The following is a 123,901-nucleotide window of genomic DNA, read 5'->3' as shown; positions in this document are numbered from 1 at the left end:
AGACATCTTTCTTTTAATTATTCTGGTTTGAGAATGGCTTTTGCAAGTTAGTGTCATAAACCACCCACTGCCTCCTCTCTGAAGGAGCTGCAGTGCCTTTGCAACTGAGAAGACAAAGCAGAAAAGTTTGTATCTGGATTTGAAGCTTGACAAAGAAGCAGATGAGCTGTGGTTGCACAGCAATGAGATGAAGGGATGTGTTAATACTTTATAGAAATGGTAGCTGCAACATGGATGTGAAATGTAAAATAATATGGAGGAGTGCAGTGAAGAGACTTGGGGCTGTAGTCAGCAGAGGGACAGATGTGTAAACATTTCTAAAAAAGTCACTTGGTGACAGTGTGTGAGCGTATGTCTGACCTGCTGTTGAAAGGACACTGTTATCTGACAGGGAATGCTAAGCAATACTTGCTGCTTATTCTTCATTTAATTAACTTTTGTCTGCTTAAACATGAGCCACTCAAAAGTTGAGGAAGAGGGGATAGATGATGAAAAGGTGAAAGAAACTGATTAATTAGAATCATAGAATTGTTTAGGTTGCAAATGACCCTTAAGATCGAGTCCAGTCGAATGACACAGCACTGCCACATCCACCTCTAACCTGCATCCCTCAGCACCCCAGCTACGTGGCTTTAGGATCCCCCCTGAATGGGGACTCAGACACTTCCCCAGGCAGCCTGTGCCCATTGGTGAGGAATTTTCTCCTGCTAGCTAATCTAAACCCCCCCTTGACACAACTCGAGGCAGTTTGTTCCTGTTCTGTTGCCTTTAATTTGGGAGACGAGACCAACCCCTGCCTCACTACAACCTCTCAGGTACTGTAGCTGATTACAGCTTACTGTTTCAGCAAAGCAATTTGCATTTGGTCTGGCTTGGTGTCTACTTAAAACTCTCACTTAGCTACCTTTAGTTACTTTATGCCTGGCAGGTGAAGCTGATGGTCTGCTTGGTACCCATATTTTAAATCTGGTGCTTGCCTGTGAATGCTGTGGGAACTGACAATCACACTGAATAAGCAATACCTCTCAGTAACTACACACTGAGAAAGTGTGCAGATGTGGTACTTGCAGAGGGGTAAAACCTTCTCTGCCACACGTCCCAGTAAGACAGCTTCCAAGGTAGTGGTGTCTCCACATGGTAAAAATGATATTTACCAATTTGCATAGCAAGTGGTTTGCTTGGAAGTTAAAATAAATCAGTTCTTGTTACACATTGGGGGCTGTTACTCACACTGAATGTTTTGGCTCTTAACTCTGATGGAAAAAAAGAGGGATTTTTTTATCTATGTCCTTGTTTTCAGACAATCCCAAATGACCTCCAGAGGTCTCTTCCAATCTCAATGTTTCTGTAGTTCTGTTCATTGCAATTGTGATGCAGTGGCATTGCCTTCACTGTAGTGTCTGAGGGGAGAAGACTTTTAGACACTACAATGGTTGGTTTGCTTTTTAAAGAAGGAAAGTACTGAGAAATGCCAATTAAGCTGTAATTGTGTTTCATTTACACAATGCTATCCTGCACCCAAGTCCAGAAATTACAGCCATGTCACCATGTGTTGAGAGTCATGTGTATTTTTAGAGAAGAGTTCTGAATGTATACCTTAATTAAATGTTGTACACAAAGCATAGCTTTATAGCTTTCAGGTGCAACACGGGACCTCCCCATCTTACATACATTCCACTAGCAAGTGTGTCAATGACCTCCAGCTGCAGCATTCCCGTGTGCTGGATGGAGTCCTCCCGTGTTAGAGGGATAAAGCTCTTACCACAGCTGATGTTGTTTAGTGCTCATTTCTCAGGTTGTCCTTCTTGCAGGACTGTAGCCAGGCCACTCGACAGTGGCCTGGGAGGAGATGGGAGAGTGGGATGGAGACACTGTGCATGGTGCTGCTTTGGGTACTGATGCTTGTCCAAGCCAGTGCTGGTATTTTGATGTCTGACCTGCAAAGCAGCCCAGTACTCTGAGGACTTCTTCCCATGGCTCTGGAAGATTGGATTCAAAGGAATGAAGGTACATTTATAACTATATTCCTTAAAAACAGCAGATGAGGACCACTGGTGTCTGTAGACCAGGAAGCAGACAAGGATTACAGCTCACTGTTTTAAGCAAGACAGTTTGTAATTGGTGTTGTCTGGTATCTACTTAAAACTCGCTCTTAATTCTGTTACCATTCCACCGGATACCTCTGTGGATGAAAGAAAACAAGCACACTGGGAAAGCTTGTGAGTTGCTTTGTTTCCTGTTCTAGTACATACAAACGTGGGCAAGCAGTTTAAAGCTTCAGTTTTGGATTCAGAAAGAGCGGGAGGGCATGGTTCAGGCTTTCAGAGTCTGCTTTCACCCAACTATAAAAGCAACAAAGCTCTTGTTTATCAAAGCAGTGCTCTTCATCATTCAATACAATAACTGTAAGTTGTTAAATACTATTATTTTGAAGCGGGGGAACTATTATAGTTCCAGAAGGGCAGGTCTTTAGAGACATTCTGGTAATAATTCTCTTGCCTCAGATGCAGGGCTTGGACCAGTGACTTCCAGAGGTCCCTTCAAATTTACAATTAGGTAAATAAGCTTAAGACTTATGCAACAAATTAGTCAGTTGAAAGTCAGGTCACCACATCACACACAAAGATAACAGAAGCTAATGGAGCAAAGCACAAACCATTTTTTGTCTTGAGAGAAGAATCCTCCACAAGTCTGTAACTTACAAGAGTAAATATTGTGTATGTTAATGTAAATGAGGTTGATTTGCAGAAAGTACTTTTAATGTGTCTTTTTTTTTTTTACAAAAGTTAGGATGGGCAACAATGGCACCTATTGGTAGCACACTCTTTGTTGTGCTGTGCATGCCATGGAGAGGAAGAAAATGTTCAGCTCTGCTAAAGAACTCAGACTGTAGACCAGCAGGCGCAATGACTGGGGCATCTCCTCACATTGTAAAGCAAGGATGCTCTGGGTTCTCAGAGCGAGGGTCTGAGGTTCTGGGCAGAAGCAGAGGCAGCACTAAGTATGTGCAGCTCCCCACTTGCCTTGAAAAAAGGGCAGGGAGTTAGTGAACAGCTAAGGGTGGCTCAGCAGAACCTCACAGCCATGTAGAGGGGAAGTGAACTCACTGTAAAGGAGCTACATTCCTTTCCAGTTAAGTCACTGTCACTCAGTCCCAAGAGATTTTTAGGATGCTATTAAGATTAAATCCCATGGAAAAGAATGAACCTGAACTGCAACAGACAGCAGTTCCACAGTACCCTCAACTCAGGCAAAGGTGAGGCTGACTTAGGAGTGTTTTTTGTGGCATCAGTCTGTAAGAAGGGCAGCATAACAAATGAGACAGGACCTCCCATATACCTTTAAGAAAAAATATTTATTTATAAAAATACACTGGGATCAGTTTGAGAAGTGTGGCAATAAATACAGTTTGAGGAAGAAAAAGCGTTTCTACTTGGATATATTATGGCACAATAAAAGGTAAATGCACCATCAATCATGGGACTTCTGTTGGCTCAAGACTTTGTACAAGCTCCCTTTTTAGTAAGACAACTATTTGGGTTTGGTCAGTGTGATAATGGAATGAATACACGATCACAAATGCACACTTAAGTCTAATGCAGGACTTACCATTAGCAAACTATACCTTAGAAACATGGTAATGCTATTGTAATCACTAATGTGATGTCTTAGATTTAACTGGCAAAGACCACATTTAACTTTAAGCATGAAATTATTTTATCTGGAGAACAGAAAGGCTGTAAATACGTAAAATGAAGGCTTCATGTGGTGTGTAAATACCCACTTAGGCAGAGATTGTGAAAATGCATAGCTCCTTGTTGGACAACCTGGCTGTACGAGAGCACTCCCCCCTTCACAGTATTCCTTTTACTTCATATGCAGTTATTGGTTATGCTGTAGACTACAACTGTTACAGCACTAAAGGCAACTAGACAGGGAAAGGGCAGAGAAAGGAAGAAGGAATGTATGTAAGGCAATATTTCTTTAGGTACATTAAGCATAGTGTGTAGGAAAGACGGGTAACAATTCCACAAGCCTAGTTTCGTTCTTACTGAATAAAATAATGGACTAATACTGAACTGTTGATGCAAAGCTAATAATCAATGCCCTGGTCACTGTACTGGCCATGGTAATCTCTTTGATAGTCATCTTGGTACTCCCCATGATAGTCATCCGGGTATTCTGCCTGATAATCGCTGTCACTGATTTCTGACCCGTTCGTCCCCGTTCCTTGGCTGCCGTTGTGAATGACGGGTTCTGTTGGTGCAGCACAGTACTTGGGGTCATACACTTGTCGTCCCAGACCATACACACTCATTCCCTTCTGTGAAGCTACTTTGTTGGTACCCATTTGTAATGAAATTGTTGAGTTATCCACAGGCTGTAAAATGTGTTTCTGATCGTAGATGTCTCTCCTGGTACCTGGTGCCAGCATACCAGCCTAATAGAACAGGATTGTAGAGGTTCAGTAAGAAGGTCAAAAGCTGTTATTACTAGATTTAAGATTACAACAAGCACACTTTTTCTGCAAGTAGGAACTAAAGTACAGCAAAACATAGACCAGCAGCACGTGTTCACTGGTAGGTAAGTCACAGAAGAAAGTACTTGCAGAAATGCCCAGTTTATTTTCCCTCTCTGGATATACTAAGTGTTGGGACTGAGGTAATGCCCAGGGAGCAATTTGGTTTTCACTCTCAGGTTAATAATTGAAGTTACATTTTTCGCCTGGTATAACGTGGCCAGCTGGGAATTCTAGAAGCACCAGGTTGTTTTTGTGCATTAAGATGCTCAGCACAGAACACATTGGTTATTGATAGAACATTCAAGTCCTGCAATTACTGCATAAAAGCACAGCCGCACTTGCCCCCTCTCCCTGCTGCCAGACCGTACCTGGGCTGGGGCAGTGCCTGCAGTGCTGCTTACCTGGCTGGCGCCCTTGTTGGTGCCCATCTGCAGGCTGATGGTCGTCTGGTCAAATGGCTTATCGGTTTGCATTTTGGGATCGTACAGGTGCCTTCTAGTGCCATAAGCGGTCATGCCTGCCTGACTGGCACACTTGTTGGTGCCCATCTTTATTGGGGGGAGAGGTAAAAAAGTGATTTTTATTAATACAGCAAGCACAGTCCAAGGAAACAAATGTGGTTTGTGACTCTGATGGCAGCAATGACAGTGCATGCTCTCCTCATGCAGCCTCACCACTGCTTGTAACAATTACCCCTCCAACTGAGCTTCAAAAGGAAAAATAAAAGGCAGCTGTCATCCTAAGGCATTTCAGAGACTGGCATTTGCCCATCTGTGCCTTGCCATTAAATGGATGTATGCATCAAAATGTAATAATTGGCTTTTTACCTCGGACAGTAATGATTCAATTACACTGACACAGGAACCTTGAGATTTTATGCCACTTACTTTCAGTTTTATGACTGTTAAGGAAAGTAGAGAGAAAAAAGCATCTACCATATAAGGAGCTCTAGCTAGCTATTCACAAAGACTCCTAATTTAAAAGTGCTTTAGAGAACAGAGATGATACTACCAATGTTAGTTGTTCCTTTCCTTCTTTTTGCTCTTACTGTAGATTTAAAACAAACACAAAAACCTTCCAGAGCTTGTAAAGCAAATCAACTGCTTACAAAAATCAAACCCCCAAACAATGTATTGTAATTGTGCAGCTGTTTTTGCATAAACAATGCATTAGTTGAAACAAAGTTGTTCTGAAATCTAAAACATCAACTGCAGATGTGCATTTCATACTTACCTGCAGGCCAATTACACTTTGACCAGCTTTTAGCTTTCCTGCATCAAAACTTCGTGCTTGTTTCTCTGCATATTTGACACCAATATCAATTGTAGTATGAAAACCTTTAGTTTTTGCCTATTTAGGAAGAGGGAAAATATGAGCATTCAGTGTTTAAAGTATATTTTCTGCCACTGGAAAGACAGTGGCCCCGCTTTGGGGCCTTGACTCTGGTGTCTCAAGTGATGCCACACACAGGTTTGTCTCTTAGGAGAAACTCTGTGTCGGGGGTGAGGGAAGGCAGCAGTTCCCAAGCCTGTTTGGAGGTGGCACACAAAGCTACCCAGGGATCTCCTCACAGAGATATTCTGCAAGGATTAGTGCTCTCCCAGGAGCCTCCCTGGTTCTGTGTCTGCACACACAGCTCCAGGGCAAGACCAGCTCCAACCAGGAACCCCAGCTCTGAACCTGCAGCCTTCCACAGAGCTGTGTGGTAGGAGCTGCCTCCCAAGTGTAACCTCTGCCCTCCCTCAGCCTGGCAGCATCTGTTCCCCCCCACAGGCCGTGTGCTGCTTGCGGTGCCCTGGACTGGCATGTGGATTTGTGCCAGTTCCAGGGGTACAAACACTTACCAGACCTGCTAGTGCCACTAGAGTAGTCTGTACTTGAGTCATATTTCCATTTTCAAATAGATCATTTGCTTCAAAAATATCGTGTGGCTTCATGCCGTAGACTTGGATGGCTTTGATAAAATTCCCAATGTTCTCCAGCTAAACAGAAACAAAAAAGCCAGTTTTCTGCTCAGTGTTTCAATTCGGGAACTAAGTAAAGGTTTCTGATGATGGTTTGATTGTTTGTTTTGCTTGGTTTACACAAGTTCTTTGCCTTGTGCAAACTGCACAAAACAGTTGGTGTGGTTAAAAGTGACTGGTGGGAAGTCTGAGATTATTCTTCATTACTTTTAATATTGACTTCAGCAATCTAAGGGTTTATCTAGCCTGGCATCTCTCCATCAGTATCGTATACTCTGTTGGAGGCGGCTTTGATGGCAAAACTGCCTCAACTGTGTTGCTTCCAAGAGAAATCCTAATGTAACAACTGCTTCAAATTGGTTGGGCACTATGTTGACTTTTCCCTTTGACTTGAGCAATTGATCATTTTGAGCAAAACAAAAACATAACTACGTGGACAGCAAGAACACTTAACTTGGTTTAAAGGTATTGCTCATCTCCTGGGGCAAATTCAACTAAGCTTTGGGGGTTATTGGTGTTTTTTAGCACTACACGTTGTAGAAATTGAAAACAATACAGAGTGGGAAGGGTAAGGACTTTCCTCTGGAGTCTCAAGAGGTGTTAAAATGTTTTCTTAATGAAAATCCTCCACTCTACCTGGCAGTGTTCAATGCCCATGAAGAGGCTGACATGGCAGTTTTAAGCCAGACAAAGCAACAGGAAAGACAGTCAACTCTGGGCAGCAGCCCTTCCCATGCTTATTCTGGAGGCATGTTGCCTTTGATAGTCCCTGCAGGAGGGGGAAGTGCCGGATAGAGCACTGGTAAGAAACCAAGTCTGGATATACTGAAACAAAATACAGACTGTAGTTTGCACCATGTTGATGTCTGAGTTCTGTTACAGAACTATTTCTTCTGAGACTGTTCAAAGTCCTTTCCCTCCCCATCCTCTCCATCTGCTTTCTCGGGAGGACACTTCCCACAGTGATGTCCAGGTACAGGCAAGCTCTTGACCTGACACCTTGCAGCACTGCCTGGATGGAAAACTCCAGTTCTGACTTAATAAAAAAAGTTAACAGCTCTGTTGTTTTGGGTTTTTTAGGCTTGGAAAAAGGCCCTGCTGTAGGGCTGTATGGCTTTCCTTCACCTAGCAGCTAAAGCACTAGTATTACATCTGTGTCTTGAACTGCCATTTATGAGCCATTGCAGCTGTAGTTGCTGTTAAGTGCTGTTCACATGTGCAGTATCCTCAGCTGTTGAGTGTCAAAATCGACTTGGTGCTATTAAGATTTACGTTGTACCATATTCACAGCAAATTTGTTAATACAGAACAAAAGAACTGTTTGGGGGTTGCAGGGGTTAGAGGTGCAGTTTGGGGTTATTTTTTTTTTTTGTTTACCTGGTGCCAATTTAGTTTTGATTGATTAATTTTCTTCACTGATCCTGGCTGCAGCTTATTTATAAGCCTGGGGAGGTGAAAAAAAGGGAAATGCTTAAGCAATAAATCTTATCCTTATACCATCTGAGCAGGCATTATATAATATTTTCACTCATGCTTTATTTCATTAGTTTTATCAAAATGTTTAATTTTTTGGTTTATGCAGGATGCCCACCTCAGATCTCAGGTCTCACAAGTCCTTTTCTAACAAGAATTTTTGTGTGCCATTTGACTATTAGAAAAGAGCTTCACCATTAAATTTAGAAATACTTGTAAATCTTTCCTGAAATACAAAAGAGATTGAAGCTTTTGTTCTTTTCCACAGTTTCAAAGAAGCTGTCTCCCACCCTACTGTCAGCTGTCTCTGACTATTATTGTTGATGTGTTTGAAGGGAAGTCTTCAGAAAGTCCCTCCTTTTTCCTCAAAACCAGAAAACTGCTAAAAATAAGGTTACTTAACAAATGCTTACTCGCACAAGATTATGCCATCTTTTAATCCCAGCTGAAAATTTGCACCAATGCTCAGCCCTGTAACCTCTTCTATCCAGTTACGGAGATCTTCTTCTATCTGGGGGTCATATTTCAGGGCAATCTGTAACACAAGCAGTTATAAAGTTACTTCACGAGAGAAAACTGCAACTCTTCCCCCCTCCCCGGCCCCTATCCATTTCAAAGAGTACAGTGTAGCATCTACCATGTAATCTTATTGCTGGATTATAAGCTGCATCTTAAGTACCAGAGTACAGATGTAAGTCTTTTATCCCTTTTACTATGATGTTTATGGCTTTACTACATGTTTATTTGCAAACAGTTCTTTGAAGTACGTAACAGTTGCTCTGGCTGTCAGGCAGGCTGTGCTTGTGAAGAGTCCTTCAACAGCTACAGGGGGTGATGGCTGCTTTGCAAAAATACCAAGCTGTGCTTCAGCAGGAAGTAAAGACATGAAATAGTGTGCTGTGAACACAAGAGCTCTGAATTGCCATCAGTGCTGCTCAGATGGAGATTGCTTTGTGGGAACTTTTACAGCATCGATTTCAAGTCATTCAGCTACATATTATGGTGGCTTTGCTTTTCTAGCTAATTACGATTAGTGATGATCAGACTTATCTTGCTGGGGATTCTGGGGGTTGTGTGTTGTGGCTTTAAGTTAAGCTTTAGTATGCCTGGTCTTTCTCTTTTCTTTGGCCTTGCTGGAAGATTCTGATGGAATAAACTGATGTCATGTCTTAATTACAAAGAGAAAATCTCCAGTTGTCTCTGAAGTTAAAGACATCAACCAGAGGCTCAGAGTTGATAGCAAAGTGACTTAAGAACTCCTTTTCCAGATGTTCAGACTCCACTACTCAGCACATTAGTTCATGCTGCAGTCGCTAGAAATAATCCATGTGACTGGAATGCTTAAAACTGGTCAAGGTCAACAATACCAGCAGCAGCTAATGGGGTCCCTGCTCCACACTCTGCCTCTCAATCCCCTCCCTTGAAGACACAAAAAAGCAGCTCAAACCATCCTTCAGCCTAAACCTGTTGCTTTTGCAATGCTTTACAATATTGGCCAGTTGGAGAAATGGATTATTGGAAGCATTGCTAACTTTTCTGCAAACAAAACAAGTTAGTTATTATTTCATGGCAGAGGTGACCTCCACGTGTGCAGAGTCTGGCCATGCTTTTCCACCTTCAGTAGTAGCTGTCCCACGTGGGTCTGAGCAAGACAGAGAATGAGGGAGCTCCTGTGAGAAACCTGACAGGCAAGCACAGACGGTACTGGTAGTATTTCTAACTAATGGAAACTCAGCTCAGCTATCACCAGTTTCTTACAAATCTGAAACAAGAAACTAATGTAAAGCCATTCACATAAAAATGTAATTTTCAGACTTTTTACACATGGTCTTACAGTAGTCATCAGTACAAGTAGCTGCTAATATCTGGCCTTTCTGGGCTGGAGTCTAATTACAACCTATCTGAATTGCTTGGATGGAGACAACTGGTATATTTTGGCTAGCATTAGTAATCCCCAACTCCAAACTGACCTAAATAAAAAATGCGGTATTCTGGTCTCTATTTTTCTTCTAAGGGGAGTAGAAAATTCCTCTGTCTCTGACTTTACTTCAGAGTAATACTTATTTTGTATTGTCAGAGTAATACTTATTTTCCTTAGACTACTTGTGATAGTGGTGCTATGGTGTCTTAGTTACAGATCAGGATAATGGCCTAGAGCATTCCCTTATTCAGAGCTGGATTAAGGTGTAGAACTTTGTGCAAGTACCTTAGTGCTTAGACCATGGGTGGTCTAATGCAATCAAGATACCCCTTTTCTTGTTGAAGAAAAAAAGGAGGAAAGCTCAGGTAGTACTGCCTAGTGTGAGGAAAATGTCATCCCTTTCATTTTAATCATATATTTTGGATATTGGATAACTGAGAATCAAACTAGAAAAGCTAGGTGAAGTTCACAGCTTCACAGAGGAAGCTGCTGCATTTTTGTTTCTTGGATGACAGGTAGTCCTCTTGTACCTTCCTTCAGTTTAGCACCACAAGCAGCACAACCACATTCTTCATCTACAGTGATGGCAACACCAGTAAAGGGTGGGTAGCCCCTTTTTAAGGGGATAACAGGAAGGTTAACATCTTGAAAATGGTCTATGAGGAACTTGGTTATCATCTTTCTCCTTTCAAATCTGGTGATTAGCTTACAAATTGCTTTTCATGGCCATTTTTATTTCCTATGGAGATAAGGCTTAGTGATCACAACCTTTAATTTGTCTCCCAGTAACACTTGGAAGAACTCAACTAGCTTATTCAAACTTACAGAAGAGCAGTGTGTAATGAGAGCAGTATGTTATGTCTGGGACATAACTGAGTCAGTTACTATTTTGTGTGAAAGTATCTGTGCAAAGGAGAGAGATCCCAAAATGTCCCTAAAAGACTGAAGCATAGCATCATACATTGGAGAACCTACAGAGATCTTACAGAAGTGATCTCACCCACAAAATCTAGTTGTGTGCATAGACAAGACCTCCAGTAGGTAACATACTTCTGTACACCAGTCTGAAAGAAGAAACAGGGTAGAAAGGCAAGAGGTTGTTATGTTCTGACATTCCAGTTAGAAGACAGCAGATAACTTGGGCTGTGTATGTTGACAGTTCATCCTACATTAAGATCACCACTCTAATGTGCATGGGGGTATGGAGAGGGGTTTAAGTTAATCTGTCTGCAATGCTTTTGTTAGTTAGAAATGAGCAACCATTTACTTTCTGAAAACGTGGTTCTCTTACTTCCCCATATTATTAAAGAAAAAGCAAATATGGAAGCCAGTAAGAGACTTCTGCAAGTGTGGCTATTTTAATCTTTCTTGGCAAATATATAAAGGAAAAAAAATGGCAAAAATGCTCCTCATTTGGTACTAAGTGCATTCCACGTGTGAGATTACACCTGAGGTGAATATTAAATTGCTGCTGCCATTGCTCGGGGAACTTACAAGTAATCAGATGGAATTTTATCACTCTCCTGAAAAAAAGATTTACTTTATGTTGGAGTACTTTACCACGTGCTCAAATCTGCAGTTTCTCAAGAGGTTTCAGATTGTCTTGGGGTATCACTACAGAGCTTATCTAGAAACAGAACATTTTAAAAGTGCTTGTACAAGTGAAGAAACTGGTTGTATTGCCACTAAAAGCATTAGCATTCAATCTGCTTTCAGTAAGGAGTTGCTTTCAGTACTGTACCATTTGACTTAAATGTGGTGAAGTTTTTGTTCTGATTTTTGAACCGATGGGGAACTAGGTTACAGGAGGGAAGAGTGGCAATAGTTTCCTTGAAAATCCACCTGAAAAGCTAGAGACGAAACTTAAAAATCTGGTTTTAAAGATGTGACAAGAAGGAGTTAAAAGAGGGAAAGTGACAAGCCAGGTACCACCAGAAGCAAGCATTATGCTTACTCTGAATCTTGGCTCTTTTACTCCAGAAGGCACAACCAGAAGTTATGCAACACTTAGTGAATAGTTCATATTTTCCATATGTCTATCAATCAGAGTTGTTGCTTTGATTGCTATCTACAGGGGGAAGCTGGAAGCTTTGATATAAATGAAAAGAATGTTATGTTTTTTCCATCACTACTAATCAACACACCAACATTTGATTCCTTTAAGTACTGAACTTTTGTGAAAGACACTTAAATCTTACAAGCAAAAGAAAAACATCATCTAGTAAAGATGAAAGCAGAAGCCAAGCAGCTTTATTCAAAGTGTACGTCATCAGTGCCACCAACAAAAGCCGCAGTTTCAGGATACTGTAGAAAAGACTCAATTGCTTTATGAAAGTTTGAAACCAGAGGCAGGAAGCGAATTGTTAATTACTTTGTTCTGACAAATCTTGAATGATCATGATAAATTGTAAATGCTGCTCTTTTTGTTGAGGCTTCAGAGACATGGCTTTAACAAAAACATCTTTGAAAGGAAACTAACAAGTGGTCCAGGTTTTGGGAGGAAAGGAGTAGGTGTTACTTGCCTATTACAAGGTGATATAGACACATTTATGCCAATGTATGCCTCAGGCTAGAATCCTTGGGTTGAAATTGATTCCTCTGACAACTTCACACCTGATTCTCATATCTTGTTCTGCTCAGGTAGGACTTTCCTGATAGGGACCTTTTACAGTGTATAAACCCTCCCTCTGTCTGAAGCACAAGAGCAATCATCACTGGTTTTATCAAGTGTAGAGATCACTGGAAACAAATGAAGTTATGTTGGCCAGCTTTAGCGATCTGCCTGTGTGCCTCCAAGTTATTCAATGTGCCTGTAGCATGTTAAGTTTGAGTGATGATGTTAACCAGTATTTCACACTATAAATGATATCATATGGTCTTTCAATTGTCCTTTCATACTAATCTTTTCCAAATTACACAATACACAATGTACAGTAAGGGCTACATATATGCCAAATCTCCAGTTTAAGAATTCATCTGTTGCTACTCTGGAAAAACACTGTAAGCATCCCAAGGAAGAGTTTCAGCTCACTGCATAGCTTTTTACAGGTCCCAGTGACTAACAATCACAAAACTTACTAAGTTAGAAAGCATGTATAAAAGATAAGGCTTTCAAAGCTACTCACTTCTTAGTTCTGATGAAACGTTTGACTGAAGCTTCAGGCTGGCCACCCACACAGCAGAGGTCAAACGCTTCATGTGCAGCACACTAAATTTAAAGCACTAGAAACCATTGGAAGAAACTGCTCTCTGATCAGAAGTTTTAGTGATAAAGGCACGTGAAGGTAAATAAAGTACAGGGCTACGTACAACAGGGGAAGTAGTCAGGACTTTACTCCAAGGTAGTATATGAAGAGATTACACACAATTCTTTTTAACCAAAGTGGACATAAAAATCAATAAACCCCTAAGTTTTAGGTGTTGATATTATTAACAGAGAAGAAACAGAGTGTGGCCTATACCTTTGCTTAAAGTGACACAACATTAGCAATTTTTCAGTCGAAAGATGCAGTAGAGAAAGCTTACTGATTGCTGGTAAGCATGGCAGCATATTAATCACACACTGAATTTAATCCGTGTCTAGTCAGGGATTTTAATTTTACTTTTACACATTTAGGTCATAAGCTACTGAAAACAAATAAAGACAGCCAAGGGAAAACTCCAGTTTCAAGACCTAAAGGTGTACAGTTGAAAGTTTAAGCAGCAGTTTGTTGCTGTATCAACTTTTCATTTTTTATTAATTTGGAACAATCTGAGTGAAACTGAAGTTTTATGGTTTCAGTGGTGCCTACAAACATCCTCTGCATTGAAGTTATGTACTAACTACCCTCATAAGCAATGTGTCTTGCAGAAGCCAAAGGTACCAACCCTGATACTGCTTTACCATTTGCTTGGCACTAGTTTGCTATCAGATGATATTTCTCCCCTTTGTAAGGCTTTATGATGATACGGAGAAAGATGAAAGCGTAATTATCTCCTGGTAGCAAGGTGGAAGCTGTCAGAAGCCCTCGCCACTCAGGAGGGAGAGTCAGGCAGGCTACACAGCCAGCCCCAAATCATTCTCCAGAATTCTAGATACTGGCACCTGAACTGCCCCGTTCTCTTCATCACCTGCTGTTCCAGAGCAGAGCTCTCAAGCTCACATCTGAATTCACACAGCAAAACATGTGGGACAAAAAATTGTTCATAGCTTACTAGTTACATGCATGACCAAGAAAAGGGCATAGAACAGTAAGTGCTCTCCTAAGCAGGGAGAAGTGTCTTCCACATTTTTATTTCAACTACACAAGTAAGTTAGAACTTTGACCAGAAGATTTGATGATGTAAATAGATTATGTATCTAGTCTTCAGCTTCAGAGGGCAGGGAGACTGACGTGGACACAGCACTTTTCTGCAGAACAGTTCCAAGTTGTCTGCAAGCATAGTAGCTCTTCAGGTATAGAATAAATAGGTAGCACACCCTTTAACTCGAGACAGAGAACCTAAGGCAGTGGGAAAATACGTTTGAATTTTTACTGAAAGTAGATGAGAAGAGGGAGTGATGGAGTACCAAGGTTATTGTCAAGGGGAGCCTCTTGCCATCTGAGCTACCAACCCAATGACATAAGCACAGATTAAAATTCCCTGTAATTTTATATATGTTGACCAGGACTGCAGGCAAAAGCAAATGTGCCCAAGAAAGCCAAACGGGAAGTACTTCAAAAACCAAAACCCACCATTAAGTATGCCCTGGTATCTGAACATGTTTATTTTCCCTGTCACGGACTGTTGTACAGAAAGGCAGAGAACACACTGATGATAATATCCCACTCTGCTCCTTAGCACACGAATTTTAGAGCTGTATCTATTTTGCTTAACATTCAACAGTATTTTTTGTTACACATAGCGTAACTGATAGCTTGTCCACATGTCACCGTTTCCCCTGCAAATCAAAGCTTAGGCTACCATCTTTAAAGGAAGGATGGATAAGCATTAACCCAAAGTTCCTGCCACCCCTCTCAAACTCAGTGAAGTGAGAATAAGCCATGCCTCAAAGTTTCCAAGTATCTTGCAAGTGAGAAGCCTGTGGTCATGCATGGAGTTTGTGGACAGACCAGAGGGCTGGAAGAAGGGAGTGTTCTACGCCCTGGCTGTCCAGTATGATTTTGTAACAGCTTGCAATCTATTCAAGAAGCAAACGCTACAGTCTCCCCCCTCAGAGAGCACGGTCAGCTTGGATGCAGCCTGCCCTGGGAAGGAGCCCTGGTTCCCCCTCCATTCTCTGCAGCTGTACTGCTGCGATCATCTCCCCCATTCAAACCCATTTTTGAAGTTTTTCACACATTCCTTGTTCTTATAATTTCTTGTCATAGTCACAGTTTTCTGGATCGTAACTCCAAATCCCCATAGTTATTGGCTTTCAACTCTGGCACCTTCTGGTCCTGCCACCATACATTAAACTTCTTGATATCCAGTCCCCTTGCACCCTGTCTTTAGTCTGCGTGTTGCTGAATAGTTTGAATTGTCTCACAGATTAGGGTTTCAGTAATATTCAGTACCCATTATCTTAAATAATTGCTATTTTCCTTTGAAAACGCAGTGGGATATGAAGTTTCTTCTCAGCTAAGTATTGATCCAACCTGATGCCTGTGATTCCCCAAGAAGAGACTCTCTTTGCTTTGAAACCCACCCCCAGGATGACTGTCTTGGGCTCTGATAGAACACAGCAAATCTGGGCAACTCTGAAACCATGTGCTGAGTGCTGCACTGAAAATACTGGTAACTTGCTGTACTGACAGACTTCACTGATACCTAGGTGCCCAGTTTTTTGAGGTGTGAGCAGCAGAATCTAACATAACAATCTGGTGCATAAACAATGAAGAGAAACCTGAAAACAATCTATTTTTCCTAGTGGCAGCCCATGAAGTGCCTCCTGAGAGCACTTCTGCTGTAGCTCTGGTGGAACAGTGGTTCTCAGAGGCTAGACAGAGCCTGCAGCCAGACACACTAACATCAGTGACCACTTTAGCTTCCTAAGAGTACTCTTCTAATCTGTTGCTCCTACAGCAACCCAGGAAATTATATATTCTTGTAAGCTGACTTTTGTCCCCAATAGTACAGCTTTTGAAAGATGTCACACTCCAAGCAAACTGTACTGTAACTCTGTAGCCCTTCCCCAAGGCCCAAGTGTACTGACAAGTTTTACAACTTCACCTTCCAAACAGGACCACAAGATGGGATGATCTTAAGTCTCTCTGTACACCTTTGTTCTTCTCTTCAAATCCCCTTCACTTAAAGCCAGATGAATTATGTTTTCCAGCAGCAAGTGGCTAATTAGTAACTCAAATATCCCTCTCAAAACATCTAGCTGAGGAAGATGGCAGTCTGTTCACACAAGCTTTGCTCAATGCACCTTCCCTCGGCCCTCCAGTAACGGCCCCAGTGCTGCGCTTCCTCGCACTTTTTGTCAAAGAGGAATCTCAAGACTGCTGCTGTCACACACCTTCTGCCCCCACCCAGTAAGCTCAGACATGTGACTGCCCACTGCCACTTGTGATCCCAGTCATAGGCTTGACTGAAAAGAAAATGAGCTGTCATGGCAGGTCCAAAGGTAAAGAGCATTTCCCAGCTGATAGTGCTTAGTTTCCCACTGACTGCTAGGATCCTATCTGAGTGTCTCTCAGCCTGCTCCCATTTAATTTCATGAACTCACCTTAGCTGAACAGTCTAATTGAGGTGCCTGTGATGGAAAATACAGATTTCTGTCGTTCTTACTATTACTTCATCCTTCCACAAAATGATTTGATCTGTGTTTTCTGTAATTTAGGTGAAAGACGCAATCTCTTGAGAAGCTCTTCAGCTTCTACTAGATAGCACAGTCTGCCTAGATTTATCTTTCATACAGGCAGTAAATCAAACTCTCTGAACTGACACATAGCATGTTTTTTCGATGAGTTAATTTTCCCCATACTCATTTTTCTTAGCAGCACAGAAACACAGATTTCACATCCCAAGCCTTCAAAGATCTTGCCTGTCAGCTGCTTCATACTCTTGTTTTACCACCAGCAAAAACAATCTGGGAGAATGAAATCAGCACAAAGAATGAAACATAATAACCTGTTTCTGCTGCTGCCTGTCCTCCACGTCACCCCACACCCTTCCTGGGTATATCTCTGACCTGTTCAAGTTCAACGGGTGATGTACAACTTCGATTATATTCCAGGAAACATACAGAACTATCTTGGAAGTGGTCACCTCATGAAAAGAGTTGTAAGAGAAACACGAACTGTAATGATTATGATACTTTAAAACATGCTAAGCAGGGTAGAGTTAGAATTTAGAATTCATCTATAATGCAGCCAGCTAGGACCTGCAGTATATCAGGTCTTTGTAATTTATGCATCCAGAATCCTATCAGCTTCAGGCGAGAGATGGATTCACAATCACACTTCTTGTTGCTTTTATGTCTACCCTCCTAATACCTACTCCAGCCTGAACTGGTCTGGGGAGCGGTGGGGGGTCACGGGAAGAGGGGAAAAAAAGAGGGGGTTATTGAGGGGGTTTTTTTGGTTGTTTTTTTTAATGTGTGTTGTTGGGCTTTTTCTAAAGAAAACAAACGCAAACATGGAACCACCCACCTGAAGAAAGTAAAAACTGTTTTTGAGAAAAATACTGTAATTCATTTCAACTAAACAGAAACAAGGAGGTAAGTTACTCTGAGACACTGCTGCAAAACCAGAAATATTTACTCGAGAGAGCATTTGCTGCTGAATAGAGCTTGCAAGTTAACAGTTGTTTAGAATCAGACACTTACAAAAAGCATTTTTTAGCAAAAGAGTCCCTCTTAAAGAAAAAAGAAGGATTTTCACATGATCTCACTTAGAAAAAATCTGTTTCAAATTGCCCTACGTGTCCTGGCCTCAAGCCCGTTTCTACTGAAGGCCTTTCCTCTACAGTTCCATAGGGGATGGGAATCTCTACAAAGTTTGCCTTAAAAGGATGTGTCAGATGCACAGTGTATACGGTGATATGTAGCTACAGAAGCTAACAGTTCTGAGTACAAAGAAGGTTTCTATCCTTTATTCTCCAGTCAAATTGTTCAAAGGCAAGAAAAAGCCTCTGAATTAATGTTCTTACAAAGAGAAAGCAAAGGTGAGAAAAACTGGCACTGTCCCAAAATAACGCATGCATGCCCCCATCTTTTAAGGGTGTTCACTCGGCAATGGGAATATAATAGGTAATTTAAAATTTAGAGAAAAATAAGTCTAACTAACTTCAAAACCACTGAAAATGCAAATTTGTTTGTACATTTGAAACATGCAAGCACTGCTGTAATGCAAATTAACCTTTTTCTTCTCTGAGACTACTAATCCTATTGAATCATCCTGACTCTGTTAAACTCTATTTGCTTTCTTCAGAGGTGCCCTGGCCATGGGAGGTATACTGTGGGCTAGCACTCTATCACCAGTAAAAGTGCTACTAAAAGTTTATGAATCCACCAGCAGCAAGGTCACTGTAGTACCTTTTGCAAATTCACAGCAAGTGCTTTAAATCTGGAAGTGCAGAGACAGTGTGTTTCCTGCAGTTAAACACAGCCAAAGTTTGCAGCAAACACCCTCCCTTTTCCTTTGGGTGGGCACTGCTCTGCTGGGGCAGCACTGCGTCTGCAGCGGCCCTCCCTGCTGCCCTCGTGCAGCTGCAGCCACAGCACACGCTGCTCTGTTGCTCCCCCTCTGCTTTGATGTCCGTGAGGCAGCAGCAGCTGATCTGGCTTTGCCACTCAGCACGTTCCTCCCAGAGAAAGTGGTGTAAGCCAAGCACAGAACTGGAAATGACTCCCTTGCACTGGGCTTAACACAACTCGTGTCTTGCAGGGCAAGAACAGCTGTGCACCTTTCCAAGAGACAGCTTTGGAGTCCTCATGTGTCTCAAAAGACAACTGTCAACCTGGCAATGACGTGACAAGGTTCACTGGGGATTTAAACCATTTAGGAGAAGAAATTCACTCCCATGTCAGTGGTTTATAGCAACAACTGCCCAGTGCCACTAGAGCAGCCGCTCTCATCTCACCTACTTGGGGGCTGCTGATCAGGGAAACTGGACGTAGGGGACGTCCACCTACCAGGGCTGTGTGAGGGACCCCAATGGCAAGTCTGCTTGTCCGTGGGCTTGGGCAAGTGTACACATGGGCGATGCTTGGCTGACACGCACAGGCTTTAAGCAGCTGGCAGCAGTGTTAACATCCAAGTTGCTGGCAAGGTAAGTTGGAAATTAACTCGCTTCTGCTTATCTTAAAAAGAGATGTATCCTAGGTATGAACTGTCAGCTCAACGCTGCGTAGGTTTCATCACCACCACTTGGTATCTGTTGGGGGTTTACTTATTACTGCTGTGGTGTGTTCATACTTCTCTTGCTTTACCTGATGCACGCCCTAGAGAGCAAACCTGTCCTGAGATGGTGCCAGTGTATATACTGCTATTATACTATTTCTGACAGCTCCAAATTATTGGGTTTTTCATTTATTCTCCAGGCAACAAACTGAAGATTTGTATCATAGAAAATATCCTGCAGGCTGATTTTATTTTAAACCAAACACCTGAATTGAATTCAAAACTTGAAAATCACAGATATTACTCCTTTAAAAGCTAAACGTAGAGAATGGGAACACCAAGATCCTACACTGTCTGCAACCACAGAAGAGACCTTCTCAAATGTAAGTTTTCATTGCCTTTATCCAATACAATCTCCACTTTTATTATGTCATTTCAGACAACACTAATGACAACACACTTTATAGGCAGAAAACATATTTACCTAAGGTTTTGCTAAAGGAAAATAGTCTACAGGAAGTATGGAAGAGTAATACAAGTACATAGTAGGAACAATGATGCTTTTGAGAAAGGCAAATATTACTGTTTCTGAAAGTAGTGAGAAAGAGGAAGGAGAAGGCCAAGCAGTCCCACTGCAGGCAGCCAAAACTTCATCTCACTAATTAAAAAAATCTGAAAAATAATTACTTGAATCTGGTTCCCAGTTAAAAATATTCATAAAAGGAGTAATTCCTGGACAAAGCAATTAAATCTGTTTATTTGGCCTGCAGCAACTGAAACACAGTACAAGAATTTTCTCCTCAGCAGTTTCAGGAAGAACACAGCAATCACACCTAGGACTGGTTAGCATTATTCACCACACACTTCAGTTCTTTTCCATTTGCTGTATTTGCCCTCGAGAAGGAAAGCGGAAAGCAGAACACACCACTGCCCTCCTGCACATTTGCAAAACAGGAGATATTTTGTTTACAGACTTCATTTGCCTAACAGCTTCCAGTGTAAAAAGTCTGTTTCCCTGCCTTTTCCAGATGGCTTGACCTTTCAGGGTGGCAGCTGCCTTATCTTGGCCACTCTGCTGCCTCTACAAAGTCTGTGAAGTGGTACTGACCAGTGCCAGCTCCCTGACAGAGCAACGGCTGGGAAGCAGTTACAGACTAGAGTCAGGAGGTGGGACAGCCAAATGCAAAGTTGGGACTCCCCATACAGACCATATTCTGCCCATCCCTCCTTTCACATGGAGATCAAACTGGTAGTTTTACCAAACACAGGAGGAGGGGGAAGATAAATGTCATTTCCATGGGAAGGGTGCGGTCCGTAGGAAGCAGCTGAAGGAACTGGAACCTCTCCTTCTCCTGCCTGTCATTCCTGTTTGCTCCACACCTTATGCAGCGAGACAACAGAGCAAAAGCTGCTGCTGATTTCTTACCTACCTGAGCTGTATATCAGAGACAAATACAGCACTAGTTTGTACCTTTACCTGTGTCACCATTCCAAGCTATGCTAACGTACTGCAGAAACTCGCCCACTGCTTAAGAAGAAAATTGTTTACTGCCTGCAGAACAAACTGTGCATTTCAAGCAGCTTAAAGGGCTCCTCGCTGAATATTTGTTTTGGATCAAATATCTTCTGTGATCTCAAGTAAACAGGGAATCAGCTTCAAAGGCATTACACTCGTTTGACTACCTACACGTTTCTCATGTAGACAAGTTTCCTTACAGCTGTGAGTCAGTACACAAATCCCTCCTTTCTTTGTAGGAATGAGGAAAGGAGATCCATAACAGAGATCAGACACCTCATCGGTGTGAAGTATAAGGTAAGGAGCAAAACAAAAACAGGGTGGAGCCTCAAAGAGGAGGGGGGTGGCAGCGGGAAGCAAAGAAAGAAAAGCCCTAAACACCAAGCTAAAAGATTTTAAGCTTAGGGATGGAATCTCGAACATCAATTGAAATTCTTATAAAGCATTAGGACATGTCATATTAATCTGTTCAAATACCACAGCAAACAAAAGGTCTCTCTGAACACAAATACAATGCCAAATGAGAAAATAAAGAATAAAAACCAGTACCAAGATTTTTTCTATCCAGCACAGCTGGGCCCTCAGGCAGCAAAGCTATCAACCTGTCTGTTTTCTGCAGAAAACCAGCGCTTGGGCATTAGCACTGAAAATTTGAAACAAGGTACCTAACATTTGCCATCACTCAAGCAGCGAGGCACTCGGCCTCTTACAAACTCAACACCAACACCCCAAGAAAAACCATCAAAGCATAAGAGTCTGCAGGACGGTCGGTGTTTTACAAAGCGCAGTTACAGTCAGTACCAAAAAGAGACCAAGAGCTGGAAACTAGACTTTTTTCTTTAAATCTTGATGAGATGAAGGATCTGGAAAAAGGAATTTCTTGTGTTATTACCTGATCCTCTAGAATTATACACCAAAACATGTCTAATGCACAGACCCATGCAAGACACCAGGTAACACGTACTTGATATGCCTGTCACAGAATTGCTTTGAAATTAGAGATTAGTGACAGCAGCATTCTCAAAGTTCAGTTCTGTGTCTTTTGTTGGAGTTATTGCCCCTGGTCCTTTTTTGTTTGCTTGTGGGCTGATTGGGTTTTTTTTAAGGATAAATTCATTTGCCTTGGGTGCATTTGAATATTTTTTGATGGCACTGACAGTTCTGAGACCTGCATCAGAAGCTTGCATAGAGGTAAACTGGAGCTGCCAGAGAACATCCATCCCCCTGCAGTGTTCACATTGAAGAAACCAGAGAAAGTGAGTGCAGTAACAGACACCAAGCAAGATAAAAGTAGAAGGCCCTTTGGGTGAAGGCATGAAATAGACCAGTCTGAAACCTTCTGTTTGCTTTAGGTTTGGGACAGTTCCCGTCAGGAGGCCCTAAGGAAGTCAATGACAATAAGAAAGTGAAATAAAGAACAAAGAGCTCCTTCCCATCTTTGTCTCCATAAAGGGATCGCTGTTAAGACTATGTGATGGTCAATATTCTTTCAAATATCACTGCATTTACTTTCCTCCCAATACACATCCAATACCACACAACAGATGTTTTGCTGTCTTTTTTAGACTGTAAATGTACGTGAATCACGGAGTTTCAGTGTTAGGAGCAGTTGCTCTGGAAGACATTTGGTTATGTGACGCCATCAAACTTTGCAGTGGAACCCCTCAACCGTCCTGAGAGAGTCAAAAAAGAAAGCGTATTTCATAAAGTTTCCAACACATTAACTTGAGACTTTCTGCATAAATCACAATGTTTAAAGTGAGCTGCTAGGCCACAAGTAAAACAGGATTTGGGGATGTGCTGACGCCTGAAACCAAACCTGTGTGTGAAAGCACCAGTTATTAAACAACCACGTTTGGAATTCGAGCCCGTGAATAAATACGCAGAGCACCAACTCATCCCCAGTTGCCCACCGGTGTGATTGCTATTGCAAAGGTTTCTCCTGCGGCCAGGTCCCTGCCGGCCGCACAGTCCGCGTAACGGGACGCTAACGCGAGCCGCTTTTGTTACACACAGCGAGAAAGACCAAAGGAGGAGCAACTCCGGGAAGCGAGGCACAAAAGGCGCGAGGGCTCGGCCGCCGGGAAGGGAGCGGGGCCGCGGGCAGCCGCGGGGCCGGGGCGGGGCGGGGCGCGCGGCACACAATGCGCGCTCTGTGCGGGGCCCGCGCGCCGCCCGTGCCCGTGATGTCATGCGGCTGGAATGCGCCGCGCGGGGGGCCGGGACGCGCCGCTCCGCTCCCCTCCGCGCCTCTGGCGCGGCCGCCGGCGCCCGCCCGGCCCGGCCCGGCGCGGCGGGAGGGCACGGCGCCCGCGGGGGCTTCGCGGGACGTCCCGCGCCAGGGCACGGCGCGGGGCCGCGGCGCGAATCGCGGCGCCGAGCGTTTCCCCCCCACCCCCACCCCCGTCCCGGTCGGCCCCGCGCGGGCCGGCGGCCGCAGGAGCGTCCTTCCCGCAACGCCACCGCGCGGGGCCGGGCGAGGGGACCCGGGACGGAGGCGGCGGGGCCCCGCGGCGCGTCCCGGCGCGACACAAAGCCCAGCCGAGCCCCGCGCCGCCGCCCGTACCTTGTTCTTGACCTCGGCGGAGAGCCCGTAGGACGGCCCTTTGTTGAAGTGGGTCATGTCGGCGGCGTCCCCGCTGCCTGCGGGCGCTGGTCGCGGGCGCTGGCGGCTCCGGGCTGAGGCGAGAGTCCGCCCGCGGCCGCGGCAAGTCCCGGCCCCGCCCCCGCGGCCGCCGCCCGCCAATCGCCGCGCGCCGCCGGCCGCCGCGGCCCCGCCCCGCCCCGCGCGCCGCCGGCCGGGCCCGGGAGCGCGGCGGAGGGACACGGCGTCAGCGCGCGGGAATGCGCCGGGGGCGGCCGCGGGGCCCGGGAGCGCGGCGGAGGGACACGGCGCCAGCGCCTCCCCGGCCCGGCCCCGGCCGCTCGCACCGCACCGGCCCTGCGGGGCTCCGGCGGCGGAGGGGCGGCGGCCGCGGGGCGGGACGGCTGAGCCGCCCACGGGAATCCCTTTCGGCCGTTACAGTCACGGGAAACTTTGGGAAACACTGGGCCCCGGCAAACGGGGGCAGGGAAAATGGCGCCAGCGGTTGCAGCGGGATGAACGTGCGGCAGGACAGGGGCTGGTGCCGAGCCGCCGCCCGGCCGCACCACGGGGCAGCGTACGTGCGACAGCCAGGCGCGGGGCACAGCCCCGGCCGTCTCTGGGGAGCGCGGGGCACAGCTCGGCCTGTCCCGGGTCCCGCCCGGCGCGGGGCACAGCTCGGCCTGTCCCGGGTCCGGCCCGGCGCGGGGCACAGCTCGGGCTGTCCCGGGTCCCGCCCGGCGCGGGGCACAGCTCGGCCTGTCCCGGGTCCGGCCCGGCGCGGGGCACAGCTCGGGCTGTCCCGGGTCCGGCCCGGCGCGGGGCACAGCTCGGCCTGTCCCGGGTCCCGCCCGGCGCGGGGCACAGCTCGGCCTGTCCCGGGTCCGGCCCGGCGCGGGGCACAGCTCGGCCTGTCCCGGGTCCCGCCCGGCGCGGGGCACAGCTCGGGCTGTCCCAGGTCCGGTCAGCCGGCGGCGGAACGCGCGGCTCTGGCACTGAGGCCACTCTTGAACGAAAGAACAGATTCAGCGCAGGGGCTGTTGAAGGAAGTGGTGACCCAACGATGCAGCACTGTCTTCCTCTCAGGTTCAGCCTAACCCCGGGCATACAGGGTAACCTTTCACATACAGATCCGTGTTAACAACTGTTATTTACCAAAAACCCAAAACCAAGTCGGAAGATGGTCCACTGACGGATAGGACTAGCGGGTCAGAAGCAAACAGCACCAGACTGGCTGCCGGAGCTGTGGCCCACCCAGCCACGCACATGGCACCCGCAGCAGCGCCTGGTCAGTGCTCCCATTTCACAGCAAACACTCAGGACAAAGTTTTGAGCCTAATTCCGGATGAAACCGACGAGGCTCTTTCAAAAGACTTGTGTGAGCCCTGTCGGGCTGTAACCGTCCCGAGGGAGCCGCGGGGCAGCCAGGAGGTGGTTTCATTCCGTGATGCTGCAGATCCGCTCAGCCTAAACCACTCCACCGCTGCACAGCCTCTAACGAAAACAAGCAGGGCTGTTCCTAATTAAAGGAAGCAGAACTGCCTGAGCTACCCATTGGGAAAAGGAAACCGTGCAAGAGAAGCAGGAAACTGAAGAATGGGGTGAGGGAAATGGAGCTTCACACAACCAAATGAAAGTTCATTAATTTTCAGACATTCATGTTGGGATAAACTCATCTTTCATGACCTCAGCAAACGTATGATTTAGGGCTAGTTTCAATATCCTCCAAAGTCCTTGGAAATGTTTCCATTGAGTTGAGTGAAGTTGGATCAGAACCTTATTTGTTAATGCTCTCAATCATTTGCTACAATACACAGTGGCTTGGGAAGTTTGAGACATTTACAGTTGGTACACTTTTCTCAGCTCCATAAATTATATGTTTCATCAGCCTTGAAATAAAATGGTCCTGATTAGTAACAGACAAAAATATGGCATAACATTTTCTTGCTGGACAGTCAGGTTTAAATTATCCACAAATAAATCATGTGTCATTTTAATTTTTTTTGCCTCATCTGAGCATGGCACAAACACCATCCGGTGTGTTCCCGCTGACGCTGAACGTCTGATAAGGAAGCTACCGATCTTGTAGGGTGACTACTGACATTTGTTCTGTGATCAGCAATATGCTCATGCCCCATGGGAAAAGGCTGTACGAGAAGTATTTGAGCATAGTTAAAAACACATTGTTTTGCATCACTCCAACAACACAAAGCAAATTCAAACCCATTGGCGCAGTATCGAGCAGCTGGAGCATACTGGGCAATCTGGCTTATTATGCATAAATCTCTTATCTTTGCCCTATTTTTCTAGATTCCTTATTATGAAGGCTCTTTGTATGGAAAGAGGATTTGTACAAGAATTACTGCCCACCTGAAATCATAATCCTCTTTGTGACACTGTAATAACTTCTTCAGCAACCACATGTAATATCATAAACATACGCTGATGACTTCAGCTGGAAACTAAGGAAAAAGAGCTCTGAAGAGACAAAGTCTGTTTTCTTGGAAACACGGACCACAATCTTGCAAACATTCTTGCTTGTGAATTATTGTAAGCATATGTGTAGTCCTATTAAACTCTAAATTATCCCTTGTCTAATTCCACCATAATCTATAAAATTACTATGGCTCAATGTAAAACTATCAAATGCACACAGTGAATTCTGTGTTCTGGTCTGTGCCAGAGATGTGTAAGGGGTGACAGGCAAGAGCTCCACATGGACTCAGCCCAGCCACAACTGGGATGCATCACCCTCTCCTTCCTACCCATCTGATCCTGATAAAGAGCCTCGGTTTGATCAACTGGCTCAGCTGGTGAGGAGCAGGATAATTTCCCTGAAGGTCAGAGTTTGTATGAGAGCGCTTAACTGGGTGCAGGAAGCTGATCTGGCAGGACTAGCTCCAAAGGGTGATATATAAGGGAAAGTGAAGGCTTCACCGAATGGTATGGCTGGTCTGAGGGAGTGGAGTTCTGAGCTGAGGAGGCTGGTAGTTACTGGGGCTAGATAGAGAAAGAAGAAGAAAATACATCCCTGGGTGTGTTTGTGTGAGTCTGACGTCACCTGGAGCATAGGAGTAGGCTCCTGGCTGGGAGGTGGGAGCTACTGTGCCCAAAGATAGTGATGTGCAGGAGGAGATGGAGCAGGGAGCAGTGCCAGGCTGGGACGGGCAGGGGGCTGGCAAGGAGCAGAGCCTGCCCTGTGCTGCCATGGATGGAGCTCTCTGGCCTGCAGGTAACCCCTGGGGGAGATGGCTGAAGGACGTGCTTTCTAATAATCAGGTCCTGGAAGGAGGGGGATGAGGCTCTACATTTTCTGAGTTACAACTATATCGCCTTCTAAGGACACGGGGGGAAAAAAAGTACTAGTGAGCATGTACTGACCTGGTGAGGCACAGGGAAGGCACCTGCTGCTTCCCTGCTTTAGCCAAGAGGCATCGAGCTAAGCTCTTTGGAAATTCCCTTACCCTTGACGGAGTCTCTTCCAGTCAGCCCTGCCCTACATCTGTGTGCTAACTAGTCCTGGTGTTGTGAAAGGTGCTAGTGACACTAGCACCCCAGGGTGCTAGTGACAAAAACGCTCAGCAGTGTTCTGGTGTTATTAGCTTTCATGACTGAAATTATTAAAAGAGCTGTAGGATAAATACATCCTGTGATCTGTACTGAGGGAAATGGTCTAGGGGTTGATAGGGCTAGGACAAAGGCTGGACTTGATGATCTTAAAGGTCTCTTCCAGCCAAAGTGATTCTATGACTTGAGTAAGACTCCCATATTCCTGCTGCTTGATGCCTGTTAAGACCAAGTGTTAGTACAGCATGCAAAGAAACTGCAAAATAAGAGCTCTACAGACGGGGCCATGGTGAGCCTCAGCAGGACCCAAAACTTTCCTTGACCTTTCATTTATCAGGATTCCTTTTGAAAATAATCAGTGTCCTAGGTAAGCTTGTATAACACCTGTTCATATTGTACTTCAGTTACTTACTTAAAACACTGCTGTGGTCCCACTGCTGAGATTTGAGGGCTATGCAGTACTGCCCAAGGTACTGTAATTAAATGTGCCATGCGCTATGTGTGCTGTATTGCTTCTCAAGTACTTTAACAGGCTATTCTCATCCCACAAGAGAGCCTCTTGCCTTATAGAACGACTACAGGCACTGTGAGGTGTTTGTAGCCCACTCTTCTTTCCTCTGTACCAGACTGCAGAAGACAACATTTTCTTGACAGTCATTAATTCTACCTAAAAGGCCGGCTTACAAGTGTCTTAAAATCAACATCTGGAAAAACTAAGTGCACAGACTTCTTACAAATACCACAAACTGAATCATGGGGCCAGACTCAGCCTTGATGGAATTATTATCTGATATCTGTGTTCTTTTCTCTGTATTGCTTGAACAGATTCCCTTATAGGGAGCTGTCTTCAGAGATGCACATGATGCCAAAATGCTCAGAGAATTGCACAAACCTAAAACACTGCAGTTGAAAAAAGGAAAAGTATAGACCCAGATTTTTTCCTTGAAAAGAGGGGGGAGGGAAGGTGGAAATCCCTGATGGAAGAAGGGGTCTAATCATCAGTTCTGACAGACTGGGAGCCTGAGCCTTGTGTTTGGGAAAGACTCTTCTTTGCATCTCATTTTAAAGGACGTAAATGTTGCATTCATGAGAAAATAACTTGTTGAAGTGAGACTTAACTACATATTTGTATTTGTAGAGATTAAGCTTTATTTAAATCAAACAGTGTATTTATATTGTTAAAATATCTGAATGCTTGCTTCTTAATCCATTCATTGATTTTTAACACTGATGTCTCCTTCTGTTCTTCATCTTCTTATGAAAACAGCAGGTTTTTTTTGTTATCTGGTGGTGCTAACTGTTGATAAACAAGCTCAAGGTAGACCTTTGTGCTTTATCTTTGAGATTCATGACCTTCCTTTAAAATGCAGTAGTTGCATTGTTCACTGGTGGTATAGCTACAGAATAGTTCAATGTCAAAATATGTTCCTACATAGAACTAATATAAGAGAAAGAGACTAAAAACATAACTTATCCACCATCTGGTTGTTGTTGAGGATCCTGTGTTCTCATGTGTCCCCCCATTGCACCCCTCCTGCATGAGTGAAAGGCTTGTTGCTGGCATTGGGCTTTAACTTGCTAGAACCAGTGCAAGAGCAGAAGGCAACAAAGGACTTCAGAGGGCTTGCTGTGCACTCAAAATGCCTGACATATTTCACAATTTTCTTCCTCAAAAATCACAACAGCAAGTCAGTCTGTTGGCTTGCAGCAGGTAGGGCAGAGAGCCATTTCTCCCTCCTGTCTGGTAGGTTTCACTGCTCCATCAGCAGCACCTCAAGCATTTGCAGCCTGTGTCACTGGCATACCTGTGTGATCAGTTCCATTCCATTTGTCAAGATAAATACTAGCAGACACCAGTGTTGTTTCACAGTGGTTTTTACCTACAAGAACAATAAAGCAAAACACAGAGAGGAACGGCCTGCAGGGACAGTGTGCATCACCAGAACTGCTCCTTGTAAGGGAGATGATTGTAGCACATGCTTGTGATGAGGGGAAAAAACCCAACTCAGCTTTAGTGTATCAAAGGCAGACTTTGGTAGGCAAATGACTTGGCGTGCTCCTGTTAAAGCAAACACCAGATCAAATAACTTTGTGATATTTTGTGCTTCCATAATTTTTGGCTTTTAGCTACCACTTTAACGTTCCATAAATACAGACAAAATATCGCTTTCCACATACATATTTTTGAAGAGGCAATTTCTCTTTCTCCAGGATGTGGACGGAGGCTATTACATTTACCATTTGGCTGATGCCCACTCAGCATCATCTGAAATCGATTTGAACAATTTTTCTCCTTCCCTGAATCCCCAAATCTGATTTTTATGCCACTTCAGCATGTTCTCCTTGTTTCTGTTTGAATGCAACTCTTAACAGGGTCTGCACAAATTCACTTCTAACAAATGGTTTGTTCAACCAGTCTTTCTCTTCATCTTCTATTGTGTTCCCCAGAAACAACTTCAGAACAGATTTAAAATAGTATGTGGCAACTTTTTATGCAACTTTCTGTTGCATTATTTGAACTTATTTATTCAGATATTATTTATTTACATATTTATTTGGACATCAAATACAAATAATGAAAGCATGTTGACCTTAGGAACTGGGCTAAAATCGTCACACTCACCTACTGAAACAAGACTGGGCTTGAGCAGTGCTGATATCTTAAAAGGCTGGGTAATTATCCAATGATACTCTTGCTTAATAATCAAAAGTTGAATACAGAAAAAAGGAACAGAAACTTTCTCCTTGCTGCCTAATTGCATGACTTCTTATATTTTAATTGCCTAGGTAGAATTTTCTAAATGAGACTAATTCCCCATCAGAACTGCTTCCCACCTCTGACATGGTGTTCTTACAAGCTGGAGAAAATGTTGTGGGCTTTGCCTTTTGTCAAATTTAGTTCATTATCTTCCTCTGGACTTCCATGGTAAAGCTTTATTTAGAAGCTAAGGGAATTTGAAAAGCAAAATAATACACGGCAAGTGATAGTCAGGGTGCTTTACAGGGTTACTTGTGACTCAAATGGTGCAAAGGAGAAAAGGCTGCTGAGCACTGCTCGTGATGAGTGCCCAGCTGAGACACAGTCTCCATGGTGTGGAGACTCGGCTGTTACAACAGTAAGGATCCTAAATCTGTTTAGGTAAGAGAGGTTTCAAATAATCCGTGTCCCTGCTAATGTACTTCAGTAGATGTCAGAGGATGTGATTCAGACTTGGGGGGGAGAGAAGGGAATTAGGAACAGCTGATGCTCAGATAACAGACTCTACCAGAACGTAGAACCCTGGGGTTTTTAGCCGCTTTATCCCAGATCATTAATCTTGTCCATTTTATGCTTGTACTGCATCCCACAACACTTCAGAATTTCCAAAAGATGTTGTGTGGGTTTTTTCCTGTTTTTTTTTTTAGATTAAAATTTTCAGGAATTCTCTCTAGTCTGGAGTTAAATTAAAAATGCTTAAGTTGGGATTGTGCTCTGATGTGACTGCCTTTGCTTGTCAGTGGCCAGCTTCTGTCTGTAAATGATGGAAGAGTGGAGATCCTTACACCAAGGACTTTCAAAAGTATCTATTTTGTATCTAACTACACTGCAAAATCTGACTTAGTGCCCCTTTTACAGCCAGGTTTCTTTTTCAAGGAATTATGACAAATATTAGTGCAGAGCTGTCAGGATGTCACTTAAGTGCTTCTTTACAAGTACTGCAGCATTACTTTTAATATTTTGCTTTTCAGTGTGGACGTGAAAAGAACATTAACTGTGGCTCCCAGCTGTCATGCTTGCTCTTTGGCAAGTGGCTGCCTGCAAGACCAGGCCCTGTTTACTGCTGCTGAGTAATAATTTCTGGACTTCATCTTGGAAGTGAATTTTGGGGAGATATCCTTTAAGCCACTGATTTGGAGGTCAGGACATTCATTTTGGTGTCAGCTGACATCCCAAGCTGGATCATAAATGAAAAGCAGTGGAGTGTAATTGCATTGTACAACAATAAAGCAGGAAACACTAATTGCCAAACTCCTGGCAGCTGAAAGCAGAATTTACAGTAATGCTAACTGAGCAGATCTGGCTGTTGATACCACGTTACAAATATCTTTCTTAAACCAAAGGTGTTTGTTTTTTAAGAACTTACTGTGTGTCAGAAAGGGCAGGATCATTCACAAGTACTTCACTGCACGGTTTAAAATACTCCTTAAGTCTCAATATTTTAAAAAATCCTAGCTGTTATGGGCTCCTTCATAAATGATCTGCTTGAATAGCGCAAGGACAACTTCACCTGTCTACGAATATTCTCTTTCTGTCGAGGTTTACAGAAAATCTCTTTGAGCACCTGTCTAAACCCAGTAGTGTCCAGAAGATCATCTCAGTGCATAGTCATGAATATCTGATTTCTGTATCAGAAAAAACCAGCAACAAAACTCCACATGCACCACCCCCCAAAAAAAACCCCAAACAAACAAGCAAAACCCACCAAAACCCCACATTCCCTCTCTCCTAAAGAAAGTCTTCCAGGTCCCAAAAGAAATGTTCTGGGTGGAACAGTATTGCAGATCTGCTAATACCAGACTAGTGTCTGTGCTACCATTCTTGAAGCATCAAGTTACAACAGCTTGTTTAATATGCATAGTATCTTAATTGATTAAGTGCTACAAGCTGTGTGAAACATGAAGCATTCCTTGTAGAGACTCCTCACTTCCCCTCTTTTTGTCTGTTAAAAATATTATTGCTTCTAGTCTCTCTCTGATTAGAAAAAAACATCAAACATCTTGTTTAGCTTTGCTCCTCAGGTATGTGCAAAGATAACAAAAGGTACGTGTGAAACCGATATTTGTGCATTGATAGCATATCTTTTCACAGATACACTCATAGTTAAAGCCTATCACTGGCACAGCTAAACAGGGAATTGCTTATTTCTGTTGCATGCATATTTCTATCTGACACATTAACTGGGTTACAGAACATATTACAATTTTTCTTAAGTGAGGAGGTAAAAAAGATATACAAAGTGTGAGATGTTACACTGTGCAGAAGGGTCACCTGAGTTTAAATAAGCATGTCAACAATGGCTGATCATCTTCTATCACATCACTTTCTCTTCCTGCTTCATTACCGCTGCAGTGCAAAACAGCAGTGCAGATGAAAAATGCCATCCAAAGCTATTACAGTGAAAGCCACTGGTTTTCTTAAATTCTCGTGCAAACCCCTGCCTCTTATGAAGCTGCTTTCTGCAGGATGACCTTTGCCTCAAAGTACTTCCTATTGATTTCAACAATACTGGTCATGAGACTATCATTATCCTTCAAGGAAGTATGGTGATTAAAAAAAGTAAAATGCAAGTTTCTGAGAGGTTTGGATTCAAACTGTGCGGCAAGCTCGAAGCCTGCTTTCCTTCCTCGTCGCCCACCTCCTCCAACAACCCAGTGTTTACTCGTGCAGCACGTGGTCTCAGCATGGGCCAGCAAAAGAAGAATGTCAAAAGTACTGACTGAGAGACAGGGAGCTTCTTCAGACACTGCACACGGTCCTAGCTTGTGCTCTGCCTTACAGTGATCAGTACTGGCAGTTCTGTAACTTCCCTGACTGTCAGATCTAGTACGAGGCTACAACTCAGTTCTCTTTAAATGTACATTTTTTTTGAAAGCTCTCGTTTTCTGTTATAAAATTTCTGAACTATTTTTCTGTCTCAAAATACAGACACCACCCTCCCTGTGCATTGCGCTACTAAATAAGCTTCAGTTAAATGATCTTTGCCTGTGAGCAGTCCATTTGCAGTTCATCAGTAACGAAGGGAAAGCTATTTTTGCTGAAGTGATAATTAAGAATTAATGTCCTAGGGAATGGTTGTCTTAAACACTACATTCAACAAGCACTTTATAACTGCTTTCATAAACTAGTTTCCTGAAGTCAGTTTGAAAATGCAGATTCAGGGCTGTATGATCTGTTCCTAGTGCTGGTAAGTCTCTGACACACACCCCAGTGATCAAACCCCATATGTACAACATAGTTGTTGATGTCCCTTGCCTGACTGGAAGGAAAGACTCTTACCTGGGTCCAGACTAACAGTGAACATGTGACACGCATTACAGGGGCAATATAAACACAATCTGCTCTGCTCTATCTATATAAGGTTGAGAAGGGTGTTGCAACCTGTTGCAGAAAATTATTATGAAGATAATTTTATTGTTTATCCCTGCTATATTGTCTTAAAATAGCCAATGTGAGATAAAAATGTATGTTTCTGCTTTGGATAGTAAGTTTTAAATCAAAGAAAAAAGTGACTTTCGAAAGCTTCAGCGTTTATGCCTCTCCCAGCCCAGCAGTAGTGTGTGTCAGGCTTTTACTGATCACACCACTGCAGACTACCAGAAGTGAAATGGGATGGTCAGGGCTGCAGCCCCGGTACCCACACGCTCACTTCCCAGTGCCTCCAGCTGAGAGAGCAGAAGTTCCTTTAAGGAAGAAATAAAAGCAGTGTTGAGATCAGCAGCTTGTATCTGCTGCAAAGGTTTGTTAGATCCCTTCATTTCCACCATGAAAATCTAGGAGATGCAGTCCTTAGAGTGAGATGGTGACAGCAAACCTTTTGTGCTCTTTGTCAAGGACTGAAGACTGGGGAAAAATGTGTTCAATGGGATTGTGCCCCTTGGCACTGAACCAAGCAAGGGGTTTTGTGCAAGTGCCACGACCTAACTGTCCCAGAGGTTCTCTCCCACACAGACAGCCTACTTTCTCTCCTGTCCCAGGAAAACAGGCCACTGCTTGGATGTAATTTGTGGTAGCTCACTAGCTAAGACTTAAAATGTTACAGAACAGCATAACTTTATTGGAATAGTCTCTGCAGAGTTGTGAGACTTTCTTATCATTGGCTGAAAGTAGATCTGTCTGTTTAGTTTTCAGCTCAGCCTGTTTAGCTTTCTTCAGGCATAACTTGGAAATAATCTTCTAAGTAGTTTCTATCAACAGTCAACCTTCTTCTCCTACTGCTATTTTAGTACAGCCCAACTGGCGCTCCTCTTGGCTTCCCTTCCTCTTTTTCTAAAAGGACATTAACCTGGTTTTTAGTGTACGTGCAATAAATGCTCTCCACTAGAGCATAACCAGGTCGAAAGAGAAGCAATTCCGAACACTTAATATTTGTCAACTAATGCATGTATAGACAAAATGATCTGATAAACTCATTTAGCACTTGGCTTCCAGGGTAGGACTCAGGGAAGGAATTCCTGGATGCTTTCTGTTTTGAATATTTCCCAATTTTGATGATGGTGATTCCATAAAGTTATATTTGTTTTCTTTAAGAATAAATTTCTTCCCTGTTTTGCTTTAAATCCACGAGACAGTACGTTTTCCTCTCTTGGAAATGGGAAAGAGGTAATGTGTTTCACTCCAAATGTCCCTCATATGTAACACAAGCATGTTTGCCTCCTCGTTAATATTTAAGGCAAAGAATGAGACGGAGCAACCCCCAAGAATCCAACCATAAGGAATCCAGTTATTGACCTTTGGATAGACGCTGGGAGTGCTGTTTTGTGTTCCATGCTGGGAGCAGGAAGAACGCAGCTTTCCCCTAGAACAGTGACAGTTTGGTTGTACCCACCTACTAAAAACAAAAGATAAGAGCTACTTAATAAAGAAAAATGCTGATTTACTTCGGCTCCACTGTGCTTTTGGAGAGACCTAACAGTTACTTGAGATAATTTTTTCAAGGAAAAGTCAATCTAGTTGATAACAAAACTTCCTTTAGGAGAATTCAAGCCGGGGACTCGTCTGCCTTCTGCTCCCTATGGTTGCAATGCAGTGTTTTGTTGAAGGTTGTGGTCAGAGTGAGGCTATGATCTTTCAGCTTCTGAGCTCTCCTGAGTAGTTCTAGGTGCTTCAACTTTACAGACTTCTGGGTCATTCCTAATTCAAGCTTTGATTTGCCATGACTAATTATAAACTGCTGCAAAGTAAGTGTCCTTATCTCAAGTTGGCACTTGAGCCAGTAATCAGTGAGCGACATAAGGACATGAGTCCCACTCCACTCTCTCATGGTCCATCATTTGCATTAAACAGCACTTTATATGAGCCATTTTAACCTGCTACCTGTGTTATTTTTAACCTGTGTTCTTTACCAAAGCACATGCTGTTGGAGGAACACGGGCAGAGATTTTCTTGGCTTTCTCCCCCTCAGGCAGTGAAGTGAAAGGGGAAGTCCTCCCAAGCCCTTGTAACTGAGATTTCTCCACATCGGATGGCCTGAAGCAGTTCAGTTCTTCAGAACAGCTTCTCGTGAAAATATCTACCGCTACCTCCAAAGCATTTATGTGGGAAGTTACATGTCTGAACAGGTAAGAGCTTTCCTTTAGCAGCAGTTGTTGCCATGCAGGTGACAGGTGGAAGAAAATTCCTGGAACTCCCCAGCATTCAAAGCCAGACTCACAAAGTTTACGAACCCAAGGTTTGAAAGAACACCAAAAAAGCAAAATGCCACCCTGGGCAGGGCTCTAAGGGAGGAACTGAGCAGGCAGAGATGCTTTCACTGAGGTATAAATCTAGAGCAGGCTGAGGATGGGCTGTGTTCTGCACTGCTATGAGCAGAAGCAACGTGTGAACCTGGTACCGTTTGAGCTGTGGCTGTGTGTGTGGACGAACCAGTGGAGGAGCAGGCCTCAGTGCCTGGCCAGTGGGCTGCTGTGGTGCATCAAGGAAACCACTCATTGCCTTCTCTTCTCATGCTTCCCTAAGCCTCGGGGTGTGGATCCTGTGCTATTGCCCCTTGCCTGGAGCAGAGGAAGTGCTTGCCTCAGTCCTCATTCCCCTCTGCTCTAGTTCGCTCACAAAACAGATTCGCGCAGAGAGCACTAATCTAAAATAAACTACCCTTAGCCATAACAAAGCCCAGTGTATCTCCAACTTACCAAACTCTGCAACTGTGCAGAAAGTCCTGATAAGGCAGTCCTCACTCCAGTGAGCCCTGCACACACAGATTTACTTCAGCCAGGTCATTTTCAAGGACCTATGTACTGCACAGAGAGCCCTTCCCACATAGTCTTAACCTATTAACTGCTCTTTAATGTCAGACCCACAAAAACCCACAAAAACTCTCTGTTCTGAACTCACATGTGACCACATCAAGGGACTCTGCTTATGCTGAGGATTACTGAACCTGCTGGACAGGTTGTAAGGACTGTCTTCCCCACAGGGCCTCGCAGCAGCATGACGGTAGTTTTCTCCATGTTGTTTTCTGACAATTTCTAATGATTTTCCTCATAAAACAGACTATTCCTCTAGAACTTTGTTTCCTGTTTTCTGTTCAGCTCAATTTCACATCCCCCCCGTCCCCTATCAGAATAGCTGCTGCAAGACTTTGACAGCCACTGCTGAGGAAAAGGCCTCAGTGCTGAGCCTCCCTTGGTTTCTCCAGCGTTGGGCCGTGCAGTTTGGGGAGCATTTCTGCTTTTCTCTGAGCTTTTTACTTTGTATATGTTCCTGTAGCCAGACACGTATTGCTCTGTGTGTACAGATGACAGATGTGTTTATATTGCATTAGAGGTGAAGCAGGGTGTAGAATTACCTTTTGCCAGATGAATGTGAAATGCGAAAGTAGGCTTTCACACACTTATCTGCAACAAAATGCCCTTTAGAAGTTGTTCCAGTGTACAGCATACCATTTTCCATAGCAAAATCTTAAGTGCATATTGTACTGCTGAAAGCAAGGTGCTGAAAATGAGAAAACAGGATATACTGAAAATCAGATGCACTGCTGCTTTTTTTCCCCCCTGTACTTTAGAGCCTGAACGAGTCCAGTTTTCCCAAGCGACAGTTTCCTCTTTGTGAAGTAAATTTGCTAAGGATTTTTGCACATGAGCTCTGAAGAAAGTACTTCTTAACTCTGTAAGTACTGTGCCTGCAGCATGACACTTGTCGCTTTTTTATTTATCTTAAGAAGTGAGCAATAGTTTTCAAAAGGTGCGCTACAGACTATAAAGACAGCTTTGACAAGCCCAGAGGAAAAATGATAACAGTTTAATGCTTTGGGGGTTTTGGAAGACTGTAGAGTACAAACTGTCATGAAGCCAACTTAATATAACTGTTTCCTTTATACTCTAAGTATTCACAAGGGACTTCACTGCTAGCATAGAGGAAATAAAGTCTGTTGTGCTAGAACAAGACTTTGTTTCTTACCATTTAGAAAACTACACAAAGTTTCCTTACAGGAAATGTTACATTCATACAAATTCCCATATTTATTTGTAGACAAAAATTGCCATTCACATAGCAGGAAAACTAGATGAAAACAGAGGCAGCATACACTTAAGGTCATTATGGGGTATTGGTGAAGAGATCTACATGATGGTGATAAATACAACTACACACAAATACAATTAAATGTAGCAACAGCTTTATAATTGACTCCCTTTGCTGGACCAGCCAAATTTCTTAGCAGGAATCCTTGAAAAGGAATTGCTACAGAATTCATTTCTTCAGTGAGGAGCTTGCAGAGTTTATTTCAAGTAAAGCTTGTCTTCTGGTGTTACACTATTCGACCAAGATACACTGACTTTGGATATTTTTCCTTTAGACCAGGCCACTGAACAATGAAATAATCTGAAAAGTAGTAAAGAATCTTTCCAGAGAGGGATAAAGTTTCCACGCGGCAGATGCTCTCTACGTACACAATGATGGCTCTCTTTATTCCTAGCAGCCCAAGAAGAAGAGCAGATACACAGACAGGAACACATGTTCCTGGCCCATTGCACAATATCTAAAAGAGATGAAACAGTTACGAAAGTAAAACATGAGTTATTTCACATGGCAAAGAATTAAAAGTGTGTCTACTCTAACATTACATTTGCAAAAACAACTTACAAAGATGTCTTTTAAAATAGAAGTGGCAAGTGAATATGAAAAGAAAAAGGGTGTGTGGATTGGGGCAAACAAAAGACACTGTTTCAAAGTAGGTGCCATCCTTCTTCTCATGTCAAGGAGGAGAAGAGCTCTGAGATGGCACAGTTAGTTTCTATGTAGGAAGCAGAATTCCTCGATTCATGGGGATATAACTAAACCGGCTTCCAATCTCTGTCACAGCTTTGTGTTGTATCAATCACGAGATCTGGGCACAGATGAAGGCATAATAAGGCCAAAGAAGTTTAATTAGGATTACTAAACCTGGGATCCAGTTATAAACCTCTTGAACTTTGTCTTAAGTCAGCAAAACACTTGAGAGTTCAGCAAGAATGTGTTGATGAATTAGGACCTTCATCAGGATCTATGAGCTGCTATGCGCGGCTGGGTTTTTTGCTTTTTTTCCCTTCTACTAAACAGTAGAACACAGAAACACACGTACAGAAGGAAAGTGTTCTGGTAAATACACGTCGTGTCCTTGTAGCAGAGGATCTCAAATTCACTTACAGATGTCAACAGTGAAAGAAAGTGATCTTTCATGTTTAGACACTGGTTGACTGGAAAACACATTGTTTAAAAGATTTAAACCAGTGTGTATTAGGCACTGTACTTGAGTGTCAAAAATGATTTCAGGCAAGGAATTTCTGACCAAATTTAACTACTATCATGTAATCTGCACTTTGCTGCACAGCTGGGGGTTACGTGGAAGTAAAGAGTCCTTTTGTAAAATCATGGCCCTCTATCCTATAAACTCACTTTTTTGTTTGCTTGTTTTTGTTCCAAGTCCTGCAGCTTGTGAAAGGTGAAATATGGGTGGGAGAACAAAGAAATAAATAAACCAGAGTTTCTGTTTCAGGGCTGTAGCAGTCATTTCAGAATGGTTTCTTCCTTCCTTTGTGGCAAGATCCCTTGCCTCAGCTGAAAGCAGCTTGGGTGCTACTACTTCCAAACCCTGTCACCTGTACTTTTCCTTTAAAATGGCCTCAGGAATCTCTCTTGGGTATGTGATGTTTGTAGTGCAGTGATTTCTTATCTGAATCAACAGAGTGTAATGCTGCAGGTAAAATTATCCTGATTTCATTGTTGATATTAGTTGAAATATTTATTATTGCAAGACTTGCTGACATTTTCTGAAAGTCCCTTACAAGCAACGTGCTGTGGACTGTCTTCATCTGCAAATTTTACATATCAACCACCACAAGCACGTGTCTCAAAAAAGTGCAGCTCTGTTATATTAGCAGTCTTATAGCTAAGAAGCAAAGCAGCTGAACACATCAACTCTGCATACTAGATTTCTAAAGTCAGAGTAATATGCTATAGTTTCAAACCTCCTGTTGAACAGGATTTCAAGAGAATCTGTGCTGGCACTTTAAAACCTACTCCACAGTCTGCTGAGAAGGAAGATTTGGTTCCATCCATTTGGCTTGACAAGCAAGGACATTAACCAACCACACACGCTGCCTTTCAGCTTTTCAAAGAGACTTTTCCATGCCTGTGAACTAACCCATGCATTTTGCCCTATTTCTCGATAAGTCTGATTAATTTGCACTGACATTGATTGTGCTGCTGGTACATGGCTACTGGTAACTAAGGCACCTTTAGGTATCTCTGTTTGTAGTAACATTTGTTACTGTAGTGTAAACATAGGCATAGGAAACAACTTGGAGTGTTCTCCTTCTAGTGCGGGCAAAACTCACTAGGGTCCCTGCTGCAGAATCTAGTCTGTTTCAGACAAGTGCACAAGAAGCACCAAAACAGTAAAAAAACCCCCTTATTTACTACTCTTTTATCTATTGTTTTGTGAGTTGAATATTCAGTCTGACTACTGATTTAAGATTTAAAACTCAGCTTTAAGCAAACAGATGAAAATGTGCACCCCTGATAAACTCCACTTCCCCTTTCCTTTAGCAAAGGAAACAAATATTACCTGGAGAACAAATATTGTCTCCTCATCATTGATCCCCAAGCCCTTTTTCTGTTGCATTACAACCCTCACCCCTGTCCTATGCCCAGTGTCTCCCATTTCCATGTTTCTGTGTATTGCACTCAGCCTTCCAAGGTGTCTCCCACTCACTCTCTCCTCCCTGGTTTTCTTTGTGATTTCCAGTATTCATCTCTCTCTGCATCCCCGTTCCCAGGAGCCCTTCCACTCATCTTCCTGCTGGGCTTGTGCTGGCTCTGCACTCCCTTAGCCTCTGTCTACCATGAAAGCTCAATCCCGCTGGCTAAAGCGAGGAGAGATTTTCACCTCAGTCCCTGACTTATTTGTAAGACTTGCCATAGTCTTACATAAAAGAGCAGCAGTTCAGGTATGATTCAGGTCAGGCAGACATCCTAACATTCTCCTCAGCCAGGAACTTGAGAACTGTAGGTTGGGTTTTATAAAAAGCTGAATTATTACAATCCCAGTCTACATCAAGCCACTGTGCCACACACTTCATCCTACTGCCTCCCAGTCCTTTTGGTACTTAGCATTCTTGTGTCTAGACACACACACCAAGGAAAATGCTGGAATGAATTCCAAACTGAGTGTACTCACAGAAGATCACGTAATGAAATAACAGTAAATGGGACTTGTGAATCTATACAATGAGGCCACAATGAGTTGCTCTTACTGCTCTGCTGAGATGCAAACCAGAAAAGCAACAATTAAAATTAAAATAATAAAAAAATACATTTACTTTATCCAGGTTTTGGTATGATGCACTCAATTTATACCTTCCACTGACTATTTATAACTTGTAAACTGCTTCTGAGATGCCCTTTGATTCATGGAAAAGTACATACATGGAGAAAAAGGATCAGGAAAATGATGGGCTAGGTATCTCTTAAAAATCATGACCTGATGGTAAGTCTCATCCTTTGCTCTTGCCCCTTCTACACATATTGGTTCAAACAAGACAAGGCAGACGTGGCTCTATAGGATCTCTGTATGTAACATGCCCATAAAATACTCTGACTATATATGTTCCTATTCCAAAATGCTTGGGTTTAGGAATTGTCCCCTGAAAGATAACCTGATGCAAACCTGCTGAAGCCAACAGACAAAGAGATCCTTATCTGAACGTGGGGTCATGATCTGTAAGTCAGAACACTTAATCAATCTTCCTGATCATTAAAAATTAACCTTCAGTTAACCCTCAGTGCGTGTCTAGAGACACGTTGTACTTGGAACTGGTGCAGTTGCTCAGGTGTCAGTGGCAATCCCCCTCCAAAAATCTGGTCTGACCAGTACTACTTACTCCTTCCCACACCATCAGCAGGAAGAGAGACCAGTATTCACGCTGCTTGTAATCCAACATCATACACTCATCAAGGGATACAGGGGAACTTCTGAGGAAAGAAGCATGAACTTTGTAAAGAGGAACCAATGCAGAATCTATGAACTGGAAATGCTGCTGTGTTCAGCTCCTGCCAGCATATGAACTTGTTGATGGTGGAAAGGAACTGAGTCACCTATAGCCTTCCTTAAACATGTAAGAGAAGATAAGCTGTCCTGCACTGTTCAAAAGTAACTTTTGGAGAACCTTGAAAAAGCTAAGTCTTTTGTTTTCTCCCTCCAGAAGAAAACAAGTACCTCTCAGGAAATCCAGTGGCAATCACTAGTATGCTGTGGAGAGGAAGCAGGCTTCTGTTGGGCAAGTAGGGACCAGGGCCTCTACAACATCAACCAGACATTCCGGGTAAATGTTTCCCAATATTTATTTACTTTAGCTATGAAGCTGCCTGAGATATGTCTCCGAAGATCTCTAGTTTACTTGGTTCAGCCTTCTTTGGTGAAGCAGCACCAAACCTTTGTGATCTCTTGAGCTGCAACTGCCCATCGACTTTCTTGATCACTGAGCTGTCTAACTTGGCTGCCAACAAGCCATAAGGGATCATATTCCAGAAGCCAGTGCTGCAGGTCTGTACACATGTGCCTCTAATGCAAAGAAATGTCCAGCTACCTGTCAAATTGGCTCACTTGCTGCCTGCCTTCACAGCTAGGCCTATAAACTAAACCCATCATACTAAAGTCTTCTACAAATTCAGCGTAACCAGACTTCAAACAGTACAATACACTAATCAATCTGTGTATTAATAGTTTTTAAAGTAGAGAATCAGAATACAACACTTAGCACTTCCTCTCTAAATCTATTTCATATCAAAATTGAATAGTTCTTGTCTTTTTGTTTCAGATATTTTCTACTGCTGTTGAAAGAAAACAAGCTAAGCCAGCAGTCTGGCACGCTGGGAATACTGGCACATGCCACCACCGCTGATAAAAGCTGCTTTAGAGTTGGTGAATGCAGCACTGTGGCAGAGTGACATTTACCAGCTCAGACACTGAAAGCAGAGCTCACAGCTTTGCTGGGATTAAATGTCAGGCCACTGGTTACAACAGAAATGAGTAAAGCAGGAAACTTGCAGTTTTTCTCATAAATACGTGAACATACATGTGCTGAGTGTCTTTAATGAACAAGCATTTGAGTACTGCCATCAAAGGGAGGACAACGTAAGTCCCCCTAAACTTAATAGAAAGTGGAAAACTAATGTGAGATTTGCTTTGCAAAACAAACTGTGAACACCTGCTGTTCTTGATGCCTCACACGGAGACTGGCCTCAGCCACCTGGACAAGAGCCGATAAATTGCTGGGTGTCCTAGGGCTGGGCAGGTTTGTGGAGATGCTGTTGCAGGGTGATGCATGCCTGAGAACTGCAGGCTGTGCTGCTTGCCAGGTACGGAGCTGCCTCTGGGGGTATGTTTAGTACATTGCTCAGGTCTCTTTAGTCCTGGTTATGTTCCCTTCTCCATAGTGCTAAATTAGTTGAGATAGGAATAAGGGCCTAGATGTTGGTGATAGAGAACTGCTAAAAGAGGCAAAGACAAGTGGAGTGATAAAACACTGACTCAAGCTGGGTTAACTGCATGATCTCTGTATATTTGTGTAATGTAGGGAAGAAACCCAATTAGGTATTTTCTGCTTCTTGGGAACAAGTGTGGGCCTAAAGGTTCTGATCTAGTAATAGTTTTCTTTTGTTAGTGTTTTTGATGGACTGCTAAAATTCACCTGTTGTTCATAAAATACTTCATTTCAATGGCTGCCTAACATTTGGGAACAAAAAATAGCCATTCAGTCTGTTAAGAGAGGAAAGTCCAGAAGATATCTCTGAGGCTTGTCAGAAAAGCCAAGCAAATTTGAATAGCTGTTCCCAATACTTTAAGGAAGGCAAGGAGGATAAAAAGCTAAAAGTATGGAAGAGAGAAAGTGGGAAACCAGTTTGGACTGCAATTGAGAAAAAGTTATCACAGAAGAAAAAGGAGTTTTAAAGCATGACTATACTGCCACACTCTCATAGAAGACACTTTAAAGTTTGCTTGTTTGCAGATAAGGCTTCATTGTAAAAAAGCCCAAAAAAACCCCTCAAACAAATCCCTTAATTCCTTTATGAGGAAAAAGGAGAAGCATAAATCAGTCTCACTGAGCTGTGATGAACAGCTTTGACCATCTACAGATCTGACAAAACTCCTCAGATAGAGGTATTTTCTGCAGTTTCTCTATTTGGACTAAGTTTTACAAGTTTTTCACCTTGCTAGGCAAAGTGAATTTTGGCTTTGGAATGAGTTTTCAAAGGTCAGCCAGCAAATGTTCCAATTAGAGAAAGCAGCTAAAAGGACTGTAATCTATGCACTACATATTTTCATTGGTGGCTTTAGCTGATGGCAGACAGACAAATGTTGTGTTGTTGATAACTGGACTTTTATATAATGGGGAACAAAAATCAAGTGCAACAGCAATTTGCAATACGTGGCAACCTTACAGAAGTCAGCTGTAAGAAACTGTAGAAACAACAGCAGACAAAAATAATAAACCTTTCAGAAAGGTGGCAGATGTCATACAAATATCAAAACCTCCCAGGGGGCAGAAGACACTGTCTCGACTCACAGAAAGCTGCCCTCACGAAACTACAAATACGATGGTAGAATAATCTGAAGGATCCTTCAGAAACAAGGGACACGGGGCAGAGAAGAATTCCTATGACAGGGAAACTGAACAGTCATGTTTAGTGAGAACTGGGTAGAGGTGCTTGGACACTGAAAGGAAAACTGAAAGAAAAATCATACTAACATACTCATTTTTATGGTGGGGCTAGTTTTGGGCTCCTGCACAGATCAGGTTGGAACTAGGAGTTTTGCCACTTCAGGATTATATGCCTTTTATGATTTCAGAGGGTGACAAAGAATGGTTTTGTTTGTGTGTTTTTCTTGTTCTGCTGGGGGATGGTTGTGTTTCTGTGGCACAGGAAGAGAGAATCTGCAGTGATGTCATTTGCACTCTGCTATGTAAATTAAAGCACCTCATGAGTTCATTAGCACTTGCTTGTTTTTAGTATTTATCTTACTGTTTTGAAAACTTCAATCTAATGCCTTATAAGGTGAAGTATCCAGTTGAACACTGTTTTCCTTCACCTGGAGCAGTACTGAGTGCTGCCCACTGAGGCAGCTGTCATCTAGTTTCCTGGTTTCAGCTGTTCCCACTTTGTGCCCCATGATTCCCAAGGGCCTGGTTCAGCTGACTGCTCAGCGTATCCCAAATGGCACTACAGCCCTGCAGCTGTGAGACCAGCTCTCTTAATATGGGAGATGCCTTAACTGTAGAATTAAACTAATAAAAGCATCAGCAACCAAATGCCTTGAACTTTAACTGAAATATATTTACCTTATGAGCTCGAGATGCAAGCCTGGAGAGGCAAGCGCCAGGGTTGTACTCACAGCTCAGCTGTGGATTCACCAGAATATTTGTGGCACAGCACTTACTTTCTCTCACATCAATATTTTCCCCTTTAATACCAGGAAAACAGTAACTTAGTCCTCATGGAGTATGCACGCAGGTTCCTGTATATCCTTCTCAGTGAAGATCTCCAGGTACCGAGAGTATTGGGTTTCATTATTGTGCATTTTGATTTGGCAGCATATTCTGAGAATAAGATAATTTCTTACTGCTGTTCTCTTTGGCATATAATTAAAAAAAACAGCTCAGACGTGGCAGGCCATACCTTTAAGAATCAATTTCTGCTTGTAACTTTGCTGGCAACTGAAGCCTGTGCTGCACACAGAGGAAAAAAACCTGCAACTCTCTTCATAAATGAGTAACTCTAAATGGTTGCAAGAGATACTTTGTTCACCTACGGGGAGGTGATGCACTTACAAGTAAGATCTCTTCCAGGGAAATACAAATCTACTTGGCAAGCAGAAAACAAAAAGCCAGAGCATTTAAGAGAGACAGCAACTTCTCTTTCCCTCAAATACCGACTCATGGGGGAGGGAGTGTCCTCGTTACAGATTTGGCTAGTTTACCTCTTTAGCATGTCTGCAAGCTCAAGTTTTGAACCTTGAGTTTACAATATTTAAATTTCCTTTAAGCTTTTTCTAAAAAAAGCTGTAACTTTTCCTAACTGTTCCTTGTTGGTGCCACTGGTGGGGACAGAGATGAAACAGGTTCTGTTTGGACAATGCAAAGGTCATTACCTACCGCCTTACTCTTTTGGGTAATGAAGATCTTATCCAGTTCACTTCCCTCCACAACCTGAAAAATACAACCAGCTAAAACTTCATCCCCTGTTGCTGTTTGAACTCACCTGCAGAATGCAGGCCAGGACAAAATCTAGATGTCTAGTCTGATGCAAATCAGGTAATTAAGGTAGAATTGAATTGTACCTGAGTACACTTTCATCTGCTACTGTCTAAATTACTTGAATCATCAGAGGTGCAAAAAGACAGTTCTAGTGCTCTATAGCATCAGCTTGTGTTCAGGCTGGTCAGCAGCTCTAGCATTGCCATGAAAACCTTTCCAGCCCACTTCTGTGTACCTTGTTGGTATGGTTCGCACTGCTAGTATCATACAATACTCACAGTAGGTGAGGTGTTCCTCAAAACAAGCGAGGATGTGTGTGGTCCTACAGGCAGATTGCCTAGCTAGGATAAACAAGATCAGTGAATGCTAGAATGGGGAAGAGAGGACTGGAAGAACAAGGGCTTAACTACACAGTGTGCTAATTTGTGCTAATGTGTGCTACTTTTTTCCTCCCGAGTATTACTTTAACCAGAGAATGAAATATTTTGAGAAGCACCACCAACTCCTTTGTTTCCCCAGCTCTCAACTTACTAAAGCTTGGGAAAAGGGAAACATATTTCCATGGGAGAAAAGGAGAGGTTCCACAAAACCACTAGCAACTAGATTTCACAAGAGGATTTAATTGTAACAGCGCTGAGCATTGTCACTTCTGCCTTGCTGAGCATTGTCACTTCTGCCTTCTGGGCACTGAAGTGGCTTGACCTGGAGTTACTACACCAGTGTCCTCAGGGGCGGGAGACAAGGGAAAGGGTCCAGTTGATGCGATTTGAATCAGCATCCACATGCAAAGTAGTGAGGGAAGCTTCCAGTCTCTGGAACTCAGCAAGAGCTCAGTTCAGCTATGCATGTGACTATCTGACAATGCAGTGAGTTAAACAGCTCGGGTCTGTTTGCAGGTATGCCTAGAGGCTCTACTGATGAAAGAAAGATAACTGGGGTCATTAAGAGCCTCAGAAGTTAGGCAACAGCTTAGTGAAGAAAGCCTGAGAATCTAGATTTGGACACAGAAACATGCCAGTTTGACTTTTTTATTTTTAACTAAGCTAACCTTAGGCACCCTACTCAAGTTGCCCCTGTGCTTCAGCTGAAAACTGTCTGTCATTGGGATTCAAAAGCCTTTGGAGTGGCAGTTTCCATCCATACAGATAATGCTTCTGCAGTATGTGGAAGCAGATCAGAACACATGAGCCCAGCACGCTCCCCGGCCTAGCTGCCAAATGTAACGTGAAAAACACAGGACTGATTAATTGAGATAATAATAAATGATAGGTAGGAAAGTGACACTAGTGCTTGAGTCTGCTAGAACATTAGTGTTGGTTATCAAAGCATTACATGAGCACCCAGACAGGCAGTGAGACCAACCAAATATCAGGATCTCTGACAGAAGTTTGCATCAAGAAATAGTGGCGTCGATGAGTCTTGTGAAAAACTGTGTGAGGTGGGGAGAAGGCTGGTTAAAAAAAGATGACTGAGGAAGACGCAGGCTAGAGAATAAACTAATGCCCTACGTACACAACCACAGAGCAGATCTGTGGGTTTCTGCTGATCATAACTTAGTAGGAAGCAAAGGAGATTTGACTTTGTGTGGATGAAAAAGTTGGACATAAACCAGTTCAGTACAAGTCTTTTGCCAAGTAAATGAAATGGTAGTTACTGAATTACATCTGTAGACACAAACACTGGCTACTAGCTGGTTTTCAGCAAGCTGCTGCAGTTTTATGTGTCACCTTGGTTCAGTCTGAACCTGGTTAAAATTTCTTGGTCAGAGAGAAAGCCATCTAACCTTTTAAGGACTGCTTAAAAATAAGGGCTTCTCTCATCTCTTAATATGAAAAAGCACTGCTGCTTATAGTAGCTTCTACTCAAAGGGAAGAGAGAAATTAAAAGACTGTGAAATACAATCATATGTGTTACAGCAGCCTAAAATGAGCCTTTAATTGCAAATCTCAACGTGTCTTTCATTAGTCAAGCATTCATTTAACTAGACCTTGAAAGTGGTATTTTAGGTCAGCTAAAACAGATACTTAATATGTATATAAACATCTTTGAGACTACTGCCAAATCACTGCAGTTGGTATAGCAAGAATCTGCATCAAGTACCTGCCTGAAATGCCTTCACAATGAAAAACTGGAGGTGTTGGCAATCTGTATCTGCATACCAATGGCCTGGTGCAGGGGTCAGGTTTAATGAGACTGTTTACTTGAAACCATGTTTCCTAACAAGTGTGAAGTGTGACCAGGGTGTTCATGAGGTTCATAATGATCCTGACAGGTCGTGAGTTAAGTCTGATCCATCTTTAATTTAAACTCTGCTTAAATCTAAGCTAGGATCTCAGTTCACCTTTATTGCTACTTCTATTCTCCCTCTACCCTCCCTCTGAAACGTAGTGTTTATGTAGGCAAGTCTAACTGGCAGTCATAGAAGGAGCAGAGCTACAACTCAGCTTTACAGTAACTGATTTGAAGAGCTTCAGACTATATAATTTATCACTCATGGTCTCACTCTTACCTCTCTGTTTTGACTATAGAGGAAAAAACAAGTAGATCAGACATGTTATAAAATCAATCAGGTCCAAAAGAATTACAAATAGAGTGGAAAGACTCAGTATACAAAAGAACACACCAGATAGTCTCAATACTGCAGTATACAAAGTTCACTTGTTATGAAGTGAATGCAGGAAAAAAATGCCACCACCCAGATCTTGTAGCTCTCCCTGAAGTTCTTTAAGAACTGTGATAGAAGGGACAATAACCTATTATTCGTCACAGCAATTTGTTAAAGTGCTATGAACTTAAGACATTTTGGGCAGGGCACAAATAATGGAAAATCTTAGCTACAAGAAATAATTCTCTTCTTTCATATAGCTTGCTGTGTGAACACTTCTGTAACAACTCCAGAGGCTTGTTGTAGTGACTTTAACCAGCTGGGGGACCAGGCATGTCTGATGGGACGTGCAGTCATAAAAGAATCATTAGACTCTGGAAGCTTAATCAGCTGTGAGGTTTCAGGCTTCCAGAAGTTTGAAAAGGGGAGACCCATTCAGCTGACAGCTGGTGGGGAGGGAGATAGCAGAGCCCGTTGTACTTGCTGTGCAAATATAAACTTCTTACTACAGACTTCCCACGGGAAGCAGGCCCTAATGTGGAAGGACTGCCTTCTTTGCCTGATTCAACCCAGGCTTTTCCAAACAGCAGTGATCTGAAAATAACTCAGGCTCCACGGGGCACTGAGGCAGTAGGAACTGCTGAGAAGTGTCCCCAGAGAAGCAAAAAAACCCAAAGAAAAGTCTGGTCCTAAGAGTCCAGGACGCACAAACCAATAATGAATGGAGCTTTTACACAGCACTTCTGCACAGTTCTAGGTGAAATTTAATTACATTAAAGGGGAGCAAACTGCTGACCCAATTACACAGCCCTTCTGAAAACAGGGACTGGATGCAATCTCTGTAAAGTTTTCCGCTGTGTGGTGCACATGTATCCTTTATTTTCAGTTTGAATTTCCAGTACACCAGAATGACTGGAACAATGACAACCCAGGCGAAGGGTTGGATCACCTGGAGGCCTGGTTTCAGGGTTGGCAAACTGGCCCAGAGACAAAAAGGACAATAGTTCCGTTAAGCAGCAAGAGAAGTAAAGACCAGTTTCCTTTGAACTTGTACCTACTGACTGACTGACTTCAAGCATATTATAGGAAGGCTGTAACATGAGTTCAGCTCCTCCTTGGACCTCAAATTATGTAAGATTCAGTAATTTTTTGTCTATCTGTGGGAAAAATCGCTGTGCAGCTTGTCTAATTTTCTGTAACTGTCTACAAGATTTGCATCTTTCCCTAGATGATAGCTGTAACATCTTATTCCGGCCCTGCATTTCTTCCCAGCTTTTCTCCCAAGGAAGGCAATAAAAGTCTCTCTTCTCTGACCAGCTGTCTATTTCCACAGTAGGAATTTGCTGTCTTTGAGGCTATGTCTGACAGCACAATAAATCTGGCTGCAACTGACTAACGGTTTAAAATGCTTTTCTGGGGGAAGGGAGGTATAGGTAGTGTGCCAACACAGGCCTTGCTGTCCTTGGATTTTAGACCTCTGCATAGGAAGCCTAAAACTGCCCAGCACAGACGTGCTTGCAAAACACTCTGACATCTGTATTTCTATAATTCTTGGCTACAGGAACACAAGCTGATCATCACATCTGACGTCTTAATTTTGTTGCTTGGTTTGATGTCACTGAGAGGGCTTAACTCTGCAGAGTGCAAGATGTTCATAACTCAGACACAGGCCTCTTGATATCAAACTGAACAACTAAGCTAATTTTTACATTTTTTAATCTCTGGGGGGGCTGTTGCAAGCCTGGGTCAAGTCTTGCAAGACAGTAAAGGTCTCCTGGAAGTTGTTCAGTTCTTTCTGAACTCACTATCTTGAAGAAGGGTTAGATGGATCTGCTTTCTTGTGGAAAGTAAACTAAGAAGCCTTGCCAGAATATCAGTGTGAGATACAGAATGAGACTCAGTGCTCATGTAAATAAGCAATAGAAAGCAACTCCTGAGCAGCTAGGTTTGCTACTTCCCCTTTACAGCTATTTTAGCTCCACAGATATGCTACTTAAACCAATCTAAGCCTATCTGCTCCAAATCTTGCCTTTGTGCACCTAATGGTTTTGGGTTCCCTTTGCAGTACTTCTCTTGTCTTGCATTCCTTGACAACTGCAACATTTCTGCTTTTTTCCCCCCAGCTTTTGTGTGTCTGGAAGACTTCAGTCATTCCTTCAAACATGCACATATTTCTGACAAACCTAAAAGTAACTTAGAAGCAATTCAAAGTTGTCTTTCCCTCCTGCATTTAAACAGAAACAGTTCCCTGATGGAGAATGTACAGTACCCATAAGCTCTACTGTTCAAAAATGCGAAGCTCTCAGCATGATGTAATACTGTGCTTGTTTCTAAATTTGGGTGTTGATTTCCATGTCAAAAGTAATAGATGAGTCCTGTAAATGCCAGCATTTGTCCCACTCTTTCTAGTTTTTTAAACTACTAAGTATTACACTGTGCCAAGAGCAGGAGGAGCTGCGATTCACCACAGACATTTTCTTCTAAAGGTAAGTAAATACTACCAGTCGTTTCACATACCACACAGAATCTTTTCACTGGAAACGTGAGGCATTTTAATCCCTGAATCACTCTCCTTTGGTAAGCATTTTGAAACCTTTACAGCTCTCTGACTTTTACAGTATTTTACAGAATCCTTTCACTAAGATATGCACATAGGTAGTAGCATGCAAGAAGCTTTTGAGTGCTATGAAGTTTGGCATAATGCCTCTGCCAGAGGTGGTACCAGCTACTGCTCTGGCTGACAACGGTACTGGCAAAAAAGTATTTGGGAACTCCCCTCCAGCCCTTCTCCAGTCATGGGTAAGGGCTCTTTGGATACCTTTTGAGTCAGTGGTTCCCTTAAGCACTGCAAAGGGCTTACAGGCCGTACTCAAATATATCCCTAACTTTACAAGGACAAATGTTTTTTTTTTCCAAAGCATTAGGCTTTTGACAGCTTATCACAGTTTGTCAATTCCAACACTGCTTCTAATAACACTGTCACTTTAAATTCCTCTGGTAAACAAAGAAACCAAGAAATTAGATTAGTAACTTCCTGCTCTTCTCCTATGACATGTCCTGTTGACACTTTGGGTAATACATGAAGCTACACAGTAATATTTACCTGTCAGTTTCCTTTGCAGTAGTAGGTTAAAAAGTATACTCATGAACTGAAACCAGTGCCATAGCAAAGTGACTTCTTTTGTTACCTACCTTTGCTCTATCTGCTTCATGTAAACATCCCTCTACTATTCCTGTCCACGCCCCCTCCCAAATCGCCGTAGAAAGAATACTATGCCACCTTCTCTGCCCTAGTAACTTTATCTCCAGCTTTCAGCATAGCCTTAAAAAATAAGAAATGTAAAAAGCTACTTCTGTTATTCTGCACACTAAACTGTTCTGAAAAGCTGAGAAAGCAAAGTAACTTTTGATCTGATAGGAACTGACCAGTACTGTTGACAACAATGAGATCAAATTATTCACAGCAGCTTCTCTAAACATTCAAAATATCACAACTGTCTATGAGCCTCTTTGGAATTGGCCATACAGTGAGAGACTAAAAGTGTCTGCTTACACACATCCTCTGTGGGTGTAGATATGCTGCCCCTTAATTATGAAAAAATAACCTTGCAAATGTGTGAGTTTTTACAGGTTTCACTAAAATACTTAAAACCCCCAAAAATATTAATTTGAAATCCCACTAAAATGATGCCTTTTTTAAAAAAAATCAAGTTTGGAAAACTGACCCCTTACAATGACAACAGCTCTAGCAAAAAGCCAGCTTTAACCAAAATTTACCTTAGAGAACTGCAGGACTTAAACCTGGGAGGCCAGTACACTACATTTTGAGTGCTGCATCAGTGCAAAACTGAATCCACCAGCTGTCTGTATTTTAGTTCCATAACCTGACAACTCCGAATGCTGCTGCCTTGGTGAAGTGGGTGGAATATTTTTAAATAAATGTTGGGATTAGCATGAGAGTGCAGTTTTGTGAACAGCTTGAAAAAGTTACTACAGTGTGAGGAGTTGCCACTTCAGCAGTGATGGTTTTTGTCATTAGATGAGAGAATTTATGTCAGTCAGACAAAGACTAAATAAATATGCATGTCACTGAAAAGTCCATGTAAGCACAAGAACTGAATCTGTATCTATTTAGGCTGGTCTGAACCTGCCTGTTCCAGACTGGTCGCACTGTTTCAGGAGCAAGAGCAGCCAACAGGATAACCAGGTTTCAGGCACACCTTGTGCTGTGGCAGTCCTGGAGAGATATTATCAGAACATGCAACCTTGTCTGCACTAGCTCTGCCAGCATTAACATGGGAGTGACACCCTCTCTGATGTTACCTGCAAACTTTGAGAGGGGAAACTGGTACTTGCCGCTCTGGTTCACTGGCAGTGCAACCCGTTCTCTCTTGCTTGGTTTATTGCTGCTATGTCCCTTTCAGCTTTAATTTTACATTCAAAAATACCTTTCTTGTGAACTGTAAATCTAAGCATACGTGTCAGTCTGCAATGTCTTGATATTCCAAATGCTTTTGCAATGCAGATTAGCAAGTTCTCAATAAATTAAAATGTACCTACCAAATCTGGTTTCAGCTTGTAGGTCAAAGGAAGAGAGTAAAGGAAGGAGTACAGGGTTGTTGCCACGGAGGAGGTCCATGACTGTCGAACCTCACGGCTTCTGGGAATGCGATCAAGGGTGAACTGGAAGAGAGCACAAGAAGCCGAATTGTTATTTATCTAAGAAGGTTGTTGCTCTGTCTATAGTTATTAGATCTGTCTGTGACTATTTTTTTTTTAAATTAGTCTGGGAATGTTGGGCACGGCACTTACTGAGTGTCAGGCTTGGCACTCCTGGCAATGCAGTAAACCGAAATGCAACTGTAGCTCTATTTTTTTTTAGTCTCTTCTAATGTTACTTTAAAACATTCCTAAGTTAACCAAGAGTTCAGCCAGGGCAGCTTCACCCGCGGTACGTTAACGTAGTGCCCCACCTCGTGGTCACCCAGGCACAAGCCGAGTTCTAAGCAGGTGCCATCCAAATTCGGTGACGCTTCTGTCTCCTGCCTGGTTACATTCTCTGCGGATTTACACTGCTGAAAATGTAACAGCTTTTCTCAGCTAACGTCCAGTGCATGCTGTTAAAAATGTGACAGTAAATATCACTGTCCTTTAAGTGAGTACTCAGTGAGTATTCAAAAGGCATGCAAGATGCATATTCAAAAATGCAAAGTATTTGCATAAAGAACCAAGAAGGGGCAACTTGTCATTACATAAAAAGTAAGCTTAAGAAATCATTCTCTTTGTTCTTTCCCTAGGAAGTAGTAAAGATTATTGACTGTGTGTAAAAGATACCAAATTAATAAAACTCAGTGTTTTCTGCTTGTCTTGGAACACTGTTGGCAGTTAACAGTAGTTAGGCTTTCTGCACTCTTCATAGGTGGCTTTCACCCCTGACACAAAGGAACTACACAAGGAACTGTTGGTACATAACAAAGCACTCCCAATGCCAAGGAAATTTTTGACTGTTTAAATGAAAGACAAATATAGTGGCTGCAGTGCTCTGTTAATCGTTGTTGGGACTGGTAAGATCTGGACAATGGTCACTATTTTGCTATGTATAGGACACCAGATCTATACAACTGACAGAACTCATCTTGGGCGTGAAAGGCTCTACATATCATTATAAATACTGAAAATTGCACAGTTACTTCAAATACACCATTGCTAATTGTCACAGCTTAAACCTAGTGGCTTGTGCCTAGGGAAGATAATGTTGTCAATAGCTGTACAGCAAATAGAAACTACAAATCAGTCTGGAATAGCAAGAACTGTGGCCGTTTTTAATATATGAGGTGGAAGGAATAAAAAATAAAATGCCAAACACATAAATGCAGAATATGAAGTTAATTTTCTTTACTGAAACTACACTGTTTCATCATGATATAGTTCTTTGGGCATTAACAGATGTTACAGACTGGGGGGTTTATGTTTTATTTGCAGGTGTTGAAACTAATTGCATTAGTCTGACAACAGAATGTAGAAAAATAAACATGACCCCTGCTCTGTGTGCAACAAGGTTCTGGTTATCACTTCCTCTCTGTTTATTAAAGCTTTGGAAGAGTTCAGATGATAAAAAGAAATGCTGTAAGTGGAGTTTAGACCCTTGAATAGTATTCAGTCCTACAAGAAATATGTGTATGATAAGGTAGTTTTAGGCAGATCAGGTTTCAGTGGAACTACTCAGATGCTCTCTTCACTGTAAGAATGGTATTGAACGGTATTTGGCAAACTGAAAGTGATTTTCCTGCAGATCTACCCTTGGAATTTAAGTAAAGATCAAACTGATCTATGCTCTTCAAGAAGCATGCTTGAATCTTTGCTTATTGGTGTCAATGTCATGTCACATGTCATGTTAATCAGCTTTTGAATATTAAGCTGAGAAAACTGGATTTTTGTTGTTGTTTAAAAGCCACTGCCAGATGCTTCTGCAATCCCAGCCTCTCATCTGATATTGCTCCCCTGTGTTTTAGATGTACATTGTTATTTTTCCTTGTATCTTTTATGGAGTCAGAAACATGTTATGTGAAGACATATGTTCCAAACTGGCAAGCCTAGATAGTGCAATTTCAAAACCAGTGATGTAGTCCTTTACCTAGTTAATCTTGTTGGTTTGCAGTCATGTGAGGAAAAGTTGGTGGAAAACTGCTGCTGCTGGGAATTACTGAAATACGCTTAACTGAATATACTGTGATGCTTGCAAAGAAACTGGGTTTGTGTAGTTCTTTTTTCATGCTGAGGAACAAGATTTTATAGTATATCTGTCATGAAACACTAGTTGGAAAGGAACATGTGGTCAGATTAGCATTATGTAAAGGTTAGTTAATCTGTCTGCTCATCTCTGACATGACAATAGTGGTATAAGGTTCAGTCAACAAGTTTCTTCCTGCTGCTAGGTCAGCAGGAGCTGAAGCAGGTTCTCTATGTTGAGTGTGGAATGTTCCCTGCGTAACAGCACTGGGGGCACTCCGCTGGAACAATTGTGATTACAGGTTGGGGGCAACGGAGAACAAAGAGGCAAGTGACACCCGGATTGGAGACTTTTCATAGGAGGCACTTTGGATTTCTTTTTTCAAGATATTTAGTGGGTAGAGGTACAGCACTTTCCTGCTTGTAAGCAAAATGCTCATTCTGGCTTCGTTTTCTTCCCCCTGATTACTGTATAGCTTTTAGAACTGCACTAGACCACAAATCAGATAGAGAAATACTTGGGGTTTTTTACATCTTAATTTGTTAACTGAGTATGTTGACTTTCTCCTGGGTCATTACTGCAATCTGTCCTCTGCCCAGTCCTTAGTTCTGGAAAACTTTTCTTCCTTGGCAAGATGAGGAAGAGAACGATGACCACGGGTTGCAGCAATCAGACTTCTCCCTTTAATTTACTCAAAGCTGTAAGAAGTTACTAACACAGGATTTTTAAGTGCTTGATGATCTCCAGTGCCAAAACTATCTGAAAGTTTGCAAATATATGTTAGAAGCGTGTGACCTTTACTTTCCAAAATTTATCTTCCATTTTCACTCCGAATATTTTTGCTCAGTGGAAAAAGAATGGCCAAAGGAAAATGAGCATGTGTTATCCAGACAGCAAACTCAAACACAGCCAAAAATGTTCCTCTGGCTTTCAGCATTGAAGGAAAATATAACTACATGTTCTGCTGGCAGTTGGAGAAGTATGAAGGGGAAGCTGTTTGGCAAAACTAAGCGAACTAGTGGAAAACTGCGTAATCTTCTAATAAAATATGTGGGTTTAAGCAATTTCATAAATTAATTATCATTATTTTAATTGGACATTTTTCAGGCAAGTAATTATGACTGTGTGAATCTCTAATTACCAAACAAGATCTCTCTGAACAGGAAATACCTCCAACGACTTTACTAAACTTTCATCCTTTGGTGCACAGTGAGAGAAGAGACTGCCACACTCAATTTTAAACTAAGTCATCCCCACTTGATTCAGCAGCTTGAGGCAGGCAAGGAACCATTTTCTTCCCAGTTGAAAATGGGGTAAGTAAGCTTAATGTCATTCTTCAGTGAGCCTTCTGCTCACCTTGGCAGTGGCTGCATTACTTTAAAGGGGTCTATTCTGAAAATCGTTGGCACCGGGTCCCACAGTCTTTTGTCCCAGCAGCGCTGCTGAAGTCAACCGAAGTGCATCGTATGAAATCAATACCATAGAAACGATTCATTTACTGCATGTTGTACTACTGGCTCAAAAGGATAAGATGCTTGTAGTTGGAACATTTGTTTCCACTGTACTTTTTCCAATTTCTGAATTAAAAGTATCTTTCTACTAATCTCACTGGACATCGGATCGCATTTTAAGTCACCTGAGCCATGCTGCTGTCTGTTAATCATACAGCAAACGAGCTCAAAGCAAGCAAACGTCTGATACAAATATAAACAAGGTATTGCCATCATTTTTTGGAGTTCAGCGTTTGGTCAGGTCATCCGTCAGAAAACGATCAGACATTAAGAAGTACTGTCTACTTTTTAAACATGTGTAACTGATGCTTTATATTAAAATCCAAGCAAAACACAGTCTAGAAACACGAAAATAATACAATTTCATGTAAGGTTTTTGTAAATAAAACATTTTTTGATAAAATTTATTTGAAAAAAATAGATGATGTATTTAGGGAAATGCCAAACTAAAAAAACAACAAAGAAAAGAAACAAATCCCACCATATCAGTGCCCCGGTATTTTTATAGCTGCAAATAACACTTCAATGGCCAGCTGGTTTACAAAATCAAGAGATGCATTTTCAGGGTGCTTTTCTTGAGCAACAGATAGCTGCCTTTGTATGGTCACTTTCCCTACAAACATGTTCCCTCATTGCTTTAAATGGATGAACGTGTTACCAGGAGGTAAAAACCCCTCACAGAGAAGGTGAGGGAGGCAGGTACTGGAAAGTGGTAGCAAGAATGGCATTTGCCATTTGTAGTTATATTTACTTTGCATTTTCAGTGTCTCTCTAGTACAGCATTAATCAATATTGTTTAGTTAGTTTGCTTTGAGAAACGTAAAGATGAGTATGTACAGAATGGCACTTTTATTTGAGCTTCAGTACAAGTGGTTATCAGTACCTAGAAATTAATACCTGACCTCAACAATGTTCTTTTAAACAATCACTTCCAAAATGCCTTGAATTAGAATGTCAGGTTAAGCTAGTTTTCTCTTACAAGAGCATATTTAACAAGTTACCTGGGAACTGGAGAACATTTCAGCCCTTTCTTGTTCAAAAGAACGTATTTTAGCTTCACTCATCTTATCCGAGTCTGCTAGGATATAATGTCTAGGAGAGTAGGACTCTGATAAACAGCTAAGCAACCTCAGGATTTCTGTTGTGTGCCCACCTGTTAAAATAAAATACAGTTAATACATTAAAAAAAATGTAGCTTTCAATTTCTTCAGCTGAATTGCTCTTTTTTCTTTCTAAAACCTGTTAGTACTACTGTTATCAGTGACATACTTCTGATGGTAGAGGGTTCAGTTAAAGGATGGTTGAGACTATTTAAGCAACATGAAGACAACTCAGCTCCTGCTGAAGCTATGTCAACAGAAGTTTTTCAGTTAAATGGGACTGAAACAGGTTTACCTAGAAGAAAGACATCTGTGTTTGACGTCCTGGATGTGATGCAGGAACAACTGGGAAAAGAATTACCCTGTAGCCCATGCTCAAGGGCCATACTATGGTGCAGTGGTCAAAAGAAAGATGGACAGGATTCAGCTCAGAGATGCACCATCCAGTGTTCAGTCCCACGACCTGCAGGGGCAGATTTAGACTGTACTGTCCCGGCTCATCAGACTGAAATCTGCAGCAATTTCCCTCTGCAGCTGTGCCCATGTAAAAGCTGTATGCTGGCAGAAGAAACAGTCCAATTCCAGCCACGTGTTCTAACTGCTATCCTCAAATGGGTAGGAATACCTGTAACAGTGGAAGAGGGAGAGAGAAGATCCTGTGTGTTGATAAAGAGGAGCCACCTCACCTCTTACCCACTGGGCTGGACTGGCTTGACATCAAACTGCAACTGTAAGTATGTGCACAGCCATTTACTGGATGCAGTACTTTTCACTCTGCTGGAAGCTGCAGACCAAAATAGCAAACTAAATGTTTTCCTATTACCTCCTGCTGTCCCTGCCATTCCCCTCCTAAGAGACCTTTGCTATACAAGGCAAGCACTCTCAGCTGGCAAACAACTGTCAGAGCTATGCTGCTGCATAGGATATGAGAGTTTGCCACCTTTCTATGCAACTTCAGGCAGTATTTTTCAATCATGTTGGAGGGCTTTTCTCGTGACTGATGGTTTGTTGAAGCTGTCACAAATTTCAATCAAATCTTCTGCGTATTCACAGAAGAGCGAGAGACTCCCACTTTGAAAACACCTCAAAGAACAGGCTTGAACGTTACATGAATCCCAACCGACTCCTGAACTATTTCGCCTGGTGACCTTATGTATTTTTCAAATACGTACAAACCAGAATCCAAAGGACAACAAGAAAGCCAGCACACTGCCAGCCTTGGTGGACGTAAAGAGACATGAAAAAACATAAAACTGCCAGTAAAACTCAGACTGCAGAAAGATCCTGGGATTGTTACTCAGCTAGTGGGTGCACAAAAACCACTGAGATACCGAGGTGGTGACATCAAAGCTCGTCTGAATTTGTCAACTGCAAGTTTTCAAGGTAGTCTAATTTTGGCAAATTAATTGCCTTGCAGCTCTGGGGAGGTGACGCGGGGTATGTGTGTACATCCCCTTAGTGTGGGGTGACACGCTTGGACAACAGCACTGCCTGTGGCAGACCCGCGTGAGACTCCCGGGTAAACCACACAGCGCTGCTTTGGGTAGAATTATTACAGAATGTCACATATGTAAGGGGTGCACCCACCTTTGCAAAGCCTTGCCCTGAACTGCCAGCAATGACTCTGTGTTGGAAGCTGCGCGGGTCTGTCCCGGCCAGTGTGGTCACTGATAGCCTGGGTGACACGCGTGTGCCGTCTGAAGGGAGCGTTCCGAAGCCAAACCGCCAGACGTAAATACGGACAAAAATGCCCAAATAAAGACGAAGCTTAACAAAGACGCCGATGAAGAACTTAAAACCCACGGGCACGCGGGGCCCGGCCCGGGCCGAACCTGGCGGGTCTCCCCTCAGGCCAGCGTTCCCACGCCCGCCACCGCGACTACAACTCCCGGCGTGCCCCGCGGCGCGCAGCCGCACGCCGCCCCGCGCTGCATGCCGGGAGCCGTAGTTCCCGGCGCTCACGGCGGGCACCGCGCCGCACGGCCTGTTCGCGCTAGCGGCGGCCCCTACTCACCGGAGCCAGCCACCACCAGCAGCCTGAGCGGCGGGGCCTGCCGGCCGCGGCGCCTCCTCGCCAGCAGCGCCACGGGGACGAGCAGTAAGGAGAGCAGGAGGAGGAGGCCGACAGGCAGGACGGGTTCCATGGCGCAGCCAGAACCCGCGCGGCCGTTCCGCGCGGAAGCGGGAGGCGGCACGTCCCGCCGTACGGCAGCCGGCGTGGCTCAAACCTCCCCGCGCCTGTGGCCGCCGCTCCGCGCCGTGCTGGCGCCGGGAGAGCGACCTGCCATGTCCCCGCGCCGGGCCGCGCCAGCGGTGCGAGCGGAGGGCGCTGAGGGCCCGGGGCCGGGCGGGGGCGGGAGGCGCTGCCGCCCGTTGTCGGCGCGGCTGTGCGCGGGCCGCCCGGAGCGGGGCCGCGCCGTTGCCCTCAGGTGTGTGGCGAGTCAGCGGCCATAAAGTGTGAGGCTTCGCCAGCGGGAGGGCCGCGTCCGCCCTCCGGTGCGAGTTTCGCCAGAGCTGTCGCTCATCCGTGAGGACAGCAGGACTGTCCGTCACCGCCTCGGCTGTGCCCAGCCGCGTCCGCGGGGCTCCGGGCGCTGCCAGCGGTGCGAGCGGGGCCGGTCCCGCGCCCGCCGCTGCCTGTGTGGGTCGCGCTCGGCTGGAGAGGGATCCAACTGCTTTAGTTCGTGTGTAAGTTGAGAAATACGTGCTGAAGCGGCCCCGTGGCTCCCCGACACGGACGGAATTCCTGCAGGAGTCTGCAAGCATGCACAGGCATAAGCTGTATCCAGGTATGTATGCTTACAGGCAGCTGCAATTCGGCACAGCCAACAAGAATGCCCAAAGTAGAGGACATTAGTATTTCGATCACGATTCTTGGTTTTATGCATTTTGATTCTTTAGCTGTTTGTTTTGGTCAGAAGCATGGATCAGCAGTCTTTTGGTCTGTGTCAGCGTCCAACCTTTACTGGGGAGATGGTGATGATTCAGCCATTGGGCTAATCTCAGATGAGATGGTCGTTTGCTAGAAAGAGTAAGATAGTACAGCTTATGACTAGGAAAGAGGAGAGTATATTCATCATCGTCCTTATCTGCTGGGGAACGTGGCCTATGAATCAGGATCAATGAACTCAGGAACTTTATTGAGTGGTTTGACACCATTGGTTTATGGGATGACTTGTCAAGCATATGAAACCTGGCAGCTGTGTGCCTGTACCTCAAGTGCACAAACACTACAGGTTGAACACTTTGCAATTCTGCATCTGCCTGCTGTGGTTTCTCTGGCTCAAAGGATGTTCAAGTTGGACTCTTTGCATCCCTGCCTTGGAAGCTGAACATTTCCTTTGCATTTTTGACAAAACCTTGTGCCAGTGAATCTGTTTCCCGTTGCTCAGTTCTGCAGATTACATTGTGTTTTTCTTTACGTTGGTGCAATACAGAATTTTGCCATTGTTTTATGCAGAGGCTATTACAAGCACTGTTAACCATGGTAAGGTCTTCCACCCAAATGAGTGACCTCACTGCTTAATAGTTGTTGTCTTTTGGAAACAAGGTGTAATAGTTCTGTTGATGATGCATGAATTTAAAAGGTTTGCTTTTCTTTCCACTGAATTAGCTACATAAAGCTAATAATTAGGGATGATGGAGATGCAAGTCTCTAAATTACAGAAGAAGGAGGAAGAAAGCACCACAGTCCTTTTCTTTCAGAAAATAAACTACTATGTTAAAGCAGTAAGCTCCATAGGCAATTCAAATACTAATTTTGTTTGTGGTGACCTTTCTCCACTTCTGCCTTTGGATGAAAAGAATGTCAGTGATGTAGGGTGCCTCACATTGCCATGAGGAGTGGAGCTTGCACAGTTTTACTTAAGGATTCTTTTTACAAGGCTTTCTTATGTCTTCCCTTTGCTTTTATTTCTCTATCATGAGAAGTGTTAAAGACCTGCTCTTTATTAGGCATTTTATTCCGAGAAACAGCACTGGAATCTTGGCAACAGAGACTTGCACGAAAAACTTATTTTCCACTTCAGCTAAATAATGTGAAGCAGGTGAAGTAAAGGATTTCTTCCAGGGAGGCAATGACTAGTGCTAGGTACTGTTCTCCAGTCTGTAAAATGACTAATACTGCACGTGAGTGTGTAACCTGTTTGGGAGGAAGCCGTGCACTTGCCCCGAGAAGTCGTTTGACAGAAAGTGATGTACATGCAGCAATTACATGGGCTGTCTTTGGTACCTCTGCTGCTAACGCAGGAAGTTAGCTTTGAACTTCAGTGCTGAAGGAGAAGTAAACCACACTCATTCTAAATAATTGATCACTGGTGTCCAAAAGCAGACTCTGAAATTCTTGGGTAGGAGAAACAAGGTTTTCATAAAACACTATAGTATTTTTTTCCATTTTCCACTGTGAGCCAAGATTCTGAAGAAAAGCCTACTGCTGTCCTCTTCGTATGTGAGTATTCTTTGTGGAAGCTAACTAGTGCATCCCGTGCATGTCTCCTGGAAAGTTACACCGGTGAGAACAAAACTGAACTGGAAAAGCTTACTTTCTTTGTGTTTCATTTTCTTTTGTCTGCGATAGGAAAGGCTGCACTTGGAATGTAAACAAAAGTGAGTTTTTTCCCTTAAATGAAATGTAGGCAGCTTTGGCTATCTGGTGGTCACTCACTTTCTGTGATTCCACTTGTAAGTAATCTAACTGTTAAACAAGAGTCTTTCTGTGCAACTGCAGTACACCTTATATTCCTGATTTCTTAACTGGCATTTTGAATAAATGTGAGGGGTTTTTTTTCCTTTTAATAATGAGTTCTAAAAGTAGAGCTATGAACAAGAGTGATTGTACTTTTCTTAAATGAGGTAATTTTGCCTTGTTTTGGCTTGGAATGCAGCTCCACAAACAGTTACATGACTGCAACTGAGAGGTAAGCTAGCAAAATGGTAGTAGGATTTGGGTGAGGAAAAGGGCAGAAGCCACTTAGGCTTTGCCACTGGAAACATTGTAATGTGGAACCATTTATCACATTAAACCTTAGTCATGTGTTAAATGTATCTAAATATTGGTTTCTGTACCCTAATGTCATAGGAGAAGTGATTTGAAAACAAAGATGTGTCATATAAGCACATTTGATTTTCTGCAGAAAACAATTATTTTTTTGGTGTTTTGAGAAGCATAAAGAGTGGTGATACTACACTTTCTTCAAGCTGCATTTAGAAGATTCTAGAACAGTAATAGCCTTGTTGTTGTAAAACATTCTGTTGTTGGGAAGGAAAGGAGTTTTGAATTAAATCAGTGGACTAGACCGTGGGGGATCAACTGGGGATGAGATGGAAGAGGCAGCTGATAAATATATAAGCTACTGGCTGATCTCACTTGTTGGCAGAACTGGGATGTTATCAGAGCCAACCTGTAGCAAAATTTGTACCTTTTAGCAGCAGCTACTTTCAGTTACTTTGTGCTAAGTGCAGTTTTACCTTCTTTTGAGTCATTACAATTATGGGAATGTAGTCTTAGAAGTCCTGATTTGTATTTCTAATCAATAACATCTGTAATATTTATGTTAATGTTACAGTTAGTGCTGTGTTTCCTGGTATAAGAATGCTTCTCATATGTAAGAAACAAACAAGTTTTCTTGTGAAAGACTCAGGTCAATCTCTGCAGTGAAGCACTTTTATGAAGTGTTCTTGCAGGAGCGGGTGTCCCAGCTAGCAAATTCCTACCAGCCATTTGAGATTTCTTGCACCCCTCTTGGATTTATTAGTTCCTTCCTGTAGTAAGATTTTCAATAGTACATCCTTATAATCGGCACAGGATTGACCTTTTTTTGTTGTTAAATTAGTGTTAAGGCCCTTTTATCCTAGCCCTTGTCACATCTGCTTTATACTGTAAACAGTTATATTTTTTGCAAACAATGTATATCTACATCTTCCAGACACAGCTACATCTCCTACATACAGCCATATACTGACAGCTGTATCTGGCTCCACAAACACAGCTACATTCTGCAAAAACAACATTGGTGTCTTCCATGTATGCATTTAAGGTGACTGCTATTTGTTTAGGCACAAAGATACAGCATTTGCGAACACTTAAACACTGCTTGTCCTAAACAGCCAAAAAGGAGGAAACAAATTCCCTAAAGAATGAGATTTATTCTCTTTTAAAATGGAATTCTTTCTCCCATTCACATTTGCTATTCTTTACACTTTAATTTCCAGTGGTGTGCTGTGGTGACTAATTCTGCTGTCAGGGACAGACAGCAAAGGGGTTGTGAGTTTACACCACCTCAATAAACGAGGTAGCCTCCCCTCCCACTATTTAAAGATTTCCCTCTTTTTGGCAACAATAAGTTCTCTGTATAGAGTCTTGGGATGTGGCGGAGGAGGAAGCAGGTTGGTTTTAGACGTTTGTCTGGGTCTAAAACCCATGTTCAAATTCAGAATTGAAGTAGCAATTTCTAGGGAAAATGTTTTTCTCCAACAGCCATGAGCCACACTGCCAGCAGATGTTTCTTTAACCTACTGCATCTTCCAGTGTGGCTAGAAAGCTAACGCGTGTAGCTGTGATGACACAGGGCTTGGTAACCATTTGGGTGCGTTCAGAGTGTGATTTTGTAAAGCAAGAACATTTGTAAGAGACAGCACCAAAATTATATATTGCAGCTGGCTGGAATTACTGGGTAGCACGTTCAGGGACCAGTCCCTGTAACGTAATGTAAAATAATGTTCTTCTGTCTATCAAAAAGCCAGGAGAAGGAGACAGCTGTCTCGCATCTTACAAGTACTGCTCATCCTGGAGGTCACCAGGTGCTTCTGACCACTCAGCCTGTACAAATAAGGCCTTTTAAAAATTACTCCTAAAGTAAGTTTGGAGCCTGGTAATTACTTTCCTGGAAATACATCTATTTATAGTGTTAAATGAATTTTGCAGGGTATTTGGGGATTAGGATGTAGGGTTCTCTGCATCTTCACTGCTGAAAGCTGAAAAGTTGAAAATAAGGACAGTTTTCTGAGATTCTAAAGGTCCAGCACTCAATTAGTGATATGCTGGAGCTGGAAAGAACTGGTCATACTAAAAGAGAAGAGATGATGTGTTCTGGTTTTGCCCTACATTGCCTTTCATTTTAATTTCCTCCTGCTTTTCCTGTGTCTTTTCTTTATCCAGTTACATTTTAAAATATGTAGTTTATTGACTATTGTTTTGGGAATGCCGCCAGGTATGGCTGCAGATTTGGGGATTTGTCCATACCCTATTAAAGTCAATTGAATGTAATGACTCTACTAGCTCTCAATGGAAACAAATTGAATTCTTTGTACAGTGTGCCAGGGCTGGCCAAGGTAACTCAGCATTTTCATTTCTGTACATTTGTGTATAAAATGTTAAAATGTTGAAATCTGAAATTCTTTCTGTTGCTTCTATTGTGATGTCAAACACAGCAAACCATGTTAACAATAGCCTGTCACAGTTAAAAGTCTATCTCTAGCCAATAGGATTCACTACATTTTAACAGTCTTTAATTATGTGATAACATAAAACTTCCCTTCCAACCCTACCATTCTATGATAAAACTTAAAAACAAATACTCCTCACTTAAGGTTTTTTCGTCAGCCACAGGTGATGTGTAACACTGCTCTCTGTGCCTGACAGTGCAAGAAGAGACTGTCCTTGCCCGTATTGCAGATTAAAGGAATGTTAGGGAATGATACAGCATCTGTGTTAGTTGTTGTGAGTTTAATGCCTTGTTAAGGTGTCAAGATTCTTGCTGTTGTGACTTAAACAGTGATGGTGAAACAATTACTTAGAGTCAATTTATGGTGTTATTTTGCTGACTAGTGATTAATACATTACTGAAAAGAAGAAATGTTCCGTGTGCTTTCTGCATGTGAACAGCTGGGTTTTCGTGGCAGCTTCTGATTTGCTAATGCTAATCAAAGACAAATAAATAAGAGAAATCATTTTCAAACAGGAGTCTTCCAAGTGATCTCATATTCTTTTTAGAAGACTTTGAAGAGAAACTATGTTGTCTTTTTGACTGTACCTTTGTGTTTGAGAACTGGTGCGATTTGAAATACAGGCAGTTGTTAAGTAGGTAGCAATCAAGCCTTGTGTATGAGCTTGTATAAGCCTTGACTGTTGTTACAGGTTTTTAAAAAAGTCTAGTTGAGGAACTTTGTAAGGTAAACTGCAATCACTTTTAAAGAGTATCATACACACAAAGGCAAAAAGTTTGTTCAAAGTGGAACTGAAGAGTCGCTGCCCTGGACTTGTTACCTTCTCCCTTTGTTATGTGTTTTTGTAGCCAAGAATCTGATCGTGAGAAGCCTTGATTTCTGTAGCTTGCACATTGGTGATGGAGGTATAAAGTACTGTATTCTTGTCCAGATGTCTGTCTTTTTTCTGTTGTTACAACATGCAGGAATTCTTTGGGACAGGCACAATACAAAAGTAAGATGGAGAGTCTTCCGAAATAGGTATTTTTCTAAAGCAAGACTAATTACTCAAGGTGCAGAGTGTTACCTGCAGCAGCTCCTGGCCTCAAGTATTTTTCCCTAGGATAAGTTGACATGAAAGAGTTCAGTGGCCAGGTGGCCTGTATACATGAGCATTAAATGTACTGAATTCTGAGCATCGTGGGCTTGCTACGTGGTATGTGTGAGACATCCAGTGAGTCAGAAATCTCCAGTGTGGTACTCAGTGCATGTGCAGGCAGTACAGAGTGTCCAGAACACATCTGACTTGTGCACTGCAGAGCATGGCATTGGACTAGAATGTCTTGGTCTGCATATGTGCTGGTGCCGTTGCCCAAGATATCTCGAATCTGAAAGTTCCTGCTTTTAGTGGTGAGATTCCACTGGGGCATAATTTCCATGTAGAAAAAGAGGACATTGCCAGAGGAGCTCCAGATGTGCAATATCCATTATTCAGCAAATCAAATGAACAGGTGCTGAAATGTTGGTTCTTTTAAGAAGTCCCAGTAGAATTACTACAGCAAAAATGTGTATGTTTGCATCAAAACGAAAGGAAATGTGCAACCCTGGAAACAAAGAAATCCTACAACCAAGACGTAATGAGTGTATATTACACTGCAATTTTTCTGCAGTTCATTCAGTTTGGCAGAGTATTTGGTGCAGTTCACAGACGTACATTTCAAACTGATTTATAATGTTTGTATGATAGATTTCTATGGTGAAACTCTTCCACCTTAGCCTTTTTTTTCATATTCATCACATACACAGGTTTATTTTTAGATATCCTTGAGTTTTATGTTCAGTATTGTTCTAATATTTGTAGATGCTCGTGTAAAACAGTCGGATCGAGCGTTGCTCATTGGCAAGAATGTCAATGGTGCTGAATAGTGTCATTGGAGGTGGAGATCTAAAAAAATTCCCCACCTGGTCTGAAAGACAAGCTTTAATTGTATGTTTTAACACTGATGTATTTAAATACTGTTTCTTCTTTTTTTTCTGTCTTTCTTACCAGGACTGCTGTCTTAAATCTCAGGTTTGGAAGTTACAGTGCAGAGCATGATCTCCTTCATATGTCTAGAGTTGCACAGAGGGACAGAAATCTATTAGAAATAACATGCAGATCAAGGCTTTAGAGAGGAGGGAAGTCACTGATATCAACGGAGACTAAGAATTAAACTCTAGGTAAGAATCTGTAATAGTGCCAATATGAAATTTGCAAATAATTACAGTCTGAACAAGTAACACTGGTAAAAGCGGGGTCTGTGCTAGAAGACATTATTGGCAACAAAAGAAAAATGAGTATGTTCTGGAGCTCCTCAGCTGCCAAAAGTAGGACATATTTGAAGCAATGTATACCACCACTACAATGTCTAAGCCGAAATGTAAAATAAAAAAGCTTTACTATTAAACACATCTCAAATTTAAAGTCACGTCAGTCTCTGAAAAACATAATTATTACAAGTAATATTAAGCACTGTGTTTGAGAACTATATGAAAAACAATTCCTTGTTTTCTTATGTAGTGTTCTTTGATGGATTTCAACAGCATGTAGACATACCTAATGTGAATGTGCCCCAGGTTTCGTTGTTTCCTCATACCACTAAGTAATTTGCCTTCCTTGTTTTCTCAAGGCTTTCACAGACCAACAGAGGATGGAAAAAAATCACTAAAAATGATAGACAAATTTCTGCAAAATCTTAAAGATTGGCAGACACTCTGAGGAAACGATATTGTCTGAAGAAACTACTTAACCTTTACAGGCTAATATATCTGCCATTAACATATCTTAACAAGCCATTCTTTCCGCGCCGTGGTGCATGCTGAAAGAGGCATAGTTAAACATTGTGCAGCTGCTGTGCCATGTGCCAAAGTTTAGACTGATCTAAGCGAGGCTTGGAAGCTATCTTTAGCATACAGATGAGTGATACCATCCCAAGTGTGCGCTGTCTTTTTACCTGATGTGCTGCTCCTGAAAATCTGATGCTATCATGTAAAACAAAATGCCTGGTATCAACAAGCACTGTTTCTTCTCGACTTGAATTATGGCGATTTTAATTAACAGTCTGAAAAAAAAGTGTTGCTTTCTGACCCTTCGCATGTTGAATTGTTGAGAAATAATTTGTTTGGTTTTAACACTGCTTGGCACCAATTTCATGCTTTTCAACTGTATGCCATTACAAAGTACATCTTCCATTTTCTGCTCTTCTGACATCATCAAATTCTAGTCACTAGCCCATTCTACAGCGCTCTTGTTGCTAAGGGCTTCGACTCTCACAAGGCGAAAGGAGGAAGTATGTGCATGTGAATAGAAGAATCTGATATTATTTCAGGCTTCCTCCTGCTGTTTCTGGTGTACTCGATCTCAGAACCAAGAAGTCATGTTAATCTCAGAGCTCTCTGGTTTAAGCCTTTGGGAATGGAATGTTTTCTAGACTCTTAGTTTGCTGATCCCAAAGATGCAGCCATGTGCAGCTTTGTTTACTAAAGAGCCAAGGACACATTTAACAAAGCTGCAATACTGCCTCTGTTATAGTCCTTTGTGCAGGCACATTGGAGGAAAGACAATGCGTGGAGAAATGTGAGGTGGACCGTGAAGGAAGCCAGGGTAGATGACTGTGGAAAGGAACAAATTAAAGTGACAAAAAAGGAAAAGGTGATAAGAAAATAGAGGATAAAGGAGGAGACACGATGACCTGGAGAAGAAACAAAGATGGCATTTCTTTGAACTCTGTGGATCATACTCAGCACATCTGTCTGAATGCTGTTTGCTGTTTTGGCATAGTGCTGACATGTGCATTGGTGTGGTGGTTTCTAGTGCACTGTGGTAAACTCAAAATGTGCTGTTTTACAGGTCCTCGATAGCTTCTGGACGATTATCATCAGGACAGTAATACCAATAGAGAGGGTGATGCTGCAGGTGAGGTGTAACTAGATGCAAGACACAGCATGTGATGAGAGATAAAAGGAGAAGACAGAAAAACTAGAAGGAGGCTGAGATACAGGAAGAAGTTAGTGACCAGACAGCTTTCCAGAAACAAGCCTTTGTTCCATTACTGAGAGTGAGTACTGCTGACAGAAATGCTGTTTCAAATGGTGAGGTGACAGGAGCTAGGAAAGCTAAACTAACTGTCCTAAGATGAAAAAGGGAGGGTGTATTTAGAGAAAGTACACTAAATCGGGTAAAGCGAAGGTACTGTTTAGTACACTGCTGCCTAAAAAGGTGACAGGATATGTTACAGTCAGGTAAGGTTCATGTTGTTTAGCACTAAATCTGGGCAGGTATAACACAGGATGCATCAACACACAGAACACACATATTTGGAAAAGGAAGATAACGCTTTCTCTTCAGGAAAGCATACAGCTCAGCAACTGTTAACGGAGACAGAAAAGACCCAAAGAATTCAGATTCACTCTGTTTTTTTTCCATGCCAATTTTTTGAGAGGGGAGGGAGGAGTTTTAGAAATGAAATCTTTGGTTCTTTCCTTTTGTGTTTACCATTTTCTCGCTATTTTCAACTTCTTTTCTTTTTTTTCCTGAAACCAAATTTAGAACCTTTCTTTTCAGCAGTGGGCTTTTGGAATTAAACACTGCAATATTAGCTGCCTACAGTTACTATGATTGGACTCCATGGGTGGCCTGAGCAATTTTCAAGCAATGAAGCTGGTTCTTTTCTCACACACATCAGTGTAACACTTTCTCTTCAGTGGATTTGCTCTTGATTCACGGCATTATGAAAAGAACTGTGCTTATTCTTTCATGTGTTCTTTCATCTCTGTGATATTTTTACTTACATGTATAATTGATTTTCTGGGAACATCTCCTGCTGCTGACAGGTAGACCTAGGAACCTCCTAAGGCAGAAATAAATTTAAGCATTTTTTAGGTCACTGAGTTCAATCTGCTGCTGCTACAACACCATGTTATGTAACTTCTTTCATAAACTGATCAAGCTTTAAACATTCATTAAGGCTCTATTCTTACTACAATTGGTAAATTCAGACAGAAGGTTCGTTGTATCCTGTGTAAGTTCAAAACCACAACTGAAATAATTTTCCAATGCTCTGAAAGTCAATTTTCCTTTTTCACATGGACCTCACTGTTCGGTGCAGCAGCCATGATAAAGGCTTCGTTCTTGGCAGAAGTACGCTCAGCTGTGAGAGGCACGGTTCTGAAATTACAGGCATACTTAGGAAAGGGTACTGTGGAGTTTTGTATTCATGGTCACATCCCTCCCACAGATTTTAGTGTTACAAGCAGTCATCTGACAACAAATTTTTACCATACCTGAAGTGCCACCCTGCAGTGTTTCCTCTGTGTCCTCCCTCCCTTCCATGTGGTCTTTCAGCGTATGTGTCGACAGGTATAGAGTTTTATTTTTTGGCCTGTGTGCCTCTGTTTTACACCCGGCTTTATCAAGTCAGTTACCTGTATTTCCCTTCCCTGCTTCAGAAGTTGCATTTGTTACTGGGGAAGTTCTCGACAGTTACCATTTAGCAGTGTCAAGTTTTGCTTGCAACTGCTGGAGAATGGTGGCTGCACCTCACAAGAGAGTGAGGAAAAGGCATACTAGTTGTGGAAGCCAAACTGTGGTCACTGTATAGCAACCAGTTAGTTGTGACTGTTTATCCTACCCTTTGGCTACTGTGTTTCTGATGCAGACACAGGTGCACAAATTGCATCATACAAGTACTGTAAGCCTCCTACTTTTAGGACTTGCTGGAAATGTTCAAAGTAATTGTGTGGTAAGCTCATGCAACACTTTGTAGGAGTGGTAAAGTACTGCCTTGGTTTTGTTGAAATTGCTTTGCACATACAACACAGGCCTGTGTTTGCTCTGAGTATCTCTTTGGGGATTGCAAGACATTGGATGTTCAAGGTGAGGCAGTAACATCCAACCTCATGAGATTGTTAGATACATCAATGCTAGACACACAGGCAGTTATAAAAGTCTCCCTGGAGAATGTTTGGAAAAGGACAGACAACCAGTCTAAGGCAACCTAGACTTATGGTAGCCATATCTCACCATATCTACAGGCCTCCCTTCTACTGCCAACACCTTCATACCCCTGTAGCCAGTTCTCTCTTATCTGCAAATTCTCTGTGTGAAAAATCTGAGAGGTATCCTGCAGTATGCTCACATGGTGAGCACTTGCCAGCCAGGATTCCTCAGTGTATCACCATTCTCAGCTTTACAGTCGTCGGTGCTCATCCCAGCATGTGTTGTTGGGATGTTGAAAGATGGCATTGCCCCTGGTCATGATCTGCTGCATGCTTGACAATGTGCTGATTGTGGGCCAAGGAGAGAGAAGTGAGGCAGGTCAGACTAGTTTCTTTCACCCACGCAGCACACTGGGCTAAAGAAATTGATTGGTAGGCTGTGTGGTACATGGGCCCGATATGGAAATTTGGGCAGAGCCTGATTTGTCTTCTAGGTGTTTCCTAACCTGTAAGTGGGTAATGGTGATGGGTTATTTTGAGGCTTAGAGCTCTGGCAGAGTTATCTGTTCAGTTTAAGTCATTACCACTCTCAAATGTCTGCTTTACCCTGCTGCTAGGTATTGCCACACTCTTGCGGTGGAGAAGCTGGGTCCCAGGCTGGTGTATTAACAGACTACCTACTTTGTTGTGCTCTGCTGGAATGATTTTGACCTCAGGGAGCTGGGAGAAATAACGTCTGAAGACATAACCGCTAAATCTGCCAGAACTTCTTGTTCAGAGCCTTTGGTTCTAAACCATGAGTGCTAAGAGTCCTTGCCTGTGCCCACAGGCCCAAGGACAACTATTCCTGCTTTCACCCTGCTGCACATCCTCTGTCCCCCCAGAGGTCCACTGCTTGTCCATATGAAAGACTCTTGTCGTGGTTGTTACAACTTCAAAGGGCAAGGAGTATGTGTAAAAAAAGCTTCAAAGTCAGTTGATACCAGATTAGACAAAAAGTGAGAACTGTTTTTTGGAAGGTGAATTATTGAAGAAAAAAGCCTCAGAACTTGTATAGTTGGTGACATCCTAAAATGGCTTATGATCCCACCATGCAGTTCTCAGGTTTTAGTGCCTGTTCTGTTTCATTAAAAACTAGATGGAAGAGAAAATAGGTTGAACTCTTCCTTTATGTGAGGAATAAAGTGACGTGACATCAGTGTAAGAGATGAGGTTTTAACCTCAGTTTCACTAAGAAGTTGTGTTGCTATTATATTGCTGTCTTTACTTGTCCATTTGTTTCTGGAATGGAGGAAGGTTGGAAGGAGGAAGGGCATCTTCTGCCGCGCTCAGCTGCGAGTGTCTTGTGGAATTTTGTTAGCAAACATCAGTTTAAAAGCTGGTCAGCCCTACAACACAAATCCATAGGAAATCAAGCTTCAGCAGTTCCGACGTTTACACGAATGCTTATCTGGCAGTTGATTTATGTTCAGCAATGGATTAAACCAAGATGGTCTGAAACAGTTACAGAGGCTGGTGGTGTGCCCTGCCCACCTCCTACAGGTTACAAATCCTACAGCAGGCATGGCTCAATGGCTCAGTGGGTCCCTCCATAATCAGTGCTGGCGCTTCTGCATTTTGCAGGTCAGCACACTGAGGCAGCCAACATCGGTTTCTGTTCAGGCTTAAGCCACAGCATTCCTGCTGTGGGAGATACCTTGTGAGAGATGTTGGGGCAGGTGATTGTCACATGCAGCTTAATCTAGTGTGAGGTATATAGGAATATGTATTACGTTCTTTGAGAGAGGAGACTTTTAAAATTACTGATGTGGAAGATCAAGAATCTTTCATGGAAATGGAAGTTGAGGCGATTTAGAATGTGTATAATAGAAGTATGCCAAGAGGAACAGAGTCCTGGCGATTACACTTTCCAGTCAGTAAAAAAGTAAGTCTATTGCTCATGATAATATTTAATTTTGTCAATGTTATTTTGCTTCTCTTTGATTTTTCCATACTCCACAACAGTAAAAATGACAAAAGTCATCGCAGCATTTAAATGAAAAAAGTGCAAGCAGGAGCACTAGCTGCTGTCCGTGTGAGGGGTGTGCTGCCCCGGAGCCTGTGCTGTGCACAAATGCTACGGCGGCAGCGTTTCGCCCGTGCTGCCTTTCAGGCACGGGGGCTGTGTGAATGAAAGGCACGGTGATTACAGCTCAGATGCTATACCTAGCAGGAGTTTTTCCTCCCCCAGCGCGTATAAGCCGTTACCAGCGGAATCTGGGGCCCTGGGAGCCCGTCGTGACATCCCCGCACGGGCCCCGGCCTCCCGCAGCGGGGGCGAGCGGGCTGCGCGGCTGGCGACGGCGGCTGCGGCCCCGGGCCGTGCCGTGCCCTGCCCGCAGGGCGGCCGCTGCGGCCCGCCGTCACGGGGGCTGCGTTTGGAGCCGCGCTCACGCCTTTAAGGCCGCTCCCGGGTCGTTGATTTGGCGTGGCGTTTGCGCAGCCCGCGGTTCGGGTGCCGCGGTGGCTGCCGCTGCCGGCCGCCGCCTCCCACCCCCGTGCCGGCGGGGGCGGCCGCGGCCCGGTCCCAGCTGCGGCTCCCGGGAGCTGCGGTGGCGAGGGGGCGGCGGCGGGCGGGGCCGCGCCGGGGGCAGCCGCCTTCCCGAGCGGAGCCCGGCGCCAGGTGGCCGCGGGCGCTCGGCTCCTTTAAGGCTGCGGCTGCCGTAACCCGATCGCCGCGGCCGCCGCCGGCGGAGCATCCTGCGCCCGGGAAGGGCCGTCCCGTCCCGTGGCCGCGGGGGGCATGGCGGAGGCGCGGCCCCGGTAGCGTCGTTCCCAGGTGCGGCGGGTGGGGAGGGAGGCAGGGAAGGAGGGAGGGAGCGGGCTGCGGGTCTGGCGCGGCGCTGAGAGCGGCGGGGGCGGGGTGGCCCCTTCCCACGCCCCGCGGGGCTGCGCGGAGCGGCCGCTTCCCTCCGTGCCTCCGTCCCTCCGCGCCGGGCCGCCCCCCGCGCGGCGCCGCCCCCGGGCCGCAGCCGGCGGCTGTCGCCGCTCTGGCAGCGCGGGGAGCGGCGGCCGTTCCCCTTCTCCAGGCGCTCCGGAGCCAGCGCGGCGTGTGCGTGCGGCGCTTGCCCGCCTGCCTGCGTTGCGGCCGGCCGGGGCTGTCGGCGCGGCGGGCTCGGCTGACGGCGAGCGCTAGGTAATGCCCGGCTCGGGGAGCGCCCGGCGCTGCTCGCTAGCGCTGCGTTGCTCGGGAGCGATTCTGTTAGGGCCCCTCCGCGCCCCTGCCCCTCCGCACCTCCTCCGAGTTTGGCGAGGGGAGGGGGTTTCCCGTTCCCTGTTGCTTTCTCACTGCAAACTTCTCCCAGGTTTGTGGAAGTCGATGTAGGTAGGTGATACCGCAGCGAACAGCGCGCCCTGCTTGCCCTGTCTTTATAAAACGTGTGCCCAGTCAGCTAGTTGCTTTGCTGTTTTAAGACCAGAAAGCAAAGTGGATTTGGGAGTATGGACAGCCTTACATAAAAACGGAGATGGCTTAAGCTGTGAGTAGCTTGAATTTTGTCGTGGTCCTCCTTAACGCTGTTTACCGAGCTCAGTAAGATAAGCGCAGTACGTCTAATCCAGTTGGAGCAATAAAAACTACCATTCAGAACCAACAGTACAGCAAGACTCAAGCACTGCAGATGTTTTGTTACTGGGCTTATGAAATGTGCAGATGGTCAGTAGTCCCACGTGGCTCTGCAAATTAGTGTGGTAAGTTTTACAACGATTAGATTGGGCTGTTTCAAACGGATCAGGAGAGCACAGAGCTGAATGGGATGTCCTGCTATCACTAGCAGCTTTGGAGCGTAATCTCATTTGGAAATCGATCCAGCTCATCTTGAAATCCGGCCTTCAGTAAAGTAAGGGCTGCAGGCTTTATACCTTTCTCTGTATCTCCTTAGTTTGTTTTGTGGCTATACAGTTACATTTCTTGTTTTTGTGATGTGAAAAATTGATGCGAAAACATCTGTGAAACGGATGAACGTAAATGCTAAATGCCACTGATGATACAATGCTGGGTAACTTCTGCTTCTTTACCCTCTTTCAGTGAGTGCTTACTTGTTTCTGTCAGAAGTTCGTAATGGCTTCATATTGGTAGTGAATGGATATTGAGTCTTATTTTTTGTTGGGATTTCTCTTCTAGATTTAGAGTAGAAACAGAATTGCAGGAAAACCACCACATGTTAATAGCAGATGAAAAAGAGCATATTGGCTTCTCTTTCCTGAGGGAAAAGTTGTGTTAGTAATTTTCAGGATTACTGGGGTCAATAGAGTAATTTGCTACTGTGCTAGACACTTGTAAGCAATACTTTGCTGAAAATTGTTAGTTTCAAGTGTTTGATGATATTTATTTACACTAAAGACTACACTGAAAAGCTGTAAGAGTGAAGTTCTGATCACTTGTAATTACTAACTGAGTGGTTAAGACAATACTTTGGGGTAAGCCAGGGAAGAAACTGCTAAAAAACTGATGGTGAAGAACCAGCCTGGATATAGTACTCTTCTTCCTGAATTACTAAGTAGGCACACTCAACCTCCCAGCCCACCCAGCAGCCTACTAGCTCAAAAACAGTATCAGCTGACTGAATGGTAATCAATGACTATGCAGTTTGAGATGTGAAGTGTTTGCTCATGTATAATCCATGAAGTTCTGTATCTTGATCAGACTTTGCTGGATGGCTGTGAGAAGAAAAACAGTGTATTTGAAAGCTGCCCTTGCTATTATGCTTAGGGTAAAGAAGACCTAAGTAGTCAGAAGTTTGTTGTGTTTCTATTAAGTGATAAACTTTGGCTCAACAAGGTGAATATTTAAAAAAAACAAACCCGAAACAATGTGGTAAACAAAAGTTAATTTTCGTGTAAAACAGGGTATAAGTTGAAAACAACTTGGAGATAATGAGAGAATGTTTATAGCTAAGCTGTTCTTCAGTCTCCTGTGAAGCAATGTTTACACCTGGTCTCTAACTTGAATTAAAATACAGCACTCTATCCCAATTAAATTATGAAATTATTGTTGGACTTGATACTTCCTTTACTTAAACAACATCTTGATAAGTATATATGAAATCACCTTCTGGAATCAGTCTTGCAAAATTCTCATGAGTATCTGACAGACCAACTGTAGAGGTTGGCTGGCTCCTTTCTTCTCTGCTACTGTCGTGGCTCTGTCCTTCATGGGCATCATGGTTCTGTACTTGCCACTAAAACTCCTGAGAGATATAGGTATATAATACTTCTGGAAGCCATGCACTTCTCATGCAAGTAGCTTCTTCTTAAAATAAATTAACTGTACAGACTCCTTAGAAGAGAGATTAGCTCTTGTAATGCATTTCTTGCAAGGGATGCTTGGAAGGTTCTTTGTTTAATTCCACAGTCTCCTGTACTAAAATGAACACACCCATCACAGGCTGAAACATTACTTATCTAATACAGTATGGTACTGAGGAAACAAAACAAAGCATCGGTTCCTTTTGTCCAAGAGATTATGTCGGGTCTTTGAAACTCAGAGGTACTGGTATAGTCATTGCAGATGAATAAAATTGGTGGCATGGTGAGAACAGTGATATTTAGTCAAAAGGATGAGATAGGTTGATGTTCAGTGATTTTGACATTTTTTTCTGAAGAGAATTGTCTTCACTGTGCATTTTGACTTCCTTCACTTCAGGAATTAAACCAACTGGGTTTTTTTTTTCTCTTATGGGTCCAAGAGATGATTTGCTTACTATAAATGAGATGATGTAATAACAAAGTTTTGTCCCTGCGAGTAGAATCTGGAGGGGACACTGTACAGCACTTATCAGTGGGTTTAAACTGGAAGACGTAGCATTTAATTAATTGTTTTATTCCTTCAAACAGAAAAGTTTAAAGCTTTAACACTTACTGTCTCTAGTACTTTGAATTGTGTAAAAACAGGCAGAAAACTAGGTTTTTGTTTTGTGTCTTTTTGATCAGTGGAGGCAAATGGAGAGGTATGTGGAGAACAGTGTGCAAGATACTTGAGACAATACTGAATATCCAGGATAGTATTTGAAATAGGAAGTTTTAATAAGCTAACATTAAAAAAGTGTGCAAGACTTGTATGCTGCAGAACTGGGACAGGTCATCAGATAAACAACCAGAACGAACCAGTCTGTTGCAATGCACTGCAGTGTGTGCATTCAAATTTTACTTTGGAGTAAAAATGCACTTAGGAACTGAATCTTCTGATCACTCTTGCTTGCTGCCCTGTAGTTTGTGTTGCATAGCTGTCTCAGAGCTTGCAAGCTGGATTCCTTTTGGGATAAACCAAACAGGAAGACAGTCCCAAGGATCACATCAAGCTGTTCTGAAGTAAACACTCAACATGCGTGGGATAGGTTTTACTTGACAAATCTGCTCTTATGTGTCCTGCGTTCTGCTTATATAGCTGTAGCTTTTACTGGGAGTTCTAGGCAGAGGAAATTTTCAGGTAATTAGTGATTTTTTTGTTTTGGTTTGGTTTTTTTTACTCGATTCTAGCAAAGGGAAAAAAGAAAGAGGAGGAGGGGGAAAAGTTTGAGATCATTGAACCTTCTGCTTATAAATTATTGAAGAAAAAGTTTCTTTTTTCCCAGTCTATGTGTAATACACTTTTGTTAAAGCTGTAGTTTAAATGCAAACTGTGTTTCAATGCACTCCTCATTTACAAGGGAGAATATTGTATTACGTTAAAAAAAATATTCTTACTGGTGGACTTCTCTTTCTGTTTTTTTTTTTCCCCAAAGTTCAAGTTCCTTTCCGTCTGCAATGCAGATACAGTTTAGATACAGTTTCAAAAATCCCAGGCATGTTCCCTCATTCTACAACGCCTGCGAATGAAAGGTGATCTTAAGTGTATTATGTAATTGTACCTACTTCTGCTGACTGTTAGGTTTGTTGTAGTAACAACACATTATGCTGGGCTCTAGGTCTTCATTTTATTTTTAGATATTTTCTTCTGTAAAACTAAATTAAGTGTTGTTATTTAAATGGCTATTAAAATGATTAAGATTATATTTTAAATGAAGCCATTTGACTTTTTTCCCCCTTTTCTGTTCAACTTAATACAAATTGACTTTTCTGAGTTTGTAACCTTTGCCAGTCTTGGAATATAAACCACTTCATGACACCATCAAACCAAAGATGTGTTTTAGCAGTGTGTGGCTTCTAGGAAAATGTCATTCTGACTTGCAGAGAAACTGAGACTGACGACTCAGGAGAAGCGACTGAAGCATTTAGAGACTGATATTTATGTTTGCAATTGTTTAGCTATTTGTTTAGACATCATGAAATAGCTAAACATCCAGCATCTGGAAAAGGCATTATCTCTGATGATGGGATGCATTTCAGTGTGCTCTGCAACTGTTTGAAGTTTAGACTTCCATATGAAGAAGAAAAAAAGCTCCAGTGTGATAGCTGATATGCTATCAGAAAGAGAGCCCCTCAACTGCGAACAAAGTGCAAACTGAGAGCTACTGTCTCTGTAAAGTACACAAATGTAAAGCTGCAGTGAGGCTATTGCTTCCCGAGGCTGACCCCAAAATTCTCTCTGCTACGATCTGATTTCATTGTTGCTTCTTAAAATCATGTTGGCAGCAGTCAACCTGGTAAGAATGAGATGAGCTTTTCAACTTTAGAGCGCCTTGTGCACAGAGTGGAGGCTTCTGAGCTGGTGGTTGCCCTGGTCAGTGGTCCTCCTTGCACTTTCTCTATAGGTATGTGACTCTGGGCAATGAAAACCTGTAGCATGCAAATCTTGAAAAAAACCCCAAGGCAAAAGGCAACTTTTACATACAACCGTATGCCTAAACTTTTATACTGTTAAGGCTTAAGTAGAAATGTTGAGCAGGATGAAACTTCTAGTGATTAATATTTCCATTGATCAGAGTTGTCAGAAACACTTTCTGTGGCTGCTTAAAATAGGTAAATGGAGAATGGACTGAAATTATTTTCTGCTTCTTTTTGCAGGCTGAAGAACAATGGCTTCCTTCAGCAACCTGACTATTGGCATTGCTGTTGCTAGTTTCACTGTATTTCAGCTCCTTTTCCATGTTGCAAGTTCTTGGTTGTCAACACGAATAACACCCGGTTTTAACAATCTCAGCCAAAAAAGGAAGATCGAATGGAATTCAAGGTAGTGTTCAAACTCAAGTATAGCTAATGACCTACCTGAATTGTCAACATCTGAACCACCTGTGTCTGTATACATAAAACTGAAGAAAATATTACTAGTTAAACATCTGTAAAGAGCAGAGGGATGGCTCTAGGCGCTTGCCAAATTCTGTACGTAGAATGCTGAGGCCCCTTCTTGAACACACAGCATTACAAACACTGGTCCATTAAATGCTTTATTAGACAGTGATGCCCAAATGAAAGTCAGCAAAAGAAAAAGGTGACTGGTGAGAGGTAGTAAGCTGAAGTGGATTTATTTTAAATGGCTTCTCTGTGATGCTTCTGATTAAGAGGAGGAGTCCAAAGTTCCCTTCCTCCATACATACATGAAAATAAAAACTGCTGCAATTTATTCCATGATCTAAATGCTGGTGTATCTCTATCATGCTTTTGGGTGCAAAGCAAATTGCTCTCTGTTTTCTTGGTACTACTACACTACAACCTTTTTTTTTCGTAAAAGTGATGGTTTTCTAATAAATTAACTTGTAGTATTGAAGTGAGTAGGGTTAGACAGGTGCATCTGTGTGTTGGTGGTGAAGTAGGATGCAAGAAGCGAGGTGGGGGGAAGCTCTGACAGTCACTGTGTGCACATTCAGGAAGGAGTTCCAGAAACTCAAATCTAAAAACCTTCCTCACTCCCTTTGTGCTTCTGCAGTTCCGTCACTGGGATGGATCCACCTGCATTACACTTGTCTCTTAAAGCTGAGTGCTGTTAGAAACTGAATCTTTCCTGGGTAGTTTCCTCTCTTTTAAGCCATAAAGGAAGTATAGGGTAGTAATTGCAAACTAAATGATGACTGAGCTTTTGTTTGCAATATACTACTCTGAAAGGGTGTATGTAGTACACAGGCTTCTGTGGCTGAAAAGCCAATACTTTATGCTTGAATAGCCTGTTATAACTTTGCAATATCTTTCTGCTGTTTCTTAAATTTGAAGCCAAAAATGTGTACTACACGTCTGTCACTGCCCCCAAAATGCGTTATCACTGTATCACCGTTCCTCCTTGTGCTGTGTAACGATCGTATCATGTGGATACTTTAAAAGTTGTTTCCATTGTTCTAGGCAGCATTAGCAGCTCAAATAGTCTTGCAAATGTCCCCCTGCAGCATCATGAAAGGCATCATCTTCATTTCAGTTTGATCTTTGAATAATTACCTGTCTACCAGGACAGCTTTGTAGGATGCCAGTTAATGACTATCAGTGCAGCTTAACTTTATCCCTGTGTTACAGTTGATGATAGAGGCAGGCAGAGAAACTAAACTGTTATGATGTTGGAGCTGAACTTTTACCTCTAGGCCACGTTGAGTGACCCTTGAATTGCACAATAGGCTTTCTGAGAACTTGGTCCTCGTAGTGCTGCACAGAGTTGTGGTGCTCTGCGTAACAACATACGAATTGTTTCACACGTCACAAGTGTGCTGGAAATAAGCTGCTCTGTAATCTCTGGGCTACTTTGTAGTAAGGTGGTGAACTACTCAAGTCAATACAGCACCCCAGACTGAATCCTTTTAAACTTCATTCCACCTTTTTCTCCTGGGTTTGGTAGCAGGGTATAGATGTTAATGTACAGGCAAATCATGGCCCAATGCTACATCCAGTTCTGGAGTTAAAAGGCATGAAACACAGAGCATCATTCATCAACAGCTTGTTGTTACACCTGAGGAGGACACAAAGCAAAAGAAAGGCTAACTGTGCCAGCATTTCTCCAAAAGATTGCCTGTTGGCACTGCTAACCAAGCACTGCGTTTTGTCAAGCTGCCTCGTCACTCCAGTGTTTCACTAAAACGAAGAGACACCCCAAGGAGTGTCTTACTTGTTCAAAGAATGCAGGTGGACGTCTGCATACTCTGCAGACAGCTGTGTGTGTAGAGAAAGTTACTACCTCCCAGTAAAATGAGCTGGGTCAACTTTAATGATTTAAAAGTAGGTGGTTGTTATTTTGTCCTATATTGAACTGGCGTAGGGAGTGCTCACACAAATGATTCTGTTGGCAGTCCTGAGGGAAACTGGCACAGAGGATGGCTGCGCATTTTTATCAGCTCAGCTGGGCCTGGAAGAGGGCATCTGCCTGAAATGAGCTGTAGCATCGAAAATACGTTGTTACTGTTTGGACGGCTTTGCAGTCAAGCATTTGAGTTGCAACTTTCCGTATTGTCAATGTGTTCGTTCTGACATTCCAAGAATTAAGAACCAATCAAATAGTTGCTTTTGGAGCCCAGAGTATGCAGACACTCAAATCAAGTTAAAAACTGTACTTCGACGCAGATGTAGCACAACTCTTTAATTTCTTGTGCATTAATTCTTAACACCTCTTCTGTAGTTCATCTTTGTACTGCAGTGCCAAAAAAGAAAATCAATAGTAAAGGAGCAGGGATGCCATGTATCAGTGCAACTTTTTTCTTCAGGGTTTAACGAGGAGTTAAAGGTTGCAGGCTTTGACAGTAGTTTCAAGGAAATGTACAGGGCTTGACCTAGATTCCATATTAAAACGGAGTGTTGCACTTCCTTTTTCTGTCCCTTGTTTATGGAGCAGCTTCAAAGTCCAGTGTTAAGGAGGAAACCTTTCTTTTTTTTTTTTTTTGCCCTTACCGCTTCAAGTTCTGTCCTTGTTATGGCTTGTGTGCTTAACGCTGAGGTTTGGGCAAACAGCCACTCCTGACACAAATTGCAGCTGCAAGCTAATGAGCTATATTGTAGGACAAATTTTCCTTCTTTCAGCACCATCTTTTCCTAAAGTTCAAAAATCCCAGGTATTTTGCAAACACTCGTATTATGTGCCGTGCTTTTTGTTTAAAAGGAAGCAAAGCTCCTAGCTCTCTGTTAATTCTGTGTTGTGAGAGTAGACATTTTGGTTAAACTATTAATTTTCATTAAAGCTGATAACTGAATTTTCTTTTTGTTAGAAAACCCCCCAAAAAGGCAGCCTGTGCCATAATAGTCAGTGTAATGTCCTCATCCAGCTTGTTACATTTGGCTATTCATCCTGTATTAATCTGCTCCATTCATTTTTGGAATACTGTTGAAAAAGCTGCTGAAAAGAGCATGACGACACTCTAAACACACTGTGAAGAGAGACTTCTTTTATGAAAAATTACAGAGTCTTCTAAAGCCAACAGATGATAATGCACCTTTTGGGAACAGATGAGGGATTGTAACCTACTCTTTCTTTGTAAAGTCTTCCACAGGAAGTAAGACACTTTCTTTACATCTTGCATGGGGGAGTTGGGACTTCTTATGCACTTTTAAAATATTAGTGGCTTCCAAATACATGTACTCAATATGTACAAAGCCAAGACTAATAGCTAACAGCATCTGTACCTTTATGTGCCTATTGTTAGTGCTGTGAATATGTTGTAAAGGTGTTTCTGATAACCCAGCCTTAAACTTCGGCGTTCTCGGATTTCAAATAGCATCCATGATTCAGTAGAGCTATTTTGGCACATATGGTTGGTTTTTTTTTCCTAGTTGCACTTGATGAGTGGGAAAGCAGAGAGTAGGTACACAGTCTTAAGTGCAGTTCATAGTTGTGTTAATCCCATGGCTAGAGGAACAAGGTTACACATTTTGGAGCCATGCCCGTTGCATTGTTCTACCTTCCAAGAATACATGTGGACTGAAAAGGGCAGGACCCCTGCCAGGGCCTCTGTGAAGAGGTAATGCTCTGAAGTGCTTGTTAACATTCAGAGCTTATCTGCAGTGTGTATGCAGGCTGTATCCTTGAGACTGGTGTCTTTGGAGGAAAAAAGAAGGGATTTATTACCAAAGTATGGACAAGGCAATGTTGGTTACTATAACTGTATAGGATAAGAGGAGTGTAAAACAAAGTAAAGCTGCAAACTGCAAGTTTGTCTGAGTTATTCAGCTGTTATGCCTCAAATCCTCAGCTACAGGCTTTTGTTGTACAAACTTTCCTCTTTGAAAACCAGAATCATCTTAAAATGTGTGAGAAATTCTTTCCTTGATAGGATATTTCATTTAATCCTCCTTTTCCCAAAACCTGAACTTGGTGGATTTATTTGACATCTATTAATTTGGTACCTGAAAGGAGAAAGCTACTGCTGTAGGGCTCGTGGGCCAGTCTGAATGTGAAATATTCAGTAACAATACAATGCAGCATTTATTAGAGAACTGGATGTTGTATCACCTTTGACAGTTTGGTAAAATATGGGATAACTGGAGGAAACTGCGAGTCTTGGTTACTAACCAAGATCTGACTTTCTATTTAACATGCCCCCACCTCCCCTCTCACAGTTCTTTTTGACTGTTTTTTCCAGCTGTCATTTTATAAGCAGCTGAATGGAGTGTAAAGAAGAGATGATTGTCTTCCACAGAGCCATCTGGTTGCAGTTGAGAATGTCTTTGGAAACGTCCTACCTTGCAGTATAGACAGTTATGAACTGCAGTACCTCCTGGTGACTATGATCTCTTTTCCAGGACAGTGTCCACGTTCCACGCCTTGGTGGTCGGTGGGTTTTGCCTGTATATTCTCTTGTACGATGATGCTGTTAATGCTGACCATCTCTGGTAAGGCATCTTACACTTGTGTTGTGTTTGCACAATGCAGTAACGTTGTTTGGGATGGTGCTTTGAGAAACCCAGTCTAGGGGAAGGTGTCACTGTCCATGGCAGGGAGGTTGGAACAGGAATGATCTTTAAGGTCCCTGCCAACCCAAACCATTCCGTACTGTGGTAACTGAGAACGAAAAAACCCTAACCCTGTAGTGTTAGTTACCGAAATAATTCTTTCATTTCCCAGTTGTGATGTGTCCATTTTTATGTCTGTACTACTTGACAATTCCAAATTATTTTGTCAATATTAATGTCTTAGTACATTGTGTCTCTGTGAAGTGGAATAGATCAAATACAAGCAATTGATTTGAAAGAGCATGTGAAATTAATAAAGCGTAGAACCAAGATGTAACTGTAAGTCAGCATGATGGAAACTCTGCTGTTTAGTAGAATCATTTTAAAGGGACATTGAAATGCTATTGCAAGTGTGGGGTGTCTCTGTGTGTGTGAAACAGCTGCAGGGACCTATTATATGTACAAAATACATATATGTCTAGATTGATGTTCATGTTTCTGCCTCCCATAAACCTTCTGTCAATCTTTGTTTTTAAAAAAGATGTGAAAATTTCAAGGACTGTCTTCACAAGCAATAGGAGTATTTAATAAATGGACTGCTAATATATTCTCTAGTATCAAAGTGTTCTATATTAAGTATGTTTTGTCTTGATTTTGATTGATATTGTTTTGTTTCAGGTGCATTTCATGGCAGCGTTTCTTTTTGTAAATTGTTGTTTGGTCAAAATTGCCTTAGTGGCTTCAGGAATTTGTCAGTTAAAAGTGCACAGAACACACTCCAGATGTAGAAATCTGTGGCTTTAGTTACTAAAGTAATAATTTAAAAAGATGTCAAATGTCACTTGGTGTATTTACAACAGTTGCAATGACCTTTCTTAACCGAAGCTCATAATGCCTTACGGATGGCCAAGAGTAAGGTGACCCAGTGGACATTGTGTGTTCGGTATGTGTATGTCCTTTGCAAGGTACCCCCTTAGAAAGGCTGTAACTGTGTGTTTTTATGTTTACAGGGGCGACCCTTCAATTGTGAAACTGAATATTGCTATTACCACAGGCTACCTCATTTCTGGTAATTATGCAACGTGTATAACGCACACAACCTGTATGTTTATACTGAGTCACTATGCCTGTGTATTTAGACTGAGGCACTATGCTGGAGATGTGATATGTGTATACAATACAGTTTCTATTGTGGCTTTTAGAATTGCTAATGGAGTGTTGGGTTGTGATGAAATCACAGGATCTTGCCAGTGGATGTGAAACATGGAGTGGTATCTCCCCAAGCCCTGAGGAAATGCCAGTATGCAGCTTTATCATGGCTTGATACACAACTACCAACTCCAGCTTCACCCAATTGAGAAGGTGTTAAAGCAGTGCCCTTCCACTCCCTTCAGGGTGTCTACAGCTTGTAGCTTTTCTCTCGTGTTTTGTTTCTTCCCGTGATCTCAGAATGCTGGAAAAATGTTAGTAACCCGCCGTACAAGCTGAGGCAAATGAGGCCATAGGATGCTGCCCACCCACCTTTTAATCTCACTTTGAGCCAAAATTTAGTCATATGTTAAACTTGAGCATTTTAAATTACTCTCTTGGAATGGCATTTACCCCTACATACGTTTTGTGGTTTGAATTATTTACTGTCAAATAAACTCGGCATGGGAATTTTGCTATAAAATGCTTTAGACCTTTCTTTTATGGTGTGTGGGGATATCACTGGCTCACCGAGGCAAAACTTGTTGTGGTTTGGAATATTTCTGGGGAAAGCTGCTCATATTAGGATGGAGTTTCTGGTCAGAGACTGGACCATGGACTTGATTATCCCTTGGACTAGATTTCTCACCCCTGTGAGGCTGATAATCTGGTGATCAGCACCTGCAGCTAAACTCTGAGTTAGTTCAAGTCTGTGGTTTTCATGTAATAGCTTCAGCTCCATGTTTAAATTCACTGGTACCTATTTTTGAATAATTATGCATTAGCCTTTCATTCTGAATTAATGGATGCCTTAGAACCGAGACCTGAACCTGGCCACTTGTTCTCTCTCACTTCCTTATATAGTTAACGTTTAATTATTAATAGGAAGTGAAACGACTATGCCAGATGATAGAGAGTCCCGCCTGCGGATAGCTAATAGAAAAGAGATGAAGGCACTCACTAGAGATGCAAAAGGCACAGGGGTAAAGTTTTTGATTTAGAAACTTGACCACTGATATTCCAGTCCACAGTAGTCATTTGGAGAAAGTAGGGGCAGAAGTTGCCTGTTTCATTACAGAAGAGAAAATGTTCTGAAGTCTCAGACGGTCGTGGGAGAAGAGAAAGAGCTCTTGTGTCAAAGCTTTCCTTACAACGTTAACTCGGGTCCACTGTGTCACTTTTGCAGTAATTGGAAGATTCCAGTTAAATAAAGCAAATGTGCTTCTCGTTACAAGTGCACTTTGCAGATAATTTTTGGTAAATATTTCCCTGTTGACTGATAGAACTACTTTTTTGAGTCAGAAATCCCCCATCCCTGCATTTATTGCATGTATTTGTGTATCGGTTGTGCCTCTGCAGACAGCCCCTCCCCCTGCTTGTTTATTTTTTTTCCCCCAGTTGTTTCAAATTTCTGGGTTCATAAGTGTGAAGTCTTGCCATCAGATCTGAGATTTCCTTCAGAAATATTTCAGGTAAAGCCTCTGTGCTTCCACTGGTGTGGAAAGTGAACATGTATCACAACTGTTTGAAGGTTAGTGTTGCTTAATGCCTTAAGTAAAGTCATTAGGATAAAGATGTTCTCTTCAGAGAGTTTCTACTGGTGTGACATGTTGGATTTATACCTTTAAAACTCAGAGAGGCACTATTGTGAGGTCAATGGTAGTATAATAAATTCTTCTTTATTTCTTTTCTCTTGTAGATTTGTTGCTTATTATTTACTACTGGAAGGCAATTGGTGACAAATTCTTTGTAATACATCACTTGGCAGCTCTGTATGCTTACTATTTTGTACTGGTGAGTGCTGTATTTTCTGGTAACAAAACGAGCAAATGAGGTTGAAGACAATGCTTTTCTACATCTCATTTGCTTAATGTTTAAAAACAAAATCTTCCCTGGATGGTGTGTTAGTTTATATTTTCAATCATCATTAACTTTCTCAATGGTTTTACCAGTCATTTGTGGTAATTGCATGCCTTTTCAATCTTACAGTCCTTCGACAAAAACGAGTAACTTAACTCCTGAAATTAAAACTCTCCTCAGTTTTTGTTGTAGAGATTTTGACAAAGGGACTTTTCCCATAGTTACGGAAAAGTGCTTCAAGTAAAACCACAAGTCTGAGTACTTAGTTGGAAAATCAGAAGGAAATGGTTTGAAGAGGTTATGCTCTGCCTGTGATTGTATTTGCAAGGCCATAGGTCAGTTGTCCCTAACTCTGGCCAATGTACTACAGGCAGCTGAGTGTGTTTTTTCGGAGGAGTTTTGGTTTTTTTTTCTTTTTGCCTTTTTTTGCTTGTTTGGTGTGTTGGTATTTTAAATCTGTTACAACACAACTGATCCTCTGAGACTTCTTGTTGACGATTACTTTGGCAGGGAAACAATGGGTGATTAACTGTATGTATCAATAGCTGTGGCGTACATACATTGAAGGGAAAAGGGAAAGAGAAGGATACTGTTCTGGGATAAAGACTAAGTTCCTCTTTGCTGCTGCTGGAATTTCTCAAGAGTGCCCATGTGACTTGGTCCGAATCCCATTGACCTCCAGAATAGTGCTCCCGAATTTCTTCTGAAAAGTCCATTCAGTAAATAAAGAAGTATTATAAAATGCAATTTCCTTCATTTACAACTTTTCTTTCCCTGCTTACTGTGTGAATCCCAGGCTTATAATATTAAAACTGTCGAGATGCCAGATTACTGTCAGATTTCCCACGTAATGCTTTAAAAGGGATAAAGTGCACTGACAAGTAAGTACTCGGTTTAGTGTTGAAGATAATTAGATGTACTAATATTATCATGAATGAAAGAGAATCAGTGATGAATATTAGAGAAATTAAAATACTGCTACCAAGGCCAATCCCTGATGCAGAAGATTCATTATTTGTTTCTGGAGTAAATGTAGTAGTGTTACTGTGAACTTCTTTTAAAGGAGTTCTCATTATTTGGATGTAGCTCTGCCCTTGGATGTCCACGTGTTACTCTCATTCTCCTACCTTCAGAGAAAGTTACAAGTGTCTAGCTTTAGAAATTGCTCTTGGAGATAGGAAAGAGTTTTATTAAGAGCACAGATTGGCTGTTTGGTGCACAGTGACAAAAGTGTTTGGTGCACTGACACAAAGTGCCTGAAGTAGTGGGTGTTAACGTGCCTGGTAGGGGAAGAGGAGTCATGACCTACTGAAATGTTTTAAAACAGGTTTTTTTTCCTCCGCATCTGCAAGCTGCTGCTTTCCCAGCCATTGTGTCATGGGATGCTACAACCAAAGAATGTCTCTTAAAGATTTATTTATAAGTAAGAAACGACTGGTTTGAGATAACTGAAGGACAACTGCAGCTTTTGTGGCAATCCTCATTTTGAAAGGGCAGGGAGGTCCAGCACAACTGGCAAACTCCTTACTATCAGTTTTAATAAAGAAGCTGAGGTGTTGTGTCATTCTGTGTGTACTTGAAGCCTTTAATCGAGATTTCACGTCTATGTTGTTGATGCCTGCATGTCCCTTTTGTTTTGCTAACCAGAGCAAAGGTCTGTTGGCTTACTTTGGGAACTTCCGCCTGCTTGCAGAGTTCTCCACACCTTTTGTCAACCAGCGGTAAGTCCGTGGGAATTTTTGCATAGTTCTCCTCATTTTAATGTGTTGTTATTTCTGTCATTTAGGAAGTATTTTGTTGTTGTTGCTGAAGGTCTGCTGAAAGGGAATATATATAATATCTAAAACACTAAGAGTTACTATGTGGAAACCTTTTCTGCTGTGAAAACCTTTTGCTGCTGTAGCTGTACAAATACAGCTGATATATTCAGCCTCAGTTGCTTTTTAGAGTAGACTACCCTTCATATGAAATGCCTGACTCTTATGGAACTACTGAACAAAAAGTTCACAAATACAATATTGTTTATTAGCCTGTGTATGTCCATTCAATCATTACAATAAAGCCATCACTTTCAGTAGGGATTGGGGTTTTGTTTTTGTAGTATTGTGGCCCAGGAGAAAAACAAGATAAGATTGTTGTGACTATCCTGGAATGGAATTGCATTGCCCTGGATGATTTTAAGTTTATTTTGCAACACTGCACATCTGTAGATCAGTATGGGCATGTATTTGTATATACATGTATATGCATATGAATACAAAGAGGAATATAAGTGCATATTCTTTATTTACTTTCCAGAATACTTCTGGAAATTATTTTGAGCACTTAGATTGTGAAAAGCACCTTAATATATCTAGAATGGTTAATCTTCACAGTTGAGATCAGAGAAGAGGGTGGGAGAAGGCTCTTTCACAGAGCTCAGTGAGAGCTGAAGGCTGCCTTGGCTTCTGCTTATAGTGTTGCTGCTGTGGGAATCAGGACAGAGGTGGGATGATGCCACATACCCAGCGGAAGGCAGCCACTGGAGTTTCCCAGGGCTCTGGAAAGGGTGGCCTCTCTCCTTATTCCACGGCCATTGTGACCCAGCTGGGCACAGGGATTTGCCCCAGGAGGACTGCACCTCAGGAGAAGAGGGACTTTGGTGTAGGGCAGTGCTGTGGTCCTCTCCTCTTCGTTATTTTTGCAATATAGGATCAGATCTTTCACTGCATCAGATGCAACATCCTCACTCGTGCTTTTTGGAGTGTATTTCTGCTTCACTGATCCTACATGTGTGGCATCTGTTTCTTTTCCAGGTACCTGGTAGAGAAAGTATAAGATTTGTAGGGAAAATGAGGAACTATGATCCTACAAACAGGGTATCAAAGTATTAGCCAGTACTGCATTGTGATTGTAAACTCTGAAATATTTTATGAGGCTGTAGCATCCCTCAGATCTCTAAGAACAAAAGAGATTGTGCTGAGATCTCTGTCAAGCATCAGTTTAGCAAATTAAACTCACAGGAGGTCAGGGTGGAATAATGGAGCTCACCAGAAGTTGTTCTCATTTGCGCAAACGCAGCTGTCTAATGCAGTTTGTGCTCAGAGAAGCTGAGGTGTAAACAAACATTCCTTTAAACTTATTTTAGTAATAGAGTGATAAGAAGAGTGAGGAAGTGAAGAAAAGGTGGTATGATATTCAGACAGGATTTCATCCTGGGTTTAAGTGGCACCTGTACTGATGCTTAGCTTTTAGACTGTGGCATTAGGAAGTCTCATGGTACATCTAGATATTAAAAATAATATACATTATACTTTTAGTATGCCGATGGCGAGATCATGTGCCTTTGAATACAGGCATTTACTGCTTTCTGAGGAAAGCAAAATCACTGTAGGAAATGAAAAGGTCCCTTGCACTGAGGCATGTCATCTCGTTAATTCATGAATGTTTTGGATTGAGGTTTTTTTATTCCTTAAGTTTGAAGAGAACCAGACTGTTAAGGCAGTAAGTAATGGATCACAGTAATGACTTACATTAAGCTTCTTGTTTGCATTCTTGGTATTACCAAGAGCTATTATTAAAGTATAAAGTGATGTTCTAATCTCAGAACTGTCTCTGTGTTTCCTGTCGGTGTTGTTAGGGATATCTAATTGGAGGCTGTCTCCGTGCCAAGCACTCAGATCTTTTCATGTTAATGTCAGTGTTTATGTAATTAATTATGAACTGTGGTGGGTAAAATTGTGATGGTAAGTTACGGCTGTCAGTAAGGAATTAATCTGCAAACACTTATTTTTAAGGAGCACTGACCACCCAGTAGCAGTAGTGCAAGAGGGGATTTTTGGATTTGCCTTTTTGTTGCCTAACGTACCTGGCTGTGACATGATCCAGGGCCGTTTGCAGTGTCTGGTTCCGAAGTTCTGGTCACAGGCTGAGCAGAAGCAGTCAGAAAACCCCAAGTCTGAGAAACTGGAAATTTCCAGGTCTCTCTAGATTACCATATCCCAACACAATCCTAGAACTGCACTGAGGGAATCAGGCGGTATTTTAGTTACCCATTGGTGCCAACTGCAGTAAGAAGTAACAAATATTTGTAGTTGTTTGGGAACAGGATTTGAATCACAATGTGTTATACAACAGCCACTGAAATTGCACACTGACTGTCAGCTGGTTCACAGGTCTGATCAGGATTTCCTGCGTGTTATTCTGCAGTGCAGTGGGTACCACACACAGCCTAAGTGGGGAAAAAAAAAGGCAGCAAAGCAGAAGAATTTGCAACTAAGCCAAGACACAGTGGGGTAATTTAGAAATGATAAAGGTAGAAGCAATTCATTAAGTAAATGATGAGTTGCAAAAAAAGCTCTTGAAATGAAATCCTTTATTACTGGGATGGCTTCAAGTCTGCCTGGCAACACTTCTTTCACAGGTGGTTCTTTGAAATACTGGGATATCCCAAATCTTCCAAGGCCAACATCATCAATGGTGTGCTGATGACAGTGGTGTTCTTCGTGGTGAGGATCGCCGTCATGCCTGTCTACTACAGCCACGTGATTGCCTCGTTTGGAACAGAGGCTTTCCAGAGATTGGGCTTTGCAGCCCAGAGCGCCTGGATTATCTCAAGTGTTGTCTTGGATGTTATGAATGTGATGTGGATGGTCAAAATTGGAAAAGGATGCTACAAAGTCATTTGTCTTATCGGACGGGAGGAAGCCAAAACTCACAGGAATGGAAAATCTGACTAGAAACCGTAGACATCAACTAAATTCCCGCGGTGAAAGTGATTTGAGTTTGCTGACACAGTGCACGTTTCTGCCATGGAATGCTCCTCCTAAGGAAACAAGGTATTACCTCTGTCCTGACCTTCCTTCCCCCTAGCCACACTGCCTGCACGCCCGGGGCCACGCTTGGCGGATCCCGTCCGGGAGCACCGACCGCAGCAGCTCACGCAGAGGAGCCCCACGTGTCTGTTGGAAGCAGTTGCAAGCTGCTGAAGTTGGAAAGGAGCGGGCTGGTTGCTCGCTTGTTGCCCACCAGTGTGTTCAAAGTGTTTCACTCAGGTTTCTCAGATTAATGTGTTTTATAAGTCCAGTGAATACTGACATCTCTTTTCTTTTTAGAAAACAACCCCCCTCCCTGAACTCCTGAAATGGTGCGATTTTCCTGGCACGTTTCTATGTTTTCTCCTAGGAATAACTATCAGGACTTCATTCTAGACAACTTCTTAATTTTTGCAAGAAAAGCTAAAATCTTAGCTTTGATTCTGTGAAGCCTTTTGCTGCTTTGTGTTCTGCCTTATATGAATGCAAACTGTTTTGGTAAATTTGTTAAGCAGTTTTTATCTAAGATGCTGTATTATAAGACTACAAAATATCTTAAAAATTGTTACAGTTACCTGATTTTGATGGGAAGGACTCGCTTTTGCTCCGTTGGGTTACATGCAATAGTACATCTTCTGAATTGCCCGTGGAACTTTATTTTTTGTAGGTTAGCGTGGTGAGTGATGTGTGGAAACAGCATAATTCTTATGGGAGTGCTTTTTCCTTTGCTGCTACTGCCTTTGACAAGTGCTGCAACTCTCTTCAGAGAGAGGAGGTTGTGACTATGTGGATGGAAGTTTAATTGTAAAGAGAGAAAACTGTTTTGTATATGTGATGTGTAACTTACAGGAATATTTTTTTATCCTCTTACCACAGAAGTGACGCGCTTGGTACGACGTGTTGGGGGTTTTGGTCACATTTTCCTTGTTAATCACAACACAGCTCTGACGTGTTGACTAAAAAGGTTCCTGAATTAACTGTGCCAAGCTCCTGTGAAGCTGTAGGGTGATTCTACAGAATGACAATTCCCTTCTGCAGGCACCACGTTCTCATGTTTTTAAACCACGTATTTGTCAACAGATAACCCTGTCCCTCCTTCTGCCAACTGAAAGGTTTGGAGGGAGGAATCGTGTCATCCGGGAGTAGTGTAGAATCAAACTTAGGATGCAATTGGAGGAAATTCTGGGGTCTGGCTTGTTTTTAAAGGAATTTGAGAGCTATATTTGTGTGTAGCTTGTTTTTGTTTTGCCTAAATCCGAACTGGGACTGATTAGCTCCTGTTTTTTCACTTGGTGTGGTTTTTGGTTGATGTGTGGGGTTTGGGTTTTTTTTGACATTACTTATTATTTATTATCCCCTTCTGGTAAGATGTGCTAAAAGTATCCATCTTCATGCAGTACTTTGGTGCAAATCCTAATTACTGTAGCAGACTGTTTAAGCGATTTATTTTTTCAACAAAAAGAAGTTTACCCTCTGTAGGATGATTTGTTTCCCTCTTGCCTGTAGCAGAGCTGGGTGACCTGAACTCCATGGCTGGAGGGTGAGCGGGGGAGCAGGACGCAGACTTGTGCCCAAGGCTTCTGCCATAGGTTTGGTTCCCAAGTTAAGGTGATGTTAGGGAGCGTTGTTTGGGCTGAGCTAATACACACCTTCCTCACCCTTGTTTCACAGTTTTGCTGTTGGGGCTGGGCAGGCCTTTTTCCAAAACCATCTCCTAGTCCTGCGTGGCTGAGGGAGGCATCAGGGATTGTTCTCTGGATTCTGTGCTCTTTAACGCTTCACAAACCGGCAGACAAAGGATCCATTGATGCCTTGGGAAAGCTAAGGATTAGTGTTTAGCTGCATGGTTTGAGTGAGTGCAGTACCTTCTCTTGGGTACCAGTAAATCCACCCTCTTTGAGACATGATCCTGTGACCTGCTTTGTTGAAAGAAACAGTCTCTCTTTTATACATTTGCAGAATGTGCTCTCTTTTACAAGAATTGGTGATTTCAGTGTAACTGATGCAAAATCTAGACTAAGTACAGAGGCTCCCCAATTCCATCACCTTGGTGATGTAAAGGTGTACGTGAAATACTTTTTCCTTGTGATTTTACAGTCCCTGGTTCAGTGAATCGTTTTGTAATAGCTTGTAGCTTCCTGAAAGGAAATTTAAATTGAGCAAATTGAAAACATTTTGGAGAATATGCGTGAAAGTAGAAATGTGCTTTTGTTGTTTAGGAAGTAGGATGAAAGGAAATGATAAGAAACATGATTTGGAGCACGTCTCAGAAAGGTTGTCGTCAGTTATCACCTTAGAATTCATCCCCTCTTAGCGTCACTTGAATATTTTGGTATTTGAAACATTTTGGTTTTGATGGAGAACATTACTGAAATGATCCATTTCCTTCATGTGTAGAGAGACTTGTGTCTGGTGGGGGCAAAAGATGAAGGGACTCAAGCTATAAGAAAATTAGGCTAAAACTAGATTAAAAAAACCCCAAACCAACCACAAACCCCTGCATAGTACACTCTGGGGAACAATCCAGAATGGAAGGGCAGTGGGATAATTATCTGAAAACATGTGATGTTTTGGATTGCTGTAGAGGATTAGTGCAATTAAAACAACATTTTCCAATGCATTAGGTTTAAGTTTTGTAACTTGGTGGGTTTTTGTGTGTTACGGTTATGTCCTGATGCATCTCCTGTGTGTCAGAAGACAACTTTTTATTAACACTGGCATATTCAGCAAGGACTGCAGCAAACAGGCTGCAGAGTTGTGCTGTACTGCATGCATTTGTGTAGGGCACCTTTTACCTGCTGCTGAGAGTTTATAATACAGCAGATTAGATGGCTGCAGCACCTGTTTTTCAGTTGCACTTTATTGATTTAAACACCATCGCAAAATATTGATGGGAATTAGTGTTGCAAGCTTGTGTCTGCTTTTTTTTTGTGCAAAAAGTAAATGCATGATAAGTAGCATGATGATAAATGCTACCTTTAGAATGTAAAATGTTATCTCATTAGTGGCTTAAAACTTCTATTTTTAACAGACACACTGTCTAATGTAAAAGCAGACCTTGAGTATGTCACCAGGTGTCTTTGCCATGGACGTATCAAATGGAAGGGGCTAGTCTTGTAAAAAGATGGTCAGATACCTTGTTTTACTGCTTTTACGATGGCCACGGGAGGGTCTGTGTGTACCAGTGAGGCTGTACGCAGGAAAGGCAAGCTTCTCTTCTCGTATGGCTGCACTTTTTCATCAAAAGATGAGTAAATAGCACTTTCAGAACTACTGCACAGGTAACAGTAGGGCAAATTGTGCTTCTGTAGTTGATTTTGTGGATACAGTACGTGCAGAGGGGAAATGCACTTCAGGTCTCGGTGAGCGTTGCAGGGGCTTTGGTGAGGTGCTGCAGGGATGCTGGGTGGGCTGTCGGTGCGCCTTCTCCCGTGGGGAGAACTACATCTCTGAAGCCTACTCTGCCTCTATAAATACATGCTGTCTGGAGCAAGCTCCATAGTTGAGTAACACAGTTGCTTAAACAATAGACTCCATTGAACAATGAAAAGCATCTTATGCACAGGAAAAAGAGGGGAGCTGACTTTATATGGAAATTCTTACCAATTCCAAATTTTGTATTAAAATTTATTAAAAATGAAATTAATTGCAGTGTCTGGAAGGGGATGACTTCCATCCGTCCTGAGAAAATTAGGGGGGGAGATTACTCATGCTGCAGAACTAATGTTACCCTAACAGTAAAGTGAGCAGATGCATTCAAGCAGGTATTAAGGGGAGAGGTGGAGGAGACCTTAAGAACACAAGGACAGAGGTCCAGACATCTTCCTACTGCTGTGGCTGGGACATCAGCAGGCTGATTCGTATCAGAAATGTTCAGGTATTTCTGTATCTGTGTTCACAGTGGAAAATGAAACTTTAAGCTGTGTAAAATGGGTTACCAGGTGTTGATTGCTGTAAGAAGAAAGCTTTTTCTTACACGCTTGTGTGTGTTTCAGTATATGTACCTACAAGCTCTCTGTCAAAGGTCATTTGATAGAGAAGTTTGTACAACTGCTTTGGGATGCTTCTGCTGAGCCATTTGGAGGAGAAACAAAAGTGCTGCTTGACGCTGACTTCAGCATAGGGCCTGGTACGGTGTTGACTGCTGGTGAAAGCCATCAATAAAGCACACGGGAAGGGACTGGAATTTTCAGATGGAAAAAACACAAATATAGAAGACTTTGAAAAACATGAGCAGCCCTCTCGTATTTTTAATAGCCTACTGTGCAACATTATCTGGCTACAAGGAAGGATTTGTTCCTGGTGGAGTTTCTCCAGCTGTGGATTATGTTTGACAGCTGTAGGAAGGGCGGTGTTAAACTGCTGAGATCCTGACAGCAGTCGGATGGAACTAGCTACTGATCAATATTGATGAACTTGAACGTCCATCCAAACCCAGGTACAATTTATTTGTTGGAAAGGTCTTGGCGTTTTCTGAGAACAACGTTAAAGTTGGTACAGAAGATGAAAGGTGTGCTGTTAGTGGTAACACTTGGTGAGGTTTCCCATCCCTTGTGAAACTCTACTAGCTACCTCCTTGCACATTCTTGCTCTATTTATAGGAACCAAGCACTTTATAGCTCAATAACGGATGGAAGGTAGCTAGGAAGAAGGAATTGGATTGTTTGGTATAAGAAATGCTTTGGCAGAGTTTCTTCTGAGCTGGATTTCATTGTGTGATGTCCTGCACTGAGAGGGCATCTGATTATAACCATGTATATAAATTTTTAATCTGGTTGTAACCTAAAGGAGGTGTCTGAGAGAGTGAATTTTGAAGAGCTCAGCATGACTTGGTATCAACCATATAATGATTCAGTTTGCTATTTATAACTTTCCACTCACTGAAATGGAAAATGTAAAAGCAAATAAAATATTCTGTAGCATATCTTTATTTTTAATCTATGTGTGGGATGTCAAACATTGTACTTGTCTTGTGGACAGGACGTGCTTTTATGAGCCTATAAATATTTAAGTGGGAGAGAACCTGCACCCAGTGGAATGTGCTGCATGGCAATTGGCTTCTGAGGTTCCCCATTTCCATGTTCTTAAATATTGGCTGGGTTTGAAACCAACATTTAAGTGTTAACAGTGAGCTGCAGTACAGAACATAACATTTTTGGATGCAGTGCAGCATGTATTGGTTTTGTTCATTGTAACTTGAGTTTCACAAGAGAAATCGATCCCATGTGATAGGGGAAAGGAGGAAAAGGGCTAATCATGAGCTCAGCTGCGCACTTTGCACACTTAGTATGCACACATCCACACACCCTGGATTTCTTTCTGGCCTGCACATGTCAAGCAGTGTTTTTGTTATATTGACAGATGCCTGTGTATGTAGAACACTCTAACATGTGAGCGCAGCTCACCGATACAAAAGCAAAGTACGGATCCTGTGTGGAACAGAAGAGTTACACGTTAGGTGACAGTAGTGGAGCCTGTGATTCAGAAGTGTTCTATAATCTGTCTGAGAAGCAGCTTGATAAATGTATCCAACTTAGGTGAAAAGCAAGGATGAAAACTGTAAATTGTGCTAGACTGATCTCTGGTAAATCTTGACAATCCTGGTTTCCAGTAAACACTAACACTGTCACAAAGGGTCAGGGGCGCGTTATTGAAGTCAACTAGTGATGTGGCCTGATTGTGGTGGCAATCCTTACCACAGCACAAGGACGTAACGCGCAATGTAACGGTTCTGCAGATGGGTGATGAAAGTAATCAGCCCTAGTACGGCAAATGGTTGAGTGTTCTGGGTGTAAATTGCCTTTTCATTAATAAAAAGAACCTGCATTATTTGTTTGCTCTTCATTGATGTTGTAAAGCATTTCCACACTTTGTTCGGACAGTTTAGGAGCTTGCATCAAATGAGATTGGCTGGTTATTGTTTTCCCTTTGATATATGCAATAATGTCAATGAGCAATAAATTGCATGTTGTATGCAAGGTATCAGTACTTCATAATAAAGGACAGGAACACAGCTGCTTATTTTGTGAGTTTCTTTCTTGATGTGTACCTATACTGAATGTATCACGAAGCAGCACTTCTCTGCGGCCTCAGTGTGGAAAAAAGGCATCTTGAAATTCCATGCTGTATCTCTAAGCCCCCACCATGGATCAGGTGGTTGGACTTTTAAAGGCTCAAGTTCCATCACTGGGGCAGGAATGTAAAGCACACTGTACGTTTTGTGCACTGAGGAAAAACGTCTGTCGGATGATATAGTTGCGTCGCACTGTTTTCTAACAGCACGTGCTGCAGGACAGAAGCTGGACGGTTGTCTGGAGGCTGGAGGGATAAAGAGCACCCCTGGTCATGGGCTGCATGGAATGGGATGCACTACATGGGCCCTCACTGAATACTGAGACGGGCAATTCACTTCCTTAGCTTGGCGGCCCCCAGGTCCCGTTGTGCAGTGAGCACACACCTGGGACACACGGACTGTGCCGTGGAACCCGGGGGGTTTCTGAGCGTCCTGAGAGAAAGTTGCTGCTGCTGCCGTTTTAGATCTCAACCACCGGCTTTCCAGCGCACAAATTGCTTGTGTCTTTGAGTGGTTTTTATTATGCAATGGTTAATTACTAGAGGAAAACACAAATCACTCCGGTGGATTTGACTTTTTCCTCTCACCTTTTAAGAGGTGTTTAGTTCCATTTGTAAGCGATATTCTCGAGGTGCTAATTTTACACTGTTAGGGTGGAAAGCTACTCATTAACTTGTTGGTCTGTTTGGATGTGACTGGGAATGTCTGGAAATGTTATTTGGGGTCAGATGCTATATAGGTCAGATTTCCGACTGCTTGAGGAAGGACAGTGCTGGCTCGGTGTGAGGCTGTCGTGTTGGCACTGGCGGCCTGTAACGCTGAATGGTGGAGAGGAGGGGCTAAGCGTGTCTGGGAGAAGGGATGTCTTCCAGCAAGCCATTCTGAACCTGACAAATTCAACAAATCTGCCTTAAAACGTGAGAAACATACCAGGATATAGACAGTATTTTGAATATCCATTTCTTTTTGTATTCTGGTGCAAAGTTGCTCTTTGTTTTATCCATTTTGGGTTTGTGGGGTTTTTTTAACGACTCTTTGTGTTCTTGCTGAAAACTTTGTTTTCTGTACTTGTACTGGTGTGATAATTCTGTGCTATGGCTGCTTCAGATAGTGTTTATCCACCATGGAGATGAAATATCTGCCATATTTTAGATGGTGGACCGCTGTTGGGAGGATCTTTCTGTTTTGCTGTGCTTTTCTGGAGCTCAGCTTGTGGTGCACCCAAGAGAAGATTGTGTACTTTGTTGTGATTGTGACCTTGGTGTTCTTTGTAATAGTTCACATTGAGGAAAAAAATGCTTGCTACTTGGCTTATCTTGTAGCTGGTGAAAGCTACTTAAAATGACCAATCAGCAGTGCAGTTATTGCCTCCAGTGGAGAGTGGTGGTGGAAAGCAGGCAGACAGCATCCTGGCATCAGCAGCATAATGTGCTTTGAGAGGAGGCCGTAGAACCAATTCCTTGTTTGAGAACATCAGAGAGAGAAAGTGGGTTTTACCTTGGAGCTGTTCTGCCACTGACTGAAATATTTGGAAGCAGAGATGTCAGATGGTCTCCAGGAGACTCTTGTGATTTAACTGCATTGTCAAGTGCAGTAAGTGATGACTAAAATGATTTGTCTTTAGTGCTGCTCACACAGTTGTTACTGTGAATGCAGCCTTAGTGGCTGCAGCAAAGCCAAAGATGCCTGAGACTCGGCCAGTGCTGGGATGAGCCTCATGTATTCCTGAGGCATACCATAGAGACTGGGTTATGGACATGGGGCTGCTCTCCTAACTCAGCTTCTCGCTGTGCTGTGCTGATAGGTCCTGTGTGCAGAAGGGGTAGGAAACGATTTCTTCTTACATAATGAAACTCTAAAAGGGGAAAAATGAGTGACTATCTGATACTTCTTTATACTTGTATTCTTATTTCGTGTTCACACTGAATGGCAACGTCCTTAATGAGGAGGGTTCTGTTTTGAAAGGGGGTACATGAGTGTGTCCTTAAAAGCACTCGATAGGAATGTCCAGAACAAGTTGTTAAATGCAGGTAGTTATGTAGTTTGAAATAGTGCTTGTTAAAGCTGCTTCGGTGTCAATGAGACTTTGTCTGGATTCATCTTTCTGAACTTTTTCAAAAGAAATGTGGGAGAATTGCTTGTTTCTTTCTTTGCACCAAAATACGTACACAGAGTGCAAGAAACCCCTCTTCCAGGTTTGGGGTTTCTTCATCCCACGTTCATCTAATAACTGGGCCACGAGAAGGTTACATTCCTTCCCGCTTTTATTTTATTCTTAATTTTATTCTTAATTGCTCCAGTGAAACAGTATGTTTCAAAAAAAGAAGAAGATTTTTTTTATCACTTGTAATTTTTTAATGATTTATGATGAACGTTTGTCTTGTGTCTCCCTACGTGCCTCTTGCACCTGCCAGCCTGTGCAGAGTGCCCGTTATGGGATGAACGCTGAGCGGTCCTGCAGGGTTGGCACTGGCTGTCGCAGCCGAGCTGGAGCTGCCCCCTGACGGGATGCGATGGGGCGGCAGCGCCTGCCTGGCGCTGGTGGGAGATGAGCTCCGTGTTCTGAGTCATCAAACCGCAGCTACGTGCAGCCTCTCAGCCCCGAACGGCACTTGTGGCGTTGCAGTAAGGCATTTTTCCGAGAGCTGTGATACTTTTCTCGACGGGTTGATATTTAACAGCTTTCTTCAGGAGCTTCCTCAGGCTCCGCCCCAGTTTAACACGGGAAAGGATCCACGTCGGTACGTGAGAGGTGCTGGTGGCGCATTCCGCGAGTGCAGGAGCACACGTGGCTCCCGCTGCCGCGGCGCGGGGGCGGTTGTGTTGTTACCCGGCGCGGGGGGCGAACCCGAGCCCCGCAGCGCCCGCGCGCTCCCGCCCCGCGCGAGGGGGCGTGGCCTTTTCCGAGGGGGCGTGTCCCAGGGCGGGACCGACGCGACCCCGCCCCGGGGCGGTGGCGCGGGGCGGGGCGCTGGGCGGGGCGGTGGCGCGGGGCGGGGCGGTGGCGCCGCGGGGCGGGGCGGCCGGGCGGCGGGGCGGGGCGGGGCGGTGGCGCGGGACGGCGGGGGGCGGCGGGGCGGGGCGGTGGCGCCGCGCTCTCGCGAGGCCTGTGCGCGGGGTCGCGCTGCGCTCGGGGCCGGGCCGAGGCGCGGAGGCGGCGGGAGGCGGGCGCTGAGGCCGGTCCGGCAGAGCGCAGGGGGCGGGCGTGACCTTGCCCGCGGTCGCCGTGCGAGGGGCCGGTCACGGGTGTGTAACGGTGTGGCGGGGCTGTGCGGGGGAGGGCGGCGGGAAGCGGCTGCGGGCCGCGGTGCGTCCCCTGGGGAGTCCCAGCGCGTCCGGGCCCGGCGCTGCGGGGTTGTTGAGGCCGGACGGTTGTTCCTGAAGCCCGCTTTTAACCTGGCGTGTGGCGTTAAGCCCGTTTGTTGCCGAAGGCGGTTGCGGCGCAGCAGGGTCACTGTGCTCGCGTCCCCTTCGGTAGGTCACCCGTGTCGTCTCGCGTTACGGACGTTTGCTTCTCGTGCTCCAGAACCGCCGTTGGACCGGCGCGGCCAACGGGGCCATGGGGCTGTCCGCGTCCGCCCCGGCCGCCGCTCCGCCCGCACAGTGCCCCATGCACCAGGAGACGAGGCGCGGTAATTGCTCTGGGGACTTGCGTGGAGGACGCTTCTCGCGGGGAAACCACCGAATACTATTGGGATGGGGGAGCCCCAAACAAACGGTTCTACAAATAAAGACTTGATGCTCTCAAGTAACGCCCCGTGAAGTCAGTTGTTGACTCAAACACCACGCAGGTGCTTGCTGTAGGGCCTGTGGGTCGCTCCCCGTTGCCCTGCAGCTCCGTCCCCTCACACCTCAGAGGGTCAGAGGGTTGCAGGGGCCCCCATGAAGATGGTGCCTGGGGCAGGAGGTCGTTGCTGGAGAGCATGCATCTGGAAGAGGGCAGCAGAGGGGTGGTGTGAGATGAATGTCTGGAGAGGGAAGATGTTAGTCAACACGTTAGATAAACATTGCTGTGGAAATCTTGAGTACAAGCAGCTCAGTCTAGGGAGCAACATGGGGTGGGAAATGGGCATTTGAGGACTACTGAAGAAGCCTAGATAGTGTCACAGTGCCGTGTCCTAAAATGCAGCAAAGGGAACAGTTAAAACTGCTCCAAAGCTTAGAAGAAAAAGTGAAATACCAGTCTGTGTTTACATGAGCATTCAGTGAAGTGCTGTCCCTTTCCTGTCACGTCATGGCCTAGGGTTTTCATCTTGTAGCAAAGTGTGCACTGTTTTTTTCCTGTATTTCAGGTTGCCCAATGCACAGGAAGACTCCTGATGGCAGAGCTGAGAACGCAGACGATGTTCCTGCGCATCAGGAAAGGGCATATGAATTTGTAGCGTGTCCAGTGACTTCTGGTGCATCTCAAGTGGGAGATGACATAGACCCCAGCAACATGGTAACTTGCGCTTAGTTCAGACCTTTTCTTCAGTCTCATTTCTCCTGAAATGCCATCCCCAAAATGTAAATAGTGATAGGTGGGGACTCTGGAAAATAACATTATTTTTCAGTTTCTAACACCGCTTTTCTTCATTTTTGTGTGCAAGTGTTTCTACAAAAACAAGTTCCATCTTACTTAAAGTTCTCATCTTCAAATTCAGATCTTTTTGTCTTGTCTACTGTTTCTGTTTGTTAGTTACACACGTGGTTTTTACCATACATTAGTGGGCTGAGATTCTGTGTGATGGAACTGTGGATAAGTTCTGATTCGGATCTCTCTGCAGATTTACAGAAAGCTCTTTCCAAAGCTGAGCTTTAGGCCCAAGGGTTCCTTTAGTCTTCAGCTGTCAAACTTGTGCAAACAGTTCTGCTGCAGAAGAGGGAGGTAGTTTTGATGGACTCACAGAAAGGCTAAACTTCATGAACTTTGTAGCAGCTGTTTGATTATGCTTTGGTTTTTATTTTCTTTCTTAGACACTGTTTACATTTAAAAACATCTCCATTCTCCAGTTTGTTGTTGCTTTTCCCTGTTTTCTAGATGCCTCCTCCCAATCAGCAGCCATCCCCAGATCAGCCATTTCCACTCTCAACTGTTAGAGAAGAATCTTCCATTCCTAGAGCACGTTCTGACAAGAAATGGGTCTACCCTTCAGAGCAAATGTTCTGGAATGCTATGCTGAGAAAAGGGTGAGTACACCCTGGATTGTCAGGTGGAGTCTGTGAGCCTGAAAGTCATGAAGTGACATTGTTAGTTGTTGTTCATTGATGTCATTTGAGAGTTTGTGGACTCTAAACAGTAAATAATAACTAGCTCTTTGAAAAATTGCTGGGTTTATAAATAGCTTTATTTTAAAGGGTGAGTTGGTCTCAAAGGCCCTGTGTCATCTCTGCTGCTGGGCAGGGTGGTGGGGAGTGCCAGGCAACTGCCACCAGCTCAGAATGTTTTTGTTAAAACCCCCGTGCATGAGCCTGGACAAACTGGACAAACAAAGGATTGCCAGCTGTGAGCCTTACATAGGCTTCATGCTGATCCTGCAAACGACAGCCAGAGTTCTGTGATTGTGGGAACGGCTGCCTTGACTTTGCAGAACTGCTAAAACTGTGACAATTATTTGACAAGTAGATGTTTTCAGTCTTTACAAGAACTGGGTATGGGCAAGAGCCAACTGACTGATAAATGCTCCTGTGGCCTGAAAAGCTTCCTGTGCTGCTGTTTCCTCATTCTCCAGTCATCATTTTTTTTGTCATTCTTAAACAAATCAGCTTTAAAGGTAGTTAAGAGTTAAAACAGCAGTAGTTCTTTGTCAATGTTGTTCATAGGACAGCTTGTCTAAGTACTGGGTGTTGGACGCTTTGATGCTGGGACACTTGAGTGTGTTGGATGCTTTGCTCCTTGAAAAGGAAGCGAAGCGGGTGAGTGTCCATGGTGCAGGGGCAGAGGGGTGAGGGGCATTGCAGGGTGCCTGCAGGACCCCGTGCCCAAGGAGCGTCCGTGGGATTCTCCCCGGGTGTGTGGCTGCCCGGAATTTGTGCATCTCTGTGATGATGACTGTGGTAACTACATGTTACCAAGAAAATGAAGCGATTCTCAGGATGCTTAAGCAGAGGAGACAAGTTTCTGTACCTGCTTGGTGCCTTTGTATAAAACCTTCAACCTCTTGATTCAAAAGCTCATCAGATAAACTGAGGAAGGTGGAGTAGTTGTGCTGTAATGCTTGTCATGGTTTTCAAATCGTTGTTTTTTAGGTGGAGGTGGAAAGATGATGACATAACAGGTGAAGACATGACCAACATCATTAAAATTCACAACCAAAATAATGAACAGGCTTGGAAGGAGATCTTGAAGTGGGAAGCTCTTCACGCTGGGTATGTGCTTAAGAAATGAAGAGCAGATCCTTTGGCTCTGCTCGTGTTCTTGGAAGTCTTTGAAAGGAGAATTGTCTCTTAGTTTTTGCAGAAACATTCTGCTCTCTGGTGCTATGGTCTTGTAGGATCCTGTGTTGTGATTACTGTGGAGAAAGATTATAGAGGAGAGCTTACTGGAACTGAGTAATTACAGTGTTGCTAAAATGAGCATTTTGGTGGCGTGTGTATGGAGACGTTAGTTCTATTTGGAAATCATTTAATTGAGATCTTTTATCTTACAAAAAAGATATGGAGATGTAAACTTAGATTACAAGTGAGTGGTGTGAAACAAAGTGTCACTTTTTAGGTCAGTCTAGCCTCCATCTGTAGAAACTGTTCTCTGGAATGCCATGGTCTTTGTTGTGCTGCAGTTTGAAGGGTGATTTCTGTTCTTTATTCAGTCTGTGGATTAGACTTGCTGGGAACTGCTCTGTTGATAAGTTAGAACAATGGTGTGGAGCATATCAAAGGTCCTTTATCACACCTGCAGAAAGTGCCACTAGAAACTGCAGGACTTTTCCAACTTGGAAAGCAGCTGGTTTAGACCACTCGGAATTAGCTTTTGGCTGTTGCTCTTTCTCCTGTTCTGTTTCCTAAAACAAATGACCGTAGTGGTTCAAACGCTTAGGACTGGTTTGAAAGGTAAAAACTAATTTGTTTTATTAATTGTGTGCCCAGGGAATGTCCGTGTGGCCCGTCACTGATGCGGTTTGGGGGCAAAGCCAAGGAGTATTCACCCAGAGCCAGGATACGCTCGTGGATGGGGTATGTGGCAGGAGGGAAGGGCTGCCGGCGAGGTGGGAGGGCACGGGTCTGGAAGCAGGGTGTGCAATTCAGTTTCAGATGTTTCGGAATGGTAAGTTCCAGTTACCAGAAGGTAGAAGTACTGGTGGGGATCTTGTGCCCGTGGCTGGATAAGCAGACCTTCGTAAGTAGGACTCTGCACCTCTCCCAGGTTCGTAGCACTCATTAGTGTGTGCCTGCTCTGTTGTCCGCAGCTATGAGCTGCCCTTCGACAGGCACGACTGGATCGTGGACCGCTGCGGGAGGGAGGTGCGCTACGTTATCGACTACTATGACGGTGGGGCCGTGGATCAGAACTACCAGTTCACCGTGCTGGACGTGCGCCCCGCGCTCGACTCGCTCTCAGCCGTCTGGGACAGGGCCAAGGTGGCCTGGTGGCGCTGGACCTCCTGACTGCCCCTCCGGGCTGCCTTGGGAAGCAACCGCTGCCCGCCTGGCATAAGTTGAAACTAGGACTTGCAATAGAAGCGTGCTACAACTGTCACGTTTCATCGTCACCAGTGTTGGTTGTGGGTGGGAAGGGGGGATGGGGAAAACTGCTGTGAAGTACAGTGATGCTTTATAGTGCTTTGAGTGGAATAATAAAGTTACAGCAGCAAAAACATGCATCTTAATTTTCTCAAGAGCTGGGCAGCATTTTCTTACTTTGCCACAGAGCTGCATAAGCTGGATGCCTTGTCATTTCATGGCTCTGCTGCTGTACCCAGATAGGTTGGGTTTTGGATTCTGACTGGAGTTTTGAGTATTACCTAACTGGTGAAAACTGGAAACCTCATAGCTACAGTATTGGATTGCCCTTTACTCATCATTTACAGATGATCTGTAAATGATGAGTAAAGGGTGAAAGACCGGAGAGTTTCAAACTGCATGTTCTGTTAGCCATGCCTGTATGTCTGTATTGGTTTTCATGTGGGCGCTCTGCCCGCTCAGATTCCTGCTTCCTCAGAAAGCTTCAGGCAAGTTCATTCTGTTAAAGGCTGTTCAGTGTAGGATGAGTATTTTTAATCGTATGTGAAGTTGGAAAGGAGAATATACTCATGCCTTAGCCTGCAGTCTGTCTTTGGACAGAAGAATGTCTGTTAGAGGTGGGAAATGCATCAGTTACTCATAAAGCAGTGTTTGTGTAAGGAGATAAAATTGGTGTTTCGTGGCTATTTATTTTTGTGTTTAAAAGGTTTGTTTTCTGATGTAAGAAAACTGTATCCTTGTAGTATTTTCATGTCTTGAGTGTGTTTCATGTAACATGTTCCAGAGAGAATGAAGCCTTATGTAAGGACACTGCCAGGCAGTGCATGTGTGTTTCGCACCTGGGCTGCATCCGCTGTGCCCCAGCGTGGTTGTTGCTGCAGATGGACTCACACAGGGGGTTTGGCCTCTCTGCACAGTGTTTATGGTGAGGTGTGTTGCAGATGTGTGCTTGACTTGGCTTAAGGGGTATCCAGAGTGCCAGGAAATGAGTGATACGAGGGTTTTGTAGAGTGACACATATCGGTGCTGTGTGGCTTCAAGATTTAGTTAATGTTTGTGTTTAATAAGGGAAACTTAACTCTTTTTTTTTAATCTTCCACTGTAATAGCTTTAAACTTGCATGGCTTGGTAAATTTTGGGTGCCACCTACCCCTAAATTTAAACTCTTCCTCCCTTTCAGCATGTATTACTCTTGAGAAGGAGTCTTCCGTGCAGAACACTTGGGAGTCAAAGGAGTGAGAGGATATCACACTGTAGCTTCTCAAATGGGAGAGGCTTCCTTTGTCAAACTTCACAACCTGAACTGGGAACCAGCTGTACATTCGTTTTCTGAAGGTGATTGTTTTTAACTGACAGTGGAAGCTGCTTTAGTTTCTTTTCTTTATTTTTCACCCTGAGTGAAAAGCCCCTTGATGTAACTTCCCATCTGGGAGAAATTGAGGGAAGCTTCCGTGCTTTGAGGTCCTAGTAGAGACAAATGGTTCCCACTGCAGAGAGAGGCAGCTGTTGTGCATGCTAACAAATGTTGCCCTTGAGTCCAGGGTCCTAAGAGCAACCCACACTCTTACCCCTCTGCTTTCCTCATTCTTTTTTCCACCTTTTTAGTGGTTTGTACGTATATCAATGAAAAATACTTTGGAGAGGGAAAAGGGAAATCTCCCTCTGAGTGGGCAATGTATGGGTGAGCTGTGTGAGAGGTGTGTGAGCTTGTCTGCGAGGCTGGGTCACTGCTGCTGGGGGGGAAGGGGGGTCATTTGGTTGGTTTGTGGATTTGGTGACTTGATACAGGCAGAATTCTGTGTGGAAAAAGTACACCAGAGTGGAGTGTAGTGCTTCAGAGGCCTCGAGAGAAGGAGTTTGCTGTGTTGGTTTTGGCAGCGTGATGCTGAGAGTGTCACGGAGGCTGTAACTGCTGCTGCGCCTGGGGAAGGGTGTGACGTGTCCCTTCGCGCCTTTGTCTGCCCTTGTGTCCCGTCTCACACAGACTCGCAACTGTTCTCTGCTGCTGTTAACTAAATGTACTATTTTGACATCAAACAAAAAGGAGAATCAAATAAATATACTTTTCCTAGCTTTGGTATTTGGTGATGATATTTTTAGCTGTAAGAGTGACTGCGATGACTCTTGGATGTGTCTGTTGGAACTAACCACACCTTTACATACGTACTGCTCATTCCTTTAGGTGAGTACAGGACCAAAACCCAAGGACTAAAGTTAAGTGCTCGCCAACCAGAGCAGTGGCTCTCAGAATAAGAGCACGTGACAACAAGTGGATTCATCCTGGGTCTGGGACTTCGAAGGGAGAAGTGCAGGGATCTTCTTCCTTTTCTCCTTTTAAACAGTCCTGGAGTTGTAAATTAAAATAATACATTTCCATGAGCAGTAAGTCTTAACAAAGTGAACGGGGAGTTTTCACTTTGAGGTTTGGGTTACTTTACCTGTGGAGTTGGCAGTATCCATCAGAAGATGGATGTCAGAGTGATTGGAATTCTAATGTAAACTTGACAAACAACAGTTGAAGTTGATGCTTTTACTGTAAAACTGTTGTTTAGGTTAGATTAAAGGTAATATGTGTCTATATGCACAAATAAATACTTTTATGTCCTTTCTTTCCAAGTATAGAAGGATATGGAGAGTTCATGAAGCTCAGGAAAGTGAAGAAGTATCCTCCTGATCAGGCCCTTTCAGGGAATCCTGCAGCAGCAGCATCAGGTTCCTGGTCCAGAGCCCAGCGTCTCAAACCAGGTCAGCCTTGTGCACAGACACAGAGGGGAAACTGGGCACTGTCACCAAAACAGGGCCCCTTTCAAAATCAGCTGTGTGTTCAGGTATCTCTAGTCCCCCGTTTCTCTGCAGAGAGGGAGCAGTGCAGAGGCCTGTCCTCCCGGGCTGCCCCCAGCCATCCCATGCCGCTGTGCCCTTGCGCTGTCCGAGTGGGCGGTTTGGAAAGGGGAGCAGCAGCTCTGCTGTTACTCATGGCTTATTTATTGCCTCTCCCCTGGGAACAGCTTCCCTCCTCCTTCACACTGTGCCACTGCTCCTGGCTGTGGGCCCTTCAAGAATTTTTCACCTAAGTGCCAGAATTTCTGTCCTGCTTTGCTGCAGGAGAAAGACGCTGTGTTGCTGGTAAGAAGATGTTTGTGTCCATTGTTGAGGGTTATTTGCTGCTGCCAAAGCTGAGTGTTCTGCATTGCCATTTTTGAATTGTGATGAAAGGCTGCTGTAAGCTCAGCACCTGAGAGCAAAAGGAACTGGTGAAACCAAGGAGCACTGCCTGGCTGTTAGACTTCAATAATGTACTTTTATAAGGGGTACTAATGCCCCTTTCAAACCATGACTGTTACTTTTTTAGAGAGATCTGTCCCCAGCAGTTACTAAACTAAATGACCCTTCAGTCCTTGTTCCCCCTTTGCTTACACCTGCAGCAAAATGTATGCAGTAAGGTTCCACAGCAGCTGAACTTACTTGGAGGGCAGACCATGCTACTCAGTGAGCTGTGCTGATGTCTTCAGGCTCTCACCCTTCCTTCCCTACCCACAAGTATCTTCAGATATATTGTTCTCTTTTCAAAATACACAGTAGTGCAGGTTTTCGGCAGGTTTTTGGTGGGCAGTTCCGTGCATTTTCACTCTCACTGAAAGCGAATGTGTTCTGTTGCATCCTTCTCCCTTGCTTTGTACAACGGTCAGCAGGGCCTGTGGTGACCCTAGAAATGCCATTTTGTGAAAAGCATCCTTTTTAGTTTGCATTAGATGGTTAGTCACTGTCATGTGCGTTTCCTTCGAGAGGAAATGGATCCCCAGACTCCTAGAGAAAGAATCTCAAACTGATGAATGTGACAGTTGCATCATTTGTCCTTACTCCTTGTACACTTTGGACCATGGCCTCTCGTAAAACAGGAGCCATCACACTTGTTTTCAACATATTGCAGCCCCAGAAATGTCCCCATTAAAGTAGTGATTTTTGTTTTCCAGTGTTTTGTCAGTTTTGTGGTAACTACTGAAAGTTTTACCTGTTTTTCTAACGTGCTGCTGCTGTTGCCTCCAGCTTCTGAAGACTGTGACCCCATAAACCTCCTGTCTATGAAGATAGCTAGTGCTTTAATTGATCATTAGTAGACTTTAAAAATGAGTTTCCATCTGCCAGAAGATTAAGTGTCTTAGGGAATTCACTGAGAGCAGTTTGAGGCATGGAGGATAAATGCAAGTGCCTTCAAAAAGCACTGTTACACCACAAACTTGCTTCTAAACTACTTAAAAGGAAGAGTAATAGAAAAGATTTTTCCTCTGATTTGATTTTTTTCTGGGATCAGAGAAGGCTTTTTAAAATATATATCAACGAGAATTCATCAGCTCATTTCCAAAAGGAAAAGAGCAAAACCGCATGAAGATGTTGGCTTCAACCTTAGAACAAACCATGCAAATTTGGGCAGCTTTAATTTCCAACGTACATTTGTTGTTAAAAAACACGTGCTTTGAGACAAAAATGATGGTGATGGCAGCTTCTACCAGCTGCACGTGAGGAGACTGAGGAGAAACAGCTCCATGTTCTATCACAGCTTTTCACAGTTACAGGGATTGTTGCTCCTGTTTTCCTTAAACGCTTGCCTTTTAGCTTATTTGGAGTGATTTTTTTACAGGTTTTCATGTTGCATTCTCTGCTATTTTTGTACAAGCCACCTTTGGGAACACGTCTACCCTTGTGGTAAGACTTCCAGTTGTTACTGCAGAGGTAATGGCTTCTTTCTCATGTGTCTGAAAAGTCAGGGCTGTTTACCTCCGGTACAAACAGTTCTAGCTGGTCAGAACACCATTCTGGCAGCATGAGGGCTGTCAGTGGTGTTGCAGCAGCAGCTAATACAGGCACTGCAGTGCCCAAAGATGGATGTGGTTTGTGTTGCTGTGAGGTTGGCTTTCGCTCTCAGCTGTGGTTACATTCCCTCATTAGTGTTTGTCTTGTGACCCTAAAATGGGCAGCTGCCATGATTTTTAGCCTCTTTCTTCCCAGTGGTCCTTTAATACCTTCTTGAGCACATGCTTTTAGGACCTGTACCGTTGCGGTAGCTGGGATGCCAGGGTGGCTGGCATGAAAATGACAAAGAGATGTGGATGGATGTTCCAAATGTCTGTCTGTTCCTCCTCTCTTTTTCACTGCTGAGGTTAAGTGAAAACGGGTCCAAACTCACAGTTCTGTATATAATCACCAGTAGCTGTCAATGCAACACCTAATTGATAGCAGCCATAATTACAGAGTGGAAAGCAAAAGACACCACCTTTGCAAATATCACTGGCAAGATTAATCTTACCTACATCTGAAACATCGTGTTCTGTTTGCCCGGCAAGGCGAAGTGTAAAATACCAGTATCACCAGTGGCATCTCGATTTATGACAGGATGCTGGAGCTGGTTTAACATAGGCCGACTCTAAACAGCAAGATTTTGGTTTTTATTTGCCACATGGAAAGCATCCGTTTGGAGGAATGAATATGGCTGATGTTACTCTGTCAAACGCTGCAGTGCTTGAAGAAATCGTTATAAAAAAGAGGAGGGGAAATAAGAACTTGACTTGCAGTTTAATAATAATGGAATATGAAGGCCAGATTGTAACTGTAGAAGTTCATTTCAAATTTAAATATTTAGCATTTTCACTAGTCTGTGAATACAAGAAAATTTATTACATTAAGATGGAATTTAGATCTTTGACATGAAGCTGATATTTTCATAGTGTGAAAAATATCAAGCTGACATTATACTGTCTCATTTGATGACTTCCAAATGTCAGAGTGCAGTAACTTATTCATAGGGACCCCAATGTCTTGTGATAGTGTCAATTTAAAAGACATTTACATCGACTTTTTTATTTAAACATGTAAAATGGAATATGCAAAGTGGATGAGGAGAAGGGGGGAAAGACCAGGGGCAGGAAAGTTCTCTAATAATGGAACAAGGCACTTTTAAGGCTAATTTCCACGGAAGGCTTGTGACAGCCCCACGGACTGCTGCCTGGCAGCACTTCTGACAGCTGCTGTCGCCTTTCCCTTCACGTTATTTCCCTCATCCCCAGCTCTGGTTCTTGGTTTTTTTCAACACAGTTCAGGGGATTGAAAATGGCGTGTTGCACTTTCCTGAAAAAACGTGACTCGCACATCCGTTGCGTTTAAAAGTGATTTTGCATTACTACGTATCCAAATATAAAAGTAATATTCCATGTCAGGAAGACAGCGAATGTTTATTGTGCGAGGAGCACAGCTCGGAGCCCATGCTGCCACAGAAGAGCTCAGTCAGGCGCCTGTCAGCGGGACTACGAAGCGCCTAGATGAGTACAGGAAACATTAACGACTCCTCCGTGCGCCTTGGCCTGGCGAGTGAGCGGCGGGGCTGCGCCGCCCGGCCGGCCTCGGGGCGATCGCGTTCCCCTGGCGCCCGGCGGCCATTTTGCGGCGCGCTGAGGGAGAAACGTTCCCGCGTCTGAGGCACGGGGGACGGGGTGGCGGCGGCGCCCCCTGCCGGCCCACAGAGGACACCGCCGCCCGCCCGGCCCGGCCCGCGCTCGGCTCCGCCGCCATGTCGGAGCTGTCGCTGGAGGAGCTGTCGGCTCTCGCCGCCATCTACTGCGAGCCGGACGCCTGCCAGGTGCTGGCGGTCTCAGGTGAAGGCGGCCGCGCTTTCCTGTGCCGACAGACCCGGGTCGTTCCTCTCGGGTTGCCCGAGGCAGCCCCGCGGCGGCGGCGCCTCAGGCGGGGATGGGCTCGCGCCGGTCGCCTGGCGGCTCGCTGTCGCCGGCAAAGACGGGGTGGCCTCTCGCCTGTGTGTCTCTGCTGCTGGCCTCTTTGTAGAGCACAAATCCCAGCGGGGCCTGCTCGTTTATCAGCGGGGACTTTCGTAATTCCAGCTTTTTGCTGGAACTGGGGTTGTTTTTGTGCAAGAAGCTTGTGGTAGGCGAAAGGCAGCAGCTGGAAGGGGCTAGTTGCTGTTTAGGGAGATTAGCAGCTTTTTCTGCACCAGCCGTGGTGGCTACCGGTCAGAACATATTTTTAAGAGGTTACTTTTATCAATCAGTCTGTGCCATTGCAGTGCTGTGAAGATGCCCCTTCAGCAAGGGAGAATAAATCTCAGTAGTCCCAGTGTACAAGAGCAGTTACTACAGGTATTCAAGGATTGCCCATCTGTTCAGATCCAGAGCATAAGAAAATTTTGCTTAGTGCCTACCAAGGGTGTGACAGATCTCTCATATATTCATTGGAGACACATACATATACACACACATAGTATATATGCATGGACTATGTATGGCTGTTCTCCAGTGCCTGGATAGCTATTGCAGGCTGCTGCCCAGCTCCCCAGCAGAGTGAGTCATGGGCATAAGGCTTCCTGCTGGATGGTCTGCAGTAAAGTCCTCGAGAGTGCTGTTACAAATGGATCTAGTGGCCTCCTGCCACATTTTGTCTGTATACGTATTCATGCCCAAAGAACTGTGATTGGTAAGGAGATGCTTTGTTACCGTGAGGGTGACTGAGCACTGGAACAGGCTGCCCAGAGAGGTGGTGGAGATCTGTAATAACCGTTGGGACGTTGCCCTGGACAGCCTGTTGCTGTACATAGCTCTGCCTTAGCAGGAGGTTTGACAAGATCCCCTCCAGAGGTCCTGGCCAACCTCAGCCCTTCCGTGATTCTGTGGAATCTGCTACTTTGGTGTGAAATTACATGTGGCAGCTCTTGAGTGACTCACTAACTAAAAAGGTACTAAGAAAGTATTGGAATAAACCCCAGTCTTTTATTTGAAAGTAATTGTTGAAATAGATTAGCACAGAACATCAAGTGGTTGTTTGAAAAGGGGACTTTGTGTGTAGACAGCCTCAGAGGGATGGAGACATCAGCATCTCCACGGAGCACAATGAACTGGGGTAATGGAAAAGCGGAATGGTTTTGTGCCTACAGCTGTGTGGCACACCTCTTGATCCAGTACAGGCAGACAATGTTGCCATTTTATTACTTTGATTAGTGTTTAGAGATGTGTTTTTAAAATGCAATTTATGAAACATTCCCCACTCAGTTTTATTTTGTTAAAAAGTTCGGGCATGTTATTTCAGGCATTGTTTGAAAACAGAGTATCCAGGCTTAACAGATGTTTGTTTTAAAAACCATGATTGTATCTAAACATTGCTCACGTGTGTCTGTTCCTCCAAATCTGTTGAGAGAAATGTAGGTACACAGAAAAATGATTTTGTTTTGGAAAGTTACCAGCTTCTAAAAGGCTTAGAAACCTTCCTGCAGCACAACGGGAACAAGCCGTTAAACTTACATCAATGCTCCATGACCGTGCAGGGCCTTTAGCTGGGCTGTGTTCATGATATGCTGGGGTCGTGTGTAATGAGTTGACTTCCGTTGTTTTCTGCAGGAATTGAAAAGATTATTTGCAACAATGATTATTGGTAGTTTTCTTACTTTTAGGAATTTGCTTCTCTTTCACGTTGGAGCTACGGAATCCTTTAGTTTGTACACAGTTCACTTTTGATTGATTCATTAGCTTATGTTTGCTTTATCTCTTCAAGCCATGTAAATTGTCATTGACAAATGGTGCACAGAAGTAGCTTCCAGTAACACTGTTCTGTTACACTGTCTCTAATACGTGAAGAGTAGTTTGCCTGTAGATCCACAGGATCAAAATGCAGGCCACTGGGGATTGGTGGTGTTGAGGAATTAAGAAAATGTTTTGCAGGTCCGTTGGTATGCTAAAAGCTTTGTGTTTCTGGCATTTAACAATTAAGTGTTCAGAATGTAAAATATGTTTGTATCAAAACCAGCATGTTGATGAATTAAAATAAACAGCACATCTTTCTAACCTTACATATCTGTTTACAAAAAAATAGCATTACAGATAGAAACCCGTAATTTACTTGTTGATCTGTTCTCTTCTGGTTTGCTCACCAAGCTTGGTATAAAAGTATATTTATATATTCTCAGCTTGTACATTAGTAGGTGCCGTTTTCTGAATTTAAAAATAGGCTGCCTGTGTTGCATAAAATGCCTTTGGGCAGGAGAGGAGGGGGATATCTGTCTGGTTGACATGGAACATAGGAAAAAATCTGAAGTATTCCAGAGCTGAATACACTGATAAGCACGCAGCCATGAGGGAAAATGAGTTGAAATGTATTGAGTTTAGGCTTATTAGCACATTAAATACCAGCAGAACAGTCATAGCTAGCCTTTTGTTTCAGCAGTGATCCCCGTTTTGCGGTGAGGGCAGCTCATACCGTGCAGAGTGTGCGAAGGACCTGTCTCTCAGAGCATGGTTAGGCAGAGTGGTGGTGTTTGCTCTTTGTTCTGGCAGCCGCTGCAGCGCTGCTGCAGAAAATGGATGCTGCAGCCTTCAAATAAACTTTAGACGCTGTAGCTCCCCAAATGCTTTGAACCGATTCTGCTTTTTAGAAGTAAATGTGAGGCAGATGTGAATGAGCACAGCTGGGCTTTTCACGATGGCTCGGGGTGATGCACCTTGGGCCGCGGGGCTGCGCTGCTCCCTGCAGGCTAGGGCATCAGCACAGGGAAAGGTGTGAGATTGTTGCAGGCTTCAGAGTATGGTCACTGCAGCAGGAGGCCCTTGCTGAAGGGGCAGGGTTGGCCTGTCTATCCCTCAGTTACCTCAGAGTCAGTGTGAGGTCCATTACAGCAAGCTAGTGAAAAAACCCTAGGAGGATGATCAGAAAGGCACTAGTCTGTGTGTGGGACAACACTCAGGTGTGTGTGCAAACCCTCCATGGTGGTACAGAGGGTGCTGGGGAGTCCCAGGAGTTTCTGTGCAGGCTTTTCTCCTTGTGTGCACCAAGCCGAGCGTAATGGCAGAGAAGCTGCTGTTGGTGGTGCTCGGTAAGAACCATTTGTCAAGGCAGCAGAAGAGGGAGATTGGAATGGGAAGACTTGAGGTCCTCCTGTATACTGCACGTCAGCAAGGGCCACAGGCTGCCAGATGGCTGCTGTGGATACTGGGGTCTATTCCAAGGCTGGTGGGTTTCTGAGGAATAAACTTGCCCTAAGAGTCATCTGGAACTTTTCATATAGGGTCTTAGAAGACTGGAAACTAACTTCTGTTGGAAGGGAACAGGGCTTTGACGTGCAGTGCTTGTAGGTGTGTGCACAGTTGGGTGTAATTTCATTTAGTTCACTGGATTTGTGTCTACTGCTTTCAGCACTGGATTTGACTCTGTTTATGGTTTGTAGATGTTTGGAGATGTCTTTATAGGAGCACTAGAGTTCAATTATGGGGTTTGGAGGGTTTGCTTATTTTATTTTGTGACTGCTCTGACCTAGAGAGTTCTTCATATGACTGCAGAAGGAGGTTTGAAAACAAGCTCTCTAAAGTGCTTCTGTCTGTCCAAGTCACTTTTAGGTTCTTTCACTTACTTAGTAGAGTTTAAATATAAAATCATAGAGAGCACTGAGATTGGTTAGTGCCATCAGCAATGGTAATCAAACATAATTCATCTGACTGTCATGTAAAGGAAGGCAAGATAAGGTAGAGGGAGAAGGCAAGTCACTTCAAAAGAGCCCCTCTGAAACTCAGCTCTGCTCTAATCTGCCTTTCAAATCTGGCTTCTGCTGCCCTTGTAGAATGAATCAACCTGACATTTTAGCAATTTTTTAAAGAAAAGGGGTGAAGTGTTTGTAACGCATCAAAGGGGTGAAGCAGAAATCATCTGAAGAAGATCATCTTTTATCTGATACCCTCTTTCTTCATGGCAGAGGAACAAAAGTAGGTTAGTCTTTGTCTCCACTTTTCACTTTATGAAATTTTGTATTGTTTTTCTGTGAAACATGTTTTAGTCAAGAAGGTTTTATTGCAGGGATTACTTCAGATAGCTTTCGTATCCAGGGTCTTTGATTTTGTGATTTTTCAGGAGGATGTGGCCTTTTGTCCTTCCTGCTGCATACCCTATGGGTCCTTTTCACTCTGAAAATTATTCTTTTCTAAAGTAGACCGACAACAGGTTTTGAGTAGATATGCAGATATATACACATACATTTGTTTAAGTATATGCATATGTATGAGAAAGTACATGTGTAGGATGGAGGTCAGATGTACCACAGAGATGTTTTCATTATGTCAGTCCAACTGTTGAAAATGTAGGGAAATTGACAGAAAAGAATTAAGCATTAAGCACTAACTCTGAAAGTTGTAGGGGAAAAAAAGAATCTTCTTTCTTTCCAAGTCTCTCTTTAGTGCAGAACTGCTGTTGAATGGTTGTCTTCAAAAACAGTTAGTACAAGTCTATTTGCTGTGCACTGGTGTTGAAGTTAGAGGCCTCACAGATATCTGGAAGCAAAGATAGGGACAGAAAAGTCACTATTTTTGGGTGTCCTTGCTGCTGCTGTTGAGCTCGGGGAGCTGACTTATGTGTTTCTAAGAGAGACAATTCTTTATTACTGTCTTGTCTAGACTTTGAAAGAGCCAAAAGGTGTGAATGCTTTTTAGAATGTGTTAATAACTTTCCTTCTAGTATGATTTGGAAGTGTTTCATTTCAGAATACCCTGCAAGTGTAACTTGAGCCGTTGGTTGCAGCCCCCTACGCTGCAGAAAAACCCACAGCCTTTATTTTATATAGAACGGCAGTCATTTGCATTGAGTCACTAGAAGAAATAACATGACTTAATAATATATATGTATTTCAACTTCAAGCAAACTATTAATGTTTATTTTTTATACTTTCCAGAAACGCATGGAATCACGTTTAGAATTCAAATCAATGTGAAAGAACAGCTGGATACAGATATACTTTTAAAGCTGCTATTTCATTTACCAGTCAATTATCCATCAGCTCTACCAGATATTTCTGTTGACTCAGACCAGCTTACAAGGGCCCAATGTACAGAGGTGAAAGAGAAATTACTTGAACAAGCAAAGAAGCATCTTTCTGAACCCATGGTACATGATCTGATTCTTTGGATACAGCAGCATCTTAAATATGTCATTAAGCAATCAGCAACAGTTTGCACTGAAAAAACTACTTTATCAAAAGGCACAAGTACACAGGATGGTACCTGGATGCTCCTTTTGCATTTAGATCACATGAGAGCAAAGGCAAAATACATCAAAACTGTGGAAAAATGGGCTTCGGATCTAAGACTGACTGGAAGACTGATGTTCATGGGCAAGATCATATTGATTCTTCTCCAAGGTGACAGGAGCAACATTAAGGTGCAGGAACAATGAATGTTGACTAGTTCTATTGATTTACCACTGAAACCTATGTGTCTGAATATTTGTGTGTGTTTTTCTGAGATTAGCAATTTTGGAAGTACGTTGATCATTAGGAGAGTAGAAGGGCCTAACAATTTTATCCTGTGTTTAAGAAAAAGAAAGTATTCTGTGATTAAGAAACCACTGATAACTGTAGACCTGTGGCCTATGTTGCTTTGTTTCCATCATAATTATACCCCCGTATTCCCTAACTCTCGTATGCCTAGGTTCAGTCTCCTGTATTTTCCAAATGCCCCAGAAGAACAGAAAAAAATGTGATGAGAAGTTAGTGACAGACATATTTCTGTCTCGTTACTAACCATCTCCTTCCTTGGCTTAGACTCACGGTGCTCCCAGGACATGCCTGGGCTTTGAACTTCTTACCTGCGCTTACGAACGCCCACTGCGTTATGCAGGTTTTTGTGGTGATGCTGGAGGAGAATGTTTGGTGTTTCCAAACTCATGCTTTCTGCATCTCTTAAGTCTGTGCTTAACTTCAAGCTGATGAGTAGAAACAGTCATCCACTTTTTGGAATGGGCACTTTCAAAGTTTGATTGCTATGTTCTGGAAAAAAACCCATCTGTTTCATGTAGATCTTTGCATTTTACTGAACTTCAAAGATACTGGGTGCCATTTAGTCTATTTTTTTTCTTTTTTGTCATTTAGGAGTACTTGATTCTTCAGAAAACTTCTAAGGTAGATGTGGACTCAAGCGGAAAGAAATGCAAAGAGAAAATGATCAGTGTACTGTGTGAGACAAAAGTAGAGTCACAGCACAAAAGGTATAATTTAACACTGTTGTGGATAGAAAAGTAACAGAATTGATAATTACATTGTGACAAATCTAGGCATATTCATGACTTTCCGTCTTACAATGCAGGTTTCAGATGTTTGAAGTCAAAGAGTATTCAACGCTGGATGAGCTACAAAAGGAATTTGAAACTGCAGGACTCTCAACTCTTTTCTCAGAGTTTGTGCCTCCTCTCTTAAAATAAAATGAAAAAACCCCACTGGACTCTGACCAAAGCAGTAGTTGACTCAGGTGCTAATGGAAGATAAAAGGACGGATTTGACAAACAATGTCAAAGCTCTTCTGCAACACGTGCCAGAAGTGGCCATCCTCTTGCAAGATGGAGAAGGCAATTCACACATTAAGAATTTATATTTGTTTGACATTTATGTATTGATAATCTGTTTCAAGGAGTGTGGAGTTAATTGAGATGAGGGAGTGGCGAGCATCAGAGATTGGGAAGAAATCAGGTTGGAATAATAGTATTCTAGTTAGACTGTTTTGCAGTCCCTGTTTTTCAATGTCTTGGCTTTTATCTCTCGTGGTAGTGTTTTTTCATAATGGCCTGCTAGAAAACATGATTAATTTTGCTTTGAAAGCTTATATGAAGATATTTCTATCAAAAGCATTGCAAACACAGATTTGAATATGTGAGGACAGCATATACTTAATATCCTGTGTATGTTCATCTGCTAACTTTTCCTTCTCTGTTTATGTGACTGTAAATGTCAGACAGTTGATTTTAAAGGAAGAGCTCATGTCACTTGAGGCCTAAAAAAACTTCATAGTGTCTTTTGGAATGTTAGTTTTTATTCTGAAATGTATAAAACCACCCAAGTAGAGAATTCAATTGATAAAAAAGCTAAGGTAAATCCAGTGGTGCTAGTTTCTTCAATTAGTTTACGGCTTCCTTTCTGCACTTTATGTTGTTTTACTGTCAGCGCATTTTTAGATACCTTGGTACAAACTTCTTCTGTCTCTCAAGACTCGTGTTAAGTCTGTTGTCACTTGAGAAGCTGTTAAGTTATAACTCCCTATTAAAATTTCCCTACGTTGAACTTTATGTTTTTTGATTGGTCAGTGGCCTTGGCCAGTTTATCATGCTTTTAATCATTAGTCTGTTCTTTAGTTCAGTGTGATGTTACAGATTATATTAATAATTTTTACAAATTAAGCTGTCAAGTTCTGTTTGCCTAGGGAGAACTGGATACTTATTTCTTAGAATTATTACTATCCCCTTGTTTCTGTTTTACCTAATGCCATTCCCTAGCAAGACTAGATAAATTATCCAGCAGTAATGTGTTGAAGTCATGAATTTCTCAGTAGCTAGCCATGCCATTTCATTTGGGTTTAGCATGTAGCTAAACATGTGCTTTACTGCTCTCTAAAACTCGCTCCCAGAAGCCAGATGTCTCATACATTCTTTGCTAGCTGAATAGATCTGATCAAGTCAGTGTAAATTAATTTATGTCAGTTATCCTGGGAGAAGGTTTCCACAGGGTGGTTGGTTCCCGTAGTGTGGTTTGGCAAGTCGTGATGTAAGGCATTTTGATTTTCATATTCAGAGCATGAGATCATACCTCTGTGTATACAAGCAAAGCAACTAAAGCAAGCTGTTAAGATTTTTTAGGTTTTACTATTTGAGATACCACATGCATTGAAGGGTTGTAGACTATTTGAGAGTTTCTCGAGTTTTTAAGGAGTTTGGTAATTTTCCTAATACGGAGTGTCTCGAATACATGTGTTGCCTGTTATTTTAGGCACTGAGGCTTATTTAATGAGACAGCAGCAAAAGCTCTTCTTAATGAGTCTTTCTCGTAGAGCACATAGAGTACTTCAGGCACAGTAGAAAACAGACTGGGTTAAACAGGTTTTGCAAATCTGTTCAGTACTATTTGGAAATAGCTTCCTGAGGGAAGTAAAGTCTTAATTTTCCATCAATTTTTACTTTTATGGAGAAGAATACGACAGAGTCATGAAGAAATGATATGAAACAGTTTTCAGAATTGACCTATACTCAGTTAAAATATCTGTGTTGAAATCTTGTGTGTCAATGGAGTGTAAAGTCTTGAAGAGATGCAGCGGCTCTCTCCTTATACTGTGCAGTGAGTCTGACAAGTACCAAACCCAAGAAGAGACCTGTGCATTGAACAGTGTAAGAAAATGTAGTCAGTATCTCTTTGCTACTCTCAGTGTTATAAGGGTTTCCAGGTGGAATTTATGTCCTCTGCAAGATCCTTACCTTAAAATGCTCCACTTTTTTTCTGGAAAGAGAGTAGTAAGGTCCTTCAGCACAACATAGATCCCAGTCTTGTCCATTAAAGTCTTACGTGCATCTGGATCAGCTGTGTCTGCTTTCTGCTGGTTTTAGGGGCTGGGTTGAGTAGCTGTACCAAATCATGTGATCTCAAATTGCCTGTGACTGCAGAAACAATTGAGACACGCAATTGTTGATTGTCTTACTTGCAGGGTAAGATGTCTCCAGCTTTTTCCTTCCTACTATAGAAGCCACTGTAATTAGCTGCATGGGAAAAGCCATTTGAGGGGTCAGCGACTGCCAGTTGCACTTGGATATAAACTCATGTTTTCTTGACCATTGCTGCCTGATGTCCCCTTGGTTAACTGTTTGGTCAGAGCTAAAGTTCTGCAACAGCCCATTGAGAAAGTGAAAAAAGTGAAAGAACAAATGATGACTTGGTAAGTTGCAGCTCTCTCCTGATCTGTGCTCGTCTTCTCCCTAAATGAAACTGTTGGAAGAAGGCAGATGATTTCTGTGTTGCACGAGTTGTGAAGAGCAGTTTATACAGTGGATTGAATTTGTTACTCACTAACTTATGTTGGACAAATCAACAATTCCAATGTAGGAAGGGACTGCAGTTTTTTTGCTTGGTTTGATGTGCTTCAAGAGAATTACAAATCTGATCAGCTTGATACTGTTCAGACAGCAGAGAACATGAAAACGGATGCCAGCCTGATCCTGTCAAAGCAATGCTTTTGCCTGCCCATCAATCAGTCACTTATTTTGAAGGGTAGGAGGATATCTTGTGTTCAGACAAGTAAACAATATTTTTAAAGGTTGCTCTTTTTGGAAGGGTGTTGCAGCTGTCTGTCAACTGATGGTTTATTTGCATTTATTGTAAAAAGAAATGGGTAGGCCCGTGGGCCCCCAGGGCACCAAAGTCATCGAGACGCACACTGTGGTGTGTATTCTGCCCTGAGAGGGAGCTGAAGCTGACACAGAAGAACAAAATGCAGGGAAACAAAGTCAAAACTCCCAAGAACCAATAAGAGAGCGTATCAGTGTCTAAAAAGTTAGTGTATAGCTATCAGAGTCAGACAATTCAATTGCAAGGAAAAAGAAATCCCCAAAGGAAAAATGGTTTAACAAATAAGAAGCTGTCTTTCTCGTGGATATTGTATTATAAGTAGTTCTTCGAGCAGCATGGCTGGTAGAGCCTGGTTTCCTGCATCTTGTTTCTAAACAACTGTGCACGTGAAGCCTTTCCTGCAGAGGAGACATTTATGATGGTGCTCTCCCAGGTGGGTTCCCCAGTGCCTGATGCTGATTGTGCTCTCTGCAGAAATCATTAAGGTATCAATAGTATTTTTCTTCTCTGCTGCCTCTTTTCATCAATGCTGACTTCTTTCCGGCTGTTAACCTCTCATTTTAATTGAATGAGTTGAACTCATAAGTTCACCTGAAGGATCCATTGTGCTGCTGAGGAGCCTGCAGAGCCCTGAGTGTGGGGCACTGGCACCGAGTGGCAGCACGGGGGGATCTGCCTATCTGCACAGCTCTGGGGATGGCACTGCCTGGCTGGGGCAGGTTTGTTGGCCAATGGCACCTGGTCACTCCTGCTCCTTTCACGTGGTTCCTGAGTGCCGTATGCGTGCGCTTGCTGAGGTATTTGCTGTTGCAGGGAGACACTGTAGGAACTCACAGATGAAAGTCCTCGGCATAGTCAATCAAAGAAAATTGAAAGTAGATTTGATCATTCTGTGAATAGCATGAATTTTTGCGGTTTTGTAGTTGTATCTCATTTTCCTGTAATGACTACTTATATGTTATTTCTGTGTGAATGAACCACAAAACCCACCAAGATCAGTATAAGTTATGTGCAGAAATACTATAATGAGCCTAAAGAAACTTCATGGTGGAAAAGTATTTCCGTTTACGTTGTTTCTTTTATAAACAGTTTAATAAGCCCTAGGTATGGATGATTTAAAACCTAGTGTCCCTTGATTTGTTTAGCTCTGTCTGTGAAAATACAAACATAATCATGGTACAGCTGATTTGAAAAAAGGTGATGAAGTGTTCCACATGCTGTATTTCTGCCAGAGTCTGAGGCTGAAATTGCTCATATTATGAAATAGTGCAATGGCTGGAATCAGCTTTCATATATCTCACGGTAGTACTAAGCATTACCATCCTGTCTCGTTGTGCATAACACATGCAGCACTGGCAGCACTCTGTTCTGGTTTTGTATTTTGCTTGCATGCTTTATGTTACCTTATGCGAAAGTTACGATTGTTTCTGTGATTAATTATAGACATAAATAGAACCTGAAATGTAAATGTGCCAGTGTAGCATTTTTGCAGTTGCTGTTCTGCGCTGTTTCCACATATTGGCTTTTACATTGATACCAGTTTGTGTTTTCTAACCTCAAAGTATTAACCTGCAATGAAAGGAGCTCTTCAGAGGGACAGAAAAAATTGCCTGAGATGCTAATATAAGAAACTCCTTGGACTCCAAAACCAGACTTCTTAATATTTTCAGCTACTTATACGTTCTTTAGTTTTATGCTGATAAGGTAATAACCGCCACGCTTTTGGTTCTCTTTGTGTTTTGCAATGCAATACAAGTAATGCATTTGCATCTTGCATTAGAACACAGCTGGTCATGGGATAGGGGTCAATACTGGGGTGGTATTTCCCATTGCAGGTACCCCTGATTGATTATCTGTGTGCATTGTTAGCTGTTGTGACTCGAGTGCAGAGTCTGCAACGATACCAGAGTTCTCTGCGTGAGAACCTTAACTTTGTGCCTTTTTTCCTGTTGTCACTTGTTCCATTCCTGCGAGTAAGAAATGAATACTGATTTCTGTGGGAAGTAGTCAAATAATCACAGTTCTCTTGAGTTGAACTCCCAGTGTTAACTAGACCTTGATGCCTGCTGGTTGGGGATTGGATGCTCTCTAGGCCTTTGTGGGAACACTTTTGGCAGCATCTGACTGCTCCACTGAAGCAATTTGCTGGATGTTTCCTCGACTTGTGTAGAGAATGGATAGCGCTAATTTGACCTATGCAGAAAACAAGTGGTTGGCTGCTGCTTACTGCTGTCCTGATGGAAAGCTCAAAGTGTGGTAAAAATCAGAAATGTGCAGTGTCTGACAAATGGCTTTTTAGTCCATTTTGTTTCACAGCCTCTTTTGTACTGAAAGTAGACAGGAGAGCAATTAAAAGGGCTTGTGTAGCGATTGAGTGCTGATGGCAGCGTCCTGAGGTATCAGTGGTGAGGTGTCCTTCCCTGGAGGATAGCTGGCAGCGGTAGAACACTGCTGGGGTCAGGATAGGCTGGGTGGCACTGCAGGTGCTGCCTTTGCCAGCGCTGACTGGAGGAGGAGAGCAAAGGTTTGCTTGTTCAAGGAGTGAGTCTGCCGAAAGCAGTGGGCTTCCTTTTACTGCTGGTGTAAGTGCAGCCGCATTGTGGAGGAGCAGCAGGTGGGTGTGAGTTTGGGCAACTGGGGCTGGAGGAAAGGGGACAGCGATGTGCTCTGTGACCGGGCAGAGGAGGCAGAGACTGCTCCTGGCACTGACTGTCTCTAGCCAACCTTGTGGCAA

At 43.1% G+C, this 123,901-nt stretch overlaps 5 protein-coding genes across 13 annotated transcripts; 3 read left to right on the top strand and 2 right to left on the bottom strand.

The window, feature by feature from the left end:
* Positions 1-3,336: 3,336 nt before the first annotated feature.
* Positions 3,337-23,419, bottom strand: CNN3 (calponin 3). The gene is made up of 7 exons (XM_062003388.1): positions 23,271-23,419; positions 8,373-8,494; positions 7,864-7,930; positions 6,367-6,504; positions 5,756-5,872; positions 4,924-5,070; positions 3,337-4,441 (listed from the first exon to the last, which is right to left on the bottom strand). Exons 1-7 carry the CDS (start codon positions 23,325-23,327, stop codon positions 4,094-4,096), a joined length of 996 nt encoding a protein of 331 aa, XP_061859372.1. The 5' UTR covers positions 23,328-23,419; the 3' UTR covers positions 3,337-4,093.
* Positions 23,420-37,206: 13,787 nt separating this feature from the next.
* On the bottom strand, positions 37,207-59,985 carry ALG14 (ALG14 UDP-N-acetylglucosaminyltransferase subunit). Of its 4 annotated transcripts, none has more exons than XM_062003397.1 (5): positions 59,308-59,985; positions 58,881-58,990; positions 57,195-57,346; positions 52,513-52,635; positions 37,207-37,591 (listed from the first exon to the last, which is right to left on the bottom strand). In XM_062003397.1, exons 3-5 carry the CDS (start codon positions 57,255-57,257, stop codon positions 37,361-37,363), a joined length of 417 nt encoding a protein of 138 aa, XP_061859381.1. In that variant the 5' UTR covers positions 57,258-57,346; positions 58,881-58,990; positions 59,308-59,985; the 3' UTR covers positions 37,207-37,360. The 4 variants fall into 4 exon arrangements, with proteins under 4 accessions (XP_061859381.1, XP_061859383.1, XP_061859384.1 ...); XM_062003399.1 differs by lacking the exon at positions 59,308-59,985 and adding an exon at positions 57,589-57,756 and having other exon boundaries at positions 58,881-58,917; XM_062003400.1 differs by lacking the exon at positions 57,195-57,346 and having other exon boundaries at positions 59,308-59,516.
* On the top strand, positions 59,659-97,306 carry TLCD4 (TLC domain containing 4). 6 transcript variants are annotated; one of them, XM_062003389.1, is made up of 9 exons: positions 59,659-60,082; positions 66,766-66,935; positions 68,605-68,812; positions 78,675-78,840; positions 83,313-83,402; positions 84,473-84,531; positions 86,350-86,444; positions 88,158-88,231; positions 90,913-97,306. In XM_062003389.1, exons 4-9 carry the CDS (start codon positions 78,686-78,688, stop codon positions 91,226-91,228), a joined length of 789 nt encoding a protein of 262 aa, XP_061859373.1. In that variant the 5' UTR covers positions 59,659-60,082; positions 66,766-66,935; positions 68,605-68,812; positions 78,675-78,685; the 3' UTR covers positions 91,229-97,306. The 6 variants fall into 6 exon arrangements, with proteins under 6 accessions (XP_061859373.1, XP_061859374.1, XP_061859375.1 ...); XM_062003390.1 differs by lacking the exons at positions 66,766-66,935; positions 68,605-68,812; XM_062003391.1 differs by lacking the exons at positions 59,659-60,082; positions 68,605-68,812 and having other exon boundaries at positions 66,912-66,935.
* A 3,174-nt stretch (positions 97,307-100,480) lies between these two features.
* LOC104549548 (holocytochrome c-type synthase) lies at positions 100,481-107,106 on the top strand. Its single transcript, XM_062003395.1, has 7 exons — positions 100,481-100,622; positions 100,855-101,008; positions 101,669-101,817; positions 102,397-102,545; positions 103,605-103,724; positions 104,442-104,528; positions 104,762-107,106. Exons 2-7 carry the CDS (start codon positions 100,936-100,938, stop codon positions 104,958-104,960), a joined length of 777 nt encoding a protein of 258 aa, XP_061859379.1. The 5' UTR covers positions 100,481-100,622; positions 100,855-100,935; the 3' UTR covers positions 104,961-107,106.
* Positions 107,107-111,597: 4,491 nt separating this feature from the next.
* On the top strand, positions 111,598-119,385 carry RWDD3 (RWD domain containing 3). The gene is made up of 4 exons (XM_062003824.1): positions 111,598-111,682; positions 116,743-117,227; positions 117,937-118,052; positions 118,151-119,385. Exons 1-4 carry the CDS (start codon positions 111,598-111,600, stop codon positions 118,263-118,265), a joined length of 801 nt encoding a protein of 266 aa, XP_061859808.1. The 3' UTR covers positions 118,266-119,385.
* Positions 119,386-123,901: the final 4,516 nt, after the last annotated feature.

This window comes from Colius striatus, chromosome 10, assembly GCF_028858725.1.
Source record: "Colius striatus isolate bColStr4 chromosome 10, bColStr4.1.hap1, whole genome shotgun sequence".
Taxonomy (NCBI): Eukaryota; Metazoa; Chordata; class Aves; order Coliiformes; family Coliidae; genus Colius; species Colius striatus.
The sequence above is the reverse complement of the archived record's forward strand: the minus strand, read 5'-3'. Positions and strand labels throughout refer to the sequence as shown.

What these genes read in the sequence shown, in the direction of transcription:
- CNN3 (XM_062003388.1), bottom strand. Translation starts at nt 23,327, where the DNA reads ATGACCCACTTCAACAAAGGGCCGTCCTACGGGCTCTCCGCCGAGGTC. An exon ending in TAGTGGCACTAGCAGGTCTG is followed by an intron (nt 5,873 to 6,366) that starts GTAAGTGTTTGT and finishes CTTCCTAAATAG; the next exon opens with GCAAAAACTAAAGGTTTTCA. An exon ending in AAAGTGTAATTGGCCTGCAG is followed by an intron (nt 5,071 to 5,755) that starts GTAAGTATGAAA and finishes CCCCCAATAAAG; the next exon opens with ATGGGCACCAACAAGTGTGC.
- ALG14 (XM_062003398.1), bottom strand. Translation starts at nt 59,437, where the DNA reads ATGGAACCCGTCCTGCCTGTCGGCCTCCTCCTCCTGCTCTCCTTACTG. An exon ending in AAATGTTCTCCAGTTCCCAG is followed by an intron (nt 52,636 to 57,194) that starts GTAACTTGTTAA and finishes GCTCTCTTCCAG; the next exon opens with TTCACCCTTGATCGCATTCC. An exon ending in ACAAGCTGAAACCAGATTTG is followed by an intron (nt 37,592 to 52,512) that starts GTAGGTACATTT and finishes CATCTCTTTTAG; the next exon opens with ATATTGTGCAATGGGCCAGG.
- TLCD4 (XM_062003390.1), top strand. Translation starts at nt 78,686, where the DNA reads ATGGCTTCCTTCAGCAACCTGACTATTGGCATTGCTGTTGCTAGTTTC. An exon ending in AAGATCGAATGGAATTCAAG is followed by an intron (nt 78,841 to 83,312) that starts GTAGTGTTCAAA and finishes TCTCTTTTCCAG; the next exon opens with GACAGTGTCCACGTTCCACG. An exon ending in CACAGGCTACCTCATTTCTG is followed by an intron (nt 84,532 to 86,349) that starts GTAATTATGCAA and finishes TTTCTCTTGTAG; the next exon opens with ATTTGTTGCTTATTATTTAC.
- LOC104549548 (XM_062003395.1), top strand. Translation starts at nt 100,936, where the DNA reads ATGGGGCTGTCCGCGTCCGCCCCGGCCGCCGCTCCGCCCGCACAGTGC. An exon ending in ACATAGACCCCAGCAACATG is followed by an intron (nt 101,818 to 102,396) that starts GTAACTTGCGCT and finishes CCTGTTTTCTAG; the next exon opens with ATGCCTCCTCCCAATCAGCA. An exon ending in TGGGAAGCTCTTCACGCTGG is followed by an intron (nt 103,725 to 104,441) that starts GTATGTGCTTAA and finishes TTGTGTGCCCAG; the next exon opens with GGAATGTCCGTGTGGCCCGT.
- RWDD3 (XM_062003824.1), top strand. Translation starts at nt 111,598, where the DNA reads ATGTCGGAGCTGTCGCTGGAGGAGCTGTCGGCTCTCGCCGCCATCTAC. An exon ending in CCAGGTGCTGGCGGTCTCAG is followed by an intron (nt 111,683 to 116,742) that starts GTGAAGGCGGCC and finishes TATACTTTCCAG; the next exon opens with AAACGCATGGAATCACGTTT. An exon ending in GTGACAGGAGCAACATTAAG is followed by an intron (nt 117,228 to 117,936) that starts GTGCAGGAACAA and finishes TTTGTCATTTAG; the next exon opens with GAGTACTTGATTCTTCAGAA.